General features: G+C 49.7%; 1 protein-coding gene across 2 annotated transcripts; it reads right to left on the bottom strand.

Moving 5' to 3' along the window:
- Window positions 1-38,969: 38,969 nt before the first annotated feature.
- Window positions 38,970-140,106, bottom strand: TLN1 (talin 1). Of its 2 annotated transcripts, XM_073612150.1 has the most exons (58): window positions 139,981-140,106; window positions 110,637-110,807; window positions 108,475-108,572; window positions 108,203-108,332; window positions 101,293-101,445; window positions 96,253-96,395; window positions 95,987-96,114; window positions 88,277-88,337; window positions 87,520-87,624; window positions 87,223-87,378; window positions 87,038-87,139; window positions 86,403-86,479; window positions 84,851-85,031; window positions 84,521-84,634; window positions 82,561-82,669; window positions 81,663-81,871; window positions 81,216-81,314; window positions 80,103-80,156; window positions 75,568-75,735; window positions 75,193-75,487; window positions 72,388-72,554; window positions 72,178-72,306; window positions 71,938-72,051; window positions 71,676-71,789; window positions 71,374-71,508; window positions 66,090-66,218; window positions 64,137-64,239; window positions 63,793-64,001; window positions 63,445-63,564; window positions 62,647-62,844; window positions 62,104-62,243; window positions 61,922-62,015; window positions 60,814-60,903; window positions 59,122-59,244; window positions 58,901-59,044; window positions 57,485-57,646; window positions 57,221-57,361; window positions 56,959-57,140; window positions 56,646-56,778; window positions 53,845-53,946; window positions 53,584-53,754; window positions 53,168-53,317; window positions 52,869-52,970; window positions 52,579-52,698; window positions 51,455-51,601; window positions 51,208-51,374; window positions 50,907-51,090; window positions 50,583-50,708; window positions 49,976-50,092; window positions 49,652-49,837; window positions 48,927-49,034; window positions 48,729-48,834; window positions 48,434-48,558; window positions 48,171-48,296; window positions 45,569-45,631; window positions 45,308-45,490; window positions 40,342-40,467; window positions 38,970-39,704 (listed from the first exon to the last, which is right to left on the bottom strand). In XM_073612150.1, the coding sequence occupies exons 2-58, from the start codon at window positions 110,764-110,766 to the stop codon at window positions 39,573-39,575; spliced, it is 7,680 nt and encodes a 2,559-aa protein (XP_073468251.1). In that variant the 5' UTR covers window positions 110,767-110,807; window positions 139,981-140,106; the 3' UTR covers window positions 38,970-39,572. The 2 variants fall into 2 exon arrangements, with proteins under 2 accessions (XP_073468251.1, XP_073468252.1); XM_073612151.1 differs by lacking the exon at window positions 80,103-80,156.
- Window positions 140,107-144,179: the final 4,073 nt, after the last annotated feature.

The raw sequence follows: 144,179 nt of genomic DNA, 5'->3' as shown, positions 1-144,179 counted from the left end.
TCAGCAATGACATGCAATGCCAAGCTGCTGCTAACAAAGCAAACAGAATATTGGCATTAAAAGGGGATCAACTCCAGAGATAAAACGATAATTCTCCCGCTCTACAAGACTCTGGTCCGGCCGCACCTGGAGTATGCTGTCCAGTTCTGGGCACCAGTCCTCAGGAAGGATGTACTGGAAATGGAGCGAGTACAAAGAAGGGCAACAAAGCTAATAAAGGGTCTGGAGGATCTTAGTTATGAGGAAAGGTTGTGAGCTCTGAACTTATTCTCTCTGGAGAAGAGACGCTTGAGAGGGGATATGATTTCAATTTACAAATACCGGACTGGTGACCCCACAATATATAAATACCGGACTGGTGACCCCACAATATATAAATACCGGACTGGTGACCCCACAATATACAAATACCGGACTGGTGACCCCACAATATATAAATACCGGACTGGTGACCCCACAATATATAAATACCGGACTGGTGACCCCACAATATACAAATACCGGACTGGTGACCCCACAATAGGGATAAAACTTTTTCGCAGAAGAGAGTTTAATAAGACTCGTGGCCACTCATTACAATTAGAAGAAAAGAGGTTTAACCTTAAACTACGTAGAGGGTTCTTTACTGTAAGAGCGGCAAGGATGTGGAATTCCCTTCCACAGGCGGTGGTCTCAGCGGGGAGCATTGATAGCTTCAAGAAACTATTAGATAATCACCTGAATGACCGCAACATACAGGGATATACAATGTAATACTGACACATAATCACACACATAGGTTGGACTTGATGGACTTATGTCTTTTTTCAACCTCACCTACTATGAATGGTGGGGGGTGGAGAGTCACGCTGCTGTTGGGAATGGTGGGGGTGGAGAGTCACGGTGCCGTTGGGAATGGTGGGGGGGAGAGTCACGCTGCTGTTGGGAATGGTGGGGTTGAGTCACGGTGTTGTTGGGAATGGTGGGTGGGAGAGTCACGGTGCTGTTGGGAATGGTGGGGGAGAGTCAGGGTGTTGTTGGGAATGGTAGGAGGGAGAGTCACGGTGCTGTTGGGAATGATGGGGGGGAGAGTCACAGTGCTGTTGGGAATGGTGGTGGGGGGAGTCACGGTGCTGTTGGGAATGGTGGGAGGGAGAGTCACAGTTCTGTTGGGAATGGTGGGGGTGGAGAGTCACGGTGCTTTTGGGAATGGTAGGGGGAGAGTCACGGTGCTGTTGGGAATGGTAGGGGGGAGAGTCACGGTGCTGTTGGGAATGGTGGGGGGAGTCACTGTGCTGTTGGAAATGGTGGGGGGAGTTACGGTGCTGTTGGGAATGGTGGGGGGGGGAGAGTCACAGTGCTGTTGGGAATTTTGGGAGGGAGAGTCACGGTGCTGTTGGGAATGGTGGGGGGTGGAGAGTCACGCTGCTGTTGGGAATGGTGGGGGTGGAGAGTCACGCTGCTGTTGGGAATGGTGGGGGTGGAGAGTCACGCTGCTGTTGGGAATGGTGGGGGTGGAGAGTCACGCTGCTGTTGGGAATGGTGGGAGTGGAGAGTCACGGTATTGTTGGAAATGGTGGGGGGAGGGGAGTCATGCTGCTGTTGGGAATGGTCGGGGGAGAGTCACGGTGTTGTTGAAAATGGTGGGCGGAGAGTCACGGTGCTGTTGGGAATGGTGGGGGGAGAGTCACGGTGCTGTAGGGAATGGTGAGTGGAGAGTCACGGTGCTGTTGGGAATGGTGGAGGGGAGAGTCACGGTGCTGTTGGGAATGGTGGAGGGGAGAGTCACGGTGTTGTTGGGAATGGTGGGGGGGAGAGTCACAGTGCTGTTGGGAATAGTGGGGGGGAGAGTCACAGTGCTGTTGGGAATGGTGGGGGGGAGAGTCGCGGTGCTGTTTTGAATGGTGTGGGGAGAGTCATGGTGCTGTTGGGAATGGTGGGGGGGAGAGTCACAGTGCTGTTGGGAATGGTGGGGGGGGGAGAGTCACAGTGCTGTTGGGAATGGTGGGGGGGGAGTTACAGTGCTGTTTTGAATGGTGGGGGGAGAGTCACAGTGCTTTTGGGAATGGTGGGGGGGAGTCACGGTTCTGTTGGGATTGGTGGGGGGGAGTCACCGTGTTGTTGGGAATGGTGAGGGGGAGTCATGGTGCTGTTGGGAATGGTGGGGGAGAGTCACGGTGCTGTTGGGAATGAAGGGGGGGAGAGTCACAGTGCTGTTGGGAATGGTGGGGGGTGGAGAGTCACGGTGCTGTTGGGAATGGTGGGAGGGGGGGTCAGAGTGCTGTTGGGAATGGTGGGGGAGAGTCACAGTTCTGTTGGGAATGGTGGGGGTGGAGAGTCACGGTGCTGTTGGGAAAGGTGGGGGAGACTCACGGTGCTGTTGGGAATGGTGGGTGGAGAGTCACGGTGTTGTTGGGAATGGTGGGGGGAGAGTCACGGTGCTGTTGGGAATGGTGGGGGGAGAGTGACGGTGCTGTTGGGAATGGTGGGGGGAGAGTCACGGTGTTGTTGGAAATGGTGGGGGGAGAGTCACGGTGTTGTTGGAAATGGTGGGGGGAGAGTCACGGTGCTGTTGGGAATGGTGGGGGAGGGAGTCACGGTGCTGTTGGGAATGGTGGGGGGGAGAGTCACAGTGCTGTTGGGAATGGTGGGGGGGAGTCACGGTGCTGTTTTGAATGGTGTGGGGAGAGTCACGATGTTGTTGGTAATGGTGGGGGGAGTAGTCATGCTGCTGGGGATTAGGGGGGTAGAGTCACAGTGCTGTTGGGAATGGTGGGGGGGAGAGTCAGGGTGCTGTTTTGAATGGTGGGGGGAGTCACAGTGCTGTTGGGAATGGTGGGGGGAGTCATGGTGCTGTTTTGAATGGTGGGGGGTCACGGTGCTGTTGGGAATGGTGGGGTGGAGAGTTATGGTGCTGTTGGGAATGGTGGGGGGGGAGTCACTGTGTTTTTGGGAATGGTGGGGGGGAGAGTTACGGTGCTGTTGGGAATGGTGGGGGGGGGTCACGATGCTGTTGGGAATGGTGAGGGGAGAGTCACAGTGCTGTTGGGAATGGTGGGGAGGAGAGTCACGGTGCTGTTGGGAATAGTGGTGGTGAGGGAAGTTGTGGTGCAGTTGGGAATGGTGGGGAGGAGAGTCACGGTGCTGTTGTGAATGGTGGGGGAGGAGAGTCACGTTGCTGTTTTGAATGGTGGGGGAGAGTCATGGTGCTGTTGGGAATGGTGGGGGAGAGTTATGGTGCTGTTGGGAATGGTGGGGGAGAGAGTCACAGTGCTGTTGGGAATGGTGGTGGTGGGGGAAGTTGTGGTGCAGTTAGGAATGGTAGGGGGAGAGACAGAGTGCAGTTGGGATTGGTGGAGTTGGGGGGAGTTGTGATGCAGTTGGGAATGGTGGGGGGGTCACAGTGCTGATGGGAATGGTGGCAGTGGGGGGAGAATCGGGGTGGGGTTGGGAATGGTGGGGTGATAGTCATGGTGCGGGTGGGAATGGTGGTGGTTTGGAGAGTTGTGGTGCAGTTGGGAATGGTGGGGGGAGAGTCACAGTGTGGGTGGGAATGGTGGTGGTTTGGAGAGTTGTGATGCAGCTGGGAATGGTGGGTGGAGAGTCACGGTGCTGTTGGGAATGGTGATGGTGGGGAGAGTTGTGGTGCGGTTGGGAATGGTGGGGGGGAGTCACGGTGCTGTTGGGAGTGGTGGTGGTTTGGAGAGTTGTGGTGTGGTTGGGAATGGTGGGGGGAGAGTCACAGTGCAGGTGGGAATGGTGGTGGTGGGGAGAGTTGTGGTGTGGTTGGGAATGGTGGGGGGAGAGTCACAGTGCGGGTGGGAATGGTGATGGTGGGGAGAGTTGTGGTTCAATGGGGAATGGTAGGGGGAGAGTCACGGTGCTGTTGGGAATGGTGGTGGTTTGGAGAGTTGTTGTGTGGTTGGGAATGGTGGGGGGAGAGTCACGACGCAGGTGGGAATGGTGGTGGTGAGGGGAGAGTCTTGATGGGATTGGGGGGGGAGAGTCACGGTGCTGTTGGGAATGGTGGTGGTGAGGAGAGTTGTGGTGAGGTTGGGAATGGTGGGGGGAGAGTCATGATGCTGTTAGGAATGGTGGTGGTGGGGGGAGTTGTGGTGTGGTTGGGAATGGTGGGGGGGAGATTCATGGTGCTGTTAGGAATGGTGGTGGTGGGGGGAGTTGTGGTGCGGTTGGGAATGGTGGGTGGAGAGTCACGGTGCTGTTGGGAATGGTGATGGTGGGGAGAGTTGTGGTGCGGTTGGGAATGGTGGGGGGGAGAGTCACAGTGCGGGTGGGAATGGTGGTGGTGGGGAGAGTTGTGGTGCAGTTGGGAATGGTGGGGGGAGTCACGGTGCTGTTGGGAGTGGTGGTGGTTTAGAGAGTTGTGGTGCGGTTGGGAATGGTGGGGGGAGAGTCACAGTGCGGGTGGGAATGGTGGTGGTGGGGAGAGTTGTGGTGCGGTTGGGAATGGTGGGGGGAGTCACGGTGCTGTTGGGAATGGTGGTGGTTTGGAGAGTTGTGTGGTTGGGAATGGTGGGGGGAGAGTCACGACGCAGGTGGGAATGGTGGTGATGGGGGGAGAGTCTTGATGGGATTGGGATTGGTGGGGGGAGAGTCACGGTGCTGTTGGGAATGGTGGTGAGGAGAGTTGTGGTGTGGTTGGGAATGGTGGGGGGAGAGTCATGGTGCAGTTGGGAATGGTGGTAGTGGGGGGAGTTTTGGTGCGGTTGGGAATGGTGGGTGGAGAGTCACGGTGCTGTTGGGAATGGTGGTGGTTTGGAGAGTTGTTGTGTGGTTGGGAACGGTGGGGGGAGAGTCACGGCGCAGGTGGGAATGTTGGTGGTGGGAGAGTCTTGATGGGATTGGGATTGGTGGGGGGAGAGTAACGGTGCTGTTGGGAATGGTGGTGGTGGGGAGAGTTGTGGGGCGGTTAGGAATGGTGGGGGGAGAGTCACGGTGCTGTTGAAAATGGTGGTGGTGGGGAGAGTCGGGTGGGATAGGGAATGGTGGGGGGAGAGTCACGGTGCGGGTGGGAATGGTGATGGTGGGGAGAGTTGTGGTGCAGTTGGGAATGGTGGGGGGGAGTCACGGTGCTGTTGGGAGTTGTGGTGCGGTTGAGAATGGTGGGGGGAGAGTCATGGTGCAGTTGGGAATGGTGGTGGTGGGGGGAGTTTTGGTGCGGTTGGGAATGGTGGGTGGAGAGTCACGGTGCTGTTGGGAATGGTGGTGGTGGGGAGAGTTGTGTGGTTAGGAATGGTGGGGGGAGAGTCACGGTGCTGTTGGAAATGGTGGTGGTGGGGAGAGTCGGGTGGGATTGGGAATGGTGGGGGGAGAGTCACGGTGTGGGTGGGAATGGTGATGGTGGGGAGAGTTGTGATGCGGTTTGGAATGGTGGGGGGGAGTCACTGTGCTTTTGGGAGTGGTGGTTGTTTGGAGAGTTATAGTGTGGTTGGGAATGGTGGGGGGAGAGTCACGGCGCAGGTGGGAATGGTGGTGGTGGTGGGAGAGTCTTGATGGGATTGGGATTGGTGGGGGGAGAGTAACGGTGCTGTTGGGAATGGTGGTGGTGGGGAGAGTCATGGTGCTGTTTTTAATGGTGGGGGGTCACGGTGCTGTTGGGAATGGTGGGGTGCAGAGTTATGGTGCTGTTGGGAATGGTGTGGGGAGAGTCACTATGTTTTTGGGAATGGTGGGGGGGAGAGTTACGGTGCTGTTGGGAATGGTGGGGGGGGGGTCACGGTGCTGTTGGGAATGGTGGGGGGAGAGTCACAGTGCTGTTGCGAATGGTGGGGAGGAGAGTCACGGTGCTGTTGGGAATGGTGGGGGAGGAGAGTCACGTTGCTGTTTTGAATGGTGGGGGGAGAGTCATGGTGCTGTTGGGAATGGTGGGGGAGAGAGTCACGGTGCTGTTAGGAATGGTGGGGGGAGTCACGGTGCTGTTGGAAATGGTGGGGGGGAGAGTCACGGTGCTGTTGGGAATGGTAGGGGGGAGAGTCAAGATTCTGTTGGGAATGGTAGGGGGTGAGAGTCACGGTGTTGTTGGGAATGGTGGGGGGGAAGAGTCACAGTGCTGTTGGGAATGGTGGTGGTGGGGGAAGTTGTGGTGCAGTTAGGAATGGTGGGGTTGGGGGGGCAGAGTGCAGTTGGGATTGGTGGTGTTGGGGGGAGTTGTGGTGCAGTTGGGAATGGTGGGGGGGTCACAGTGCTGATGGGAATGGTGGCAGTGGGGGGAGAGTCGGGGTGGGGTTGGGAATGGTGGGGTGATAGTCATGGTGCGGGTGGGAATGGTGGTGGTTTGGAGAGTTGTGGTGCAGTTGGGAATGGTGGGGGGAGAGTCACAGTGTGGGTGGGAATGGTGGTGGTTTGGAGAGTTGTGATGCAGCTGGGAATGGTGGGTGGAGAGTCACGGTGCTGTTGGGAATAGTGGTGGTGAGGGAAGTTGTGGTGTAGTTGGGAATGGTGGGTGGAGAGTCACGGTGCTGTTATGAATGGTGATGGTGGGGAGAGTTGTGGTGCGGTTGGGAATGGTGGGGGGGAGTCACGGTGCTTTTGGGAGTGGTGGTGGTTTGGATAGTTGTGGTGTGGTTGGGAATGGTGGGGGGAGATTCATGGTGCAGGTGGGAATGGTGGTGGTGGGGAGAGTTGTGGTGCGGTTGGGAATGGTGGGGGGAGAGTCACAGTGCGGGTGGGAATGGTGATGGTGGGGAGAGTTGTGGTTCAATGGGGAATGGTAGGGGGAGAGTCACGGTGCTGTTGGGAATGGTGGTGGTTTGAAGAGTTGTTGTGTGGTTGGGAATGGTGGGGGGAGAGTCATGGTGCAGTTGGGAATAGTGGTGGTGGGGGGAGTTTTGGTGCGGTTGGGAATAGTGGGGGGGAGTCACGGTGCTTTTGGGAGTGGTGGTTGTTTGGAGAGTTAAAGTGTGGTTGGGAATGGTGGGGGGAGAGTCACGGTGCGGGTGGGAATGGTGGTGGTTTGGAGAGTTGTGATGCAGCTGGGAATGGTGGGGGGGTCACAGTGCTGATGGGAATGGTGGCAGTGGGGGGAGAGTCGGGGTGGGGTTGGGAATGGTGGGGTGATAGTCATGGTGCTGTTGGGAATGGTGGTGGTGAGGGAAGTTGTGGTGCAGTTGGGAATGCTGGGGGGAGAGTCACGGTGCTGTTGGGAATGGTGGTGGTGGGGAGAGTTGACATGCAGTTGGGAATGGTGGGTGGGATTGGGAATGGTGGGTGGAGAGTCACGGTGCTGTTGGGAATGGTGATGGTGGGGAGAGTTGTGGTGCGGTTGGGAATGATGGGGGGGAGTCACGGTGCTGTTGGGAGTGGTGGTGGTTTGGAGAGTTGTGGTGTGGTTGGGAATGGTGGGGGGAGAGTCACAGTGCGGGTGGGAATGGTGGTGGTGGGGAGAGTTGTGGTGCGGTTGGGAATGGTGGGGGGAGAGTCACAGTGCGGGTGGGAATGGTGATGGTGGGGAGAGTTGTGGTTCAATTGGGAATGGTAGGGGGAGAGTCATGGTGCTGTTGGGAATGGTGGTGGTGGGGGGAGTTGTGGTGTGGTTGGGAATGGTGGGGGGAGAGTCATGGTGTGGTTAGGAATGGTGGGGGAAGAGTCACGGCATGGGTGGGAATGGTGGTTGTTTGGAGAGTTGTGGTGCGGTTGGGAATGGTGGGTGGAGAGTCACGGTGCTGTTGGGAATGGTGATGGTGGGGAGAGTTGTGGTGCGGTTGGGAATGGTGGGGAGAGTCACGGTGCTGTTGGGAGTTGTGGCGGTTTAGAGAGTTGTGGTGCAGTTGGGAATGGTGGGGGGAGAGTCACGACGCAGGTGTGAATGGTGGTGGTGGGGGGAGAGTCTTGATGGGATTGGGATTGGTGGGGGGAGAGTCACGGTGCTGTTGGGAATGGTGATGGTGGGGAGAGTTGTGATGCAGTTGGGAATGGTGGGGGGGTCACAGTGCTGATGGGAATGGTGGCAGTGGGGGGAGAGTCGGGGTGGGGTTGGGAATGGTGGGGTGATAGTCATGGTGCGGGTGGGAATGGTGGTGGTTTGGAGAGTTGTGGTGCAGTTGGGAATGGTGGGGGGAGAGTCACAGTGTGGGTGGGAATGGTGGTGGTTTGGAGAGTTGTGATGCAGCTGGGAATGGTGGGTGGAGAGTCACGGTGCTGTTGGGAATAGTGGTGGTGAGGGAAGTTGTGGTGCAGTTGGGAATGGTGGGTGGAGAGTCACGGTGCTGTTATGAATGGTGATGGTGGGGAGAGTTGTGGTGCTGGTTTGGATAGTTGTGGTGTGGTTGGGAATTGTGGGGGGAGATTCATGGTGCAGTTGGGAATAGTGGTGGTGGGGGGAGTTTTGGTGCGGTTGGGAATGGTGGGGGGGAGTCACGGTGCTTTTGGGAGTGGTGGTTGTTTGGAGAGTTAAAGTGTGGTTGGGAATGGTGGGGGGAGAGTCAAGGTGCAGGTGGGAATGGTGGTGGTGGGGAGAGTTGTGGTGCGGTTGGGAATGGTGGGGGGAGAGTCACAGTGCGGGTGGGAATGGTGATGGTGGGGAGAGTTGTGGTTCAATGGGGAATGGTAGGGGGAGAGTCACGGTGCTGTTGGGAATGGTGGTGGTTTGAAGAGTTGTTGTGTGGTTGGGAATGGTGGGGGGAGAGTCATGGTGCAGTTGGGAATAGTGGTGGTGGGGGGAGTTTTGGTGCGGTTGGGAATAGTGGGGGGGAGTCACGGTGCTTTTGGGAGTGGTGGTTGTTTGGAGAGTTAAAGTGTGGTTGGGAATGGTGGGGGGAGAGTCACGGTGCGGGTGGGAATGGTGGTGGTTTGGAGAGTTGTGATGCAGCTGGGAATGGTGGGGGGGTCACAGTGCTGATGGGAATGGTGGCAGTGGGGGGAGAGTCGGGGTGGGGTTGGGAATGGTGGGGTGATAGTCATGGTGCTGTTGGGAATGGTGGTGGTGAGGAAAGTTGTGGTGCAGTTGGGAATGCTGGGGGGAGAGTCACGGTGCTGTTGGGAATGGTGGTGGTGGGGAGAGTTGACATGCAGTTGGGAATGGTGGGTGGGATTGGGAATGGTGGGTGGAGAGTCACGGTGCTGTTGGGAATGGTGATGGTGGGGAGAGTTGTGGTGCGGTTGGGAATGATGGGGGGGAGTCACGGTGCTGTTGGGAGTGGTGGTGGTTTGGAGAGTTGTGGTGTGGTTGGGAATGGTGGGGGGAGAGTCACAGTGCGGGTGGGAATGGTGGTGGTGGGGAGAGTTGTGGTGCGGTTGGGAATGGTGGGGGGAGAGTCACAGTGCGGGTGGGAATGGTGATGGTGGGGAGAGTTGTGGTTCAATTGGGAATGGTAGGGGGAGAGTCATGGTGCTGTTGGGAATGGTGGTGGTGGGGGGAGTTGTGGTGTGGTTGGGAATGGTGGGGGGAGAGTCATGGTGTGGTTAGGAATGGTGGGGGAAGAGTCACGGCATGGGTGGGAATGGTGGTTGTTTGGAGAGTTGTGGTGCGGTTGGGAATGGTGGGTGGAGAGTCACGGTGCTGTTGGGAATGGTGATGGTGGGGAGAGTTGTGGTGCGGTTGGGAATGGTGGGGAGAGTCACGGTGCTGTTGGGAGTTGTGACGGTTTAGAGAGTTGTGGTGCAGTTGGGAATGGTGGGGGGAGAGTCACGACGCAGGTGTGAATGGTGGTGGTGGGGGGAGAGTCTTGATGGGATTGGGATTGGTGGGGGGAGAGTCACGGTGCTGTTGGGAATGGTGGTGGTGGGAGGAGTTGTGGTGTGGTTGGGAATGGTGGGGGGAGAGTCATGGTGCAGTTGGGAATGGTGGTGGTGGGGGGAGTTTTGGTGCGGTTGGGAATGGTGGGTGGAGAGTCACGGTGCTGTTGGGAATGGTGGTGGTGGGGAGAGTCGGGTGGGATTGGGAATGGTGGGGGGAGAGTCACGGTGCGGGTGGGAATGGTGGTGGTGGGGAGAGTTGACATGCAGTTGGGAATGGTGGGTGGGATTGGGAATGGTGGGTGGAGAGTCACGGTGCTGTTGGGAATGGTGATGGTGGGGAGAGTTGTGGTGCGGTTGGGAATGGTGGGGGGGAGTCATGGTGCTGTTGGGAGTTGTGGTGCGGTTGGGAATGGTGGGGGGAGAGTCATGGTGCAGTTGGGAATGGTGGTGGTGGGGGGAGTTTTGGTGCGGTTGGGAATGGTGGGGGGGTCACGGTGCTGTTGGGAATGGTGCAGGGTGAGTCACGGTGCAGGTGGGAATGGTGGTGGTGGGGGGGAGTCACGGTGCTGTTGGGAATGGTGGGGGTGGGGAGAGTTGTGGTGAAGTTGGGAATGGTGGGGGGAGACTCATGGTGCAGTTGGGAATGGTGGTGGTGGGGGGAGTTTTGGTGCGGTTGGGAATGGTGGGGGGAGAGTCACGGTGCTGTTGGAAATGGTGGTGGTGGGGAGAGTCGGTGGGATTGGGAATGGTGGGGGGAAAGTCACGGTGCAGGTGGGAATGGTGATGGTGGGGAGAGTTGTGGTGCGGTTGGGAATGGTGGGGGGGAGTCACGGTGCTGTTGGGAGTGGTGATGGTTTGGAGAGTTGTGCGGTTGGGAATGGTGGGAGGAGAGTCACAGTGCGGGTGGGAATGGTGATGGTGGGGAGAGTTGTGGTGCAGTTGGAAATGGTGGGGGGGAGTCACGGTGCTGTTAGGAATGGTGCGAGGAGAGTCACAGTGCGGGTGGGAATGGTGGTGGTGGGGGGAGTCACGGTGCTGTTGGGAATGGTGGGGGGTGAGTCATGATGCTGTTGGGAATGGTGGGGGGGAGTCACGGTGCTTTAGGGAATTGTGGGGGGGAGAGTCACTGTCCAGTAAAGATAGTATCTGCCCCATGGAGGAAGTCCCTTTGGTGAAATCTTGTAGACCCCACAGAAGGCCTCCCATGTCCGGTAATAGACGGTAGTGTTTGTCGTTGAGTTTTTTAGGGGTCAAATCTTAGATATGAATTGTCCCATCTCTTAGAACCTCAGCTTCAGCAGACACATCGGGACAGCCAGGAACTCACATTGGTGGACATCCAATAAAACTCCCCCCCTTGTATCATATCATAAGGATATGTCCCCACCGTGTGAGATAAGTTGTTTTCTTACCTCAGAGGGGTTGGGGGTCTCTGGTGTCCCACAATCTGGGATTAGGGATGGGGGAAGGTAAAATGAAGGTCATTTGGAGGTTTTTAAGTGTGCAACGGGCATTAATGATCTCCTTTCATCAATCCGAGACCAGGCTGGAAGCCAACTAACCCCGACACCCACATTAAAGATCCATCAAACCTTCCGTTTAAGATCAGCAAAATCCATTCCAGGTGCATCAATACAAAAGTTGTGTTATAAATCAATTTCCTTAAAAAGCAGCCACAGCATGGTGGAAAATCCTGTCCCCTGCCAGCATGCAGCTCAGAAGGATCCCCGCAGAAGTCCATCATGCCCCCGACTGAGTCAGAGAAAGAGCTCTCCAATCAGAAGGTGGCATGTTGGACCACTGCAGAGAGACCGCTGCTTCCACTAATAGAGAAAATACAAAATTATTCTGGAGAGTAATAGAGAAAGCTGGAGATTGGATGACCCGCCCCCTTCTGGAGGAAGTTCAGGTTTATGAAAGTAATGAAAACACATCGCCAGTAAATAGTTCTTCAGTGCCCTGAGCTCCCCCCAACATCTCTTCTCTACACCGGTCTCTTCTCTACACCGGTCACGTCTCTATACTGGTCTCTTCTCTACACCGGTCACGTCTCTATACTGGTCTCTTCTCTACACCGGCCACATCTCTATACTGGTCTCTTCTCTACACCGGTCACATCTCTATACTGGTCTCATCTCTACACCAGTCACATCTCTATACTGGTCTCTTCTCTACACCGTTCTCATCTCTACACCGGTCACGTCTCTATACTGGTCTCTTCTCTACACCGGTCACGTCTCTATACTGGTCTCTTCTCTACACCGGTCACGTCTCTATACTGGTCTCTTCTCTACACCGGTCACGTCTCTATACTGGTCTCTTCTCTACACCGGTCACGTCTCTATACTGGTCTCTTCTCTACACCGGTCACGTCTCTATACTGGTCTCTTCTCTACACCGGTCACGTCTCTATACTGGTCTCTTCTCTACACCGGTCACGTCTCTATACTGGTCTCTTCTCTACACCGGTCACGTCTCTATACTGGTCTCTTCTCTACACCGGTCACGTCTCTATACTGGTCTCTTCTCTACACCGGTCACGTCTCTATACTGGTCTCTTCTCTACACCGGTCACATCTCTATACTGGTCTCTTCTCTACACCGGTCACATCTCTATACTGGTCTCTTCTCTACACCGGTCACGTCTCTATACTGGTCTCTTCTCTACACCGGTCACATCTCTATACTGGTCTCATCTCTACACCGGTCACATCTCTATACTGGTCTCTTCTCTACACCGTTCTCTTCTCTACACCGGTCACATCTCTATACTGGTCTCATCTCTACACCAGTCACATCTCTATACTGGTCTCTTCTCTACACCGTTCTCATCTCTACACCGGTCACGTCTCTATACTGGTCTCTTCTCTACACCGGTCACGTCTCTATACTGGTCTCTTCTCTACACCGGTCACATCTCTATACTGGTCTCTTCTCTACACCGGTCACGTCTCTATACTGGTCTCTTCTCTACACCGGTCACGTCTCTATACTGGTCTCTTCTCTACACCGGTCACATCTCTATACTGGTCTCTTCTCTACACCGGTCACGTCTCTATACTGGTCTCTTCTCTACACCGGTCACATCTCTATACTGGTCTCTTCTCTACACCGGTCACATCTCTATACTGGTCTCTTCTCTACACCGTTCTCTTCTCTACACCGTTCACATCTCTATACTGGTCACGTCTCTACACCGGTCACATCTCTATACTGGTCTCATCTCTATACTGGTCTCATCTCTACACCGGTCACATCTCTATACTGGTCTCATCTCTATACTGGTCTCATCTCTACACCGGTCACGTCTCTATACTGGTCTCTTCTCTACACCAGTCACATCTCTATACTGGTCTCTTCTCTACACCAGTCACATCTCTATACTGGTCTCTTCTCTACACCGGTCACATCTCTATACTGGTCTCTTCTCTACACCGGTCACGTCTCTATACTGGTCTCTTCTCTACACCGGTCACATCTCTATACTGGTCTCTTCTCTACACCGGTCACGTCTCTATACTGGTCTCTTCTCTACACCAGTCACGTCTCTATACTGGTCTCTTCTCTACACCAGTCACATCTCTATACTGGTCTCTTCTCTACACCGTTCTCTTCTCTATACTGGTCACGTCTCTACACCGGTCACGTCTCTATACTGGTCTCATCTCTATACCGGTCACGTCTCTATACTGGTCTCATCTCTACACCGGTCACGTCTCTATACTGGTCTCTTCTCTACACCAGTCACATCTCTATACTGGTCTCTTCTCTACACCGTTCTCTTCTCTACACCGTTCACATCTCTATACTGGTCACGTCTCTACACCGGTCACGTCTCTATACTGGTCTCATCTCTACACCGGTCACATCTCTATACTGGTCTCATCTCTATACCGGTCACATCTCTATACTGGTCACATCTCTACACCGGTCACGTCTCTATACTGGTCTCATCTCTACACCGGTCACGTCTCTATACTGGTCTCATCTCTACACCGGTCACGTCTCTATACTGGTCTCATCTCTACACCGGTCACGTCTCTATACTGGTCTCATCTCTACACCGGTCACGTCTCTACACCAGTCATGTCTCTATACAGGTCTCTTCTCTACACCGGTCACGTCTCTATACTGGTCTCTTCTCTACACCGGTCACGTCTCTATACTGGTCTCATCTCTACACCGGTCACGTCTCTATACTGGTCACATCTCTACATCGGTCACGTCTCTATACTGGTCACATCTCTACATCGGTCACGTCTCTATACTGGTCTCATCTCTACACCGGTCACGTCTCTATACTGGTCTCATCTCTACACCGGTCACGTCTCTATACTGGTCTCATCTCTACACCGGTCACGTCTCTATACTGGTCTCATCTCTACACCGGTCACGTCTCTATACTGGTCTCATCTCTACACTGGTCACGTCTCTATACTGGTCTCATCTCTACACCAGTCATGTCTCTATACTGGTCTCATCTCTACACCAGTCATGTCTCTATACTGGTCTCATCTCTACACCGGTCACGTCTCTACACCGGTCACATCTCTACACCGGTCACGTCTCTATACTGGTCTCATCTCTACACCGGTCACGTCTCTACACCGGTCACATCTCTATACTAGTCTCATCTCTACACCGGTCACGTCTCTACACCGGTCACGTCTCTACACCGGTCACATCTCTATACTGGTCTCATCTCTACACCGGTCACGTCTCTACACCGGTCACGTCTCTACACCGGTCACATCTCTATACTAGTCTCATCTCTACACCGGTCACGTCTCTACACCGGTCACATCTCTATACTGGTCTCATCTCTACACCGGTCACGTCTCTACACCGGTCACGTCTCTACACCGGTCACATCTCTATACTAGTCTCATCTCTACACCGGTCACGTCTCTATACTGGTCACGTCTCTACACCGGTCACATCTCTATACTAGTCTCATCTCTACACCGGTCACGTCTCTACACCGGTCACATCTCTATACTGGCCTCTTCTCTACACCGGTCACATCTCTATACTGGTCTCATCTCTACACCAGTCGATTCAATTGAATTTATTCATAGTTACGCATAATAGCTAAAATATGGAATGCATAAACAATTCATAACATTGTCACCATGTTTGGACAAAATATATATGAAGTCCTCTTTCCCTCAGATGAAATGGCTGTGGTAATTACTAAGACAGTGAAACTGATCTAATCACCTGTGCAAAATAATGTGAAGCCTGAAAACATGACCTGTTGGGGCACCTTGAGGACTGGAGTTGAGAAATATTGCTCTATACCAATCACATCTTCACATCAGTCAAGTTTTTATACTGATCTTGTCTCTATACCAGCCACATCTTTATACTGACCATGTCTCTATCCTGGTCTCATGGCACACATTCCTGGGTAGAGTGTAGAGCAGCGGGATGTGTGATGTCATTATCTAGGTGGACATTCTTCATTTCAGCTTCAGGTCCTCCATGAATACCACACAGCAGATGATGGATGTCCCCGCAATGGAGAATATAGGAGCTAGTTTTCATGTCCCTGTGAAGGACATTATCTGAGATGTTTGAGAGTGTAGAGGTCTTCACTGACTCCAGTCATGGTCCGGTAGTATGATTGGGGTCTTTGTGGACAGGATTTTGTTCATCTCAGAACTGCTCCTCTCCCGCATACAATTCCTTTTGAAGAAGGTCCAATGGACACCAACTGCAGGTCTAATGCATCTACCTATGAATTCTGAATGACCTCAGAAGCGTCTCATACCGATGCCAGACTTTATTATGGCTGCCAGTGGTCAGTCACATGCAGACATGGTCTGTGATGGTGAAGACGTTTTGCCACTCATCCAAGAGTCTTCCTCGGCTCTGGTCAATGCCCAGTTGAGAGGTCACTCAGATGATGGTGATCCCCTTTCCATATCACAGAACTCATCCAGCTGATTCCCACAAGCACGATGAACGCTGCCCACTGTGGACATGCCGGCCTGGCGCTAGCCAGTGAATGGTCTGATAAGACGCGGCTGTCTAAACCAATATGTCATCTGAATCATCTCTGTACTTGTCACCATCACAGATCATGTCCTCAATATATGTAATGCCAGAAATGCCACAGTGCTGCTCAGCTAGGTCATGTGACCTAAAGCCTTGGCAACCTGGTTCCATTATGTACAGGAACCAGAATCATTCTAGATGTTCCATGCCACTGCAGAGTTTACAGTCTTCAGTCTGGTACACTCGCAGTAAACAATCACAACACGCACCGTCATCCCTCATCACAACACGCACCGTCACCCCTCATCACAACACGCACCGTCACCCCTGGTCCCCTATCACAACACGCGCCGTCACCCCTGGTCCCCCATCACAACACGCGCCGTCACCCCTGGTCCCCCATCACAACACGCGCCGTCACCCCTGGTCCCCTATCACAACACACCGTCACCCCTGGTCCCCTATCACAACACACACCTTCATGCCTGATCCCTCATCACAACACGCACAGTCACCCCTATCATAACACGCGCCGTCACCCCTGGACCCCTATCATAACACGCGCCGTCACCCCTGGTCCCCCATCATAACACGCGCCGTCACCCCTGGTCCCCCATCACAACACGCACCGTCACCCCTGGTCCCCCATCACAACACGCACCGTCACCCCTGGTCCCCCATCACAACACGCACCGTCACCCCTGGTCCCCCATCACAACACGCACCGTCACCCCTGGTCCCCCATCACAACACGCACCGTCACCCCTGGTCCCCTATCACAACACTCACCGTCACCCCATAATCCCCATATCACAACACACGCCGTCACCCCCAGTCCCCTATCACAACACGCCGTCACCTCTGGTCCCCTATCACAACACGCACCGTCACCCCTGGTCCCCCATCACAACACACACCGTCACCCCTGGTCCCCTATCACAACACACACCGTCACCCCTGGTCCCCTATCACAACACACGCCGTCACCCCTGGTCCCCTATCACAACACGCGCCGTCACCCCTGGTCCCCCATCACAACACGCGCCGTCACCCCTGGTCCCCCATCACAACACGCACAGTCACCCCTGGTCCCCTATCACAACACTCACCGTCACCCCATAATCCCCATATCACAACACACGCCGTCACCCCTGGTCCCCTATCACAACACGCACTGTCACCCCTGGTCCCCTATCACAACACGCACTGTCACCCCTGGTCCCCTATCACAACACACACCGTCACCCCAAAATCCCCATATCACAACACACGCCGTCACCCCTGGTCCCCTATCACAACACGCCGTCACCCCTGGTCCCCTATCACAAAATGCCGTCACCCCTGGTCCCCTATCACAACATTCACCGTCACCCCATAATCCCCATATCACAACACTCACCTTCATGCCTGATCCCTCTTCAGAACATGCACCGTCACCCCTGGTCCCCCATCACAACACGCGCCGTCACCCCTGGTCCCCTATCACAAAACGCACCGTCACCCCTGGTCCCCTATCACAACACGCACCGTCACCCCTGGTCCCCTATCACAACACACGCCGTCACCCCTGGTCCCCTATCACAACACGCCGTCACCCCTGGTCCCCTATCACAACACGCCGTCACCCCTGGTCCCCTATCACAAAACGCCGTCACCCCTGGTCCCCTATCACAACATTCACCGTCACCCCATAATCCCCATATCACAACACTCACCTTCATGCCTGATCCCTCTTCAGAACATGCACCGTCACCCCTGGTCCCCCATCACAACACGCGCCATCACCCCTGGTCCCCTATCACAACACTCACCATCACCCCTGGTCCCCTATCACAACACTCACCATCACACCTGGTCCCCTATCACAACACGCCGTCACCCCTGGTCCCCTATCACAACACGCCGTCACCCCTGGTCCCCTATCACAACACGCCGTCACCCCTGGTCCCCTATCACAACACGCCGTCACCCCTGGTCCCCTATCACAACACGCCGTCACCCCTGGTCCCCTATCACAACACGCCGTCACCCCTGGTCCCCTATCACAACACGCCGTCACCCCTGGTCCCCTATCACAACACGCCATCACCCCTGGTCCCCTATCACAACACTCACCGTCACCCCATAATCCCCATATCACAACACACGCCGTCACCCCTGGTCCCCTATCACAACACTCACCGTCACCCCATAATCCCCATATCACAACACTCACCTTCATGCCTGATCCCTCTTCAGAACACGCGCCGTCACCCCTGGTCCCCTATCACAACACGCCGTCACCCCTGGACCCCTATCACAACACGCACCGTCACCCCTGGTCCCCTATCACAACACTCACCATCACCCCTGGTCCCCTATCACAACACGCCGTCACCCCTGGTCCCCTATCACAACACGCCGTCACCCCTGGTCCCCTATCACAACACGCCGTCACCCCTGGTCCCCTATCACAACACACGCCGTCACCCCTGGTCCCCTATCACAACACGCCGTCACCCCTGGTCCCCTATCACAACACGCCGTCACCCCTGGTCCCCTATCACAACACGCCGTCACCCCTGGTCCCCTATCACAACACGCCGTCACCCCTGGTCCCCTATCACAACACGCCGTCACCCCTGGTCCCCTATCACAACACGCCGTCACCCCTAGTCCCCTATCACAACACTCACCGTCACCCCATAATCCCCATATCACAACACACGCCGTCACCCCTGGTCCCCTATCACAACACTCACCGTCACCCCTGGTCCCCTATCACAACACTCACCGTCACCCCATAATCCCCATATCACAACACTCACCTTCATGCCTGATCCCTCTTCAGAACATGCACCGTCACCCCTGGTCCCCCATCACAACACGCGCCGTCACCCCTGGTCCCCTATCACAACACTCACCGTCACCCCATAATCCCCATATCACAACACACGCCGTCACCCCTGGTCCCCTATCACAACACGCCGTCACCCCTGGTCCCCTATCACAACACGCCGTCACCCCTGGTCCCCTATCACAACACGCTGTCACCCCTGGTACCCTATCACAATACACACCGTCACCCCATAATCCCCATATCACAACACTCACCTTCATGCCTGATCCCTCTTCAGAACACGCGCCGTCACCCCTGGTCCCCTATCACAACACGCCGTCACCCCTGGACCCCTATCACAACACGCCGTCACCCCTGGACCCCTATCACAACACGCCGTCACCCCTGGTCCCCTATCACAACACGCCATCACCCCTGGTCCCCTATCACAACACGCCATCACCCCTGGTCCCCTATCACAACACTCACCGTCACCCCTGGTCCCCTATCACAACACGCCGTCACCCCTGGTCCCCTATCACAACACGCCATCACCCCTGGTCCCCTATCACAACACTCACCGTCACCCCTGGTCCCCCATCACAACACGCACCGTCACCCCTGGTCCCCTATCACAACACTCACTGTCACCCCATAATCCCCATATCACAACACACGCCGTCACCCCTGGTCCCCTATCACAACATTCACCGTCACCCCATAATCCCCATATCACAACACTCACCTTCATGCCTGATCCCTCTTCAGAACATGCACCGTCACCCCTGGTCCCCCATCACAACACGCGCCGTCACCCCTGGTCCCCCATCACAACACGCACCGTCACCCCTGGTCCCCTATCACAACACGCACCGTCACCCCTGGTCCCCTATCACAACACTCACCGTCACCCCTGGTCCCCTATCACAACACGCCGTCACCCCTGGTCCCCTATCACAACACGCCGTCACCCCTGGTCCCCTATCACAACACGCCATCACCCCTGGTCCCCTATCACAACACTCACCGTCACCCCTGGTCCCCCATCACAACACGCACCGTCACCCCTGGTCCCCTATCACAACACTCACCGTCACCCCTGGTCCCCTATCACAACACTCACCTTCATGCCTGATCCCTCCTCAGAACATGCACCGTCACCCCTGGTCCCCCATCACAACACGCGCCGTCACCCCTGATCCCCCATCACAACACGCACCGTCACCCCTGGTCCCCTATCACAACACGCACCGTCACCCCTGGTCCCCTATCACAACACTCACCGTCACCCCTGGTCCCCTATCACAATACACACCGTCACCCCATAATCCCCATATCACAACACTCACCTTCATGCCTGATCCCTCTTCAGAACACGCGCCATCACCCCTGGTCCCCTATCACAACACGCCGTCACCCCTGGTCCCCCATCACAACACGCACCGTCACCCCTGGTCCCCTATCACAACACTCACCGTCACCCCTGGTCCCCATATCACAACACTCACCTTCATGCCTGATCCCTCTTCAGAACATGCACCGTCACCCCTGGTCCCCCATCACAACACGCGCCGTCACCCCTGGTCCCCCATCACAACACGCACCGTCACCCCTGGTCCCCTATCACAACACGCACCGTCACCCCTGGTCCCCTATCACAACACTCACCGTCACCCCTGGTCCCCTATCACAACACTCACCGTCACCCCTGGTCCCCTATCACAATACACACCGTCACCCCATAATCCCCATATCACAACACTCACCTTCATGCCTGATCCCTCTTCAGAACACGCGCCATCACCCCTGGTCCCCTATCACAACACGCCGTCACCCCTGGACCCCTATCACAACACGCCGTCACCCCTGGTCCCCTATCACAACACGCCGTCACCCCTGGTCCCCTATCACAACACGCCGTCACCCCTGGTCCCCTATCACAACACGCCGTCACCCCTGGTCCCCTATCACAACACGCCGTCACCCCTGGTCCCCTATCACAACACTCACCGTCACCCCTGGTCCCCTATCAGAACACGCCGTCACCCCTGGTCCCCTATCACAACACGCCATCACCCCTGGTCCCCCATCACAACACTCACCGTCACCCCATAATCCCCATATCACAACACACGCCGTCACCCCTGGTCCCCTATCACAACACGCCGTCACCCCTGGTCCCCTATCACAACACGCCGTCACCCCTGGTCCCCTATCACAACACGCAGTCACCCCTGGTACCCTATCACAATACACACCGTCACCCCATAATCCCCATATCATAACACTCACCTTCATGCCTGATCCCTCTTCAGAACACGCGCCGTCACCCCTGGTCCCCTATCACAACACGCTGTCACCCCTGGACCCCTATCACAACACGCCGTCACCCCTGGTCCCCTATCACAACACTCACCGTCACCCCATAATCCCCATATCACAACACACGCCGTCACCCCTGGTCCCCTATCACAACACGCCGTCACCCCTGGTCCCCCATCACAACACGCCGTCACCCCTGGTCCCCTATCACAACACACGCCGTCACCCCTGGTCCCCTATCACAACACACGCCGTCACCCCATAATCCCCATATCACAACACACGCCGTCACCCCTGGTCCCCTATCACAACACTCACCATCACCCCATAATCCCCATATCACAACACACGCCGTCACCCCTGGTCCCCTATCACAACACGCCGTCACCCCTGGTCCCCTATCACAACACGCCGTCACCCCTGGTCCCCCATCACAACACGCCGTCACCCCTGGTCCCCTATCACAACACACGCCGTCACCCCTGGTCCCCTATCACAACACACGCCGTCACCCCTGGTCCCCTATCACAACACTCACCGTCACCCCATAATCCCCATATCACAACACACGCCGTCACCCCTGGTCCCCTATCACAACACTCACCATCACCCCATAATCCCCATATCACAACACACGCCGTCACCCCTGGTCCCCTATCACAACACGCCGTCACCCCTGGTCCCCCATCACAACACGCACCGTCACCCCTGGTCCCTCTTCAGAACACGCGCCGTCACCCCTGGTCCCCCATCACAACACGCGCCATCACCCCTGGTCCCCTATCACAACACTCACCGTCACCCCATAATCCCCATATCACAACACTCACCTTCATGCCTGATCCCTCTTCAGAACATGCACCGTCACCCCTGGTCCCCTATCACAACACGCCGTCACCCCTGGTCCCCCATCACAACACGCCGTCACCCCTGGTCCCCTATCACAACACACGCCGTCACCCCTGGTCCCCTATCACAACACACGCCGTCACCCCTGGTCCCCTATCACAACACACGCCGTCACCCCTGGTCCCCCATCACAACACGCGCCATCACCCCATAATCCCCATATCACAACACGCGCCGTCACCCCTGGTCCCCTATCACAACACGTGCCGTCACCCCTGGTCCCCTATCACAACACTCACCGTCACACCATAATCCCCATATCACAACACTCACCTTCATGCCTGATCCCTCTTCAGAACACGCACCGTCCCCCCTGGTCCCCTATCACAACACGCCATCACCCCTGGTCCCCTATCACAACACTCACCGTCACCCCATAATCCCCATATCACAACACTCACCGTCACACCATAATCCCCATATCACAACACTCACCTTCATGCCTGATCCCTCTTCAGAACATGCACCGTCCCCCCTGGTCCCCTATCACAACACGCCGTCACCCCTGGTCCCCTATCACAACACTCACCGTCACCCCATAATCCCCATATCACAACACGCCGTCACCCCTGGTCCCCTATCACAACACGCCGTCACCCCTGGTCCCCCATCACAACACGCCGTCACCCCTATCACAACACTCACCGTCACCCCATAATCCCCATATCACAACACGTGCCGTCACCCCTGGTCCCCTATCACAACACGCCGTCACCCCTGGTCCCTCTTCAGAACACGCGCCGTCACCCCTGGTCCCCTATCACAACACGTGCCGTCACCCCTGGTCCCCCATCACAACACGCGCCATCACCCCATAATCCCCATATCACAACACGCGCCGTCACCCCTGGTCCCCTATCACAACACGCCGTCACCCCTGGTCCCCTATCACAACACTCACCGTCACCCCATAATCCCCATATCACAACACGCCGTCACCCCTGGTCCCCTATCACAACACACGCCGTCACCCCTGGTCCCCTATCACAACACACGCCGTCACCCCTGGTCCCCTATCACAACACACGCCGTCACCCCTGGTCCCCTATCACAACACACGCCGTCACCCCTGGTCCCCCATCACAACACGCGCCATCACCCCATAATCCCCATATCACAACACGCGCCGTCACCCCTGGTCCCCTATCAAAACACGTGCCGTTACCCCTGGTCCCCTATCACAACACGCACCGTCACCCCTGGTCCCCCATCACAACACGCGCCATCACCCCATAATCCCCATATCACAACACGCGCCGTCACCCCTGGTCCCCTATCACAACACGTGCCGTCACCCCTGGTCCCCTATCACAACACTCACCGTCACACCATAATCCCCATATCACAACACTCACCTTCATGCCTGATCCCTCTTCAGAACACGCACCGTCACCCCTGGTCCCCTATCACAACACGCCGTCACCCCTGGTCCCCTATCACAACACTCACCGTCACCCCATAATCCCCATATCACAACACACGCCGTCACCCCTGGTCCCCTATCACAACACTCACCGTCACCCCATAATCCCCATATCACAACACGCCGTCACCCCTGGTCCCCTATCACAACACGCCGTCACCCCTGGTCCCCCATCACAACACGCCGTCACCCCTGGTCCCCTATCACAACACTCACCGTCACCCCATAATCCCCATATCACAACACGTGCCGTCACCCCTGGTCCCCTATCACAACACGCCGTCACCCCTGGTCCCCTATCACAACACTCACCGTCACCCCATAATCCCCATATCACAACACGTGCCGTCACCCCTGGTCCCCTATCACAACACGCCGTCACCCCTGGTCCCCTATCACAACACGCCGTCACCCCTGGTCCCTCTTCAGAACACGCGCCGTCACCCCTGGTCCCCCATCACAACACGCCGTCACCCCTGGTCCCCCATCACAACACGCCGTCACTCCTGGTCACCCATCACAACACACATCCTCTGGATCCGTTGTTTGTTTCTGGCTCATGTGATTTGTCATGTTTTCTGGCCTTCCTGTCCTCCACTGGCACCATCTCTGAGGGGGGACTCTGTACAATGTCACATGTACAGTGCCTTGAAAAAGTATTCATACCCCTTGAAATGTTCCACATTTTGTTACAACCAAAACCATAAATGTATTTTATTGGGATTTTATGTGATAGACCAACACAAAGTGTCACATAATTGTGAAGTGGAAGGAAAATGATAAATGATACAAATAAATATGTGAAAAGTGGGGGGGGGGGGGATTTGTATGGCGCCCCCTTTACTCTGATACCCCTAACTAAAATCTAGAGGAACCAATTGTCTTCAGAAGTCACCTAATTAGTAAATAGAGTCCACCTGAGTGTCATGTCATCTCAGTATAAAATGGGATTTTTTTTCATCATACTTACCTGTAAAATCCTTTTCTTTATCATACATCACAGGACACAGAGCCAGGCTCATAGTCATGACCTGCTGGGTTATACGCCATCTTCAGGTGAACGGACACTGGTAGACAGGAAGTGATCCTCTATATAACTCCTCCCATACAGGAAGTACTTCAGTTTTGTATTGAATCCTCAAATAGAGGGGCGGGACCTCTGTGTACTCAAAGAAAAGGATTTTACAGGTAAGTATTTTCTTTTTATCATACATTACGGGACACAGAGTGAGGCTCATACTCATCACCTACTGAGATGTCCCCGAGCAATAACCATGAGGGGAGGGAGACACCCTGCCACACAAAAATACACATCAGACTTTAAATGGCAGCTTGTAGTAAAACTACGGCCAAAAGGCGAATCTTCAGATGATCAAAACATCCACTTCATAAAATTTTGAAAACGTAACCACTGAAGACCAGGTAGCAACCTTACAAATCTACAATGGGGAGGGAAAGTATTCAGACCCCCCTACATTTCTCACTCTTTGTTATATTGCAGCCATTTGATAAAATCATTTAAGTTCATTTTTTTTCCTCATTAATGTACACACAGCACCCCATATTGTACACACAGCACCCCATATTATACACACAGCACTCCATATTGTACACACAGCACCTCATATTGTACACACAGCACCCCATATTGTACACACATCACCCCATATTGTACACACAGCACCCCATATTGTACACACAGCCCCCCATATTGTACACACAGCCCCCCATATTGTACACACATCACCCCATATTGTACACACAGCCCCCCATATTATACACACAGCACTCCATATTGTACACACATCACCCCATATTGTACACACAGCACCCCATATTGTACACACAGCACCCCATATTGTACACACAGCCCCCCATATTGTACACACAGCCCCCCCATATTGTACACACAGCCCCTCATATTGTACACACAGCACCCCATATTGTACACACAGCCCCCCATATTGTACACACAGCCCCCCCATATTGTACACACAGCCCCTCATATTGTACACACAGCCCCCCATATTGTACACACAGCCCCCCCATATTGTACACACAGCCCCTCATATTGTACACACAGCACCCCATATTGTACACACAGCACCCCATATTGTACACACAGCCCCCCATATTGTACACACAGCACCCCATATTGTACACACAGCACTCCATATTATACACACAGCACCTCATATTGTACACACAGCACCTCATATTGTACACACAGCCCCCCATATTGTACACACAGCCCCCCATATTGTACACACAGCCCCCCATATTGTACACACAGCCCCTCATATTGTACACACATCACCCCATATTGTACACACGGCACCCCATATTGTACACACGGCACCCCATATTGTACACACGGCACCCCATATTGTACACACGGCCCCCCATATTGTACACACGGCCCCCCATATTGTACACACGGCCCCCCATATTGTACACACGGCCCCCCATATTGTACACACGGCCCCCCATATTGTACACACGGCACCCCATATTGTACACACGGCCCCCCATATTGTACACACAGCCCCCCATATTGTACACACAGCACCTCATATTGTACACACAGCACCCCATATTGTACACACAGCACCCCATATTGTACACACAGCACCCCATATTGTACACACATCACCTCATATTGTACACACAGCTCCCCATATTGTACACACAGCCCCCCATATTGTACACACAGCACTCCATATTGTACACACAGCCCCCCATATTGTACACACAGCACCCCATATTGTACACACAGCCCCCCATATTGTACACACAGCACCTCATATTGTACACACAGCACCCCATATTGTACACACAGCCCTCCATATTGTACACACAGCACCCCATATTGTACACACAGCACCCCATATTATACACACAGCACTCCATATTGTACACACAGCACCCCATATTGTACACACAGCACCCCATATTGTACACACAGCCCCCCATATTGTACACACAGCCCCCCCATATTGTACACACAGCCCCTCATATTGTACACACAGCACCCCATATTGTACACACAGCCCCCCATATTGTACACACAGCCCCCCCATATTGTACACACAGCCCCTCATATTGTACACACAGCCCCCCATATTGTACACACAGCCCCCCCATATTGTACACACAGCCCCTCATATTGTACACACAGCACCCCATATTGTACACACAGCACCCCATATTGTACACACAGCCCCCCATATTGTACACACAGCACCCCATATTGTACACACAGCACTCCATATTATACACACAGCACCTCATATTGTACACACAGCACCTCATATTGTACACACAGCCCCCCATATTGTACACACAGCCCCCCATATTGTACACACAGCCCCTCATATTGTACACACATCACCCCATATTGTACACACGGCACCCCATATTGTACACACGGCACCCCATATTGTACACACGGCACCCCATATTGTACACACGGCCCCCCATATTGTACACACGGCCCCCCATATTGTACACACGGCCCCCCATATTGTACACACGGCCCCCCATATTGTACACACGGCCCCCCATATTGTACACACGGCCCCCCATATTGTACACACGGCACCCCATATTGTACACACGGCCCCCCATATTGTACACACAGCCCCCCATATTGTACACACAGCACCTCATATTGTACACACAGCACCCCATATTGTACACACAGCACCCCATATTGTACACACAGCACCCCATATTGTACACACATCACCTCATATTGTACACACAGCTCCCCATATTGTACACACAGCCCCCCATATTGTACACACAGCACTCCATATTGTACACACAGCCCCCCATATTGTACACACAGCACCCCATATTGTACACACAGCCCCCCATATTGTACACACAGCACCTCATATTGTACACACAGCACCCCATATTGTACACACAGCCCTCCATATTGTACACACAGCACCCCATATTGTACACACAGCACCCCATATTGTACACACAGCACTCCATATTGTACACACAACACCCCATATTGTACACACAGCACCCCATATTGTACACACAGCCCCCCATATTGTACACACAGCACCCCATATTGTACACACAGCCCCCCATATTGTACACACAGCCCCCCATATTGTACACACAGCCCCCCATATTGTACACACCCCCCCATATTGTACACACAGCCCCCCATATTGTACACACAGCCCCCCATATTGTACACACAGCCCCCCATATTGTACACACAGCTCCCCATATTGTACACACAGCACCTCATATTGTACACACAGCCCCCCATATTGTACACACAGCCCCCCATATTGTACACACAGCACCTCATATTGTACACACAGCACCTCATATTGTACACACAGCACCCCATATTGTACACACAGCACCCCATATTGTACACACAGCCCCCCGTATTGTACACACAGCCCCCCGTATTGTACACACATCACCCCGTATTGTACACACAGCCCCCCGTATTGTACACACAGCCCCCCATATTGTACACACAGCCCCCCATATTGTACACACAGCCCCCCATATTGTACACACAGCCCCCCATATTGTACACACAGCACCCCATATTATACACACAGCTCCCCATATTGTACACACAGCACCCCATATTGTACACACAGCACCCCATATTGTACACACAGCACCCCATATTGTACACACAGCCCCCCATATTGTACACACATCACCCCATATTATACACAACCCCCCATATTGTACACACAGCACCTCATATTGTACACACAGCACCCCATATTGTACACACATCACCCCATATTGTACACACAGCCCCCCATATTGTACACACAGCACCCCATATTGTACACACAGCACCTCATATTGTACACACAGCACCTCATATTGTACACACAGCACCCCATATTGTACACACAGCACCCCATATTGTACACAGCACCCCATATTGTACACACATCACCTCATATTGTACACACAGCACCCCATATTGTACACACAGCCCCCCATATTGTACACACAGCCCCCCATATTGTACACACAGCCCCCCATATTGTACACACATCACCCCATATTGTACACACAACCCCCCATATTGTACACACAGCACCTCATATTGTACACACAGCACCCCATATTGTACACACATCACCCCATATTGTACACACAACCCCCCATATTGTACACACAGCACCTCATATTGTACACACAGCACCTCATATTGTACACACATCACCCCATATTGTACACACAGCCCCCCATATTGTACACACAGCACCCCATATTGTACACACAGCACCTCATATTGTACACACAGCACCCCATATTGTACACACAGCACCCCATATTGTACACAGCACCCCATATTGTACACACATCACCTCATATTGTACACACAGCACCCCATATTGTACACACAGCCCCCCATATTGTACACACAGCCCCCCATATTGTACACACAGCACCTCATATTGTACACACAGCACCCCATATTGTACACACAGCACCCCATATTGTACACAGCACCCCATATTGTACACACATCACCTCATATTGTACACACAGCACCCCATATTGTACACACAGCCCCCCATATTGTACACACAGCCCCCCATATTGTACACACAGCCCCCCATATTGTACACACATCACCCCATATTGTACACACAACCCCCCATATTGTACACACAGCACCCCATATTGTACACACATCACCTCATATTGTACACACAGCACCCCATATTGTACACACATCACCCCATATTGTACACACAGCCCCCCATATTGTACACACAGCACCCCATATTGTACACACAGCACCTCATATTGTACACACAGCACCCCATATTGTACACACAGCACCCCATATTGTACACAGCACCCCATATTGTACACACATCACCTCATATTGTACACACAGCACCCCATATTGTACACACAGCCCCCCATATTGTACACACAGCCCCCCATATTATACACACAGCCCCCCATATTGTACACACAGCACTCCATATTGTACACACAGCCCCCCATATTGTACACACAGCACCCCATATTGTACACACAGCCCCCCATATTGTACACACAGCACCTCATATTGTACACACAGCCCCCCATATTGTACACACAGCCCCCCATATTGTACACACAGCACCCCATATTGTACACACAGCCCCCCATATTGTACACACAGCACCTCATATTGTACACACAGCCCCCCATATTGTACACACAGCCCCCCATATTGTACACACAGCACCTCATATTGTACACACAGCCCCCCATATTGTACACACAGCCCCCCATATTGTACACACAGCCCCCCATATTGTACACACAGCACCTCATATTGTACACACAGCCCCCCATATTGTACACACAGCCCCCCATATTGTACACACAACACCTCATATTGTACACACAGCACCTCATATTGTACACACAGCACCCCATATTGTACACACAGCACCCCATATTGTACACACATCACCTCATATTGTACACAGCACCCCATATTGTACACACAGCCCCCCATATTGTACACACAGCCCCCCATATTGTACACACAGCTCCCCATATTGTACACACAACACCCCATATTGTACACACAGCCCCCCATATTGTACACACAGCCCCCCATATTGTACACACAGCACCCCGTATTGTACACACAGCCCCCCATATTGTACACACAGCACCCCATATTGTACACACAGCACCTCATATTGTACACACAGCACCCCATATTGTACACACAGCACCTCATATTGTACACACAGCCCCCCATATTGTACACACAGCACCCCATATTGTACACACAGCACCTCATATTGTACACACAACACCCCATATTGTACACACAGCACCCCATATTGTACACACAGCCCCCCATATTGTACACACAGCCCCCCATATTGTACACACAGCCCCCCATATTGTACACACAGCCCCCCATATTGTACACACAGCTCCCCATATTGTACACACAGCCCCCCATATTATACACACATCACCCCATATTGTACACACAGCCCCCCATATTGTACACACAGCCCCCCATATTATACACACAGCACCTCATATTGTACACACAGCACCTCATATTGTACACACAGCACCCCATATTGTACACACAGCCCCCCATATTGTACACACAGCACCCCATATTGTACACACAGCACCCCATATTGTACACACAGCACCTCATATTGTACACACAACACCCCATATTGTACACACAGCCCCCCATATTGTACACACAGCACCCCATATTGTACACACAGCTCCCCATATTGTACACACAGCACCCCATATTGTACACACAGCACCCCATATTGACAGAAAAACACAGAATTGTTGACATTTTTGCAGATTTATTACATATAGAAAAACTGAAATATCACATGCTCCTAAGTATTCAGACCCTTTGCTGTGACACTCATATATATAACTCAGGTGCTGTCCATTTCTTCTGATCATCCTTGAGATGGTTCTACACCTTCATTTGAGTCCAGCTGTGTTTGATTATACTGATTGGACTTGATTAGGAAAGCCACACACCTGTCTATATAAGACCTTACAGCTCACAGTGCATGTCAGAGCAAATGAGAATCATGAGGTCAAAGGAACTGCCTGAAGAGCTCAGAGACAGAATTGTGGCAAGGCACAGAGCTCAGAGACAGAATTGTGACAAGGCACAGAGCTCAGAGACAGAAGTGTGACAAGGCACAGAGCTCAGAGACAGAATTGTGACAAGGCACAGATCTGGCCAAGGTTACAAAAACATTTCTGCTGCACTTAAGGTTCCTAAGAGCTCAGTGGCCTCCATAATCCTTAAATGGAAGACGTTTGGGACGACCAGAACCCTTCCTAGAGCTGGCTGTCCGGCCAAACTGAGCTATCGGGGGAGAAGAGCCTTGGTGAGAGAGGTAAAGAAGAACCCAAAGATCACTGTGGCTGAGCTCCAGAGATGCAGTCGGGGGATGGGAGAAAGTTGTAGAAAGTCAACCATCACTGCAGCCCTCCACCAGTCGGGGCTTTATGGCAGAGTGGTCCGACGGAAGCCTCTCCTCAGTGCAAGACACATGAAAGCCGCATGGAGTTTGCTAAAAAACACCTGAAGGACTCCAAGATGGTGAGAAATAAGATTCTCTGGTCTGATGAGACCAAGATAGAACTTTTTGGCCTTAATTCTAAGCGGTATGTGTGGAGAAAACCAGGCACTGCTCATCACCTGTCCAATACAGTCCCAACAGTGAAGCATGGTGGTGGCAGCATCATGCTGTGGGGGTGTTTTTCAGCTGCAGGGACAGGACGACTGGTTGCAATCGAGGGAAAGATGAATGCGGCCAAGTACAGGGATATCCTGGATGAAAACCTTCTCCAGAGTGCTCAGGACCTCAGACTGGGCCGAAGGTTTACCTTCCAACAAGACAATGACCCTAAGCACACAGCTAAAATAACGAAGGAGTGGCTTCACAACAACTCCGTGACTGTTCTTGAATGGCCCAGCCAGAGCCCTGACTTAAACCCAATTGAGCATCTCTGGAGAGACCTAAAAATGGCCGTCCACCAACGTTTACCATCCCCCCTGACAGAACTGGAGAGGATCTGCAAGGAGGAATGGCAGAGGATCCCCAAATCCAGGTGTGAAAAACTTGTTGTATCTTTCCCAAAAAGACTCATCAAAAGGGGCTTCTACTAAATACTGAGCAAAGGGTCTGAATACTTAGGAGCATGTGATATTTCAGGTTTTCTATTTTAATAAATCTGCAAAAATGTCAACAATTCTGTGTCAATATGGGGGGCTGTGTGTACAATATGGGGGGCTGTGTGTACAATATGGGGTGCTGTGTGTACAATATGAGGTGCTGTGTGTACAATATGGGGGGCCGTGTGTACAATATGGGGGGCCGTGTGTACAATATGGGGGGCGTGTGTACAATATGAGGTGCCGTGTGTACAATATGGGGGGCCGTGTGTACAATATGGGGGGCCGTGTGTACAATATGGGGGGCCGTGTGTACAATATGGGGGGCCGTGTGTACAATATGGGGGGCCGTGTGTACAATATGAGGTGCCGTGTGTACAATATGGGGGGCCGTGTGTACAATATGGGGGGCCGTGTGTACAATATGAGGTGCCGTGTGTACAATATGGGGGGCCGTGTGTACAATATGAGGTGCCGTGTGTACAATATGGGGCGCCGTGTGTACAATATGGGGCGCCGTGGGTACAATATGGGGCGCCGTGTGTACAATATGAGGTGCCGTGTGTACAATATGGGGGGCCGTGTGTACAATATGGGGTGCCGTGTGTACAATATGGGGTGCCGTGTGTACAATATGGGGTGCTGTGTGTACAATATGGGGGCTGTGTGTACAATATGAGGTGCTGTGTGTACAATATGGGGTGCTGTGTGTACAATATGGGGGGCTGTGGGTACAATATGGGGTGCTGTGTGTACAATATGAGGTGCTGTGTGTACAATATGGGGTGCTGTGTGTACAATATGAGGTGCTGTGTGTACAATATGGGGTGCTGTGTGTACAATATGGGGTGCTGTGTGTACAATATGAGGGGCTGTGTGTACAATATGGGGGGCTGTGTGTACAATATGGGGTGCTGTGTGTACAATATGGGGTGCTGTGTGTACAATATGGGGGGCTGTGTGTACAATATGGGGTGCTGTGTGTACAATATGGGGAGCTGTGTGTACAATATGGGGGGCTGTGTGTACAATATGGGGTGCTGTGGGTACAATATGGGGTGCTGTGTGTACAATATGAGGTGCTGTGTGTACAATATGGGGTGTTGTGTGTACAATATGAGGTGCTGTGTGTACAATATGGGGTGCTGTGTACAATATGGGGTGCTGTGTACAATATGGGGGGCTGTGTGTACAATATGAGGTGCTGTGTGTACAATATGGGGTGCTGTGTACAATATGGGGTGCTGTGTGTACAATATGAGGTGCTGTGTGTACAATATGAGGTGCTGTGTGTACAATATGGGGAGCTGTGTGTACAATATGAGGTGCTGTGTGTACAATATGGGGTGCTGTGTGTACAATATGAGGTGCTGTGTGTACAATATGGGGTGATGTGTGTACAATATGGGGGGCTGTGTGTACAATATGGGGAGCTGTGTGTACAATATGGGGGCTGTGTGTACAATATGGGGTGCTGTGTGTACAATATGGGGAGCTGTGTGTACAATATGGGGTGCTGTGTGTACAATATGGGGAGCTGTGTGTACAATATGGGGTGCTGTGTGTACAATATGGGGTGCTGTGTGTACAATATGGGGGGCTGTGTGTACAATATGGGGGGCTGTGTGTACAATATGAGGTGTTGTGTGTACAATATGGGGTGCTGTGTGTACAATATGGGGTGCTGTGTGTATAATATGGGGGGCTGTGTGTACAATATGGGGGGCTGTGTGTACAATATGGGGGGCTGTGTGTACAATATGAGGTGTTGTGTGTACAATATGGGGTGCTGTGTGTACAATATGGGGGACTGTGTGTACAATATGAGGTGCTGTGTGTACAATATGGGGGACTGTGTGTACAATATGGGGTGCTGTGTGTACAATATGGGGTGCTGTGTGTACAATATGGGGTGCTGTGTGTACAATATGGGGGACTGTGTGTACAATATGGGGTGCTGTGTGTACAATATGGGGTGCTGTGTGTACAATATGGGGTGCTGTGTGTACAATATGGGGTGCTGTGTGTACAATATGGGGTGCTGTGTGTACAATATGGGGTGCTGTGTGTACATTAATGAGGAAAAAAAATGAACTTAAATGATTTTATATATATTTATATATATGTCAGCCACCACCCCACACACCTGTATATATGTCAGCCCCACATACACAAATCTGTACACACACGCCTCTGGCCCCTCCCTTACCTTCACAGCCTCTACTTGTCCCGGCTCGATTTTACAAAGCTGACATGTTGCTGAGAAGCAGAGTACAGGCAGATCACTGTCACACGAGGGGTGCACATGCACATAGTAGCCAGAGGTGGCAGTAAAGTGCTCGATGTCTGAGCTCAATGACACGAGAACTGCAGAAACGGAGATAATTTCTGTACTGCAAAGCACGGATCCCCTTCACCTATCCTGCCTTCTTCTGGCCCGGGCGGGCCCCCTTACAGTTGTAACGGCTGTACCCCCGATGGCGGGCGCGGCCCTGCATGTAAAGAATATTATATGGGTTCTTATCTATCTTGTTTTCTTTTTATTATGAGTGGTCGGTCCATATTTATCCATGAACTAATCATTAGAGCATGTGCACGTGCCGCTGTGGGATCTGGTCATTTACTGTCCTTCTGGGTGTTTAATATCAATTATTGTTGGACCGTTATTCCATGTTTTTGAATTGATATCAGTACAGGCACTTTAAGGCATGTTTGGACGTCATGTTCTCGCTCCCCTTTGGGTGTGTACGTCATTGTGCCTTCCCATTGAGGGTTATTCGGTGCACATCTCCTTGTGAGAGATGCGCGATGCGCGTCCTCATTTGTTCTAGGGGGAGTGACGTGCTTCGGCTGTATACGCGCCTGGCCAATTATTGATGGGCTGGACACACATCTAGCCTATCCATTCACTTTCCGTGGAGCGAGGCGAGGAGTGCACGTGCGCTCTTTAGTTTCTATGTGATTCCAATGCGAGGCGAGGAGCGCTCTTTAGTTTCTATGTGATTCCAATGCGAGGTGAGGAACGCACGTGCGCTCTTTAGTTTCTATGTGATTGCGAGGCGAGGAGCGCACGTGTGCTCTTTAGTTTCTATGTGATTGCGAGGCGAGGAGCGCACGTGCGCTCTTTAGTTTCTATGTGATTTCAATGCGAGGTGAGGAGCGCACGTGCACTCTTTAGTTTCTATGTGATTCTAATGCGAGGTGAGGAGCGCACGTGCGCTCTTTAGTTTCTATGTGATTCTAATGCGAGGCGAGGAGCGCACGTGCGCTCTTTAGTTTTTATGTGATTCCAATGCGAGGAGCGCACATGCGCTCTTTAGTTTCTATGTGATTCCAATGCGAGGAGCGCACGTGCGCTCTTTAGTTTCTATGTGATTCCAATGCGAGGAGCGCACATGCGCTCTTTAGTTTCTATGTGATTCTAATGCGAGGCAAGGAGCGCACGTGCGCTCTTTAGTTTCTATGTGATTCCAATGCGAGGAGCGCACGTGCACTCTTTAGTTTCTATGTGATTCCAATGCGAGGTGAGGAGCGCACGTGCACGCTTTAGTTTCTATGTAATTCTAATGCGAGGCGAGGAGCGCACGTGCGCTCTTTAGTTTCTATGTGATTCCAATGCGAGGAGCGCACGTGCTCTCTTTAATTTCTATGTGATTCCAATGCGAGGCAAGGAGCGCACGTGCGCTCTTTAGTTTCTATGTGATTCTAATGTGAGGTGAGGAGCGCACGTGCACTCTTTAGTTTCTATGTGATTCCAATGCGAGGCGAGGAGCGCACGTGCACTCTTTAGTTTCTATGTGATTCCAATGCGAGGAGCGCACGTGCGCTCTTTAGTTTCTATGTGATTCCAATGCGAGGAGCGCACGTGCACTCTTTAGTTTCTATGTGATTCTAATGCGAGGCGGGGAGCACACGTGCACTCTTTAGATTCTATGTGATTCCAATGCGAGGCGAGGACCGCACGTGCGCTTTTTAGTTTCTATGTGATTCCAATGCGAGGCGAGGAGCGCACGTGCGCTCTTTAGTTTCTATGTGATTCTAATGTGAGGTGAGGAGCGCACGTGCGCTCTTTAGTTTCTATGTGATTCCAATGCGAGGAGCGCACGTGCGCTCTTTAGTTTCTATGTGATTCCAATGCGAGGAGCGCACGTGCACTCTTTAGTTTCTATGTGATTCTAATGCGAGGCGAGGAGCACACGTGCACTCTTTAGATTCTATGTGATTCCAATGCGAGGCGAGGACCGCACGTGCGCTTTTTAGTTTCTATGTGATTCCAATGCGAGGCGAGGAGCGCACGTGTGCTCTTTAGTTTCTATGTGATTCTAATGTGAGGTGAGGAGCACACGTGCGCTCTTTAGTTTCTATGTGATTGCGAGGAGCGCATGTGCGCTCTTTAGTTTTTATGTGATTTCAATGCGAGGAGCGCACGTGCGCTCTTTAGTTTCTATGTGATTCCAATGCGAGGAGCGCACATGCGCTCTTTAGTTTCTATGTGATTCTAATGCGAGGCAAGGAGCGCACGTGCGCTCTTTAGTTTCTATGTGATTCCAATGCGAGGAGCGCACGTGCACTCTTTAGTTTCTATGTGATTCCAATGCGAGGTGAGGAGCACACGTGCACTCTTTAGTTTCTATGTGATTCTAATGCGAGGCGAGGAGCGCACGTGCGCTCTTTAGTTTCTATGTGATTGCGAGGCGAGGAGCGCATGTGCGCTCTTTAGTTTCTATGTGATTCCAATGCGAGGTGAGGAGCGCACGTGCGCTCTTTAGTTTCTATGTGATTCTAATGCGAGGCGCGCACGTGCGCTCTTTAATTTCTATGTGATTCCAATGCGAAGAGCGCACGTGCGCTCTTTAGTTTCTATGTGATTCCAATGCGAGGTGAGGAGCGCACGTGCACTCTTTAGTTTCTATGTGATTCCAATGCGAGGAGCGCACGTGCGCTCTTTAGTTTCTATGTGATTCTAATGTGAGGTGAGGAGCGCACGTGCGCTCTTTAGTTTCTATGTGATTCCAATGCGATGCGAGGAGCGCACGTGCACTCTTAAGTTTCTATGTGATTCCAATGCGAGGAGCGCACGTGCACTCTTTAGTTTCTATGTGATTCCAATGCGAGGTGAGGAGCGCACGTGCGCTATTTAGTTTCTATGTGATTCTAATGCGAGGCGAGGAGTGCACGTGCGCTCTTTCGTTTCTATGTGATTCCAATGCGAGGCGAGGAGCGCACGTGCGCTCTTTAGTTTCTATGTGATTCCAATGCGAGGCGAGGAGCGCACGTGCGCTCTTTAGTTTTTATGTGATTCCAATGCGAGGAGCGCACGTGCGCTCTTTAGTTTCTATGTGATTCCAATGCGAGGAGCGCACATGCGCTCTTTAGTTTCTATGTGATTCTAATGCGAGGTGAGGAGCACACGTGCACTCTTTAGTTTCTATGCGATTCTAATGCGAGGAGCGCACGTGCGCTCTTTAGTTTCTATGTGATTCCAATGCGAGGTGAGGAGCGCACGTGCACTCTTCAGTTTCTATGTGATTCTAATGCGAGGCGAGGAGCGCACGTGCGCTCTTTAGTTTCTATGTGATTCCAATGCGAGGAGCGCACGTGCGCTCTTTAGTTTCTATGTGATTCCAATGCGAGGAGCGCACGTGCGCTCTTTAATTTCTATGTGATTCCAATGCGAGGAGCGCACATGCGCTCTTTAGTTTCTATGTGATTCTAATGCGAGGCGAGGAGCGCACGTGAACTCTTTAGTTTCTATGTTATTCTAATGCGAGGCTTGGTGCGCATGCCGATTTGCCATCTTTGTTCAGTCAGGCAGAACTTTACGTCCCAGCCTTGTCTGTGGTTCTGCATCCAGAGGTCTTCTCCAGATCTGTCAATGTTGGAGCTCTACAGATGTGGACAGGGGCGTGGTTGCAATTGCGACCTTGCCCCATGCTCCAGGGGTTCCCCCCCCATACACCTGGATAGGCCGGGTGGCAGCAGTCTATAGAGGAACCCATCCCCTCCATCTTCCTGCTGCAGTCGCTGAATTCCTGATTCTGCTCCTCTCCCTCCTGCAGGAATTCAGCGGCTGCAGGAAGATGGGGGGCTGGGTCCCCTCTATATGCCGTCCCCACCACCCCTCCTATCCAGCTTCCCTCTGCTGCCCCCGAGCCCCATGTGCCTTCCTCTGGCTCCCCTGTTTTCTCTACCGGGGTCGGAGGGGAATTTTTGCATTCAGAATGGAGAGTGGGGAAGGTGTCGTTAAATGTGTAATGTATTGGTCTCTTCCTTGTCTGAATGGAGAGCCAGTGATCTGTACCGATCACCGACTCTGTCCATGCATAACTGAAGCACAGTAAACTGTATCCATTCATAACAATGTTTCCTATGCTTCAGTTTGTGAACGAACAGGAAGCCTCTGTACAGAGCTCTTGTTGTTCATTCATTCTGTGCAGCTGAGGCTACAGAGAGGTGGTGGATCCTACCAGGGTCACAAAGGTTGCATCTGAGACCAGGCCCTGGCGTTCTGCCACTGGACTCGGAGGGTAGGGCCCCAGCCAGGGGCCATTCATGGTTTCTTGCACCGGGGCCCTAAAGGTTCTCGTTACGCCTCTGGAAGTGGACCTTGTAGCCATATTGAGGGTCACAGGTACTCCTTTGATGTATGCCCCATCCCACCCTACCCCGCCCCCCATGTATTTCCCACCCTTCCTCCCCGATGTATGCCCCATCCCACTCTACCCCCCCGAAGCTCAGACTGCCTGGAGTTCCAGGATGTTGATGGGAAGGCTGATCTCCTCTGGGGACCACTGCCCCAGAACCAACAATTGCCCCATCACACCTCCATCTGTCTTGAAGTTCTGCTGTGTCCTCCAATGAACAGAAGAGAAGATTTGTTTTTAAGTTTGGCAGCCCTCCGGAGGACCGCCCTCTTAGGCCTTCTTTTAGTTGAAGCTGCACCAAGCGTCCTGCTCCTGAAGGTGGCGACATTGAACCCACCCGTGAAGCGGTGTCCTTCAATGAACAGACTTACATTGATCAGAGGAATTCCAGAAACAAAACCTTACTAATCAAATAACCAAGATGGCCGCCGGAGCACCAAGGAAGAATCATGAGAGGACGCAGAGAGGGGCGGAGGTCCAGGTGAGAATATTTATTGCTTATAACACTTTTTTTGGTGGAGCCATAGAAGGGGACCGGCGGCCGGTCCGACATACAGCATAGAAATCTCAACAAATGTAAAATAAAAATAGATATTTCCATAGAAATGACGCGGGACGCGCGGCGGCGGTAACACTATGATTGTGCATTGCACGTTTAGGCACTTTTGGCATGAAATAGACTTAAGGTGAAAAGGGGGAGGGGGCAGACAGAGCCACACACAGATTCCACCAATCACACGTCACTCATTCAGCACACTGGGAAGAGCATAGGGGGAGTCAGCAAGGCACGGATTAATATATTAAAGCACGACGGGGGGGAGCGGCCAGCGTCAGGGCGATAAGGCACTGCCTGTACAATATGAACCGTTACAACGTTATCTGTGAGTGGGCAAGCTCCGCCCACCGGGACAGCACAGGATTATGGGAAATGGAGGAGTGGCCCCGACACCCAGCATGCCGCTGGATAATAAAGTCTCTGCTACTGAGGCACGTGTGCAAGAACCATTAGTGAGCGGGAGAAGCCGGTTATGCCTGCAGTGGTCAGAGGGTGGGGGGGAGGGGAGGGGGTGGAGCTCAGTTCTGCGAATCCTCTCGGAGCTCCGAGGGAAGGAACTTGTACTGCTGTTGTCTGATCATCGCCAGCTTCTTCCGAGCTTCCTCCAACTCCCGCTCCTTCCGTAACATTTCCTCCTGAGCCGCGATAATCTGCAGAGACAAAAACTCTGATTGGTTAATGGCCCATCATGTGATCAGCTGACCCAACAAAGTCCAGACACTTCACAAGGGGCCACAGACTTAGAACATCCCTATTGTCCCCAACTCATTCACCCAATGAATAAACCCGTATAAAATTGGTGAAATGCAACCCCATCTACGCCCCTCCTGCAGTTCTGGTAGTGGGTGGAGCCTGCTGGGTCCCACCCACAGCTCTGCTCAGCGATGATGTCACTTCTACTTTCACAGGGTAATATCTGAGTTGGCAAAGACATGTGGTGCCCTTTGTGGCTATTGAGGAATGTATGGAAATAAAAATTGTTTGGGTTCAGATTTTATGAATAACTCCTGGATGCCTATTGGATTTCGGTCCCCTATGTCGGGGTCGGGGGGGGGGGGGTGGGTGAGCACTGGGGAAAGGCCTGAGGGGTGTGGCTCAGTGGGTAACAGTTTCCGCTTTTAAATAGACGACTGAAAGAGAGGCTCCATGTGATGTATCTATACATTCTATATATCTATACGTTCCTTCCCATCGGTGTGATATTAGCCCCAGAGCCCAAACACGTGCCAAAGGGATGGCGGCTATACACGTGCTGCGTACATCGGTGGGGGAGGGGGGGTGCCATACCTGTGCGATGCCGCCCACCATCTTCTCCTTCACCACCACCGTCTCATCGTGTTCCTGGAATGCTGCTGCTTTCTGTGCCGCCTTCACCAAATTGTCTGACGCTCTCTTCACAGCGTTCCCGGCAACCTGGAGACACCAAACACCGGAGGTTCAGTTCTGCCACCATTTTGTATGATACTGTGGTGTCACCGACCTAAACCCTCCCCCATCCTGAGACCCCACTGTTCTGCGCACTCCCCGTCCTGCTCTCCCACCGTCCTGAGCCCTCCCACCGTCCTGCTCCCTCCCCGTCCTGAGCCCTCCCCATCCTGCTCTCCCACCGTCCTGCTCCCCCACCGTCCTGAGCCCTCCCTGTCCTGCTCTCCCACCGTCCTGAGCCCTCCCACCGTCCTGCTCTCCCACCGTCCTGAGCCCTCCCACCGTCCTGCTCTCTCACCGTCCTGCGCCCTCCCCATCCTGCTCTCCCACCGTCCTGAGCCCTCCCCATCCTGCTCTCCCACCGTCCTGCGCCCTCCCCATCCTGCTCTCCCACCGTCCTGAGCCCTCCCTATCCTGCTCTCCCACCGTCCTGAGCCCTCCCCGTCCTGCTCTCCCACCGTCCTGAGCCCTCCCCGTCCTGCTCTCCCACTGTCCTGAGCCCTCCCCGTCCTGCTCTCCCACCGTCCTGCTCCCTCCCCGTCCTGCTCCCCCACCGTCCTGAGCCCTCCCTGTCCTGCTCTCCCACCGTCCTGAGCCCTCCCCGTCCTGCTCTCCCACCGTCCTGCTCCCTCCCCGTCCTTAGCCCTCCCCGTCCTGCTCTCCCACCGTCCTGAGCCCTCCCCGTCCTGCTCTCCCACCGTCCTGCTCCCTCCCCGTCCTGCTCTCCCACCGTCCTGCTCCCTCCCCGTCCTGCTCTCCCACTGTCCTGCTCCCCCACCGTCCTGAGCCCTCCCCGTCCTGCTCTCCCACCGTCCTGAGCCCTCCCCGTCCTGCTCTCCCACCGTCCTGAGCCCTCCCCGTCCTGCTCTCCCACCGTCCTGAGCCCTCCCACCGTCCTAAGCCCCCCTGTCCTGAGCCCTCCCCGTCCTGCTCTCCCCGTCCTGCTCTCCCACCGTCCTGAGCCCTCCCCGTCCTGCTCTCCCACCATCCTGCTCTCCCACCGTCCTGCTCTCCCGCCGTCCTGAGCCCTCCCCGTCCTGCTCTCCCGCCGTCCTGAGCCCTCCCCGTCCTGCTCTCCCGCCGTCCTGAGCCCTCCCCGTCCTGCTCTCCCGCCGTCCTGAGCCCTCCCCGTCCTGCTCTCCCGCCGTCCTGAGCCCTCCCCGTCCTGCTCTCCCGCCGTCCTGAGCCCTCCCCGTCCTGCTCTCCCCCCGTCCTGAGCCCTCCCCGTCCTGCTCTCCCACCGTCCTGCTCTCCAACCGTCCTGAGCCCTCCCCGTCCTGCTCTCCCACCGTCCTAAGCCCTCCCCGTCCTGCTCTCCCACCGTCCTAAGCCCTCCCACCGCCCTGAGCCCTCCCCGTCCTGCTCTCCCACTGTCCTGAGCCCTCCCCGTCCTGCTCTCCCACCGTCCTGAGCCCTCCCACCGTCCTGCTCCCTCCCCGTCCTGCTCTCCCACCGTCCTGCTCCCTCCCCGTCCTGCTCTCCCACTGTCCTGCTCCCCCACCGTCCTGAGCCCTCCCCGTCCTGCTCTCCCACCGTCCTGAGCCCTCCCCGTCCTGCTCTCCCACCGTCCTAAGCCCTCCCCGTCCTGCTCTCCCACCGTCCTAAGCCCTCCCACCGTCCTGAGCCCTCCCCGTCCTGCTCTCCCACTGTCCTGAGCCCTCCCCGTCCTGCTCTCCCACCGTCCTGAGCCCTCCCACCGTCCTGCTCCCTCCCCGTCCTGCTCTCCCACCGTCCTGCTCCCTCCCCGTCCTGCTCTCCCACTGTCCTGCTCCCCCACCGTCCTGAGCCCTCCCCGTCCTGCTCTCCCACCGTCCTGAGCCCTCCCCGTCCTGCTCTCCCACCGTCCTGAACCCTCCCCGTCCTGCTCTCCCACCGTCCTGAGCCCTCCCCGTCCTGCTCTCCCACCGTCCTAAGCCCCCCTGTCCTGAGCCCTCCCCGTCCTGCTCTCCCCGTCCTGCTCTCCCACCGTCCTGAGCCCTCCCCGTCCTGCTCTCCCACCATCCTGCTCTCCCACCGTCCTGCTCTCCCGCCGTCCTGAGCCCTCCCCGTCCTGCTCTCCCGCCGTCCTGAGCCCTCCCCGTCCTGCTCTCCCGCCGTCCTGAGCCCTCCCCGTCCTGCTCTCCCGCCGTCCTGAGCCCTCCCCGTCCTGCTCTCCCGCCGTCCTGAGCCCTCCCCGTCCTGCTCTCCCCCCGTCCTGAGCCCTCCCCGTCCTGCTCTCCCACCGTCCTGCTCTCCAACCGTCCTGAGCCCTCCCCGTCCTGCTCTCCCACCGTCCTAAGCCCTCCCCGTCCTGCTCTCCCACCGTCCTAAGCCCTCCCACCGTCCTGAGCCCTCCCCGTCCTGCTCTCCCACTGTCCTAAGCCCTCCCCGTCCTGCTCTCCCACTGTCCTAAGCCCTCCCACCGTCCTGAGCCCTCCCGTCCTGCTCTCCCACCGTCCTGCTCCCTCCCCGTCCTGCTCTCCCACCGTCCTGCGCCCTCCCCATCCTGCTCTCCCACCGTCCTGAGCCCTCCCCGTCCTGCTCTCCCACCGTCCTGAGCCCTCCCCGTCCTGTGCTTTCCCTGTTCTGCTCTCCCACCGTCCTGAGCCCTCCCCGTCCTGCTCTCCCACCGTCCTGAGCCCTCCCCGTCCTGTGCTTTCCCTGTTCTGCTCTCCCACCGTCCTGCGCCCTCCCCGTCCTGCTCTCCCACCGTCCTGAGCCCTCCCCATCCTGCGCTTTCCCTGTTCTGCTCTCCCACCGTCCTGAGCCCTCCCTGTCCTGCTTTCCCACCGTCCTGCTCTCTCCCCGTCCTGATCCCTCACCGTCCTGATCCCTCACCGTCCTGCTCTCCCACCGTCCTGAGCCCTCCCCGTCCTGCTCTCCCACCGTCCTGAGCCCTCCCACCGTCCTGCTCTCCCAATCCTGCTCTCCCACCGTCCTGAGCCCTCCCCGTCCTGCTCTCCCACCGTCCTGAGCCCTCCCCGTCCTGGGCCCTCTCCATCCTGCTCTCCCACCGTCCTGCGCCCTCCCCGTCCTGCTCTCTCCCCGTCCTAAGCCCTCCCCATCCTGCTCTCCCACCGTCCTGCGCCCTCCCCGTCCTGCTGTTCCACCTGCTCTCCCACCGCCCTGAGCCCTCCCCATCCTGCTCTCCCACCGTCCTAAGCCCTCCCCGTCCTGCTCTCCCACCGTCCTGCGCCCTCCCCGTCCTAATCTCCCTCCGTCCTGCGCCCTCCCCGTCCTGCTCTCCCACCGTCCTGAGCCCTCCCCGTCCTGCTCTGCCACCGTCCTGAGCCCTCCCCGTCCTGCTCTGCCACCGTCCTGAGCCCTCCCCGTACTGTGCTTTCCCTGTTCTGCTCTCCCACCGTCCTGTGCCCTCCCTGTCCTGCTTTCTAACCGTCCTGAGCCCTCCCACCGTCCTGAGCCCTCCCACCGTCCTGAGCACTCCCACCGTCCTGAGCACTCCCACCGTCCTGAGCACTCCCACCGTCCTGAGCCCTCCCTGTCCTGCTCTCCCAGTCCTGCTCTCCCACCGTCCTGAGCCCTCCCCGTCCTGCTCTCCCACCGTCCTGAGCCCTCCCCGTCCTGCTTTCCCACCATCCTGCTCTGCCACCGTCCTGAGCCCTCCCCGTCCTGTGCTTTCCCTGTTCTGCTCTCCCACTGTCCTGTGCCCTCCCTGTCCTGCTTTCCCACCGTCCTGAGCCCTCCCACCGTCCTGAGCCCTCCCCGTCCTGCTCTCCCACTGTCTTGAGCCCTCCCCGTCCTGCTCTCCCACCGTCCTGAGCCCTCCCCGTCCTGCTCTCCCATCGTCCTGAGCCCTCCCCGTCCTGCTCTGCCACCGTCCTGAGCCCTCCCCGTCCTGTTCTTTCCCTGTTCTGCTCTCCCACCGTCCTGTGCCCTCCCTGTCCTGCTTTCCCACCGTCCTGAGCCCTCCCACCGTCCTGAGCCCTCCCCGTCCTGCTCTCCCACTGTCTTGAGCCCTCCCCGTCCTGCTCTCCCACCGTCCTGAGCCCTCCCCGTCCTGCTCTCCCACCGTCCTGAGTCCTCCCCGTCCTGAGTCCTCCCCGTCCTGCTCTCCCACCGTCCTGAGCCCTCCCCGTCTTGCTCTCCCACCGTCCTGAGCCCTCCCCGTCCTGCACTCTCCCCGTCCTGCTCTCCCACCGTCCTGAGCCCTCCCTGTCCTGCTCTCCCACTGCCCTGAGCCCTCCCCGTCCTGCTCTCCCACCGTCCTGAGCCCTCCCCGCCCTGCTCTCCCACCGTCCTGAGCCCTCCCCGTCCTGAGCCCTCCCCGTCCTGCTCTCCCACCGTCCTGAGTCCTCCCCGTCCTGCTCTCCCACCGTCCTGAGCCCTCCCCGTCTTGCTCTCCCACCGTCCTGAGCCCTCCCCATCCTGCACTCTCCCCGTCCTGCTCTCCCACCGTCCTGAGCCCTCCCCGTCTTGCTCTCCCACCGTCCTGAGCCCTCCCCATCCTGCACTCTCCCCGTCCTGCTCTCCCACCGTCCTGAGCCCTCCCCGTCCTGCTCTCCCACCGCCCTGAGCCCTCCCCGTCCTGCTCTCCCACCGTCCTGAGCCCTCCCCGCCCTGCTCTCCCACCGTCCTGAGCCCTCCCCGCCCTGCTCTCCCACCGTCCTGAGCCCTCCCCGCCCTGCTCTCCCACCGTCCTGAGCCCTCCCCTCCCTGCGCCCTCCCCGCCCTGCTCTCCCACCGTCCTGAGCCCTCCCCGTCCTGCTCTCCCAGCGTCCTGAGCCCTCCCCGCCCTGCTCTCCCACCGTCCTGCACCCTCCCTATTCTGCACCCTCATCATCTTGTGCCCTCCCCATCCTTTCCCCTTCACCATTCTGCGCCCTCTCACCTGCAGCCTCTTCATGGCCTCTGAATCGTGGTCAGCCTTCACTTTACAGGCCACCAGAAGCTGAGCTGTAGATGCGGCCACCTGTTTGGCAGATGAAATCAGCTTCTCCTCGCTGGCGTGGCCCTGCACAGCGGAATTTGCTGCTTCACACAGGTTACTGGTGGCAGCAGCAACCATTCGAGCCTAAGAACAGAGCAATGAATGAGATCCGAGAGCCCATCTCCTCATACAAGACCAGACTGACAGCCTGGACATACTTACAGCAGATATAAGTCCCTGAGACCACTGCCCATCATCTACAGCGTTCGCTGGAATCGCTCCAACCTGCAGGAGGAATAAAGAGAATGGCAGAGGATGAGGAGGACCAGCAGAGGGTGATGGAAGCGGAACATCAGGGGGGTGAGGGGGAAGGAAGGGAGGAACATGGGGGGGGTGAGGGGGAAGGAAGGGAGGAACATGGGGGGGGGGTGAGGGGGAAGGAAGGGAGGAACATGGGGGGGGGTGAGGGGGAAGGAAGGGAGGAACATGGGGGGGGGTGAGGGGGAAGGAAGGGAGGAACATGGGGGGGTGAGGGGGAAGGAAGGGAGGAACATCAGGGGGTGAGGGGGAGTGAAGGAAGGAACGTCCGGAGGTGAGAAAGGGAGGAACATCAGTGGGTTGGGGGGGGGGGAGGGAGGAACATCAGAGGGTGGGGGGGGAGGGGAAAGGCAGGGGGTGGGGGGGGTTGGGGGGAGGAGGAATGGCAAACAGTGAAGAGAATGATGAATGGCAGACAATAAGGAGGACAGACTCGGGGGTGATGAGGAGGAGGACAGACTCGGGGGTGATGAGGAGGAGGACAGACTCGGGGGTGATGAGGAGGAGGACAGACTCGGGGGTGATGAGGAGGAGGACAGACTCGGGGGTGATGAGGAGGAGGACAGACTCGGGGGTGATGAGGAGGAGGACAGACTCGGGGGTGATGAGGAGGAGGACAGACTCGGGGGTGATGAGGAGGAGGACAGACTCGGGGGTGATGAGGAGGAGGACAGACTCGGGGGTGATGAGGAGGAGGACAGACTCGGGGGTGATGAGGAGGAGGACAGACTCGGGGGTGATGAGGAGGAGGACAGACTCGGGGGTGATGAGGAGGAGGACAGACTCGGGGGTGATGAGGAGGAGGACAGACTCGGGGGTGATGAGGAGGAGGACAGACTCGGGGGTGATGAGGAGGAGGACAGACTCGGGGGTGATGAGGAGGAGGACAGACTCGGGGGTGATGAGGAGGAGGACAGACTCGGGGGTGATGAGGAGGAGGACAGACTCGGGGGTGATGAGGAGGAGGACAGACTCGGGGGTGATGAGGAGGAGGACAGACTCGGGGGTGATGAGGAGGAGGACAGACTCGGGGGTGATGACGAGGAGGACAGACTCGGGGGTGATGAGGAGGAGGACAGACTCGGGGGTGATGACGAGGAGGACAGACTCGGGGGTGATGACGAGGAGGACAGACTCGGGGGTGATGACGAGGAGGACAGACTCGGGGGTGATGACGAGGAGGACAGACTCGGGGGTGATGACGAGGAGGACAGACTCGGGGGTGATGACGAGGAGGACAGACTCGGGGGTGATGACGAGGAGGACAGACTCGGGGGTGATGACGAGGAGGACAGACTCGGGGGTGATGACGAGGAGGACAGACTCGGGGGTGATGACGAGGAGGACAGACTCGGGGGTGATGACGAGGAGGACAGACTCGGGGGTGATGACGAGGAGGACAGACTCGGGGGTGATGACGAGGAGGACAGACTCGGGGGTGATGACGAGGAGGACAGACTCGGGGGTGATGACGAGGGGGTGATGACGAGGAGGACAGACTCGGGGGTGATGACGAGGAGGACAGACTCGGGGGTGATGACGAGGAGGACAGACTCGGGGGGTGATGACGAGGAGGACAGACTCGGGGGTGATGACGAGGAGGACAGACTCGGGGGTGATGACGAGGAGGACAGACTCGGGGGTGATGACGAGGAGGACAGACTCGGGGGTGATGACGAGGAGGACAGACTCGGGGGTGATGACGAGGAGGACAGACTCGGGGGTGATGACGAGGAGGACAGACTCGGGGGTGATGACGAGGAGGACAGACTCGGGGGTGATGACGAGGAGGACAGACTCGGGGGTGATGACGAGGAGGACAGACTCGGGGGTGATGACGAGGAGGACAGACTCGGGGGTGATGACGAGGAGGACAGACTCGGGGGTGATGACGAGGAGGACAGACTCGGGGGTGATGACGAGGAGGACAGACTCGGGGGTGATGACGAGGAGGACAGACTCGGGGGTGATGACGAGGAGGACAGACTCGGGGGTGATGACGAGGAGGACAGACTCGGGGGTGATGACGAGGAGGACAGACTCGGGGGTGATGACGAGGAGGACAGACTCGGGGGTGATGACGAGGAGGACAGACTCGGGGGTGATGACGAGGAGGACAGACTCGGGGGTGATGACGAGGAGGACAGACTCGGGGGTGATGACGAGGAGGACAGACTCGGGGGTGATGACGAGGAGGACAGACTCGGGGGTGATGACGAGGAGGACAGACTCGGGGGTGATGACGAGGAGGACAGACTCGGGGGTGATGACGAGGAGGACAGACTCGGGGGTGATGACGAGGAGGACAGACTCGGGGGTGATGACGAGGAGGACAGACTCGGGGGTGATGACGAGGAGGACAGACTCGGGGGTGATGACGAGGAGGACAGACTCGGGGGTGATGACGAGGAGGACAGACTCGGGGGTGATGACGAGGAGGACAGACTCGGGGGTGATGACGAGGAGGACAGACTCGGGGGTGATGAGGAGGACAGCAGACACTTACCTTGCCCTGGGCCACCAGTTCTCGTTGGGCGGCGGACGCAGCTTTGACGAGTGCGCTGGTGGCGGCTGCGATGGACTTGGCTGCCTCCAGGATTTGCTCCTCGAAGTTCAGACTCTCATCTGCTTGCTGTAAGAGAGAATCTCCATCATGAGACAGAAATGTCCCGTATGGCCCCGCCCCCACCGCTGCTGAAGAGCTACCTCAGGATACATAATGTTGTGATTGGGTTATAAATCCAGAGGTTAGAGTGGGCGGAGTCTTACCTTGGGTTTAGCACGAGGTTTCAGCTGCTCCAATTTTTTGGCTGCTGCTTCTATCGCTGCCGCTGCGCCCAACAGCTCGTTCTCTGCAATGACGGTGGGGTCTTCGGGATCCACCCATTCTGTGCCTGGGGGAGGGGTTATAGAGATCAGATATTACTAATTCTCAGCTGGCGGCAGTGATGAGCGTTAGTCTCCACTGGGCAGACATTCAGACACTCCCATAAAAGGCGAGTAACCAATAGGAGAAGATCACGACTCCGCAGTTTGGGAGGGAACGGAGGGCGGAGCACTCTACCTTTCATCGCCTCAGCGGCCTGGATCAGCTCCGTCACGGAACCGGCGACCTGCTTGGAGAACCCGGACAGCTGCTGCTTCATGTCTGCACTCGGCTTCTGGAGGATCTGCCAGACAAAGAGTGACGGATGATAAGAGACAGATGATGAGATGGGCCTCCCATGTATCCTTCACACACACAGACAGGTGGCGCTCTCACCTGTAACACGTGTTCCAGGAGCTGTAGGTAGCCCATGGCGCACTCCTTGCCAAACCGCGTGGCCCGGATACGCACATCATGGTTGACCTCGGGGTGATAGACGGCTTCCTGCAAGACATGAGAGAGATTACACTATATGAAGGGCCATATGTCCTTCAATCCTCCTCAAACCCCCCTAAAGGTCACATGACCATATAGAAAAAGTCCCCACCCTCCAGTCACATGATCACATAGAAGAAGTCTCCACCCTTCCTGCCAATCGTCACCCATATGGAAGAGGTCTCCCCCCCCACCAGGTCACATGACCATATGGGAAGAGGTCCCCTCCCTGCCAATCATCACCCATCCCCCCCACCAGGTCACATGACCATATGGAAAAGGTCCCCACCCTCCCTGCCAATCATCACCCATCCCCCCCAGGTCACATGACCATATGGAAGAAGTCTCCACCCTTCCTGCCAATCATCACCTATCCCCCGGGTCACATGACCATATAGAAAAGGTCCCCACCCTCCCTGCCAATCATCACCCATCCCCCCAAGGTCACATGACCATATGGAAGAAGTCTCCACCCTCCCCGCCAATCATCACCCTACCCACCCAGGTCACATGACCATATGGAAGAAGTCTCCACCCTCCCCGCCAATCATCACCCATCCCCCAGGTCACATGACCATATATATCTAGATGTCTCCACCCTTCCCCTCCAGGTCACATGATCACACCTTGCAGGAACGCAACATGTCGGCGATAGCACGGCGACTCAGGTTGGCTGTAGCGATAACATCTTCCTGACGACAGGAGTTTCCGGCAGCGACGGCCTTGGCCGTTGCCATGGTGATGCCTTTGGTCATACGGATAAAGTCTTCTGGTGTGGAGGTCTTGGGAGGAGGCTCGGGGGAGATGAAGGTCTGCAAGTGATAATATGGAACATCATACAGAGTAACAGTCAAGGGGGAGGGGTAAAGATGGGCCAATGGTGTGACAAATGCCATCCGAAATACATTCCCCCCGACCTACAGCCACATGGCCGTCCCAGCTAAACTCACCGCCAGCTCCTGCCGTATGTGCTCTATGGTGGCCTCCAGCGCCCGTGTTCCCTTGGTGGCTTCATCTTCCACGGCTTTGACAGTTTTCAGGAGAGACGTCACATTGGTCACCATAACCTGGAAGCACAGGATTTGTGATGAGGGTATTGGTGGCAGGCAAAAACTTCCTCTCATCCCTCATAATCCTCAATATCCCTTCCCCCACCCCCATAACCCTCAATATCCCTTCTCTCATCCCTCCTAAAACTCAATATCCCTTCTCCCATCCCCATAACCCTCAATATCCCATCTCTCATAACCCTCATTATCCCTTCCCCCACCCCCATATCCCTTCTCTCATCCCTCATAACCCTCAATATCCCTTCTCTCATCCCTCAATATCCCTTCTTTCATTCCTCATAACCTTCAATATTCCTTCCCCCACCCCCATAACCCTCAATATCCCTTCCCCCACATCCCTTCTTTCATCCCTCAAAATCCCTTTCCCCACCTCCATAACCCTCAATATCCCTTCTCTCATCCCTCATAACCCTCAATATCCCTTCTCCCATCCCCCATAACCCTCAATGCCCCTTGTCCCACCCCCCATCCCCACTCGATATCCCACCTTGGCCGAGTTCTTCAGCTGGTACACTGACGGGTCATCACTGGACTTTCCGGCGGCTGCTTTGGTGGCACTGATGAGGTCACCCAATGCCTTGGCCACATCTTTAACAGCATTAATGAGGACCACCTGAGTAGAGAGACCAACAAGAGGGTAAAATCAGAGAGGGTGTGTCCAATATCAACTGTCACCAATCCGGCCGGGATTCTTGGACAGGTGAAGGGCCGGTCACACCACATGTGGAGGTGTCCTTATTACATCCAATCACACGGATTTCTCTTAAACCCAATAGGTACCTGGAAGGTCAGAGAGAGTTCTGAGTCATACCTGAGTCTCGGGGTCTTCTGAGCCCAGACTGGCCGCCCCCAGCTTAACGTTCTCTGCTAGCCGTGTGATGGTGGAGACTGAAGACTGGGCGGCCTGAGCCAACTTCTCCTGACTGGAGGTGGCGTTCTGCACCAAAACCTTTGTGTCCTCCACCAGAGCCTTTGCTGTTTTCAGGATTCCTTCCCTGGAGGAATAACCAGAAGGTGAGACATCTACTGCCTGTAAACTTGCCTGCTTTCTGTAATATATTACATATAGGTGACACTATTTAATACGGTATATATCCTCATGCTGGCCTCACCGATGATCTGCGAAGGTTTCTGCGTTTTCTCGGTTCAGTGTGCCGGCCGTAGCAAACATGATGGTTGTGTCCAGGTCGGCGATGATCCCGGAGACGGCGCTGGCAGCAGTGATACAAGCCTGAGTGCCGCGGTTTCCAGCTTGGAGAGCAGCCAGGACGTGCGAAACCTAAGAGCAGAAAGGTAAAGAGACAAACCATGCAAGACGACCACCACCCTGTGCAGATCCGAGGAAGAGGCCCTCCTCACCTTCTCAGACACACGCCGTGCACAATCAATCAGCTCCTTCTTGGTGTAATTGTCTGTTGGGCAGCACTGCAGAGCTCCAGCTTTGGTGACCAGCAGAGAGCAGCCATGGCCCAGTTCCTGCACCCGCTGCTTGATGTGAGATCCAATCTGAGAGGAGACATAAAGAGCGATCAGGTGATCTGCTGAGAAGAAAAGACTAAGCCATATCAATTAGTTTATCAAAAAGAGTTTATCAGTATGGGAAGCTCTTGACCTGTGGACAGGAAGGAGGACCTCCTGAGCCGTGGACAGGGAGGAGGACCTCCTGAGCCGTGGACAGGGAGGAGGACCTCCTGAGCCGTGGACAGGGAGGAGGACCTCCTGAGCCGTGGACAGGGAGGAGGACCTCCTGAGCCGTGGACAGGGAGGAGGACCTCCTGAGCCGTGGACAGGGAGGAGGACCTCCTGAGCCGTGGACAGGGAGGAGGACCTCCTGAGCCGTGGACAGGGAGGAGGACCTCCTGAGCCGTGGACAGGGAGGAGGACCTCCTGAGCCGTGGACAGGGAGGAGGACCTCCTGAGCCGTGGACGGGGGGGGGAAGGACCTCCTGAGCTGTGGACAGGGAGGAGGACCTCCTGAGCTGTGGACAGGGGGGGGAGGACCTCCTGAGCTGTGGACAGGGGGGGGAGGACCTCCTGAGCTGTGGACAGGGAGGAGGACCTCCTGAGCTGTGGACAGGGGGGGGGGGAGGACCTCCTGAGCTGTGGACAGGGAGGAGGACCTCCTGAGCTGTGGACAGGGAGGAGGACCTCCTGAGCTGTGGACAGGGAGGAGGACCTCCTGAGCTGTGGACAGGGAGGAGGACCTCCTGAGCTGTGGACAGGGAGGAGGACCTCCTGAGCTGTGGACAGGGAGGAGGACCTCCTGAGCTGTGGACAGGGAGGAGGACCTCCTGAGCTGTGGACAGGGAGGAGGACCTCCTGAGCTGTGGACAGGGAGGAGGACCTCCTGAGCTGTGGACAGGGAAATATCGCTGTCATTGCTAAACAGAGAGCCAAATAACCTGGAATGGCCTTGGTGAGAGGTGCAGATTTGGGAAGACACAGACATAAGAGGCCCAACTGGCTTAAGACAATGTCCTTACCTCTTCATTCTCGGCAGTCATAGCAGCTGGTTTGGCTTCATGTGCCAGCTGACTGTAGTCATTGGTAAGTTGGTTGGCCAATGTGCCCAGTTCGTCAGGGTTGGTGGTGGATTTAGTGACCTGAAAAGAAAAGACGTGTCTCCCGTCATTGCTATGAAGTGAGGTACGTTGGCTTGGTGTCTATACATTAACATAACATTTTATAGGACACGCCTGACTCCTGCTAACTGATTATCCAGATCGCTCAGCAGCTGACACGGTGTCACCACCTACCAAGTTCCTACACTCACCATCTCCTGCACCGTCACTGCTATAGCCTTGGCCGTCTTCACCATGGTTGTCTGATAGTCCACAAATGATCCCTCAGGCTCACCAATATGCTGTTCATCCAGCTGCCAGGACAAAGGAGATGGAGGTCAGGCGGGGGGGTAGGAGGAGATGAGGGTCGGGGGGGGGGGAGGGGGGGTAGGAGATGAGGGTCAGGCAGGGGGGAGAAGGAGAAGATTGGGGAGGGGGGGTAGGAGGAGATGGAGGTAGGGGGGGTATATTGGAGAGAGTGAGAATCATGAAATAGGAGTTGGGTTGTCACCTTGTTGATGGCTTGAGTGATGGAGTCCACCATTCCTCCTACAGCTCCAGCCGCACTGGCAGCTTCATTCAGTGTCCCCGTCAGATCATCCACAGCTTCATGCATCATCTGAGCGGCTTCATCCAACGCTTCCTGGGTGTGTCCAGCCACCTATGACAGACATGAGGGGTGTCAAGTGAATGGAGATTTTACCTATTCATAGAGCCATGTGATCCACCCATCAGTATTCTGATTCTCACACCAAATCCCATTAGATTTCCCCCATCCATTGATCCACTCTGCATCTGTCCGGTACCATCAGCTATAATCTGTCCTTCGTTTGGAGACCACTTCTTTGCACTGTCTCCACCATTGGTGTACTGTGGAGTGGTTTTCCTATCCTGCCCCACCAATACACATATCTTCTCAGGGCTCACCTTGGCGTTTCCTCCAGCCTCCTTGGCGGTATAAAGCATCTGCAGAGCTGACTCTGCCAGTGTCTTGGTCTGGTCCAGAAGGTTCATCTGCTGCTGGTGGTTGATGGCCTTGGAGGCGGCTCCGATGGTGGCGTTGGTCAAAGGCTCGAAATATTGGGCCATCTGGGAGACCTGTGAGGAGAAGGCATTGGACAGATGAATGGTAACCCACCTTTTAGAAGGTCGTTCTGGTGGTGTTGGGTATCCCGGTGCCGGTCTTACCTTGTGTCCGAGCTGCGATGAGTCCGCCCGGGCCGCCGCCACCAGCGGTTCTATTAGGTTGCTGATCTCCTGCACAGACGTCTGCATCTGATTGTGTAACGCCTGAAGAAACGAGAGAAGAACCCTCCATTATACAGCACACAGCGATGACCAGTCTTCCCATTGTCATTTACCAGTATGATGAGACCCAGTCCAAGATTCCAGTCTATGTCCCCCCCTCGCCTTTATAAATGCCCCAGGGGCTCCATACTGCACACAGCACTGCTTTCTTAGATACCTCCCAGGCCCTGTGGTGTAAAGCCTTCAGGCAGTGTAACTGTGGCCCTATGGGCCTGCTTCAAGACACTGCAGATTTAAAGCCCCAGCCCCAGATGTAAAGCCCCAGCATGTCTCCAAAATAGTGGCCCTTAGGGCTCATTTACACTCACGCTTCAACTTCAACGCATTAAAGCGTCCAGCTCATTAGTATCCTCGTTCAGTAGATCCCCCAGCTCAACAGATTCCCAGCAGATCCCCAGCTCAACAGATCCCCAGCAGATCCCCAGCTCATTAGTATCCATGTTTAGAAGATCCTCAGCTCATTATTATCCTCATTCAGCAGATCCCCAGCCCAACAGTATCTCTATTCAGCAGATATCCATTTCATCAGATCCCCAGCTCAATAATACCCTTGTCCAACAGATCCCAACCCCATCAGTATCCCTGTGTATATAATAGGTAGATAACCGCGCTTAGGTAAGGCTAGGCAGCTGCCTCCCCTAGGGGCTCCAAGTGAAGCACCAAACAGAAAAAAATGTGTATGTATATACACACACACACACACACACACACACACACACACATACACACACAGGGGTGAGTGGTGCTGCCTATAACCTGGAGAGTGACCTCCAGTAATGACTAACCACAATAGAGCACACTTTATTGTGGTTAGTCATTACTGGAGGTCACTCTCCAGGTTATAGGCAGCGCCACTCACATATATATATATACATACACACACACACACACACATATATATATATATACACACACACACACATTTTCATCAGTATCCCGGTTCAGCAGACCACCAGCCCATCAGTATCCTCGTTTAGCAGATTCCCTGCTCTGTATTACTCCCAGCTCTGCTGATCCCCAACTCAGTAGTAACCTCCAGCTCTGCTGATCCCCCACTCAGTAGTAACCTCCAGCTCAGCTGATCCTCCACTCAGTAGTAACCTCCAGCTCTACTGATCACCCACTCAGTAATAACCTCCAGCTCTACTGATCCTCCACTCAGTAGTAACCTCCAGCTCTACTGATCACCCACTCAGTAATAACCTCCAGCTCTACTGATCACCCACTCAGTAATAACCTCCAGCTCTACTGATCACCCACTCAGTAATAACCTCCAGCTCTACTGATCACCCACTCAGTAATAACCTCCAGCTCTACTGATCACCCACTCAGTAATAACCTCCAGCTCTGCTGATCCTCCACTCAGTAATAACCCCCAGCTCTGCTGATCCCCCGCTCAGTAGTAACCTCCAGCTCTGCTGATCCTCCGCTCAGTAGTAACCTCCAGCTCTGCTGATCCCCCACTCAGTAATAACCTCCAGCTCTGCTGATCCTCCACTCAGTAATAACCTCCAGCTCTGCTGATCCCCCACTCAGTAATAACCTCCAGCTCTGCTGATCCCCCACTCAGTAATAACCTCCAGCTCTGCTGATCCCCCACTCAGTAATAACCTCCAGCTCTGCTGATCCCCCACTAAGTAATAGCCTCCAGCTCTGCTGATCCTCCACTCAGTAATAACCTCCAGCTCTGCTGATCCCCGACTCAGTAGTAACCTCCAGCTCTGCTGATCCTCCACTCAGTAATAACCTCCAGCTCTGCTGATCCCCGACTCAGTAGTAACCTCCAGCTCTGCTGATCCCCCACTCAGTAGTAACCCCCAGCTCTGCTGATCCCCCACTCAGTAGTAACCCCCAGCTCTGCTGATCCCCCACTCAGTAGTAACCCCCAGCTCTGCTGATCCCCCACTCAGTAGTAACACCCAGCTCTGCTGATCCCCCACTCAGTAGTAACCCCCAGCTCTGCTAATCCTCTGGTTTTCTGAGGCTACTCTTTCTCTGGTCCCTGCCCACCTCCCGCTATATAACATTTTGCATACCACGTGTGACATTGCTAGTTTCTCCTGCTCCAGTCCCCCAATCTTTGCTGATCCTCTGCCCCACTCAGTCCTCTCTCTCTGGTCCCCTCTCACTTTCCTTTATAGCGTTCTCATGTTGCACACCACGTGTGCCGTCTGCTAGTTGCTCCAGTCATGACCTCGCCCATCTTCCTGCTGCTCCACACCAAATGTAATGTCTGCACCAGACACCCCAGAATATATACACATGGACCAGAAGTGACTGCTGAGGACATCTCATTGGTTCACTTGTTGGTTTCCCAGTGCACCCTGGGATATCTCATACTTGCAATACCTCTAAAGCAAAGCGAAGCTAAACCTGAATAAAAGCCTCTCAGAAGCTGCAGGTGCTGTAAGTGAGCGTTGTCCACTTCTATGGAGGGTTTGGAGACACTTTGAAGTACCAAGAAAGCGACAATGGGGATTGTTTTTGAAGCGAAGCAAACACGTGTGTCCAGGACTGTAAGGTGACCATTTTATTTAATGGGAGGAGCTTTGAGTGGCATTCAGAGTGTCCAATGCCACATATTGAAGCAATTGTGAACGAGCCTTTCCCGCCATTCATTATCAATACTTTATTATTCTATTCCGTCCTCTGCAGAGCTCTCCTTTAATTCTGTCTCTTACCTCCTGTGAGATTCCCTCTCGTGGCGCCAATTGCTGGCTGATGGCTGCTAGCGAGGCCTGGTCCAGTTCTCTCACCGTCTGGTTCAGCAGATCAATGGCCTGATCGCATTCCCTCTGTCCTGGGGCCTTATCCCTGAGTAGAGAGCTCATGTCATTGGGGAATAACAGATCTATTTCCTATAAAAAAAGCTCTGTCTGGGGAAAGGACCAGGTTTGTAGTCTTCCTGGCAGTGAGACATCATCATACATCACAAACACTTGTGCAGCAGGACTCTGAACACAATATATACGTCCTCTATGCTCCAGCCCTTACCTCATATTGGTGATGAGTTTCTTGATGGAGTCAGAGACTGTCCGGGAGTGTCCGGCCAACACTGACCATTGTGGCGGGTCTTTGGGATTGGCAGCCAGGGAACGAGCGGTCTGGATGAGGCCAGAGGAGCTCTCCAGCATGGTCTGAGCTGAGCTGATGATTGGTTCCATGGCTTGGAGACCCTGAAAGAGTCAACTAATTAGAAGAGAAGGAAGAGAAGAGAGACAATGGACTGTTCCAACCCTCCCGTTGTCATCCTCACCTCTTGGGAGATGTGGGCCGGCACACTGGCGAATTCCGGATTGGAGGCAAAAGCGGTAAGGTTCTCTACAGCTTGGATAAGCGGCACGGTGGCTTCACGACACTTGGCCCGATTGTCGTCATTGAATGCCCCATCCAAAGCCTGGAACAAGAAGATGGGATTCCATGTGACTCAATGTTTCTGTCTCACCACAATGCCATTTCACTTGGCACATGATCATCCCACAAACGTGTGATTGGACTTCTGTTGGAGGAAGGTCTTTACCTTGATGGTCTTCACCAGGTTCGCCGTGCTGTTTGCCACCTCCTTGGCAGACTGGACAAACTGCCTCTTGGCCACGGGATTGGAGGTGTGAGTGGATGCCAGGCGACATGCATTGCACAGAGCGGAGGTGTGTTTAGCCACAATGGTGGCAGCTGACAACACCTATGAAGAAATATATGGAGAAGGTTTACACCGTGTTAGATTCATTACTCAATAAGAAGACACAATGACAGTAAATAGACCTTTATCTCTGTCATGGGGTCTGTCCTGGGGTACTCCTCCCCAGGAAGTTCTTTCCTGACATCATCCACCATATCATCTAATCCTCTACCATTGCATCCCAGGGATATCACCACCGCCCTCCATATCATCTACCCCTCTACCAATGTGTGCCAAGGATGTCACCATCACCCATCAGATTTTCTACCCTTCCATCATTGTGTCCCAGGGACATCATCACCCTCCATACCATTGTGTCCCAAGGACAAGCACCATCACCTACCAGATCTATACTCCCCCCAACATTATGTCCCAGAAATGTCACCATCATCTACCAAATCTTCTACTCCTCCACCATTGTGTCCCAGAAATGTTAGCCATCATCTGCCACTTCTACCCATCTCTACAATTATGTCCCACATCTTCGCGATTACCCAACAGATCCTCTACCCCTCCACCATTATTACCCATATCTCCACTATTGCCCAACATATATTCTACCCCTCCACCATTATTATCCATATCTTCACTATTGCCCAACCTATATTCTACCCCCCAACCATTATTATCCATATCTCCACATCTCCACTATTGCCCAACATATATTCTACACCTCCACCATTATTACCCATATCTCCACTATTGCCCAACATATATTCTACCCCTCCACCATTATTATCCATATCTTCACTATTGCCCAACATATATTCTACCCCTGCACCATTATTATCCATATCTTCACTATTGCCCAACATATATTCTACCCCTCCACCATTATTATCCATATCTTCGCTAATGCCCAACATATATTCTACCCCCTCACCATTATTGCCCATATCTCCACTATTGCCCAACATATATTCTACCCGTCCACCGTTATCCATATCCTCACTATTGCCCAACATATATTCTACCCGTCCACCGTTATCCATATCCTCACTATTGCCCAACATATATTCTACCCGTCCACCATTATTACCCATATCTCCACTATTGCCCAACATATATGCTACCCCTCCACCGTTATTATCCATATCTTCACTATTGCCCAACATATATTCTACCCCCTCCACCGTTATGTCCCGCATCTTCACCATCACTCAACATATCTTCTACCACTCCACTACTGTGTCCAACTTCGTCACCATCACCCTTCATATCATCTACCCCTCTACGATTGTGTCTCAGAGACATTACCTGTGACTGGGTGCAGGCCGGATCTACTAGGTTTTGACAGGCCATCTGAATAGCTTGGTTGGCTCTGGCAAACTGGGTGGGATCCACCAGACCTTGCTGGGCGGCACGGCTACTGGGATCTGATACGCCAACAAGGTAAGCGGCCTGCAGGGGAAGAGGAGCAGAGATTAAATAGGAGGTCAGGCTGGCCAGAGCTCAGCCCAGCCCGTGTGATAACATACCTGTGCCGCAGCCTCAGTCAGGCCACACAAAGCCTTGGATGCCGTACTGACCGCCTCACCAAACTCTGGCAAATTGCTGGTCTTCGCATGCTGAGAAATTCCAGCCATAGACTCACCTAGAACCTGGAGGACAAAATGGCACATCATCATACAACAGAGAACATATAGAATGTGGTGTGACGGTATAGAAAATATGTGTTTTGTATCTTGTAATTCTATTTCAGGGAAATAAAAGTTGGAGGAGGGGAGAGGCCAGGCTATACTAAGCTATTTCCCCATTCTAGGGCCCGGTGAGATGTATAATAAGGTGGAGGAGGGGAGAGGCCAGGCTATACTAAGCTATTTCCCCATTCTAGGGCCCGGTGAGATGTATAATAAGGTGGAGGAGGGGAGAGGCCAGGCTATACTAAGCTATTTCCCCATTCTAGGGCCCGGTGAGACGTATAATAAGGTGGAGGAGGGAAGAGGCCAGGCTATACTAAGCTATTTCCCCATTCTAGGGCCCGGTGAGATGTATAATAAGGTGGAGGAGGGGAGAGGCCAGGCTATACTAAGCTATTTCCCCATTCTAGGGCCCGGTGAGATGTATAATAAGGTGGAGGAGGGGAGAGGCCAGGCTATACTAAGCTATTTCCCCATTCTAGGGCCCGGTGAGACGTATAATAAGGTGGAGGAGGGGAGAGGCCAGGCTATACTAAGCTATTTCCCCATTCTAGGGCCCGGTGAGATGTATAATAAGATGGAGGAGGGGAGAGGCCAGGCTATACTAAGCTATTTCCCCATTCTAGGGCCCGGTGAGATGTATAATAAGGTGGAGGAGGGGAGAGGCCAGGCTATACTAAGCTATTTCCCCATTCTAGGGCCCGGTGAGACGTATAATAAGGTGGAGGAGGGGAGAGGCCAGGCTATACTAAGCTATTTCCCCATTCTAGGGCCCGGTGAGATGTATAATAAGATGGAGGAGGGGAGAGGCCAGGCTATACTAAGCTATTTCCCCATTCTAGGGCCCGGTGAGATGTATAATAAGGTGGAGGAGGGGAGAGGCCAGGCTATACTAAGCTATTTCCCCATTCTAGGGCCGGTTAGATGTATAATAAGATGGAGGAGGGGAGAGGCCAGGCTATACTAAGCTATTTCCCCATTCTAGGGCCCAGTGAGACGTATAATAAGGTGGAGGAGGGGAGAGGCCAGGCTATACTAAGCTATTTCCCCATTCTAGGGCCGGTTAGATGTATAATAAGATGGAGGAGGGGAGAGGCCAGGCTATACTAAGCTATTTCCCCATTCTAGGGCCCGGTGAGATGTATAATAAGGTGGAGGAGGGGAGAGGCCAGGCTATACTAAGCTATGCGCCCATTCTAGGGCCCGGTGAGACGTATAATAAGATGGAGGAGGGGAGAGGCCAGGCTATACTAAGCTATGCGCCCATTCCAGGGCCCAGTGAGACACATAAGATGGAGGAGGGGAGAGGCCAGGCTATACTAAGCTATGCGCCCATTCTAGGGCCCGGTGAGATGTATAATAAGATGGAGGTGGGGAGAGGCCAGGCTATACTAAGCTATGTGCCCATTCTAGGGCCCAGTGAGACACATAAGATGGAGGAGGGGAAAGATGGGGCTATACTAAGCTATTTCCCCATTCTAGGGCCCAGTGAGACACACAGACTGCACAGTTCAGGGCCCCGAGCAGTACCTTGGAGTTCTCCATGACGTTGTCCAGGCATTGGAAGTAGGACTGGTCGTTGACTGGCTCTGTCGGGTTCTGGAGGAGTTCTCGGACCGTCTGTAATGACAGAAGATAAATCTAATCAAAGCCTTGTGTGCGACACGGTACAGAAATAAGATAAAGACGGGACCATGTATGTATGTATGTATGTATGTATATGTATATATATATATATATATATATACACACACATACACACACGGGCTCAGAGACTGTACACAACCATACATGATCAGGCTGTTCACTATAACATCTCCTACATATGAGGAGATGACCTGTGATATATATGGAGGATCATACTGTACACAACCATACATTATACAGATATTTCACACCATCACTACAATCATGAGATGACCTCTCTCTTGTAATCCTCGGACTTTACTATCCCAATGGTGTCAGAATGCCCCTAGAGAAGAGGGTTCCGGCAGAGCCACGGAGAATCTGGTCCTGTCTGGTTGTCATGCTCTCTGAAGCAAAGACCACACGAGGCAATGGAGGGGGGAAGATTTCCAGGGATTGTGGTGGAAAGGGAAAGCCACGGTGACAATGCAGGTCTACTTCATCCCTCCTAATGGAAGTATCTGCATGATACTCCTAATACACTATACACTGATCTGATGAAGAGGAAATTACTCTCAAATGATAACAAGGGCAGATCCCTCTACTCAGGGCAGATCCCGCTTACACAGGGGAGATCAGATCCTTCTACTCAGGGGACATCCCTCTACACATGGGGGAGATTCTTCTTCACAGAGGAGATCCTGCAACCCAGGGGAGATGAGATCCTTCTACTCAGGGCAGATCCTGCTTACACAGAGGAGATCCTGCTACCCAGGGGAGATCAGATCCTTCTACTCAGGTGAGATCCCTCTACACATGAGGGAGATTCTTCTTCACAGAGGAGATCCTGCAACCCAGGGGAGATGAGATCCTTCTACTCAGGGCAGATCCCGCTTACACAGGGCAGATCCTGCTACCCAGGGGAGATGAGATCCTTCTACACATGGGTGAGATTCTTCTACACAGAGGAGATTCCTCCAAACACATGTCCCACCAATCAGCAGGAACTTACCTCCAGCTCACGTAGAGCGTTGTCACACTCCTTCTGTCCTGGAGCTTGCTGGGTACATACAGTGATCAGCTGATTGATACTGTCAGTCACAGCCCTGGGGAAACACAGACAGATCTGTAAATATCTAATGCACATCCATTTTGAAATGAAGATATTGGAAGGAGACACTTCCCACCACATACCTGGCTGCAGCTGCCAGTTGGCTCTTCAAGTTGGGAGCAGCGGGATCCGCGGAAAGTGCTTTAGCTGCCAGCAACAACTTGCTGGATGACAGAGAAATGCTCTTGAGGTTGGAGACCACTTGGGCCTGGTCCTCCTTGTTCTGTGGATGGAGAGGACACATGAAGGCGATAATGGAGGCAATGAGGCATACTCCAATCACCTCATCATCTGGGCACATATACCTCATATACATCTAATGAACTTATTACTATAGACCCAACATTATCTATGATGGAATTTTGAAACACAGAATTCCAGAAGTTTAATGTTACATTAGAGGGACGCTCAGAGTGCTATGTGTTCATGTGGCACAGACCCATGCATTCGAGTCCGAGTGCAGAGCACCTACAGACTCCTCCAGAAACACAATACGACCCGAAGCCCAACCTCTGAAGACATGCAAGGACCCCTGAGATCACTTTCATCCAAATAATTACATAAACACACAGGATAATATAAATGCTGGTGAGTCTGTACCACCCGACTTATGGAATCCCATCTACCTGTGACTGTCCCGCCATCTCCACTCCAGCCTGTAGGAACTCATTGAAGTCATGGCCATACTTCCCAGAAGCCTTGGCGAGATCCTGAGGCGTTCCTCGGGATGCCTGCACTAGTTCATTGGCTGACTGGTTAAGGCCGACAGCAGCCTGGTTCAGCTGGCCTTGAGCTTCCTGGAAAGACTTGGTGCTGGGGGGGAACTGAGAAGATAAAAGAGGCAATAAAGAGTGAGCGAAGGAAGCCAGGCGTGATCAGCTGAAAAACAGATTCAAAAGATAAGGATCCTGAGGATGGACATTAGATGACCATAGAGATGTCACTTAGGAGCAGGTGGAGAAGGATGGGCATTAGAGGACCAAAGAGAGGTCACTTAGTGGATAATAGAGGACTATAGAGATATCACATTGTAGAAGGTGGAGGACAACAGACATTAGAGGACCATTGAGAGGTCACTTAGGTGGAGGAGGATGGACATTAGAGGACCATAGAGAGGTCACTTAGTAGAAGATGGAGGAGGATGGACATTAGAGGACCATAGAGAGGTCACTTAGAAGGTGGAGGAGGATAGACATTAGAGGACCATAGAAATGTCACTTAGGTGGAGGAGGATGGACATCAGAGGACCATAGAGAGAGGTCACTTAGTAGGAGGAGGATGGACATTAGAGGACCATAGAGAGGTCACTTAGTAGAAGGTGGAGGAGGATAGACATTAAAGGACCATAGAGATGTCACTTAGTTGCAGGTGGAGGAGGACATCAGAGACAAGGAACAGGAGAGGCAGACATGAGAAGTACTTACAGATGTGGCCAGGAGTTTCTTGCTGGCTTCTCCAATGCTCTTTATAGCGGCATCAACATCTCTCTGTCCTGGAAGACAAGTGACGCAGCGGCTCAGAGCCTGAGACACGGCCTTGGCCACCTGTGTGGAGAAAGAAGGCAATCCAATCAATAATTACCAAAAACACATCAGGTATGGATGGGTCAGTGTCTGGAATAGACAACATGCTGGGAAGATCTGAGAATACAAACCACCCTTCATCCCAGCACTTGGGGCACCAGACTGCTAGCATGCAGAGGGTGAAGTGAAAATAACTTGTGTGGTAGAAATGAAGAAAATAACAGAAAACGTAATAAAATGGTCAGAGACCTGAGCCAATCTCTGCTGACTCTCCGCATCCGCTGGCTTTCCCACGGCTCTCTTAGCTTCTTCAATGAGATTTCCAGCCTTATCCATGACATCTCCAGCGCACTCCAACATGGCGTTCTGCACTGCCGGATCTCCAGACATGGCAGCCACTCCACGGCTGGCTTGAGCCAGGGAACGGAGGGCCTGGGCAACATCACGGGCAGCACGTCCTGCCGAAGGGGGAGATGATGGGTTATACAGAGGACATATAGGTGGATCAGGAAGAGAAATAAACCAGACATGAAATAAAAAAAGGTGAGTTCAGGATAATACAGAGAGAAGAAGGAGACATCACCTCCACCTACCTGTGTAATTCTCATTTCCATGAACAATCTCACCCAGAAGCTGTGCGATGGAAGAACTCACTGCCTTGGTGCTGCTTCCCAGATCTTGTGAGCATTTCTCCATCTGTAGAAGTACAATGATCACCATGTGGCCACACAACCATCTTCACACAATGTCCCCACCATCCTGACACACAATGGTCACTATCCCGACCCACAACCATCTTCACACAATGTCCTCACCATCCTGACCACACAACCATCTTCACACAATGTCCCCACCATCCTGACACACAATGGTCACTATCCCGACCCACAACCATCTTCACACAATGTCCCCACCATCCTGACACACATTGGTCACTATCCCGACACAACCGTCTTCACACAATGTCCTCACCATCCTGACCACACAACTATCTTCACACAATGTCCTCACCATCCTGACCACACAACGGTTACTATCCCGACACACAACCGTCTTCACACAATGTCCCCACCATCCTGACACACAACGGTCACTATCCCGACACACAACCGTCTTCACACAATGTCCCCACCATCCTAACCACACAACCATCTTCACACAATGTCCTCACCATCCTGACCACACAACCATCTTCACACAATGTCCCCACCATCCTGACACACAACGGTCACTATCCCGACACACAACCATCTTCACACAATGTCCCCACCATCCTGACACACAACGGTCACTATCCTGACACACAACCGTCTTCACACAATGTCCCCACCATCCTGACCACACAACCATCTTCACACAATGTCCCCACCATCCTGACACACAATGGTCACTATCCTGACACACAACCATCTTCACACAATGTCCCCACCATCCTGACACACAACGGTCACTATCCCGACACACAACCATCTTCACACAATGTCCCCACCATCCTGACACACAACGGTCACTATCCTGACACACAACCGTCTTAACACAATGTCCCCACCATCCTGACCACACAACCATCTTCACACAATGTCCCCACCATCCTGACACACAATGGTCACTATCCTGACACACAACCATCTTCACACAATGTCCCCACCATCCTGACACACAACGGTCACTATCCCGACACACAACCATCTTTACACAATGTCCCCACCATCCTGACACACAACGGTCACTATCCCGACACACAACAATCTTCACACAATGTCCCCACCATCCTGACACACAACGGTCACTATCCCAACACACAAACATCTTCACACAATGTCCTCACCATCCTGACACACAATGGTCACTATTCCGACACACAAACATCTTCACACAATGTCCCCACCATCCTGATACACAACGGTCACTATCCCGACACACAACCGTCTTCACACAATGTCCCCACCATCCTGACACACAACGGTCACTATCCTGACACACAACCGTCTTCACACAATGTCCTCACCATCCTGACCACACAACCATCTTCACACAATGTCCCCACCATCCTGACACACAACGGTCACTATCCCGACACACAACAATCTTCACACAATGGTCACTATCCCGACACACAACCATCTTCACACAATGTCCCCACCATCCTGACACACAATGGTCACTATTCCGACACACAACCGTCTTCACACAATGTCCTCACCATCCTGACCACACAACCATCTTCACACAATGTCCCCACCATCCTGACACACAATGGTCACTATTCCGACACACAAACGTCTTCACACAATGTCCTCACCATCCTGACACACAACGGTCACTATCCCGACACACAAACATCTTCACAATTTCCCCACCATCCTGACACACAACGGACACTATCCCGACACACAAACGTCTTCACACAATGTCCTCACCATCCTGACACACAACGGTCACTATCCCGACACACAAACATCTTCACACAATGTCCTCACCATCCTGACCACACAACCATTTTCACACAATCTCCCCATCAACAAACCACAAAGATAAAGGCTCACCGTTTCCCCGGGCAGCGGCTGCAGTTTGCCCTCTCTGGCAGCTGCTTTGGCCTCCCGTAGGTCTTGTTCCAAGGAACGGATGAGGTTCAGTGCAGAGTCAATCTCCAGAGGTCCACATGCATCCTGTGCCTGAGGGGGATAGAAAGGTCATAAAATCAACAACCAACACCACACTGCTCTGTAATCAGACTGAGACAGGGCCAGATACCTGAGCAGAACCCTACAGCTTCATAACAAGACCTCATCTAACCTCTACTCCAAACCATACAGTTCTATATCTAGACCAAGACCACTACTAACCATACAGCCCCTAATACAAGACCTCTACCAACCATATAGCACTATATCCAGACCAAGACCTCACCCAACCTCCACTCCAAAGCATACAGCCCCCATTACCAGACCAAGACTTCACCTAACCTCTACTCCAAAAGCATACAGCCCCCATTACCAGACCAAGACCTCTACCAACCAAACATCCCCATTACCAGACCAAGACCTCTACCAACCCTACAACCCCCATTACCAGACCAAGACCTCTACCAACCATACAGCTCTATAGCCAGACCAAGACCTCTACCAACCCATACAGCCCCATACCAGACCGAGACCTCTACCAACCATACAGCCCCATTACCAGACCAAGACCTCTACTAACCATACTGCCCCATTACCAGACGGAGACCTCTACCAACCACACAGCTCTATATCCAGACCAAGACCTCTACTAACTATACTGCCCCATTACCAGACGGAGATCGCTACTAATCATACTGCCCCATTACCAGACGGAGACCTCTACCAACCACACAGCTGTATATCCAGACCAAGACCTCTACTAATCATACAGCCCCATACCAGACCAAGACCTCTACCAACCATACAGCCCCATTACCAGACCAAGACCTCTACTAACCATACTGCCCCATTACCAGACAGAGACCTCTACCAACCACACAGCTCTATATCCAGACCAAGACCTCTACTAACTATACTGCCCCATTACCAGACGGAGACCTCTACCAACCACACAGCCCCATTACCAGACAGAGACCTCTACCAACCATACAGCTCTATAGCCAGACCAAGACCTCTATAACCAGATAACCTGCCCCAAATCCCCAGCTCTATAACTGCACCAAAGCACATGCAATCCTAGCCGAGAATCACCTAACTCCACAACTAAAATAAGATCTTACCCAATCCCTGTTCCAAATCACAAAGCTCCATAACCAGACCAAACCTCATCCAATCCAGGCTCCAAATTATGAACATTCATACTGTAAATAGACTGAGACCTCACTCAAACCCATCTCCACGCCACACAGTTCCATAGCACCCAACTTCCACTCTGGTATCACTCAACCTGATTCTAAACTACACAGCTCCATAACCAGACCAAGACCTCAGCCAAACCTGTGCCATCTGCTGGAGTTGGTCAGATTGTCATGTGATTGTAGTACAATATCCATCTGTGGCAGAGACCTGTATGGACCTTCACCTGACCCAGCCCTAATCTCACTGAAGTTAGCGGTGGTAATGGCAACCAGTGCTTCATATTGCCAGAAACATCAATAAAGCTTTAGCAAGTTCAAAGTCAGCGCAGCCCTCTAGCAGGTAAGTCTGGATCACTTCATACTTCTTTCTGCTGACCAGCTTCATGGAGATGCAGATTTAATTTCCCAGCAGGACTTGGCACACATGATCATGGGATCACTGTGCTCGATTGGCCAGCAAACTCGCCTGACCTAAACCCCATAGAGAATCTGTGGAAGATGAGAGACACCAGACCCAACAATGCAGATGTGCTGAAGGACCTGCCTGGGCTTCCATAACACCTCAGCAGTGCCTCAGGCTGATCGCCTCCATGCCACGCCGCATTGATGCCGCAATTCATACAAAGAGAGCCCCAATCAAGTATTGAGTGCATACTATACTGTACATGGACAGACTTCTCACTAAGCCAATATTTCTCTATTAAAAATCCTTTTTTTTTTTTATTGGTATTGTCACGGAACGTCCCACACTCTGCTTGAGTGCTTCTGTCAGTATACCGCTTCCTAAGTTCTGGAACACGAGTCCAATGGATCTGGCTATAGGAACCCCCAAGAACTAGACAACACCAGTCTTGGAGTAAATCAGGACTAACTCTTTATTTGAGATCTCACACACATTTATACAGCAGGCTGACTCAAAGCTAACCTAATTAACATGAGCTAATTTACTAAAACATTTACCCAGACCAGATGACAGACTTGTGGGCACCGAGCTTCACACAGTAGTATAAACACAATAGCTGGAGCTGATTACAATTAACAATACAAACATAACCTAATTAACATGAGCTCCAATAGGAGTCGTCCCGTCTCCTACATTGTATAGAGGACAATGTGATCAGCTCACTCAATTAACAGGTTGAGTTCAGGATCAACCAAACCAATAATAGTCCCTACATACATCCTGGGAGATATTGTGGACAAATATTGCTGTCCCATTTTAAGTAGTCCAAGATATATTTTCTCACTCACCCTGTGCCAGGATGGCACAGGGTGACTTAGACATAAGATGTATTCTGAGTTCCACGGGCCCTCCCGTCACATCTCTCCCCTTTCGGCAGAAGACTAACACAGGATGAGACCACAGACGGGTTGACTCCGAAGTTAGTAAGTAGTTCCAATCCTCTAATGCCTGTACCCACACAGTACCCCAAATAAATTGTTCCAAACAAAGCATTACTCACCCAGCCAACCTCTGCCTCTCACAGAGAACATATCTGCTGCTGGGGAGAGGCCTGGACTGGCCCTTCTCCCCGGAGTCCTTTCTGCCGCTGGAGAGAAGACAGGGTGACTGGGCTCACTCTGTCATGCTGTTGGGGATCTGGGCCAACTGCCCAGCATCCCTGGGGTATACAGGTGGAGACTGAAGTCCCATCCACCTTCACGGGAAATCCATCCTCTGTTAGTTGAGGGCAGAGTCCAGCAGTCCTCGGCCCTGTTGCCAGCCCTTCTGCTGGAAACCCCACACCATCTGTTCCGGCTAACTGTTGGGGAGGAAGGCCGGCTGCCCCGCCTCCCTGGAACTCTGTAGTTGTTGCCGGTGCTGGGCAGAGGTTGGTAACACTCTGCCCTGTTGCCAGCACTTCTGCTGGGGACTCCGCATCCTCCGCTCCGGCTAACCGTTGGGGCAGGAGGCTGGCTTCCTCCACTCCCAAACTGTGTAGCTGCCATTGGGGAGGTGAGCCGGCTGCTTCCTTTTCCATTCCCTCATCTGGTTGCTTGGACAACATGTCTATGGTACTGTCTCCCAGGTGCACTGATCTTTGCTGGGGAGGGAAGGCCGCTTCCTCCACCCTGGCCAACTGTTGGGGAGGGACAACACACACCTCCTCTCCCTTCTCCCCCTGTATCTACTGCTGGGAAGTGATTGCCACCTTCTCACCCTGGGCCTCCGAAACTGCCACAGGTGTGGGGCAGAGGTCTTGGACCCTCTGTCTGGTTGCCAGATCTTCAGCTGGAGAAGTTTGTTGTAACTCCACAGATACTGCTGTTGGTGCTGGGCAGAGCACAGTGAAGTTTGGCCCTAATACCAGCTCTTCTGCTGGAGGCTCATCAGGTTGTTCTTCCTCAGCAGAAAAGTCTATTAAATCCCCTATCTCTATAACTGATGTCTGGGGATAGAGGTTCACCATCTCCTGTCCATGGAACCCAGAAGATGTTATCAGTGCTGGACAGAGGTTAGCAGAGCTCTGCCCTGTTGTCAGCACTTCAGGTTTGGGGACGGCAATCTTCAGATTTTCCACTGCCGATTCTCTGGCATGGTGCTGAACGTGTTCTAGCAGTTTCCTGTATGCCCTTTCCAGATGCTGTTCCTTCCTTAGCAAACGGTCCAGATCAGGTTTGAGCTCTGAGACCCCTGCAAGACCGAGCATAGCCTCTCTATATTCTCGCAGGTCCTCAAGGTCAGGCTCCCCTTCATCGCCAAACATAAAACAATCTGTAAGGCTCTCCCACAGCAATCCAGGGCCTCCAAAGTAATATCCCTCCGGAGAGCATTCTGTTGTCTCCCCTAAATATCCCTCCTCTGCGTGCCATTGCAGAGCCCGATAATGATTGTCCAGCTCTATCTCCTGCTGGACCAGCCTGTCCAACTCAGTCACCCATTGCTCCTGGGGCCGCTATCCCAGGAATGCCATCCGCAATGCCCGTTGGTCACTGGCCCGTTGCTCTTGGGTTGGAAAGCACTTGCCCTGTTTTATACCAGCGAGCTGGAGGGCTCCAGTCCAGAGCTCCACCCAAATTTGCTGCCTAAGCTCCAGGTATTCATCCTCAGACACAGTCCTGGTGTATGTTGAAAGGATGATCCGCAGCAGCCCCGGGAACTCTGATGCCAGGTCCATATCTCCGCTGGGGTGACTGAAGTCTGCTATGCTGATCTTGGATCCAGTTGGAGGTTTGGATGTCCCAGACTTCAGGAAGCTTTCCCGCTGCTTGCCACCAATGTCACGGAACGTCCCACACTCCGCTTGACTGCTTCCGTCAGTATACCGCTTCCTAAGTTCTGGAACACGAGTCCAATGGATCTGGCTATAGGAACCCCCACGAACTAGACAACACCAGTCTTGGAGTACATCAGGACTAACTCTTTATTTGAGATCTCACACACATTTATACAGCAGGCTGACTCAAAGCTAACCTAATTAACATGAGCTAATTTACTAAAACATTTACCCAGACCAGATGACAGACTTGTGGGCACCGAGCTTCACACAGTAGTATAAACACAATAGCTGGAGCTAATTATAATTAACAATACAAACATAACCTAATTAACATGAGCTCCAATAGGAGTCGTCCTGTCTCCTACATTGTATAGAGGACAATGTGATCAGCTCACTCAATTAACAGGTTGAGTTCAGAATCAACCAAACCAATAATAGTCTCTACATACATCCTGGGACATATTGTGGATAAATATTACTGTCCCATTTTAAGTAATCCAAGATATATTTTCTCACTCACCCTGTGCCAGGATGGCACAGGGTGACTTAGACATAAGACGTATTCTGAGTTCCACGGGCCCTCCCGTCACAGGTATTTTTTTTAATATTCTCATTTTCTGAGATACTGAATTTTGGGGTGTCGCTCACTGTAACCATAGTCATCAAAATGAAATAATATATCACACTGTGTGTAACAAATCTATATAAAATATATAAGTTTCACTTTTTGAATTTAATTACTGAAATACATTCACTTTATATCCACTATAAGAATGATAAATGTACCTTCTGTGCGGCGGTGCGGAGCTCAGCCAGAGCGGCGGCCAAGTTCTTTATGCATTGACCAAGCTGCATGGCGGACGCTGGATCTGAGACGGTTGGGACGGCCGACTTCCCGGCAGCCACTAGTTTACCGCCAGGCTGTAATGAGAGGAAGCACACGGTGAGTGTCAGGGAGAAGGGATAGAGAAGACAGTCTGGGTTCTTCTCCCATCGTCTGGTATGTCACCATGACACGGGGGTGCTGCTTCCTCAGACTGAGGAGGTCACACCATACAAGGTGATATCAGACGGTAGAAATACGCCACCTGCAGGAAGTTCTGGCTGGCACTGATGAGGGACAGTTGGGCGCTCGGACTCTCCGGTTGTGACTGGCTGCCTCGAACTCCCTGAACCAACATCGGGATCTGCTCTGCCACAACCTGCGGGACAAAGATAACGGAACGTTCATGAATGAGAGGACACATCACATAAAAAGGTTCTCTGTAATGTCCCACCAGGTGTGTGGGGAGGAGGACAAACCGGTGATACGGCACAGTGCCCAGGAATGGCGCCGTGCAGATCACGCACCTTGCAGCTTTGCACCAGCTGTTGCTGGGCGGCGGGGTTCTTGTTGCTGGACGCGGCGTTCTGGGCGGCAGCAATGGTTTGCGTGGCTGAAGCGGCCGCCTGTTTGGCTGCTTGCTGAAATAAAAAACAAGAAACCAGAAGGGTGAATGATTTGTTATTGACATAAAGCTCCACCCTGATCAATCAGACTCCACCCAGTTGGGGACAATCCGGGATACGGTCATCCCCTAGAACACGCACCTCCAGCTTGTGCACCAGCTTCTTCTTGATGGCGTTCTGTGCAGCGGCGTTGGTGGCCATACGCAGACCCTCCGCAGCTTCACGCAGCCTCTGTTGTTGCTCCTCACTGTCCGGATTGGCAGCTGCACCCTGGAGAGAAGAGAGAGAGAAGATAAACCACGCCCCCTTCCTCTCCTGAAAATCATGGCACGGCACAGCATGAAAACGCACCTTGGCCGCCTCCACCATCCGAGCCGTGGCATCAGCCAGAAGTTTGGCAGCGCTGAGAAGTTTTCGGGAATTCTCCAGATCGCTTTCCTGTTCAGCATCTGCCTTGATAGCGCCCACCAGATCTGACGTGGCCTGAGCGAGGATTCGCGCCTGTCGCACCATCTCTCCTATAGAACGATCGAAATATGAGTGCAAATCATACATACAAGAGCGATTGTGACTATAGCTCACCTCCAGACAAACTTATTGTGTTATTAACAGTTTAACTATCGGGACATTGTAATGAAAGTGATCCTTCATTAACCCCATAATGTGACCCCCACCCCCATCATGCTTCCGGGGCTCCGCTCTTCTACCTGAGAGCCCGGGACCCACATGGCAGGGTGGAGGGGATGGAGAGCAGCGAACGTCTGTTCTCTGATCTCCCATTGCTAGAGTGAAGCTGATATGTCACTTTTGGTTTGTGGCGTCACTGTCCCTTGCAGGGAAGAAGCTAATGAAGCGCGGTCTGCACTCCATTAGCTTCATCAGAAGGCAGGCGAGACATCATAAAATTAACTGAAACATACAATAGTTTGTATTGAAATTTGGCACTTGATACATTGTTGCGCATATACTTATGTGACCTAAAAAAAAATTAGAAGCAGCACTATTTTATTCTCCAGCACCTCTGCTTTCAGAAAATATATAATGTTTGGGGGTTTTAGCGATCTGCCTAAAATGATTTTTTAATTGTGCAAAAATTTTTTTTAAAAAACCCCACAAAAACAGCTCTGGCAGTGAAATGGTTAAAGTGGATGTAAATCCTCCATATACCCAGTGAAGTGAACAGCCTCAGATGATACAGAGAGGAAACAAATCTCCCTACAGAAGTCTTACATTTATATCTTCTGTCTTTATCTATATACAGTATGTGACAAAAGTAAGTACACCCCGCAGTGACATTTGTGTAAATCTTTTCTTCTATCTTTTCATGTGACAACACTGAAGAAATGACACTTGTCTACAATGTAAAGTAGTGAGTGTACAGCTTGTATAACAGTGTAAATTTACTGTCCCCTCAAAATAACTCAACACACAGCCATTAATGTCTAAACCGCTGGCAACAAAAGTCAGTACACCCCTAAGTGAAAATCTCCAAATTGGGCCCAATTAGCCATTTTCCCTCCCCAGTGTCATGTGACTCGTTAGTATTACAAGGTCTCAGGCATGAATGGGGAGCAGGTGTGTTAAATTTGGTGTTATCGCTCTCACTCTTTCATACTGGTCACTGGAAGTACAACATGGCACCTCATGGCAAAGAACTCTCTGGGGATCTGAAAAAAAAGAATTGTTGCTCTACATAAAGATGGCCTAGGCTATAAGAAGATTGCCAAGACCCTGAAACTGAGCTGCAGCACGGTGGCCAAGGCCATACAGCGGTATAACAGGACAGGTTCCACTCAGAACAGGCCTCGCCATGGTCCACCAAAGAAGTTGAGGTCACGTGCTCAGCGTCATATCCAGAGGTTGTCTTTGGGAAATAGACGTATGAGTGCTGCCAGCATTGCTGCAGAGGTTGTAGGGGTGGGGGGTCAGCCTGTCAGTACTCAGACCATACGCCGCACACTGCATCAAATTGGTCTGCATGGCTGTCGTCCCAGAAGGAAGCCTCTTCTAAAGATGATGTACAAGAAAGTCCACAAACAGTTTGCTGAAGACAAGCAGACTAAGGACATGGATTACTGGAACCATGTCCTGTGGTCTGATGAGACCAAGATAAACTTATTTGGTTCAGATGGTGAAAAGCGTGTGTGGGGGCAACCAGGTGAGGAGGACAAAGACAAGTGTGTCTTGTCTACAGTCAAGCATGGTGGTGGGAGTGTCATGGTCTGGGACTGCATGAGTGCTGCCGGCACTGGGGAGCTACAGATCATTGAGGGAACCATGAATGCCAACATGTACTGTGATATACTGAAGCAGAGCATGATCCCTTCCCTTCAGAGACTGGACCGCAGGGCAGTATTCCAACATAATAACCACCCCAAACACACCTCCAAGACCACCACTGCCTTGCTAAAGAAGCTGAGGGTAAAGGTGATGGACTGGCCAAGCATGTCTCCAGACCTAAACCCTATTGAGCATCTGTGGGGCATCCTCAAATGGAAGGTGGAGGAGCGCAAGGTCTCTAACATCCACCAGCTCCGTGATGTCGTCATGGAGGAGTGGAAGAGGATTATTGGCATACAGCCAAGACAGCTAATTGGCACACACCCCCTCTCCTCATTGGCAAAAGAAGGAAGGAACGTGCAGAGCTCTGTTCATAGACTCCAAGCTGACTGCTAATCTATTTAAAAGCAACCTCCCCCGACACACACTTCAGGCTCCATCTTGGAGAATGTGTCAGAAGCTAACAGGCTGATCACAGAGCTGTGGAGCAGGAGAAAGCTACGGGATATAGTGCTTTGTATAGAGGTAAGAAAACACTACAAATAAATGTGCCCAGCTCAAATTTCATGAAATCTGGTTTACATCCACTTTAAGCTTCTGCCAGGTTTTCTATTGGGGTCTGTGTCCATTAGGGGGTGACTTTGCTCAACTTCCTCCCCTAGGGGGTGACACTGCCCAACTTCCTGCCCTAGGGGGTGACACTGCCCAACTTCCTCCCCTAGGGGGTGACACTGCCCAACTTCCTCCCCTACGGGGTGACACTGCCCAACTTCCTCCCCTATGGGGAGACTTTGCCCGACATCCTTTCAGGACAGTAAGTGAAGGTAATCTCTGCATTGAACCTCTATAAGAGATTTCCTCGGAATAAAGACTGACCGGCATCTCCCATAGAGCTGAAGATGTTCTCGGTCACGTTGAGGATAGTATCGGTGGCCTGGTCATATCTGCCGGTTGGAGGTCCTCCGGTGGCATTCTTCTTGATGTGTTGTAGTAGGTCATTGAGCGCCTGGGTGACAGCGGATGCCGCCACACCGACAGCCTTCAGGAGTTCCGGGTCTCCGGTAGCTTCTTTAGAAGACTCGACACAGCCTTCCACTGACTTGGCCACCTGCTTTCCGGCCTCCAAAAGCTGCTCCTGACAAACCGGGGAACTGATGGTTGGAGCCACAACCTGGGAGGGAGACAAGGGTGGTTAGTGTGCTGAGCATTCAGTGAAGGGAGGAGGGTGAGGGGCACCTTGAGATCTCTTACCTTAGTGCATGCCACCAGCTGAGAAGTGGAAAGTGCGCACTGCGTGGCGGCAGCGATGACTTGGCCCTGCTGCATGGGGTCATCCGTCCGCTCGGCTACATTCTTCGCCTTCAGTACCAGAGCTGCCGCTGCACTCGCCACGGCCTTTGCCAGCTGCATGAGCATGTCCTGGAGAGAGTACGGAGTATAATTAAAACAAGTCCAGACACCAGAGACACAGAAAGACCCACCAAACCCATATTATACGAGGAAGAATTAGGGGAATGTCACCAGCGAGTGGAATGTCCCACCACCAAGCAATTGGTCCTACAAAATGGTCCCATATGAAACTTCATTTAGAAACAAAACTAGACGTTAATGACACCACAATTATCCAATCAGAGCAGAGGAGCTAAAAGTTACTGAGATTACAAATCAGATTTATAGGCAACCCCAACATGGAGGCCTCCCGAAATTTACACTCTCCATAATGGACACCTCAGACTAAACATGACCTGCCCACTCCTCCATGGATGGACATCTCAGAACAGACATGACCTGCCTACTTCCATTCCATTGATGGAAACCTCAGACTAGACATGAACTGCCTACTCCATGATGGACACCTCAGAACAGACATGACCTGCCTACTCCTTCATGGTGGACACCTCAAACTAGACATGACCCGACTACTCCTCCATGACAGACACCTCAGGACATGGCCTGCCTACTCCTATTCCATCAATGGACACCTCAGACTAGACATGACTTCTTCTATTCCATCGATGGACAATGGCTACAAACTGGGAACATGGCTACAAGCTGGGAACTTGTCCATTGAGGAAGGACCTCCAAATGGACCCACTCACAGATAACCAAAACTAGATGTCCACAGATAACCAAAACTAGATGTCTACAATCACCAAATTTCTGGCAGGATCACCGGGTAGTTTTTTACCTCTTACAGAACAGAATGCTCTCAATAGGATATTTATCAGACCAAAGGGAAGTAAATAAGAGAAGTTCATTGTCGGGGTGTACAGACACGCCATGCATTTAGGAAGCCCATCGCTGAGAGCATGCAAATATCGCCAATACCAACCAACAATCCCATGGAGAACAACTCATCAGCCATAAAGAAGTCCATCACCAAGACCATTAAGAACCCCCATTACTAACCAAGGGTCCCATGGAGAACTCAGACATTAAGATGTCCACCACTTAAACACTGTTCAGAACTCACCAATACCAACTACCAGTCCCATGGAGAATTCAGCATCAGCCTTTAAGCAGCGCATCACCTAGATCATCCGCCAATACCCACCAATACCAACCTATGGTCCCATGAAGCACTCATAATCAGCAAAGCTCATCACCTAGACCAGTGTTCTCTAAACTGCGACCCTGGGGATAGATGCAGCTCTTTGCTTGTCCTTATCTGGTGATTGGGACACTTTTTCCTCCAGTTGACACCAGCGATGGGGCACCATTACTAGAGGTCGACCGATATATCGGCCGATATTTGGTGTTTTTTTCTTAATTGGCATCGGCCGATTGTGCTGATAAAAAAGGCCGATATAACTCAGCAACTTGCAAATGACTTCTAAGTCAATACAAGTTGTCTGTATTCTTCTGTGAAGCACTTCTCTCCCCTCTCTGGGCAGCCAAATCAGATAAAAAAGAACCTGAAGAGATACAATGTTTACACTTCTGAATGGACTGAACTCCATGTGTAGAAGTTCTCAGTTTAACCATTTAAAGACTAAATCTTTTCTGACATTTGTTGCTTACAAGTAAAAATCCTGTATTTTCTGCTAGAAAATCACTTAGAACCCCCAAACATTATATATATATATATATATATATATATATATATATATATATATATATATATATATATATATTTTTTTTTTTTTTTTTTTTAGCAGAGACCCTAGGGAATAAAATAGCGGTTGTTGCAATATTTTATGTCACACAGTATTTGCGCAGCGGTCTTTCAAACGCAATTTAAAAAAAAAAAAAAAAAATTCACTAATAAATTAAAAAAAAAAACTAAGCAGTAAAGTTAGCCCATTTTTTTTCGTCCAAAAGTTTTGATTACCTGTTTTTGTGTATTTAATATTTAAGAGAGGTTTTTTTTTATATATTTTTTTTTTTAATCTAAATTATACATACAAGTGAACTGATTGGAGGTTTGTTTTGTTTAATAAATGTTTAAATGTAAAAAATTTTCCGTATCACTGAAGGTTGCTTTCACACTGGAGCGGGCAGGCGTTGACGGTAAAGCGCTGCTAGTTTTAGCGGCGCTTTACCGTCATTTTAGCGGCGCTATTCGGCTGCTAGCGAGGAGCTTATAACCCAGCTAGCAGCCGAGGAAGGGGTTAAATGCGCCCCTGAAGCGCCGCTGCCGAAACGCTTTGCAGGCACTTTGGCAGCGGTGCACATTCATTTCAATGGGCAGGAGTGGTGGAGGAGGGGTATACACCGCTCCAAAGGTGCCGTATGCAGGACTTTTTTTTTAACATCCTGCCAGCGCATCGCCCCAGTGTGAAAGCACTCGGGCTTTCACACAGACTGCAGGGGAGCCGTTTTACAGGCACTTCACAGGCGCTATTTTTAGCCCAAAAGCGCCTGAAAAACGCCCCAGTGTGAAAGGGGTCTAACTGTTAAATTTTATGAGATGAAGGAAAAAAAAAAAAAAAAAAAAAAAAATCGGCCTAATATATCGGCATCATATATCGGCCATCGGCCACCTCGATTTCTAAATATCGGCATCGGCCAGAGAAAAACCCATATGGGTCGACCTCTAATCATTACTCCCACTGACATCATCAATTCCTCCCACTCATACCAATAATGAGACACTGTTGCTCCTACTAAAACCAATGATGGGGCATTTCTCCTCCCAACTGGCCACAATCTGGCCTCCCTAAAGCCTGAAGGACAGTAAACTGGCCCTTTGTTTGGAAAGTTTGGTGACCCCTAACCTAGAACATCCACCAATACCGACCAAAGGTGCCATTAAGAACTTGACCACCATAAAAAAGCCTGTCACCTAGATCATCCAGAACATACCAACACTAGCCAACTGTCCCATGAAGAACTCATCAGCCCTTAAGAACTGTTGAGAACCCAACAATACTAACCAATTCAATTGTCCCATGGAGAACTCTTCTTCAGCCACCAAGAAGCCCACCTCCTAGACCAGGGGTCTCCAACTTATGGCCCTCCAATTGTTCAGGAACTATAGTTCCCATCATGCCTAGTCATGTCTGTGAATGTCAGAGTTTTACAATGCCTCATGGGACGTGTAGTTCTGCGACAGCTGGAGGGCCATAGTTTGGAGACCCCTGCCTCAGACCTTCCATCAATACCAACCAACAGTCCCACAGAGAACTCTTTCAGCCACTAAGAAGCCCATTCCCTCTTAGACCATCCAGGACCCACCAATACCAACCAACAGTCCCATGGACAACTCTTATTTAGCCACTAAGAAGCACATCACTGAGACCACCCACCAACCAATTACAGGAAAGCCAGTTCAAGTTCAACTCCAGCTAAAACGATTTCTAGATTATATTTTTAGTTTAAGATAGTGAGAAGAGGTTAGATACTCCTTTGGGTTCTAGGCTTTCTTTGGGAGCATTTACCATCACTAACCCTATCCTGGTTAAGGGGGGCTGACAGACAGGAAGTGATGAAATTTCCTCAATGGAACGCAAGCCAATCAACATAAGTGGGGCAGGCTTAGAATCTATGTGGGGTTTTTCTGGGTTTTCCTATCTCATTGACCAGTTTTCCTCATTTCTGGTGTCATAGGTATTCTTTATTAGCTAGCTGGGTCGAATGCTGAGGAATATTCATATTTTTCTGTGTATTGTCCCACCCGGGTGCCTTCCCTGACTAGCTATAAATTTTTTTGTGGGGCTGCCATGTTTTGGTTTGTTGGACTCACACTGGGGGTCTTTGTGTGTTGCCGGACCTTTACAGAGGCTGTTGCCATCTATATGGAGGCTAGGCTGAGAACTTAGTTAGGGCTAGTGAGGGCTCTCTGCAGAGGTGCTGTGATAGAGCAGGTTGGCTTTATATGCAATAGCAAAAACAGAATGTTGACCAACAGTATCAGTTTTCTATGCTGACCAGCTAGACCAAGCTTTGGAGAATATCTTAGAAGGACAATAAGTGGTGGTGAACCTCCCCGTTGGGACACACAGAGCTTCTAAACCTTCCTCACACAATCTAAAACCAAAGTCTGCTCCGGAGTCGGCTATAAGGAACTACCCCAAACTCCGATTTCATCAGTGATAATGGCGGAGAGGGATTGAAGTGAGCATGCACAATCACCGGAGAAGTCTTCTACTGTGTGATTAATAGAAATGATTTGTAGAACTTCCCGCAATCAACTTCCAACATTTTAATCAGGAAAGAAATCAAAGTGCCGCTTCCCACAGGAAACGTGAGGAAAGCTGGAGAAGAGACCACATGAAGCCAAAACCCAACACCATCCAGAGAAGGAGGGAGGAAGGCTGGCCCCAGCCAGGCCCCCCCTCAGTTACCGTTTTCTGCTCAGGCAGCGCGCTCGCTGTGCGGGTGACCCTGGCTGCAGAGATCTGTAGGAATCCACAAAAACACAGATATTGCCGGAGGAAGCTGAAGGTGGGGAGATGAAAACATTGCAGGACAAGGTGGAGCAGAGGGACACAGACTGAAGAAGACAATATGGAGAGACACAGTAACATTGTAGGTGGAGGGCCACCTTATACTGAGCGGGACTAGGAAAAGCCTGAGATAAAATGTAGGAATGAGTCATGTATGGCCTCTGTGAGGTTCACAGCTGGGATGATAAATGGATGATAAAGACGGACAGGTTCAACCTGAATATGAATGGTAATGTCAATCAACCTGGTACTGGGCATAAGGCGGCCATATTCCAGACATTATACTGGACTACAGACATAATGGGGGTGACTGGGATCTGGGGGGTCATTCATCCTAATACTGGGCATAAGGGGGCCATATTCCAGACATTATACTGGACTACAGACATAATGGGGGTGACTGGGATCTGGGGGGTCATTCATCCTAATACTGGGCATAAGGGGGCCATATTCCAGACATTATACTGGACTACAGACATAATGGGGGTGACTGGGATCTGGGGGGTCATTCATCCTAATACTGGGCATAAGGGGGCCATATTCCAGACATTATACTGGACTACAGACATAATGGGGGTGACTGGGATCTGGGGGGTCATTCATCCTAATACTGGGCATAAGGGGGCCATATTCCAGACATTATACTGGACTACAGACATAATGGGGGTGACTGGGATCTGGGGGGGTCATTCATCCTAATACTGGGGATAAGGCGGCCATATTCCAGACATTATACTGGACTACAGACATAATGGGGGTGACTGGGATCTGGGGGGGTCATTCATCCTAATACTGGGGATAAGGCGGCCATATTCCAGACATTATACTGGACTACAGACATAATGGGGGTGACTGGGATCTGGGGGGGGGGGGGGGGGGGGGTGTCAAACATACTACTGGTAGAAGGCACAAAGCATCACAGAGAAGAAAAAAGGACCGATATTTGGTGGGGAATATACAGCAATCCTTTACTGGACTCCGGATAACAGAGGAACAAACATGGCAGCTCACCTGAAAGCGTGGGTCCGTGTCACACTCGCCGATCTGCTGAAGTAATTCTCCGCTCGTCTGACCAACATTACCGGCTGCCTGGAGGAGGACCTGTCGGGGCTGAAGACAGAGCTGGGTATAAACATTGGTAGTATAATACATCTATGTATATATTACAGGGATATATACAGTGATGGCACCTACCTCTGGGATGACAGTATAATAGACATACGTACAGGTTATAGGGATATATACAGTGATGGCACCTACCTCTGGGATGACAGTTAAATAGACATACGTACAGGTTATAAGGATATATACAGTGATGGCACCTACCTCTGGGATGGCAGTATAATAGACATACGTACATGTTATAAGGATATATACAGTGATGGCACCTACCTCTGGGATGACAGTATAATAGACATACGTACAGGTTATAGGGATATATACAGTGATGGCACTTACCTCCGTGCTGGCGGGTTGGGCTGTCTTCAGCAGGTCAGATACGGCTCCTGCCAGGTTCTTGGCCGCATGGAGAAGTTGTCTTCCGTTGCCTCCCTCATCCTCCATCAAAGCCGCCAGAAGCTTCACCCCGCGGGACATCTCCGTCAGGTTAGAACTAATGGTTGTGACTGCGCAACCCACCGCCGTGTAATCCGTGTCTGCGGGATCACCTACAGAATGAGGCATCAATTAGATACAGCAATGTACTCACCTCCTGCAATTTACAGGACTGACACCCCAGAGACTTCTGCTTTTATTCCACAATAATCACCACATTATACAGACACTGCCTGCCAACTTCACAAACATGGAGGTAGGCACACCGACATGGAGGTCAGTTCCTCTAAGGAGACCTCTATACTTCCATAACAATGGGATCCTCCAAAGCTTGGAGTTAAAACCAAGCAGTGTAAACAATAGGGGGGGGGTGCACCCTAGAAGTTTGGAAACCTGGGAAGCAGCAACCTTGTTGGCCATCAAACTAGGTAACAACCAAGAGTTGGGTGAGGTGGAAGGAGAGGACACACGATCTAATTTCCTCATATTATGAGATCTTCATATCGGAGATTCTGATATTTAGGGGTTTAAGAGGCTAAACGATAATATGTGGGGAAGGCCTGGAGGTTTCCACAATTCCTCCATGCTGGAGGTTTAGGCAGGGTCAGGTTTCTGTCAGACACTATGACATCACTCAGTGCCCGCCCATCTCTTTCCATGAGACAGTAATAATCCTCCAGTAAATGTGCCTGCTCCCAAGGAAGGATCGTTAGGCTCCTTATCATCCACCCACAATCTCCAGTATAACATGTCCAACCAGAAGCCTTCATGGCAGACATTGGACAGATGTGGACAATCTCACCTGCGGTCAGGTTGACAACGGAGGCAGTTCCTGCAGTGATGGCGTCCACCTGAGAGTGGATCTCATGTTTGGATTCATCCATCTTGTTTTTCCTCCAAGCCTTGGCAGCCTGCAGTGAGAAAGGTCATCACATGAAGCGCCCAGCTATAGAAATCTCTCACCTGAGTGATCGTTATTCTAATGGTTAGAGCCAGAAACTCTCTGGGAGACAATAAAAATCCCACCACTATGAAGGTCTATGGTGATGCTATGACTGTCCCGCCTCCACAGACTTCCATACTAACAATATATACCCACCTGACCTCTACAGAGATCTATACTAAGCATTGCTGGTGTCTACACTGACACTATACTAACCATCCAACCACTGCTGGGGTCTGTACAGAGGTCTATACTAACCATCCAACCACTGCTGGGGTCTATGCAGAAGTCTATACTAACCACCCAACCCCTGCTGCAGGCTATACTAACCATCCAACCACTGCTGAGGTCTATACAGAGGTCTATACTAACCATCCAACCACTGCTGGGGTCTATACAGAGGTCTATACTAACCATCCAACCACTGCTGAGATCTATACTAGCCATCCAACCACTGCTGAGGTCTATACAGACACTATACTAACCATCCAACCACTGCTGGGGTCTATACTAACCTTCCAACCACTGCTGAGGTCTATACAGACACTATACTAACCATCCAACCACTGCTGGGGTCTACACTAACTATCCAACCACTGCTGGGGTCTATACTAAGCATCCAACCACTGCTGGGGTCTATACAGAGGTCTATACTAACCTTCCAACCACTGCTGAGGTCTATACAGACACTATACTAACCATTCAACCACTGCTGGGGTCTATACAGAGGTCTATACTACCCATCTAACCACTGCTGGGGTCTATACAGAGGTCTATACTAACCTTCCAACCACTGCTGAGGTCTATACAGACACTATACTACCCATCTAACCACTGCTGGGGTCTATACAGAGGTCTATACTAACCTTCCAACCACTGCTGAGGTCTATACAGACACTATACTAACCATCCAACCACTGCTGGGGTCTATACAGACACTATACTAACCATCCAACCACTGCTAAGGTCTATACTAACCATCCAACCACTGCTGGGGTCTGTACAGAGGTCTATACTAACCATCCAACCACTGCTGGGGTCTGTACAGAGGTCTATACTAACCATCCAACCAATGCTGAGGTCTATACAGACACTATACTAACCATCCAACCACTGCTGGGGTCTGTACAGAGGTCTATACTAACCATCCAACCAATGCTGAGGTCTATACAGACACTATACTAACCATCCAACCACTGCTGGGGTCTGACACTATACTAACCATCCACTGCTGGGGTCTGACACTATACTAACCATCCAACCACTGCTGGGGTCTGACACTACTAACCATCCAACCACTGCTGGGGTCTGACACTATACTAACCATCCACTGCTGGGGTCTGACACTATACTAACCATCCAACCACTGCTGGGGTCTATACAAACCCCATATGAACATCCAACCTCCATTCAGGTCTACACTATGCGACCATCCAACCTCCACAGAGGACTACATTGACACTATGTGACCCTCTAACCACTTCTGATGTCTATACTTACACTATTGGACCATACAGTCTCCATGGGGATCTTATACTCTCACTATATGTCCATCCCAATTACTGCTGAGGCCTAGATGAATACATGTCCATTCAGCCACCAGAGAGGTCTATACTGACACTATATGACCCTCCAGACACGACAGAGGACTACATTGACACTATATGACCCTCCAACTACTGCTGAGGTCTGTACTGTAAGTACATGACCATTCACCCGGAGGCCAATACTGACACTATATGAGCACCCAGCCAGTGATATATACTGGTCACCCACTACAGAAGACTGTACAGACACATGTATGGCATCCAGTACTCACGGCATCTTGTCCCAGGGGTGGCAGAGTATCGAAGTCATCCAGGGAGGCCTGGGCAGCGTTCACAGCATTCATACTTGAGTTTATCGTACCGGTGAGGGCCTGCTGGGCAGAGGTCTGCAGAGAAGGAACAATGAGTAGAGTTTTAGCTGAGGGCAATATTATCTGAAGAACATAAGCTGGTAAGAAGGACTCCACAGAAGAGCAGTGTAGTGGCCAAGTGCTCAACGATATGGTACAAGCAGGTCATAGGTGATAGAAGAGCAGAGAGAAGACAACAGACGACGATGAATGAAGAGCGAGGGAAGGCATGAAACATGATCACAGTCTTACCAGTGGTGGCATGTGTCCCCAGTGCATCTGTCCACTTGTGATCTGCTGCTGAGCCTGTGGCATGGAGCCCACCTGGAAGTTTTCAGGTCCTCCAGCCCCAGAACGCATGATGGCTGGAAGAGCTACAGAGCCATGCTCCACCTTCCCCACCGAATTAAACTGCTGCTGAAGAAGCGTGGACCTGAAAAGGAGCAGAGAAGGTAGGTTACCTTCCATCATATAACAGTTCAGGGGTCCCCAAACCTAGACTATGACCTTCCATCATATGACAGCTCAGTGGCCCCCAAACCTGGATAACAACCTTCAATCCAAATCATATAATAGCTCAGAGGACCCCAAACCTGGATTATGACCTTCAATCATAGGACAGCTCAGTGGCTCCCAAACCTAGACTATGACCTTCCATCATATGACAGGTCAGAGATGTCCAAAATCTGAACTATGGGCCTGGATTATGACCTTCCATTAAACCTATATCATGGAGTTCCCCCAAAACCTGGACTATGACCTTCTATCATATGGCAGCTCAGAGTTCCCAAAACCTGGATTATGACCTTCAATCATAGGACAGCTCAGTGGCTCCCAAACCTAGACTATGACCTTCCATCATATGACAGGTCAGAGATGTCCAAAATCTGAACTATGGGCCTGGATTATGACCTTCCATTAAACCTATATCATGGAGTTCCCCCAAAACCTGGACTATGACCTTCTATCATATGGCAGCTCAGAGTTCCCCAAACCTGAAATATAACCTTCAATCATATTATATAATTGCCCTAAAACCTGAACTGTGACCTTCCATTATATCACATGATGGCTCCCCAAAACCTGGACTATGAATTTCAATCATATCATATGATGGCTCCCCAAAACCTGGAATATGACCCTTCCATCACGTGATGGCTCGCCAAAACCTGGAGTATGACCCTTCCATCACGTGATGGTTCGCCAAAACCTGCAGTATGACCCTTCCATCACGTGATGGTTCGCCAAAACCTGGAGTATGACCTTCCATCACATCAAATGATGGCTCGCCAAAACCTGGAGTATGACCTTCCATCATATCACATGAAAGCTCCTCAAAACCTGGACTACGACCTTCCATCATATCATATGACAGCTCAGAGGTGCCCAAACCTGGACTATGACCTTCCATCAGATCATGCAATGGCTCATATTACAGGACAGCTCAGAGGTCCCCCAAAACCTGGACTATGACCTTCCATCTAATGGTATAACAGCAGAGGTGCCGGATATTGATGGCCTGAATATTGGGGTCACTTCTCTCCAGGAAGAGACAGGTCCAGAAGCAAACACCCAATATACACATAATATTGTGCAGACGTCAGTCTACAGATGAGTTCTGCTAATTGTTATTTTTTTCAATTCTAAAATTTTGAAGATAACTTCCCTTCCCCTTATCTGGCTTCCATCGACCCCCCCAGGATGGAGACATTTTTATTGTCTGGCAAAGCTCCCCAGGAGAACACAGAGCCACATTCAATGACAACACAAAATAACAAGTCCAGTCTTCGGAGAGAAATCTTACTTCTTGGGTGACACGGAGTCCTCCAACATGGTCGATTCTTCATCTCCCTCCAAACCAAAGTGGTCTTTACTCTTTTTCTAGAAAGAGAAAGGAAGACACAGGCTGTTAGTTGCAGTATAACAGAAGTGCATTGTGTGGAGTGCATCAAAAAGGGGACACCCACAGGAAGTGCATTGTCTAAAGCAGGAGGTCTGGGGCTCTTCCAGGTAGATGCCCTTAGCATATGGAATGTACAGAAAATGCCCCATTGTTGGTGCCCTGACTGACCACCAGACACACACAGGAAGTGCAGGAGCAAGAAGCCCGAGGCTCTCCAGGTGGATGCCCCCAGTCTATGGAATTGTGCAGAAAATTTTCTACTGTTGGTGTTTGTTTGATGTACGTTCACCAAAGGAAGATCAATGCTTTAGTGACAAAATCCACAGACCAGTGTAAAAAGGAATTGATGGGCGGTTGGTCTATGGCCATGTTCTGGTACAGCAGCCTCTGCACAGTCCTATAGACTATTGTCTGGTGACCAGTGGTACCCCTGTGTTTGGCCTCTTGGAGGATCCCTGAGGACGAAACGGGCCTCTTGGAGGATCCCCGAGGCTAAGGAAGGCTACTGGACAAATGAAAGAGATGGTCACACACACCTTTTTCAGAATGATATCGATGTATCCAGCAATGAGCTGGGCAATCTGTTCTCCTTCTGTGGTCTGCACTGAGTAATATCCATCCTGATAGTCTCCAAAGTCCTAAGACAGGAAAAGATTCCTTATAAACAAAGTCAAGAAAACGCAGGACGACACACATCGGTGTCAGCAGACTCACAACTCACCAGGGTGAAGCTCTTGGGAGAGGCGGCCCAACGTTTGATGTTGGTGAGGTTCCACTCCTGGATCACCTCCTTGGTCTTCTCATCCACCCTCATCACACATTCCTTCGTAATCCCCAACAGACGTGGAACCAGCTTGTTCTTCCCTTTCATCTTTTCCTGGAGGAAGACAACGGCCAAGATTTACATGTATTGGGACACCTCCAAACCAGGTAAAACATGGAAATTAAATCAGAACACCAAACCAGACCAAATAAAACATGAAAACAGGTATTCCAGAGCAGCACCTCCCCCGCTCACCTTCACCAGAAAGAAGGACACACCATATGTCTTCAAGGACCGGGCCAGCTTCACGTATCGTGCCTTGGCTTCAATTTCACTCATGTTTCCACAATTCTTGTGGGCCTACAAGAGAGGACAGCCATGGAACTGTCAGGATACAGGAAAGAGCATACACAGGGGGGGTGATGTGGAGGTCGGGTACAAGATACAGGAGCAGTAAACTTGGGGGGGGGATTTGGGGTCAGGTACGAGATACTGGAAGGAGCACACATTTGGTGGGTGGGATGTGTACGAGATACAGGAAGGAGCGCACACTTTGGGGGGGGGGGAATTTGGGGGTCAGGTATGAGATACAGGAAGGAGCACACACGGAGGGAGGGGGGGTGGAGGATGCAGGTGTCGGTTACGAGAATACTGGAAGCACCACACACTTTGGGGGGGGGGGAATTTGGGGGGTCAGGTATGAGATACAGGAAGGAGCATAAACGGGGGGGTGATGTGGAGGTGGGGTACAAGATACAGGAGCAGCACACTTGGGGGGGGATTTGGGGGTCAGGTATGAGATACAGGAAGGAGCATAAACGGGGGGGGGGTCAAGTATGAGATACAGGAAGGAGCATAGAGCTCCTGTATACCCTTCTATGACCTATACACACCAATCTAATTATTCTATTACACCCGGGTGGCATAGATATACCGGTGTAGCTATATACTGTGAGCTCCACCCACACAAGGAGTCCATACTGCATGGTGCACACAGGCTCCGCCCACTCACCAGGAAGATCCTGCGCTCTCCTTTCTGTTTGATATATTCTTTCGGCAGAAAATCTTTCAGGCTGTAGGAAGGAAGAAGCGTCAGATGTCACCTTAAAGAGGAACTCTAAATTTCATAACATACATGTGAAAGAGTCTGCTTTATACTGATCATATCAATATGTATTAATAGACCTTGTGCATTCCTCACCCGATGTAAGTCTAGCAGACAGGACCGGTCTGACTGATGGAGGAAAAGTCTATAAAGACTATTCAGTTGAATATAGTGAAAGGGAATTGTGGAAGATAATGATCCAATCATCGGGGAGGGAACCAGAAGGATGTCCGTCTTTCAGAGATGAGGGAACCAGTGTGGCGCCTGTCTTCCAGGGAGAAGGGAACCAGTGTGGGACCAGTCTTCCAGGGAGAAGGGAACCAGTGTGGGACCAGTCTTCCAGGGAGAAGGGAACCAGTGTGGGACCAGTCTTCCAGGGAGAAGGGAACCAGTGTGGGACCCATCTTCCAGGGAGAAGGGAACCAGAGTGTGACCCATCTTCCAGGGAGAAGGGAACCAGTGTGGGACCCATCTTCCAGGGAGAAGGGAACCAGTGTGGGGCCTGTCTTCCAGGGAGAAGGGAACCAGTGAGGGACACGTCTTCCAGGGAGAGGGGAACCAGTGAGGGACACGTCTTCCAGGGAGAGGGGAACCAGTGTGGGACACGTCTTCCAGGGAGAAGGGAACCAGAGTGGGGCCCGTCTTCCAGGGTGAAGGGAACCAGTGTGGGACACGTCTTCCAGGGAGAGGGGAACCAGTGTGGGACCCGTCTTCCAGGGAGAAGGGAACCAGTGTGGGACCCGTCTTCCAGGGAGAAGGGAACCAGAGTGGGGCCCGTCTTCCAGGGAAAAGGGAACCAGAGTGGGGCCCGTCTTCCAGGGAGAAGGGAACCAGAGTGGGGCCCGTCTTCCAGGGAGAAGGGAACCAGAGTGGGGCCCGTCTTCCAGGGAGAAGGGAACCAGAGTGGGGCCCGTCTTCCAGGGAGAAGAGAACCAGAGTGGGGCCCGTCTTCCAGGGAGAAGGGAACCAGAGTGGGGCCCGTCTTCCAGGGAGAAGGGAACCAGAGTGGGGCCCGTCTTCCAGGGAGAAGGGAACCAGAGTGGGGCCCGTCTTCCAGGGAGAAGGGAACCAGAGTGGGACCAGTCTTCCAGGGAGAAGGGAACCAGTGTGGGGCCTGTCTTCCAGGGAGAAGGGAACCAGTGTGGGACCCGTCTTCCAGGGAGAGGGGAACCAGTGTGGGACCCGTCTTCCAGGGAGAAGGGAACCAGAGTGGGGCCCGTCTTCCAGGGAGAAGGGAACCAGAGTGGGGCCCGTCTTCCAGGGAGAAGGGAAGCAGAGAGGGGCCTGTCTTCCAGGGAGAAGGGAAGCAGAGTGGGATCCGTCTTCCAGAGAGAAGGGAACCAGAGTGGGGCCCGTCTTCCAGGGAGAAGGGAACCAGAGTGGGGCCCGTCTTCCAGAGAGAAGGGAACCAGTGTGGGACCCTTCTTCCAGAGAGAAGGGAACCAGTGTGGGACCCATCTTCCAGGGAGAAGGGAACCAGTGCGGGACCCGTCTTCCAGGGAGAAGGGAACCAGTGTGGGACCCATCTTCCAGAGAGAAGGGAACCAGTGTGGGACCCATCTTCCAGAGAGAAAGGAACCAGTGTGGGACCCGTCTTCCAGAGAGAAAGGAACCAGTGAGGGGTCTGTCTTCCAGGAAGGGGAACCACAGTAGTGCCTGTCTTTCGAGGAGGGGAGAACTACATTGTGCCCAGTGTTCCAGGGGAGGGGAGGACCAGAGTGGGGCCTGTCTATCAGAGACCCAAGGGAGCCTATCTTCTGAGGAGGACCCACTGCAGATGAGTGCTACAGACAGGCAGAGAGAGCAAAGAGGTAGGTACACATTAGAAGCCGGTACCGGTGTGTAGAGCAGAATGGGGTCCTCATAATCTTAACTCTGTCTCGTGTTATATCTATTCCTTCTCTCATTCTATGAGCACAAACCTACCATCCATTCCCCAACAAACTCACAGGTATTATCAAAAGGAGGCCACAGGAGACAAACAGGACTAGAGCTGGGCCTGTCCATCAAGGGAGGACCACCAGAGCGGGGGCTGTCTTCACTGAAGGTGGCCAGAGCCATTCCTGTCTTCCTGGGGGACCAATGGGAGCCCTTATCTTTCTGAAAATAAATGTGGAGTCGGCCTCCCTGGAGGGGATCTGAGTGAGGCTTGTCCCCTGGGAAGGAGACAAAATGGGGCCAGTCCTTCTGGAAGAACCTGAGTGGTGTGTCTTGGGGGGGGGGGGGCATCTTCTACAGGGAAGGGAGGAACCAGATTGGGCCATCTTCTGGGAAAGGGGGAGACCAGAGTGAGGCTCATCCCCCGAGAGGGAAAGGGGGGAGCCAAAGTATGGTCAGCCTCCCTGGAGGTACCTGAGCACCTTCTGGGGGGAGGGAGACCAGAGTGGGGTGTCTTCTGGGGGGGGGTTACACATAAGAGGTCCTTACCATTATGTGGAGGAGAATGAGCACATACCCACGCTGGTCTCAAGTTAATTGCAAACTCCTTTCATTAAAGGAAAAAGACTTTTGAAGAAGAGAAGGCTATTAGACACATTAGAAGCATGCAAACAAATGACCCTGAGTTACCTCTGGGCCACCATACACAAATAGTGCATGGGGGTAGATTCCCTAGGATAAAATTTCTCATCCTGGATCGAGTCCATCCCAACCCCAGAGGTGGGGATTGGAATAAAACACTTCTCTAGCTGGAACTGAGGTGGATTTATACCCTTAAAGCCACCCAACCCCCCAGCCTCAATGAAGCTGTATGCTTCAAGCCATTCTTGGAAGGATTTTCCTCTGGTTGCATGGAAAGATAGATCTACTAATCATTACTATACTCTCTATGAAGGGGGGAATTCTTCTCCCCGCCTCCTTTTCCAATTTCCCCTCTATTTTCCCCCTTGTCTTGAAAACATTCATATTTCAGGGACATTCATGCTCATTATTTCCATTATAAAGTATTGAGTATGCTTTTCATTTTTAGGACCAACAATGAATTTACTATATACTCATTAGCCTCTTAAATTTTGTAAGACCATATTGTTTTTCTTTTCTGTAATATTTTGTTGGTCTTATGTAATGTTCCTACATTAAATTATATATACTTGATTTGGATCTGTATGTTGCTGATTGAATCAATGCTTGGAGCGAGGGATTTGTATCCGATGAAATTGCCCGTCTATTTATTCTATTTTTGCTTTAAATGTATATGTCTACATAGATACATTCTATTTTTTGACCACTAGGTGATGCTGCCGTTGCAACACTCACTACCTTTTCTCAATATGGGAATTAACCTTCTTATTTTGAGGATCAAGGTGCCCTGTTGGTGAGCCTACCCGGGTCTCGCACCCAATCTGTCCGGCTCAAAAAGCCACCCGGATATGGCAATCTGTGGCGGCTTTTGATGACTGGGCGTTCAGACGATTCGCCACCTGTCCAGCCGCCATTTTGCTTCTCCGGCGCGCATGCGCTGTACGCCGGTGAAGCCAATGTGCTGGTGGGCTGTGGGTGCAAGGCATCATTCTGCCACGCGTCACTTGCGCATGTGCGGTCGGGATGGGGGGCGTTGCATGCCCGGCTCAGGGAGCCGATGAGTGATGTGATGGCCCTGCACCTCCCACCCAGATCTCGGTCGCAGCTGATATCAATCGGCTGCGTCTGTGATTGGTGGGGAGGCACTATAAACAAGAGGCTCTGGTCAGCACAAACCGACACTCACTATTGGGTTGAGTGCTGGAGTGTGCTCCCACATGATTGCCTGTCTGGTTCAAGGTATGTTTTCATCCATTTATCTGCTTCTCCTCGGACTGCGCTGCCTGTCCTTGGATGGCTCTCGATCCTCTCCAGCCCTGACATCAGGAATCAACTTCAGTTTGATTATATATCTTTTTTCTCAAAGTATATATAGTTATCAATCTATGCAAACTTATTCAATTCTATTAATCCTGGTCCTGGTATTGGCAATCAACTATTCATGATTATTTTTCTTAAAGTGCATATATTTAATAGTCTGCTTAAATGCATTTATTAATCTCCCCCCCTGATTGCTAATTACATATACGCCACCTTGTGGACATGAATTATATCGCAAACTTATATATATATATATATATATATATATATATATACACATATACACACACTACTTCACTCTACGCTCACTGGATGTCTTTCCATGTGGTTAATTTATTGAAATGATCAAGCCCCGAGTGTCACAACTGTTTGGAGGACTGATTGTACACATCCATTGGCTTTTTCTGGACATTCAGGCAGTCTTAGTTAATCATATGGCCATTACACTTATTATATTTTTCAGTGGCCATTTATTTCTGAGTCTATTATACCTACCTGTGAATGAATAAACATTAATTCAGCCATCATGAGGTACGATGGTGGAAGGCAAGATCTTATGTATGGAAATACTTTCAGATAAATGATAACAATTCTACATACATCTTTATTGCCTTTACCTGCAGGGCTCTGCCTCCCCTTGACTTCAGCAGTATAGGGTGTTGATGTTTTCCTGGGTCTGTTAGGCCACCTTTCAGCAAATAACTTCATGCCTAAAGGCTAGATACTATAGACGGGCATATCCGGGACATACACTACCGTTCAAAAGTTTGGGGTCACATTGAAATGTCCTTATTTTTGAAGGAAAAGCACTGTACTTTTAAATGAAGCTAACTTTAAACTAGTCCTAACTTTAAACAAATATACTCTATACATTGCTAATGTGGTAAATGACTATTCTAACTGCAAATGTCTAGTTTTTGGTGCAATATCTACATAGGTGTATAGAGGCCCATTTCCAGCAACTATCACTCCAGTGTTCTAATGGTACAATGTGTTTGCTCATTGGCTCAGAAGGCTAATTGATGATTAGCAAACCCTTGTGCAATCATGTTCACACATGTAAAAACAGTCTAGCTCCTTCCAGAAGCTACAAAACTGACCTTCCTGTGAGCAGATTGAGTTTCTGGAGCATCACATTTGTGGGGTCAATTAAACGCTCAAAATGGCCAGAAAAAGAGAACTTTCATCTGAAACTCGACAGTCTATTCTTGTTCTTAGAAATGAAGGCTATTCCATGCGAGAAATTGCAAAGAAATTGAAGATTTCCTACAACGGTGTGTACTACTCCCTTCAGAGGACAGCACAAACAGGCTCTAACCAGAGTAGAAAAAGAAGTGGGAGGCCGCGTTGCACAACTAAGCAAGAAGATAAGCACATTAGAGTCTCTAGTTTGAGAAACAGACGCCTCACAGGTCCCCAACTGGCATCTTCATTAAATAGTACCCGCAAAACACCAGTGTCAACATCTACAGTGAAGAGGCGGCTGCGGGATTTTGGGCTTCAGGGCAGAGTGGCAAAGAAAAAGCCATATCTGAGACTGGCCAATAAAAGAAAAAGATTAAGATGGGCAAAAGAACACAGACATTGGACAGAGGAAGACTGGAAAAAAGTGTTGTGGACGGATGCCAAAGGTGTGCAATGCTGTAATTGCTGCAAAAGGAGGATTCTTTGATGAAAGCAAAGTTTGATGTAAAAACAATGTTATTTCAAATACAAATCATTATTTCTAACCTTGTCAATGTCTTGACTCTATTTTCTATTCATTTCACAACGTATGGTGGTGAATAAGTGTGACTTTTCATGGAAAACACAAAATTGTTTGGGTGACCCCAAACTTTTGAACGGTAGTGTACCTCTGCTCCATTTTCTTGTTTTTAATATTCTTAGTGGAATGTGTTACATATGACAGTCTCAGCAATCTTGTAAGTATATGTGTCATACACATATCTATATGATTAATGTATGTTACTATTCTTGCATATATATCTAAACTACTTGTTAATACATTCTAGACACATTGATTTTCTTACATACCCCGAAGGAGGAGATGAAAACTCTGAAACGCGTTGGGTGAATTGTAAGATAATATCAACAATTATTGTGCTGACTGTTTCAATTCACATCTGTCCAACATTCCACTATTTTTATTCTGTATTTTTTGCTATATGCGTTTATCAATAAAATATTTACAATTTTCTACTTACACGTATTTGAGTTCCTTAAGTCCAGTTAGGGGGTCAATCCTTTTTTCTGTCTAGCTATTTTGGATGTGGCACATTTCAGAGACATCTTCTGACAACAATACATTGAAAAAAATAATCTCCATGTAAGGTGATGTTCCTGGTTTATAAGGATGAGCTCCGGCGTGTTCGCATAGCCTTCGTACAGAGCCCGCCAGGAAGTCGGCACTGCGCTGATCACATCCCAATCTCTGCAGCCGCACATCGGGACAATGTCTCACTGCCTTTGATTAGCGCCGACTTCCTGGCGGGCTCTGCACGTGGGCTGTGCGAACATGCCGCAGCTCATCCTTAATGGCTCGTTAGTCTAGGGGTATGATTCTCACTCTAGGTGCGAGAAATCCCGGACAAGCCCATTGTTTAGCATACGACTCGGCATTCTAACTTAAGACTTTGTTTAGATCATGGCTGAATCCATGCATGCAACCACGCTTGCAGCATGCAAAAGTGCTTAATGGCTCTTGCATCTTCAAAGTGCAGGAAAAGCTACTTATGTGACACCTTTGGGTAGAGGAGGTCCAAGCTACAAGACCATTAGTTACTTTCCAGACCCTACTGGTGGAAAGGAGGCGATTTCGCCCTGACAACATTTCCCCTTGGCTATTGATTTTTTCAAAATAGGCAAAAATGGCAAACTAATTTCATCCATGGAAGAAGTATTTTGGGGAAGAGAAGGCTATTTCTTGGGGAAAAAAAATATTCTCCAACGAAAGTGACATTCTCGGCTTGTTGGTCTAGGGGTATGATTCTCGCTTCAGGTGTGAGAGGTCCCGGGTTCAAAATCCGGACGAGCCCAAGCTTTAGGCAGCAGGCCCAATTTCGCATTGTCTTCTTGTCACAGTCAAGGTGTCTTTAGATACTATGCTTGAACTTTTGCAGTACCCTTGTCTACTGCTCACTCAGCCCGGAAACCAGCCAAAGTAGGCAAGCAGCTTTCGGCTCGTTGGTCTAGGGGTACGATTCACCTTTTAGGTGCGAGAGGTCCCAGGTTCAAATCCCGGACGAGCCTATTGTTTAGCATAAGACTCGGCATTCTAACTTGAGGCTTTGTTTACATGGTGGATAAATCCATGCAGGCAACTATGCTTGCAACACGCAAAAGTCACACCAAAGAGCAGGAACATCCTCTTCTGACTCTGCCTCCTTCAGTCTAGGGGTATTAATCCACCTTTGGGTATGAGAGTTCCAAGCTAGAAGGCCATGAGTTACTTTCCAGACACTACTGGTGGAAAAGAGGTGATTTTGCCCTGACAAAATTTCCCCTTGGTAATCAAAGGAAGACTTTTGCAGAGGAGAATTATTTTTTGGAAAAAAAATCTCCAGGTAAAACGACATTCCTGGCTCGTTGGTCTAGAGGTAGGATTCTCTCTCTTCTGGTGTGAAAGGTCCTGGGTTCAAACCCCGGACAAGCCCAAGCTGTAGGCAAATGGCCTGACTTCCCATTGTCTTCGGGGTCCCAATCAAGGCATCTTTATGCCTCCCCCATTTCTAGTAAATGGATCCAACACTCCCAACCCCTACCCTGCTCCATACTCACTCCAAGAAACCCGGCTTGTGCTTCATCTCATTATGTGGTCCAAACTGTACCAGGCACTGGTAGCCGGCAAAGTCACAGGCCTTATCGAAGGAGACCGGATGAGAGCCGTTCAGAATGTCATCCCGTGCCTGGAAAACAGGGAATGTGGAGGTCGCTAAGAATACATAGGGCAAGGTAGATATGTAGAAAAGTACTAGAGACTGCTAGGTACAGCCAACATCAGAGGGATCACAGAAGTAGTTACAGTACACATAGGAGTTAGGTACCTGTACATAAAGGAGATTGAGCTGAACAGGGTCCCTGGAATCCACATTCTGGTCAGAATAAAAGAATTTCCGTCTCAGAAGAAGAGTCTCATTTTCATCTACACCTTGTTCTCTTAACGTTCGCCCCGGGTCCAGCCAGTTCACTGTATGAAGGAAAACCATGACCACAATCATTACCGATGCAACGACTGATAACAGTGACCACACTCTGTATCAATACAATCAGCACCAATCATCAATACGACTGATAACAGTGACCACACTCTATATCAATACAATCAGCACCAATCATCAATACAACGACTGATAACAGTGACCACAATCAGCCTCAATATGACTGATAACAGTGACCACACTCACCACCAATCATCAATACAAAGACTGATAACAGTGACCACACTCACCACCAATCATCAATACAACTGATAACAGTGACCACACTCTATATCAATACAATCAGCACCAATCATCAATACAACGACTGATAACAGTGACCACAATCAGCCTCAATATGACTGATAACAGTGACCACACTCACCACCAATCATCAATACAAAGACTGATAACAGTGATCACACTGATTACCAATCATCAATACAAAGACTGATAACAGTGATCACACTCACCACCAATCATCAATACAAAGACTGATAACAGTGATCACACTGATTACCAATCATCAATACAAAGACTGATAACAGTGATCACACTCACCACCAATCATCAATACAAAGACTGATAACAGTGATCACACTGATCACCAACCATCAATACAAAGACTGATAACAGTGATCACACTCACCACCAATCATCAATACAAAGACTGAGAACAGTGATCACACTGATCACCAATCATCAATACAAAGACTGATAACAGTGATCACACTCACCACCAATCATCAATATAAAGACTGATAACAGTGATCACACTCACCACCAATCATCAATACAAAGACTGATAACAGTGATCACACTCACCACCAATTATCAATACAAAGACTGATAACAGTGATCACACTCACCACCAATCATCAATACAAAGACTGATAACAGTGATCACACTGATCACCAATCATCAATACAAAGACTGATAACAGTGATCACACTGATCACCAATCATCAATACAAAGACTGATAACAGCGATCACACTGATTACCAATCATCAATACAAAGACTGATAACAGTGATCACACTGATCACCAATCATCAATACAAAGACTGATAACAGTGATCACACTGATCACCAATCATCAATACAAAGACTGATAACAGCGATCACACTGATTACCAATCATCAATACAAAGACTGATAACAGTGATCACACTGATCACCAATCATCAATACAAAGACTGATAACAGTGATCACACTGATCACCAATCATCAATACAAAGACTGATAACAGTGATCACACTCACCACCAATCATCAATACAAAGACTGATAACAGTGACCATACTGATCACCAATCATCAATACAAAGACTGATAACAGTGATCACACTGATCACCAATCATCAATACAAAGACTGATAACAGTGACCACACCAATCATCAATACAAAGACTGATAACAGTGATCACACTGATTACCAATCATCAATACAAAGACTGATAACAGTGATCACACTGATCACCAATCATCAATACAAAGACTGATAACAGCGATCACACTGATTACCAATCATCAATACAAAGACTGATAACAGTGATCACACTCACCACCAATCATCAATACAAAGACTGATAACAGTGATCACACTGATCACCAATCATCAATACAAAGACTGATAACAGTGATCACACTGATCACCAATCATCAATACAAAGACTGATAACAGTGATCACACTCACCACCAATCATCAATATAAAGACTGATAACAGTGATCACACTGATCACCAATCATCAATACAAAGACTGATAACAGTGATTACACTCACCACCAATCATCAATACAAAGACTGATAACAGCGATCACACTCATCACCAATCATCAATACAAAGACTGATAACAGCGATCACACTGATTACCAATCATCAATACAAAGACTGATAACAGTGATCACACTGATCACCAATCATCAATACAAAGACTGATAACAGTGATTACACTCACCACCAATCATCAATACAAAGACTGATAACAGTGATCACACTCACCACCAATCATCAATACAAAGACTGATAACAGTGATCACACTCACCACCAATCATCAATACAAAGACTGATAACAGTGATCACACTGATCACCAATCATCAATACAAAGACTGATAACAGTGACCACACTGATCACCAATCATCAATACAAAGACTGATAACAGTGACCACACCAATCATCAATACAAAGACTGATAACAGTGACCACACCAATCATCAATACAAAGACTGATAACAGTGACCACACCAATCATCAATACAAAGACTGATAACAGTGATCACACTGATCACCAATCATCAATACAAAGACTGATAACAGCGATCACACTGATTACCAATCATCAATACAAAGACTGATAACAGCGATCACACTGATTACCAATCATCAATACAAAGACTGATAACAGTGATCACACTGATTACCAATCATCAATACAAAGACTGATAACAGTGATCACACTCACCACCAATCATCAATACAAAGACTGATAACAGTGATCACACTGATTACCAATCATCAATACAAAGACTGATAACAGTGATCACACTGATCACCAATCATCAATACAAAGACTGATAACAGTGATCACACTGATCACCAATCATCAATACAAAGACTGATAACAGCGATCACACTGATTACCAATCATCAATACAAAGACTGATAACAGTGATCACACTCACCACCAATCATCAATACAAAGACTGATAACAGTGATCACACTGATCACCAATCATCAATACAAAGACTGATAACAGTGATCACACTGATCACCAATACAAAGACTGATAACAGCGATCACACTGATTACCAATCATCAATACAAAGACTGATAACAGTGATCACACTCACCACCAATCATCAATACAAAGACTGATAACAGTGACCACACTGATCACCAATCATCAATACAAAGACTGATAACAGTGACCACACCAATCATCAATACAAAGACTGATAACAGTGATCACACCAATCATCAATACAAAGACTGATAACAGTGATCACACTGATCACCAATCATCAATACAAAGACTGATAACAGCGATCACACTGATTACCAATCATCAATACAAAGACTGATAACAGTGACCACACCAATCATCAATACAAAGACTGATAACAGTGATCACACTGATTACCAATCATCAATACAAAGACTGATAACAGTGATCACACTGATCACCAATCATCAATACAAAGACTGATAACAGCAATCACACTGATTACCAATCATCAATACAAAGACTGATAACAGTGACCACACCAATCATCAATACAAAGACTGATAACAGTGATCACACTGATCACCAATCATCAATACAAAGACTGATAACAGCGATCACACTGATCACCAATCATCAATACAAAGACTAATAACAGCGATCACACTGATTACCAATCATCAATACAAAGACTGATAACAGTGATCACACTCACCACCAATCATCAATACAAAGACTGATAACAGTGATCACACTGATCACCAATCATCAATACAAAGACTGATAACAGTGATCACACTGATCACCAATACAAAGACTGATAACAGCGATCACACTGATTACCAATCATCAATACAAAGACTGATAACAGTGATCACACCAATCATCAATACAAAGACTGATAACAGTGATCACACTGATCACCAATCATCAATACAAAGACTGATAACAGTGACCACACTGATCACCAATCATCAATACAAAGACTGATAACAGTGACCACACTGATCACCAATCATCAATACAAAGACTGATAACAGTGACCACACTGATCACCAATCATCAATACAAAGACTGATAACAGTGATCACACTGATCACCAATCATCAATACAAAGACTGATAACAGTGATCACACTCACCACCAATCATCAATACAAAGACTGATAACAGTGATCACACTGATCACCAATCATCAATACAAAGACTGATAACAGTGATCACACTGATCACCAATCATCAATACAAAGACTGATAACAGTGATCACACTGATCACCAATCATCAATACAAAGACTGATAACAGTGATCACACTGATCACCAATCATCAATACAAAGACTGATAACAGTGATCACACTGATCACCAATCATCAATACAAAGACTGATAACAGTGATCACACTGATCACCAATCATCAATACAAAGACTGATAACAGTGATCACACTGATCACCAATCATCAATACAAAGACTGATAACAGTGACCACACTGATCACCAATCATCAATACAAAGACTGATAACAGTGATCACACTGATCACCAATCATCAATACAAAGACTGATAACAGTGATCACACTGATCACCAATCATCAATACAAAGACTGATAACAGTGATCACACTGATCACCAATCATCAATACAAAGACTGATAACAGTGATCACACTGATCACCAATCATCAATACAAAGACTGATAACAGTGATCACAGTGATCACCAATCATCAATACAAAGACTGATAACAGTGATCACACTGATCACCAATCATCAATACAAAGACTGATAACAGTGACCACACTGATCACCAATCATCAATACAAAGACTGATAACAGTGATCACACTGATCACCAATCATCAATACAAAGACTGATAACAGTGATCACACTGATCACCAATCATCAATACAAAGACTGATAACAGTGATCACACTGATCACCAATCATCAATACAAAGACTGATAACAGTGATCACACTGATCACCAATCATCAATACAAAGACTGATACACACATAATCACACAAACACATCAGTTTTTGGGGGTTACAGGTGGGCTAGAGCACCTAGCGGCTTCTTCTATCTCTTGGGACTTCAACATTGAGGTTTTTAGATTGGAGTTCCCAGCTCCTCCCACCTTCACCTCTTCTCATGGATCTTACACTCATCGTCCGTGTGAAGCTTCTGTTTCAGTTTCTCCATTTTCTTGTCATCCCGGAGAAGGGTTTTGTCTCGTTTCAGGGTTCCAGTCACCTCCTCCTTCTTCTCCTCAAACACTTCTCGCACCAGAGAATATTCATCATAGTTGGTGATACCTACAGAGAGAAGAAGGTATGAGGAGAGATCACAAACAGGCCGCCTCCCCCAGGAGTCGCCATGCCATATTTAACAGATGATACAACGGAAACACCAAAACTACAGGATGACCATCCATGGCAAAGATCTGCAACAGTCTATTGTCACTGTAAACGTGGAGTATGGATCTCATAACCATTATAGGAGGGACTTGCCTGGTACAGTGCAGGACACAAAGTACCCTTAGACCCTGGATTATAGGCTGGTTCCTTCAGGCAATTGGACACTAGCAAAGCTTTCGAGGACATGTCCCCTGGGCGTCTCCCCTATAACCATCCCCCACTCCATGAGTCCTCAGTTTTGGAGAAAGCAATGCAAAGTAACCCAAAGAATGGAAAATGGAGTACAGGAGGGGCCACCCTAAGATATGGACTTTACAGGCAAGTTAAAACTCCTCCTATCTTCATTGTACAGTACAGGAGACCGGCAAACCATTGGCCCCGGGACATCACCAAGCAATGCATGAGAAGGGTGAGCAACAACCAGGCAAACAGAATTGTGCCAACATGCCCAACAATACCAAGGATCAACAGACCCAACTTCAGAGTACCACTGAAAGAACCTTGCAGATGAAAACTGCATCTGCAGAAGGTTGGATGTCCACCTGGTAGAACCCTGAAAAAGTGTGAGTGAAGGACCAGGTGGTCTTTCGGGGGGGAAGTGTGGGGTCTATCGGGGGGGGGGGGGGGAGTGTGGGGTCTATCGGGGGGGGGGGGGGGAGTGTGGGGTCTATCGGGGGGGGGGTGGGGTCTATCGGGGGGGGGGGAGTGTGGGGTCTATCGGGGGGGGGGGGGGAGTGTAAGGTCTATCGGGGGGGAGTGTAAGGTCTATCGGGGGGGAGTGTAGGGTCTATCGGGGGGGGGAGTGTAGGGTCTATCGGGGGGGAGTGTAAGGTCTATCGGGGGGGAGTGCAAGGTCTATCGGGGGGGGAGTGTAAGGTCTATCGGGGGGGGGGGGGATGTAGGGTCTATCGGGGGGGAGTGTAAGGTCTATCGGGGGGGGGAGTGTAGGGTCTATCGGGGGGGAGTGCAAGGTCTATCGGGGGGGGAGTGTAAGGTCTATCGGGGGGGGGGGGGATGTAGGGTCTATCGGGGGGGAGTGTAAGGTCTATCGGGGGGGGGAGTGTAGGGTCTATCGGGGGGGAGTGCAAGGTCTATCGGGGGGGAGTGTAGGGTCTATCGGGGGGGGGAGTGTAGGGTCTATCGGGGGGGAGTGCAAGGTCTATCGGGGGGGGAGTGTAAGGTCTATCGGGGGGGGGGGGGATGTAGGGTCTATCGGGGGGGGGTGTAAGGTCTATCGGAGATAGCAGTGATAAGGAAGGAAAGACTTCTCTATGGTTCAGGCTGGGATGGAGAGTCCCCAGGTCAGGTAATTCCTATGTTTTAGCTGGACAGGTACATGATGGGTAGGTGAAGAGGAGGATCACGTTTGTTTCATGTCCACAAGATGTTGTGTTAGAAGGTCTCACATGAAATTCTTGAATGGTACGGCCTTCCACAGAAGCCACCACCAGGATTAGAACTCTCAGTGTGGGACGTCCCTTTCATCCCAAAGTCAGAATTTTCTGTTCTTGAAGAAAACATTTGCTTACAATGTGCCAAGAATCTGACTGAAGAGAAGACCACAGACACGGTATATACAGAGTGTATACAGACACGGTATATATACAGAGTGTATACAGACACGGTATATACACAGAGTGTATACAGACACGGTATATACACAGAGTGTATACAGACACGGTATATACACAGAGTGTATACAGACACGGTATATACACAGAGTGTATACAGACACGGTATATACACAGAGTGTATACAGACACGGTATATACACAGAGTGTATACAGACACGGTATATATACAGAGTGTATACAGACACGGTATATATACAGAGTGTATACAGACACGGTATATATACAGAGTGTATACAGACACGGTATATACACAGAGTGTATACAGACACGGTATATACACAGAGTGTATACAGACATGGTATATATACAGACACGGTATATATACAGAGTGTATACAGACACGGTATATATACAGAGTGTATACAGACACGGTATATATACAGAGTGTATACAGACACGGTATATATACAGACACGGTATATATACAGAGTGTATACAGACACGGTATATATACAGAGTGTATACAGACACGGTATATATACAGACACGGTATATATACAGAGTGTATACAGACACGGTATATACACAGAGTGTATACAGACACGGTATATACACAGAGTGTATACAGACACGGTATATACACAGAGTGTATACAGACACGGTATATACACAGAGTGTATACAGACACGGTATATATACAGAGTGTATACAGACACGGTATATATACAGAGTGTATACAGACACGGTATATATACAGAGTGTATACAGACACGGTATATACACAGAGTGTATACAGACACGGTATATACACAGAGTGTATACAGACACGGTATATATACAGAGTGTATACAGACACGGTATATACACAGAGTGTATACAGACACGGTATATACACAGAGTGTATACAGACACGGTATATACACAGAGTGTATACAGACACGGTATATACACAGAGTGTATACAGACACGGTATATATACAGAGTGTATACAGACACGGTATATATACAGAGTGTATACAGACACAGTATATATACAGAGTGTATACAGACACAGTATATACAGACAGTATACTGACATAGTATATACAGAGTGTATACAGACAAAGTATATACAGAGTGTATACTGACACAGTATATATACTCTGTACACACACACTAATATATATATATATATATATATATATATATATATATATACATATACAAAGACAGTATATAAAGAGTGTATACAGACAGTATATAAAGAGTATATACAGACACAGTATATAGAGTGTATACAGACACAGTATATAGAGTGTATACAGACAGTATATAAAGAGTGTATACAGACACAGTATATACAGAGTGTATACAGACACAGTACATACAGAGTGTATACAGACACAGTATATACAGACAGTATACTGACATAGTATATACAGAGTGTATACACAGTATATACAGAGTGTATACAGACAAAGTATACACAGAGTGTATACTGACACAGTATATATACTCTGTACACACACACTAATATATATATATATATATATATATATATATATATATATATATATATACACATACATACATACATACATATACAAAGACACAGTATATATAGTGTATACAGACAGTATATATAGAGTGTATACAGACACAGTATATAGAGTGTATACAGACACAGTATATATAGAGTGTATACAGACAGTATATAAAGAGTGTATACAGACACAGTATATACAGAGTATATACACACAGTATATATAGAGTGTATACAGACACAGTATATACAGAGTGTATAGAGACACGGTATATATACAGAGTGTATACAGACACGGTATATATACAGAGTGTATACAGACACGGTATATATACAGAGTGTATACAGACACGGTATATATACAGAGTGTATACAGACACGGTATATATACAGACACGGTATATATACAGAGTGTATACAGACACTGTATATATACAGAGTGTATACAGACACGGTATATATACAGAGTGTATACAGACACTGTATATACACAGAGTGTATACAGACACGGTATATATACAGAGTGTATACAGACACGGTATATACACAGAGTGTATACAGACACGGTATATACAGACACGGTATATACACAGAGTGTATACAGACACGGTATATATACAGAGTGTATACAGACACGGTATATATACAGAGTGTATACAGACACGGTATATATACAGAGTGTATACAGACACGGTATATATACAGAGTGTATACAGACACGGTATATACACAGAGTGTATACAGACACAGTATATACAGACAGTATACTGACATAGTATATACAGAGTGTATACAGACAAAGTATATACAGAGTGTATACTGACACAGTATATATACTCTGTACACACACACTAATATATATATATACATACATATACATACATATACAAAGACAGTATATAAAGAGTGTATACAGACACAGTATATAGAGTGTATACAGACACAGTATATAGAGTGTATACAGACACAGTATATAGAGTGTATACAGACACAGTATATAGAGTGTATACAGACACAGTATATAGAGTGTATACAGACACAGTATATAGAGTGTATACAGACACAGTATATAGAGTGTATACAGACACAGTATATAGAGTGTATACAGACACAGTATATACAGACACAGTATATATAGAGTGTATGCAGACAGTATATAAAGAGTGTATACAGACACAGTATATACAGAGTGTATACAGACACAGTACATACAGAGTGTATACAGACACAGTATATACAGACAGTATACTGACATAGTATATACAGAGTGTATACACAGTATATACAGAGTGTATACAGACAAAGTATATACAGAGTGTATACTGACACAGTATATACAGAGTGTATACTGACACAGTATATATACTCTGTACACACACACTAATATATATATATATATATATATATATATATATATATACACATATACATATACAAAGACACAGTATATATAGTGTATACAGACAGTATATATAGAGTGTATACAGACACAGTATATAGAGTGTATACAGACACAGTATATATAGAGTGTATACAGACAGTATATAAAGAGTGTATACAGACACAGTATATACAGAGTATATACACACAGTATATATAGAGTATATACACACAGTATATATAGAGTGTATACAGACAGTATATTAAGAGTGTATACAGACACAGTATATACAGAGTATATACACACAGTATATACAGAGTGTATACAGACACAGTATATACAGAGTATATACACACAGTATATACAGAGTGTATACAGACACAGTATATACAGAGTATATACACACAGTATATACAGAGTGTATACAGACACGGTATATAGAGTGTATACAGCCCGTGTAGCAGCGTATTTGTGTGTGGTTTATACCCAAGTTAAACATGTAAGACCCACACGGGTGGCACGTAAAGATAAAAATACCCGGGACGGTGACACACAATGCTCGGCAGACATGAGCTCATCCGGGGACATTCGTATCCTGGTGACCAGTACACCCCTCCCCCCAGATCCCGCTCTAAGCTGGTCACACACTTATGGGAATTGGGTCGGTTCAGTGGGGATGGTTCAGGTTTTCAATGAGTGTGAAGACACTCTGCATGTATTAATGAGAAGTCAGATTACACGGGATCTATCAAAGGAGACATGTCAGATTACACGGAATCTATCAGAGGAGACGTGTCAGATTACACTGGATCTATCAGAGGAGACGTGTCAGATTACACGGAATCTATCAGAGGAGACGTGTCAGATTACACGGGATCTATCAGAAGAGACATGTCAGATTACACGGGATCTATCAGAAGAGACATGTCAGATTACACGGGATCTATCAGAGGAGACGTGTCAGATTACACGGGATCTATCAAAGGAGTGATGTCATATTACACGGAATCCATCAGAGGAGACATGTCAGATTACACGGGATCCATCAGAGGTGATGTGTCAGATTACACGGGATCTATCAAAGGAGACATGTCAGATTACACGGGATCCATCAGAGGTGATGTGTCAGATTACACGGGATCTATCAAAGTAGACATGTCAGATTACTTGGGATCTATCAGAGGAGACGTGTCAGATTACACAGGATCTATCAGAAGAGACATGTCAGATTACACGGGATCTATCAGAAGAGACATGTCAGATTACACGGGATCATCAGAGGAGACGTGTCAGATTACACGGGATCTATCAAAGGAGACGTGTCAGATTACACGGAATCTATCAAAGGAGTGATGTCAGATTACACGGAATCCATGAGAGGAGACATGTCAGATTACACGGAATCCATCAGAAGAGACATGTCAAATTACATGGGCTCTATCAGAGGAAACATGTCAGATTACACGGGATCAAAGGTGATGTGTCAGATTACATGGGATCCATCAGAGGAGTGATGTCAGATTACACGGGATCTATCAGAGGAGACATGTCAGATTACACGGGATCTATGAAAGGAGACGTGTCAGATTACACGGGATCTATTAGAGGAGACATGTCAGATTACACGGGATCAGAGGTGATGTGTCAGATTACATGGGATCCATCAGAGGAGTGATGTCAGATTACATGTGATCTATCAGAGGAGACATGTCAGATTACACGGGATCCATCAGAGGAGTGATGTCAGATTACACGGGATCCATCAGAGGACACATGTCAGATTACACGGGATGTATGAAAGGAGACATGTCAGATTACACGGGATCCATCAGAGGAGACATGTCAGATTACACGGATCTATGAAAGGAGACATGTCAGATTACACGGGATCTATCAAAGGAGTGATGTCAGATTACACGGAATCCATCAGAGGAGACATGTCAGATTACACTGGATCTATCAGAAGAGACATGTCAGATTACACGGGATCTATCAGAAGAGACGTGTCAGATTACACGGGATCTATCAGAAGAGACATGTCAGATTACACGGGATCTATCAGAAGAGACGTGTCAGATTACACGGGATCCATCAGAGTGATGTCAGATTACACGGAATCTATGAAAGGAGACATGTCAGATTACACGGGATCTATCAGAGGTATGTGTCAGATCTTACCAATCCGGGCACAGATGGTCATCAGAAGATCACTCATTGTCTTGGAATCGTCCACCATGACGGTTTTCACTGTCCCATCCAACATGCGGATCTTCAGAGGTCGCTGCTTCTTCCTGTACTCCAAGGTGTCCTAAGAGAGTGCAAAACATGATTGTATCACATGATCCAGATGAAAGACACAAGCAGATCACATGACACCACACCACTGTCAGCACACAAACGTCAGCAAAGTATACAAAAACAGACACAAATCTTCCCCTGGATGCATTTACCCCATTCCGTAACATGTAATAATCGAGCGCCTTCCCCGCCTCCAGCCAGATTCCTTTCTTGGGATCCTCGTCCGATAAGAAAAGACCAAAATCATTTGCTACAGAAAAGGAGGAAGATAGAAGCGTGAGAGCAGCACAGCAGCATGTTCCCAGTGAGTCCCCTCCATCATAGACCCTCCCCCCACCCTCATCTATGTTCCCTCAATATAACCCCTTCCCCTCCCAGCAGTGACATCTTCTATACAACCCCTCCCCCTCCCAGCAGTGACATCTCCTATATAACTTCTCTCCCTCCGGTGACATCTCCTATACAACCCCTCCCAGCAGTGACAACTCCTATATAACTTCTCTCCCTCCAGTGACATCTCCTATACAACCCCTCCCCCTCCCAGTAGTGACATATACATATATACATATATATATATATATATATATATATATATATATATATATATATATAGCTCCTCCCCTCCCAGCATACCTTGGTCCTATATAAAACTCCTCCTCTCCCAGCATGCCTTGGTCCTATATAACTCCTCCCAGCATGCCTTGGTCCTATATAACTCATCCTCTCCCAGCATGCCTTGGTCCTATATAACTCCTCCTCTCCCAGCATGCCTTGGTCCTATATAAAACTCCTCCTCTCCCAGCATGCTTTGGTCCTATATAACTCCTCCCAGCATGCCTTAGTCCTATATAACTCTTCTTCTCCCAGCATGCCTTGGTCCTATATAACTCATCCTCTCCCAGCATGCCCTGGTCCTATATAACTCCTCCCCTCCCAGCATGCCTTGGTCCTATATAAAACTCCTCCTCTCCCAGCATGCTTTGGTCCTATATAACTCCTCCCAGCATGCCTTAGTCCTATATAACTCCTCCCAGCATGCCTTAGTCCTATATAACTCCTCCTCTCCCAGCATGCCTTGGTCCTATATAACTCCTCTTCTCCCAGCATGCCTTAGTCCTATATAACTCTTCCTCTTCCAACATGCTTTGGTCCTATATAACTCCTCCCCTCCCAGCATGCCTTGGTCCTATATAAAACTCCTCCTCTCCCAGCATGCTTTGGTCCTATATAACTCCTAGCAGCATGCCTTGGTCCTATATAACTCCTCCTCTCCCAGCATGCCTTAGTCCTATATAACTCCTCCTCTACCAGCATGCCTTGGTCCTATATAACTCCTACCAGCATGCCTTGGTCCTATATAACTCATCCTCTCCCAGCATGCCTTGGTCCTATATAACTCATCCTCTCCCAGCATGCCTTGGTCCTATATAACTCCTCCTCTACCAGCATGCCTTGGTCCTATATAACTCCTACCAGCATGCCTTGGTCCTATATAAAACTCCTCCTCTCCCAGCATGCTTTGGTCCTATATAACTCCTAGCAGCATGCCTTGGTCCTATATAACTCCTCCTCTACCAGCATGCCTTGGTCCTATATAACTCCTCCCAGCATGCCTTGGTCCTATATAACTCCTCCTCTACCAGCATGCCTTGGTCCTATATAACTCCTACCAGCATGCCTTGGTCCTATATAACTCCTCCTCTCCCAGCATGCCTTGGTCCTATATAACTCCTCCTCTCCCAGCATGCCTTGGTCCTATATAACTCCTCCTCTCCCAGCATGCCTTGGTCCTATATAACTCCTCCTCTCCCAGCATGCCTTGGTCCTATATAACTCCTCCTCTCCCAGCATGCCTTGGTCCTATATAACTCCTCCTCTCCCAGCATTCTTTGGTCCTATATAACTCTTCCTCTCCCAGCATGCCTTGGTCCTATATAACGCCTCCCCTCCCAGCATGCCTTAGTCCTATATAACTCCTCCTCTCCTCCCAGCATGCCTTGGTCCTATATAACTCCTCCTCTCCCAGCATGCTTTGGTCCTATATAACTCCACCCAGCATGCCTTAGTCCTATATAACTCTTCCTCTTCCAGCATGCCTTGGTCCTATATAACTCCTTCCCTCCCAGCATGCCTTGGTCCTATATAACTCCTCTCCTCCCAGCATGCCTTGGTTGGTTCATAGAACTGCTGGAAGAACCTGACACGTGAAGTTGGTCCCGGCTGAGGATGGAACGTACACCCGGCAGGGAGGCAGTATAACCCTGTGTACCCGAACCCTTGTCCCTTCATGTATGATTCACAAATAACAACTCACGCTGTCCAATCTGCGCCTCCGGCACCCGCTCCCGTATCATGCGACAGGCGTCATAAATCATGGTGGACGGCTCAAACTGCATCGTCTTCACTACATTGCCGATACTGATCTTCAACGACAGCGCCACCATGGCTGCACAGGGGTGGGGGAACTATTCTAATGGGACAAAACCTGGGGGGAAAGAGATCCGCGTTACACACAATGCAAAAACCAGCATAGTCCAATCATCACATACATATGTGGTGGGCTAGATATACATACGGGGGGACGTACCCCCATCCAGATATGCATACGGAGGAGCATACCCCCATCCAGATATACATACGGGGGGGGCATACCCCCATCCAGATATACATACGGGGGGGGCGTACCCCCATCCAGATATACATACGGGGGGGCGTACCCCCATCCAGATATACATACGGGGGGGGGGGCGTACCCCGATCCAGATATACATACAGGGGGGCGTACCCCCCATCCAGATATACATACAGGGGGGCATACCCCCATCCAGATATACATACAGGGGGGTGTACACATCTATGAAGGAAGGCCCCGGACATTTGCATATATACAGTATCTGACAAAAGTAAGTACACCCCTCAGTGACATTAGTGTAAATCTTTTCTTCTATCTTTTCATGTGACAACACTGAAGAAATGACACTTGTCTACAATGTAAAGTAGTGAGTGTACAGCTTGTATAACAGTGTAAATTTTCTGTGCCCTCAAAATAACTCAACACACAGCCATTAATGTCTAAACCGCTGGCAACAAAAGTCAGTACACCCCTAAGTGAAAATCTCCAAATTGGGCCCAATTAGCCATTTTCCCTCCCCGGTGTCATGTGACTCGTTAGTATTACAAGGTCTCAGGTGTGAATTGGGAGCAGGTGTGTTAAATTTGGTGTTATCGCTCTCACTCTCTTATACTGGTCACTGGAAGCACAACATGGCACCTCATGGCAAAGAACTCTCTGAGGATCTGAAATAAAGAATTGTTGCTCTACATAAAGATGGCCTAGGCTATAAGAAGATTGCCAAGACCCTGAAACTGAGCTGCAGCACGGTGGCCAAGACCATACAGCGGTATAACAGGACAGGTTCCACTCAGAACAGGCCTCGCCATGGTCCACCAAAGAAGTTGAGGTCACGTGCTCAGTGTCATATCCAGAGGTTGTCTTTGGGAAATAGACGTATGAGTGCTGCCAGCATTGCTGCAGAGGTTGTAGGGGTGGGGGGGTCAGCCTGTCAGTGCTCAGACCATACGCCGCACACTGCATCAAATTGGTCTGCATGGCTGTCATCCCAGAAGGAAGCCTCTTCTAAAGATGATGTACAAGAAAGACCACAAACAGTTTGCTGAAGACAAGCAGACTAAGGACATGGATTACTGGAACCATGTCCGTGGTCTGATGAGACCAAGATAAACTTATTTGGTTCAGATGGTGACAAGCGTGTGTGGGGGCAACCAGGTGAGGAGGACAAAGACAAGTGTGTCTTGTCTACAGTCAAGCATGGTGGTGCTAGTGTCATGGTCTGGGGCTGCATGAGTGCTGCGGGCACTGGGGGGCTACAGATCATTGAAGGGACCATGAATGCCAACATGTACTGTGACATACTGAAGCAGAGCATGATCCCCTCCCTTCAGAGACTAGGCCGCAGGGCAGTATTCCAACATGATAACCACCCCAAACACACCTCCAAGACCACCACTGCCTTGCTAAAGAAGCTGAGGGTAAAGGTGATGGACTGGCCAAGCATATCTCCAGACCTAAACCCTATTGAGCATCTGTGGGACATCCTGAAACGGAAGGTGGAGGAGCCCAAGGTCTCTAACATCCACCAGCTCTGTGATGTCATCATGGAGGAGGGGAAGAGGACTCCAGTGACAACCTGTGAAGCTCTGGTGACCTCCATGCCCAAGAGGGTTAAGGCAGTGCTGGAAAATAATGGTGGCCACACAAAATATTGACACTTTGGGCCCAATTCGGAGATTTTCACTTAGGGGTGTACTGACTTTTGTTGCCAGAGGTTTAGACATTAATGGCTGTGTGTTGAGTTATTTTGAGGGGACAGCAAATTTACACTGTTATACAAGCTGTACACTCACTACTTTACATTGTAGACAAGTGTCATTTCTTCAGTGTTGTCACATGAAAAGATAGAAGAAAAGATTTACACAAATGTAAGGGGTGTACTTACTTTTGTCAGATACTATACTAAAATATATACACACACACACACACACACACACACACACACACACAGATATATAAAGGGAGGGTCCCGGACATCTCCATATACACAGAATATCGGAGGACATTCCCGGCAGGACGGGGTAGATGGTTGCACACACATCCCAGGATTCCTGACATCTCCATATATAGAGAGAAGAGTCAGTCTGGAGGAGGGGGAGGCGGTGAACATTATAATCATTGCTATTACAACACTTTCCAGACCTCATTCCAGACGTGGTGTAGTAGTCACTAGGAGGAGGAGAAGGAGGGAGCATACATTACATCCTAGGAGCCCACATCTAACTCACTGCACCCCATGTGACCCAGAACATATATCCATCCGTAAAATCCATGTCTTGGAGTCCATTGAGGGACACGGTTGGGTTATACTGCCGTCTACAGGAGAATGTTGCTCTGGCAAACCAGAAAAATCAGACAGCCCCATGTATAACCCCTTCTCTACCCAGCATGCCTCAGTTTGGTGGTACAGGTCATGAATCCAAGTCCAGAGAGGTGTCCCTCAATGATCTCCAAAAAAAGGATTTTGCAGTAAGAAAAAAAAAATCTCTTGACGTTTATGGGGACCCGGACAACACAACCAAAAGGGAGAACACTGTGGATAAATCTGATGCTCCTGACCAGGATGAAGAAAGTCAACCCCCCACACCCACCCCGAGGTGGTGCTCAACCCGAGTGAGAAGCTATAGCAACTAGAACTCGCCAAAAACAGGGGTAGGGACAACAAATTCCTGCACAGTAAGGAAAGGAACCACAACAGGGTGTAGTCAACAAATCCCTGGGAACAACCCACAGGAGGAACACTTTCCAAAGGGTACCCAGCACAAAAGAAAACAGTTCCAGGTCTACATAAAGGCCTGAGGCCCAAACCCTTATGGCCAAGGAGTTAAAACTATGACTAAAAAGGAGGTTGCCAAGCCAGACAACCAACCTCAATGAGGTACACCAGAGAGTGTACAATATAATAGTCCATGAGGGTGTGTAAATAACTCTGAACCTACTAGGAAATACAAGGGTTAAATCCCACATGACAGAGCGAAGAGGGTGCATAGAAGACATTGCTACAAGGGTAGATCGGAATAAAAATTAGGCATCAGTCCCAGATATGAGACAGAGACCACCAACAGACACCGAGAAGAAAAATTAAAACATCCTTTCCGACACCTCTAGGTGACACTAGAGGCTGCAGAAGAATGCTGTGGAGTCTGACAAACCTCAACCATAACCATAGTTAAAAGGATCCCTCCAGGACCAGAGAAGCATCAGTAGGCGTGCCACGAGGGACAGGTATCTTACCTAAGAGGCTAAGGCACAGCCCATAGATGGATCAATTTTGTTTCCTGGAACCAAGGCTCACAGTCAGTGTTGATGGGGGAATCCCGCATGTAGCGTTATGGTGTTCTCCCATGGGGAGGGGGGGGGGGGCATCCCTGCCGGGAGAGCACAGGGATTATTGCTAGCAATACATCGCATGCCAAAAGTCCATCCATCTATGAGCTATGAAGAGGTCCCACAAAGTCTTCTACACATACTCTACCCCCTGTAGAGTACCCACAGCAGGAAGGCAAGGTGTTCTGCCAGCTGACATTCCAGGGAGGTACAGGGTCCTCCAGCAAAATTTCGCACAGGACCCGGGGCGCACAAGCTACTGGTTGAGAGAAGCCAGTTTCCAAGGCAACATTGTTTGAAAGGACTAATACTAATAAAAAGGGAATAATACTTTTCACATAGTCCAGCGAAGGGGTCAGGCAACTTTCCCTATGCAGATGGTGTGCAATGGAGTCAACGCAGGAAACTTTGTTGTGGTGAGATCCCCTAATGTGGCGATGACAATTTGTTGTGAAGGACCAGACAGTAGACTCGGGGATGAAACAAGTGGAATGCCCCAGGAATGGGAGGACTAAACTTCCTCAATCATATGAATAAGCTGAAGGAATAAGGCAAGGCCAATCTGATGAGGACAGACAGGACCACAGACCTATTCAGAAGCCGGGAGATTGAGGCTTTTCTAAAAGTCTCTTTAGAAACAGGCTGTTGAGAGTTTGAATCTCGAGTCAGAGATGGTCACAGTGACCGGTGGCCCAGCCTCTTCTAGGGCTGCAGGGAGGTCAAAGATGGATTCTGCAGAGGAAGGACTCAATGAAGAAGACCATATAACTATAGAATAAGGGAACAAGGGAAGTAAATTATATATTGTACAGGGAGGGAAATGGTATATTACATTATACAAGAAAAGGGAAGTATATTACAGTTGTGCTCATAAGTTTACATACCCTGGCAGAATTTATGATTTCTTGGCCATTTTTCAGAGAATATGAATAACACAAAAACTTTTTTCACTCATGCTTAGTGTTTGGCTGAAGCCATTTATTATCAATCAACTGCGTTTATTCTTTTTATATCATCACAACAGAAACTACTCAAAATGACCCTGATCAAAAGCTTGCATACCCCAGTTAATACCGTGTATTGCCCCCTTTAACATCAATGACAGCTTGAAGTCTTTTGTGGTATTTGCGGATGAGGCTCTTTATCATCTTCTTAGATGGTTCCTCTTGGTAAAAAGCCTCCAGTTCCTGTAAAATTCTTGGGCTGTCTTGTATGGACGGCACGTCTGAGATCTCCCCAGAGTGTCTCAATGATATTGAGGTCAGGAGACTGAGGTGGCTGCTCCAGAACCTTCACTTAATTCTGCTGTAGCCAATGACAGGTGGACTTGGCCTTGTGTTTTGGATCATTGTCATGTTGGAATGTCCAAGTATGTCCCATGCGCAGCTTCCTGGCTGATGAATGAAATGTTCCTCCAGTATTTTTTGATAACATTCTGCATTCATCTTGCCATCAATTTTGACCTAAATTTCCTGTGCCTTTGTAGCTCACACATACCCAAATCATCACCGATCCACCTCCGTGTTTCACAGTAGGGATGGTGTACCTTTCATCATAGGCCTTGTTGACTCCTCTCCAAATGTAGTGTTTATGGTTGTGGCCAAAAAGCTAAATTTTGGTCTCATCACTCCAAATGACTTTGTGGCAGAAGGTTTGAGGCTTGTCTCTGTGCTGTTTGGCGTATTGTAAGCGGATACTTTGTGGCATTTGTGTAGTAATGGCTTTCTTCTGGAGACTCGACCATGCAGCCCATCTTTCTTCTGGAGACTCGACCATGCAGCCCATCTTTCTTCAAGTGCCTCCTTATTGTGCATCTCGAAACAGACACACCACATGTTTTCAGAGAGTCCTGTATTTCACCTGAAGTTATTTGTGGGGTTTTGTTTGCATCCCGAACAATTTCCCTGGCAGTTGTGGCTGAAATTTTAGTTTGTCTACCTGACCGTGGTTTGGTTTCACCAGAACCCCTCATTTTCCACTTCTTGATTAGAGTTTGAACACTGCTGATTGGAATTCTCAATTCCTTGGATATCTTTTTATAACCCTTTCCTGTTTTATATAGTTCAACTCCCTTTTCCCACAGATCCTTTGACAATTCTTTTGCTTTCCCCATGACTCAGAATCCAGAAACATCAGTGCAGCACTGGATGAAAGATGGAAGGGTCTGTCAGGAGCCCAGAAACTCATTGACCTTTTATACACTAAATTACAAGCAAACAGATCACAGGTGAGGACAGTTACCTTTAATCGCCATTCAAACCCCTTTGTGTCAACTTGTGTGCATCTTATCCGGCCCAAATCACTAGGGTATGTAAACTTTTGATCAGGGTCATTTGGGTAGTTTCTGTTGTGATTATGATATAAAAAGAGTAAACACAGTTGATGGATAATAAATGTCTTCAGCCAAACACTAACCATGAGTGAAAGAAAAGTTTGTGTTATTCATATTCTCTGAAAAATGGCCCAAAAAAAATCATCAATTCTGCCGGGGTACGTAAACTTATGAGAACAACTATATATTGTACAGGGATGGAATGGTGTGTATACTGGGGGGGGGATGCTGGGTAGAAGGGGGCACAATGGTATGTGCACTGAGGGGGGGGGGTGAGATGGTATGTGCACTGAGGGGGGGGTGAGATGGTATGTGCACTGAGGGGGGGGTGAGATGGTATGTGCACTGAGGGGGGTGAAATGGTATGTACACTGAGGGGGTTGAGATGGTATGTACACTGAGGGGGGTGAGATGGTATGTGCACTGAGGGGGGTGAGATGGTATGTGCACTGAGGGGGTGAGATGGTATGTACACTGAGGGGGGTGAGATGGTATGTACACTGAGGGGGGTGAGATGGTATGTACACTGAGGGGGGTGAGATGGTATGTACACTGAGGGGGGTGAGATGGTATGTACACTGAGGGGGGTGAGATGGTATGTACACTGAGGGGGGTGAGATGGTATGTACACTGAGGGGGGTGAGATGGTATGTACACTGAGGGGGGTGAGATGGTATGTACACTGAGGGGGGTGAGATGGTATGTACACTGAGGGGGGTGAGATGGTATGTACACTGAGGGGGGTGAGATGGTATGTACACTGAGGGGGGTGAGATGGTATGTACACTGAGGGGGGTGAGATGGTATGTACACTGAGGGGGGTGAGATGGTATGTACACTGAGGGGGGTGAGATGGTATGTACACTGAGGGGGGTGAGATGGTATGTACACTGAGGGGGGTGAGATGGTATGTACACTGAGGGGGGTGAGATGGTATGTACACTGAGGGGGGTGAGATGGTATGTACACTGAGGGGGGTGAGATGGTATGTACACTGAGGGGGGTGAGATGGTATGTACACTGAGGGGGGTGAGATGGTATGTACACTGAGGGGGGTGAGATGGTATGTACACTGAGGGGGGTGAGATGGTATGTACACTGAGGGGGGTGAGATGGTATGTACACTGAGGGGGGTGAGATGGTATGTACACTGAGGGGGGTGAGATGGTATGTACACTGAGGGGGGTGAGATGGTATGTACACTGAGGGGGGTGAGATGGTATGTACACTGAGGGGGGTGAGATGGTATGTACACTGAGGGGGGTGAGATGGTATGTACACTGAGGGGGGTGAGATGGTATGTACACTGAGGGGGGTGAGATGGTATGTGCACTGAGGGGGGTGAGATGGTATGTGCACTGAGGGGGGTGAGATGGTATGTGCACTGAGGGGGGTGAGATGGTATGTGCACTGAGGGGGGTGAGATGGTATGTGCACTGAGGGGGGTGAGATGGTATGTGCACTGAGGGGGGTGAGATGGTATGTGCACTGAGGGGGGGTGAGATGGTATGTACACTGAGGGGGGGTGAGATGGTATGTACACTGAGGGGGGTAAGATGGTATGTACACTGAGGGGGGTAAGATGGTATGTACACTGAGGGGGTGAGATGGTATGTACACTGAGGGGGTGAGATGGTATGTACACTGAGGGGTATAGCAGGGCCCTCTGATTGCTCCTGTATTTAATTGTATTGTACTTGTACTGTCTGCTCTAATGTTGTAAAGCGCTGCATAAACTGTCGGCGCTATATTAATCCTGTAGAATAATAATAATAATAATAATAGCATGTATACTGGCGGGTGGGATGGTCTGTACACGGGGTGGGATGGTATGTGCAATGGGGATGGTGTATCAATCAGGATTACACAGTGACGGGTCAGCTGACCATTGCTATGGTGGAATGTCAGATATCCCAGCCATGTACAATGAGCCTTTCTAGGACCCCTCACCTCACACAGCTGACCCCAGTGACTGGGTGGAACTAAAGCCCCATTTCACTCTTTAGTCCTTCGTACCCCATGCAGGTTCTCACTCTTCTCTCACACAGACGGTTATCCTAACTATAGTGTTTATCTTGGCTGCTTCTTGTGTGAATCAGAATGGCCAACGAGGGAGAACACTCCAAAAAAAGAAATATCCGTGAGGAATGAAAGAGAAAAGTATTAAGATGAAAAGTCGACTCCTTATTACAGGACATAGCGGAATTTGTGGACTGTGTCAGTCATGGATGGATGTAGAAGGTGTGGACTGTGTCAGTCATGGATGGGTGTAGAAGGTGTGGACTGTGTCAGTCATGGATGGGTGTAGAAGGTGTGGAGTGTGTCAGTCATGGATGGGTGTAGAAGGTGTGGACTGTGTCGGTCATGGATGGATGGATGTAGAAGGTGTGGACTGTGTCAGTCATGGATGGGTGTAGAAGGTGTGGAGTGTGTCAGTCATGGATGGGTGTAGAAGGTGTGGACTGTGTCGGTCATGGATGGGTGGTGTAGAAGGTGTGGACTGTGTCGGTCATGGATGGATGTAGAAGGTGTGGACTGTGTCAGTCATGGATGGATGTAGAAGGTGTGGACTGTGTCGGTCATGGATGGTTGTAGAAGGTGTGGACTGTGTCGGTCATGGATGGATGTAGAAGGTGTGGAGTGTGTCGGTCATGGATGGGTGTAGAAGGTGTGGAGTGTGTCAGTCATGGATGGGTGTAGAAGGTGTGGAGTGTGTCGGTCATGGATGGGTGTAGAAGGTGTGGACTGTGTCGGTCATGGATGGGTGTAGAAGGTGTGGACTGTGTCGGTCATGGATGGGTGTAGAAGGTGTGGACTGTGTCGGTCATGGATGGGTGTAGAAGGTGTGGACTGTGTCGCTCATGGATGGGTGTAGAAGGTGTGGACTGTGTCGGTCATGGATGGGTGTAGAAGGTGTGGACTGTGTCGGTCATGGATGGATGTAGAAGGTGTGGACTGTGTCGCTCATGGATGGGTGTAGAAGCTGTGGACTGTGTCAGTCATGGATGGATGTAGAAGGTGTGGACTGTGTCAGTCATGTATGGGTGTAGAAGGTGTGGACTGTGTCAGTCATGGATGGATGTAGAAGGTGTGGACTGTGTCAGTCATGGATGGGTGTAGAAGGTGTGGACTGTGTCGGTCATGGATGGATGTAGAAGGTGTGGACTGTGTCGGTCATGGATGGATGTAGAAGGTGTGGACTGTGTCGCTCATGGATGGGTGTAGAAGCTGTGGACTGTGTCAGTCATGGATGGATGTAGAAGGTGTGGACTGTGTCAGTTATGTATGGGTGTAGAAGGTGTGGACTGTGTCAGTCATGGATGGATGTAGAAGGTGTGGACTGTGTCAGTCATGGATGGGTGTAGAAGGTGTAGACTGTGTCAGTCATGGATGGGTGTAGAAGGTGTGGAGTGTGTCAGTCATGGATGGGTGTAGAAGGTGTGGACTGTGTCAGTCATGGATGGGTGTAGAAGGTGTGGAGTGTGTCAGTCATGGATGGGTGTAGAAGGTGTGGACCAGGGGTCCTCAAACTTTTTAAACAGGGGGCCAGTCCACTGTCCCTCAGATTGTTGGGGGGCCGAATCAATGCAGCCTGACCTGCGCCCAGCAAGGCAGCCTGACCTGCGCCCAGCAAGGCAGCCTGATCAGTTCCCAGCAATGTAGCCTGTCCTGTGCCCAGTAATACAGCCAGCCTCTCCATTGTCCAGTAATGCAGCCTGACCTGCGCCCAGTAATGCAGCCAGCCTCTCCATTGCCCAGTTATGCAGCCAACCTCTCCATTGCCCAGTTATGCAGCCTGACCTGTGCCCAGTTATGCAGCCTGACCTGTGCCCAGTTATGCAGCCTGACCTGTGCCCAGTTATGCAGCCTGACCTGTGCCCAGTTATGCAGCCTGACCTGTGCCCAGTTATGCAGCCTGACCTGTGCCCAGTTATGCAATGTGATCTGTGCCCAGTTACGCAGCCTGACCTGTGCCCAGTTATGCAGCGTGATCTGTGCCCAGTTACGCAGCCTGACCTGTGCCCAGTTACGCAGCCTGACCTGTGCCCAGTTACGCAGCCTGACCTGTGCCCAGTTATGCAGCGTGATCTGTGCCAAGTAATGCAGCCAGCCTGTCCAGTGCACAGGGATTAGTGAGAGGAGCACCGCGGGACTTACCGCTATGAACAGGCAGCCGCGAGGAGAATCCTTGTGAAGCTTTCCCGCGCTGGAGCAGGCTGTCTGTGTCTCCGCCCCCACTCTGGACAGTGCCCGAAATTGGTACTGTTTCCCCCTATGAAGCCGGGTCTGCAGGGAAAGCATCTATCCGGGCGGACCGTTGTGGGGGCTCCAGTGCCCGAAAGGCCGGGTAAAAGACTTTGGCGGGCCGTATTCGGCCCGCGGGCCGTAGTTTGAGGACCCCTGGTGTGGACTGTGTCAGTCATGGATGGGTGTAGAAGGTGTGGACTGTGTCAGTCATGGATGGATGAAGAAGGTGTGGACTGTGTCAGTCATGGATGGGTGTAGAAGGTGTGGACTGTGTCAGTCATGGATGGATGTAGAAGTTAAATACACATGTCGTCTGCTCCGTCAGTGTGGTCTGTGATGCCGTATCGGAGTTTGGATGGAGCAGACATCCTGTAAATTATTTTTACTCTTTGCTGGGAGGAAGAGGAAGGACGCAGCACACAGATAATAAAACCACAAAGCCGGTGACGCCGGAGGGGCCACCACATGGGTGAATCAGCAGAATGAAGCCCCCTGCACTGGGCAGAGATACTGACAGGACAGCGATGTATGGAAATCCTATGATAGATGGACATATCACCGCCATACACTATTCCCATCCCCCGTATAGAGATAGTACAGGGGGTGATCCTATTATAGACAGACAGATCACCCCCATACACAATCATGGCTTGGAATTTAATGGGTCAGACCCACCAAAGGTGTTTTTTTTTATTTATAGGTGGAGCGGTAAGTCTTGAATACTAATGCCGTGTACACACTACCGGACTTTTCGTCGGACTCAACTCCGAAGGACTTTGACGGAGTTCCAACAAAACGGACTTGCCTACACACAATCACACCAAAGTCCGACGGATTCGAACGTGATGATGTACGACCGGACTAGAATAAGGAACTTCATAGCCAGTAGCCAATAGCTGCCCTAGCGTCGTTTTTGGTCCGTCGGACTAGCATACAGACAAACTGATTTTTCGATAAGACTTGAGTCTATCGGAAAGATTTGAAACATGTTCTATTTCTAAAGTCCATCAGATTTTTTGACAGCAAAGGTCCGATGAAGCCCACACACGATCGAATTGTCTGATGTATTCTTTCCGTCGGACCAGTTCGGTCGAAAAGTCCGGTCGTGTGTACACGGCATAACAGTGAGATGTGTCAGTCATAATCACAGATGTCCTGTCTACCTGGGAGTCATCATCTGAGATCCGGTCAGCTCGGCTGTGGGGAAGACCACTCTCTGCATCCCTCCAAATCATCAGCTAAGATCTGGTCAGGTCAGAAGAGGGAAGGCCGTTTTCTGCATCTTTACTAGTCATTGGCTGAGATCAGGTCAGATCAGCAGAAGTGAAGCCATTCTCTGCTCCTCTCCAAGTCAGCTGAGATCTGGCCAGATTGTCAGAGGGAGGCCATTCACTGCTCCATTCTGAGCCATAAGCCAAGATCTGGTCAGGTCAACAAAGAGAAGGCCGTTCTCTGCATCTTTACTAGTCATTGGCTGAGATCAGCAGACAGAAATCTGTTCTCTACTCCTCATCCAGTCATCAGCTGAGATCTGGTATTTCCAGCCTCTCCCACACCTGACACAAAGCATCACCCCGGGGCACACATTCTGCTCCAGTCACACCCGCACTCAATAGTCAGCTTCAGGTATTCACAAAGTGTACAAGGAAAGTGACTGGAGCAGAATGAGCACAAAACAGGTGTATCCTGAGGCATGTAAATATATATATATATATATATATATCACCCCTGACACCCCTAACACCACCAAGTACAGTGCCTTACAAAAGTATTCACCCCCTTTGGCATTTTTGGTGTTTTGTTGCCTCACAACCTGGAATAACATGGATTGTTTGAGGATTTGCATCATTTAATTTACAGAACACGCCCACAACTTTGAAGATTTTTTTCTTCTATTGTGAAGCAAACAACAAATAGGACAAAATAACAGGAAAAGTCAATGTGCATAACTATTCACCCCCCTAAATCAATACTTTGTAGAGCCACCTTTTATCACAGCTTCAAGTCTCTTTGGATAAGTCTCTATGAGTTGCCACATCTCACCACTGGGATCTTTGCCCATTCCTCCTTGCAAAACTGCTCCAGCTCCTTCCAGTTGGATGGTTTGCGCTTGTGAACAGCAATCTTTAAGTCTGACCACAGATTTTCTATTGGATTGAGGTCTGGGCTTTGACTAGGTCATTCCAACACATTTGCATGTTTCCCCTTAAACCACTCAAGTGTTGCTTTAGCAGAGTGATTGGGGTCATTGTCCTGCTGGAAGGTGAACCTCCGTCCTAGCCTCAAATCGCACACAGAGTGCTACAGGTTTTGCTCAAGAATATCCCTGGATTTATCACCATCCACCTTTCCCTCAACTCTGACCAGTTTCCCAGTCCTGACTGCTGAAAAACATCCCCACAGCATGATGCTGCCACCACGTTTCACAGTGGGGATGGTGTTCTTTGGGTGATGTGATGGGTTTGCACCAGACATAGTGTTTTCTTTGGCCACAAAGTTCAACTTTAGTCTCATCAGACCAGAGCACCTTCCTCCATACATTTTGGGAGTCTCCCACATGCCTTTTCCCAAACTCAGAATCTGCCATTTTGTTTTTTGCTGAAAGTAATGTCTTTCTTCTGGCCACACAACTCTATAGAGCGTACGGCTTATTGTCATCCTATGTACAGATACTCCAGTCTCTGCTGTGGAACTCTGCAGCTCCTCCAGGGTTACCTTAGGTCTCTGTGCTCCTCTCTGATTAATGCCCTCCTTGCCCGGTCCGTGAGTTTTGGTGTGCGGCCGTCTCTTGGCAGGTTTGCTGTTGTGCCATGTTCTTTCCATTTGGTTATGATAGATTTGATGGGGCTCCTAGGGATCATCAAAGATTTGGATATTTTTTATAACCTATCCCTGACTTGTACTTCTCAACAACATTGTCCCTTCCTTGTTTGGAGAGTTCCTTGGTCTTCATGGCAGTGTTTGGTTAGTGGTTCCTCTCTCTTAGGTGTTGCAGCCTCTGGGGCCTTTCACAAAGGTGTGTCTATGTAATGACAGATCATGTGACACTTAGATTGCACACAGGTGGACATCATTTCACTAATTATGTGACTTCTGAAGGTAATTGGTAGCACCAGAGCTTTTTATGGGCTTCATAACAAAGGGGGTGAATACATACGCACATGACAATTATCAGTTTTTATTTCTGAAAAATAGTTTTATGTATATATTTTTTTAATTTTACTTCCCCAAATTAGACTATTGTGTTCTATCATCACATATAATTCAGATTAAAGAAACATTGAACTAAAGGCTATAATGTAACAAAATAGGTAAAAAGCCAAGGGGGGTGAATACTTTTGCAAGGCACTGTACTACAACTGCACAGGAGAGGAGAGCAGCATGGGGGGGGGGGGGGTTATGGATAGGTTTAAAGGAGGGTTTGGGACTGAAATGGACGGCAGCTCTTGGGGGGGGGGGGGGGGGGGGGACACAAAGATGGGGGAATAATAATGAACCAGGAAAACAGAGTATTTTGGTGGGGGGGGGGGGGGGGGGATAGGTTGGGACACTTAGGACTGTAGAAGGGAGAAGGATAGTCCAATAGAGAAGAACAGATGAGAGGACAGAGATGGTAGAGAAGGGAAGACTGGTCAGGAAGGACGGGAAGGAGTAATAGAGGAGGACATTGCAGAGACGGGTGAGGCCGGGGTGGGACGGTGACACAGACATATGTGCTGAGTCTATATACACACACTGTATACACAGCGGGGGGGTGGGGAGGAAACAGTTAACAACAAGAGGATGTGTGCGAGGATGAAGCAACAGGAAGTGAGTGTGTGTGAGCGGAGTGTAAGGACAGAGACATATGGATATAACATATACTGTACTACAGAAGTATGGATATACCGTATACTGTACTATAGAAATAGGTCTCTCTATATACAAATATACTGCACTATAGATACAGATATACCGTCAGCAGAGTGTTGATGGAAGTTCCTGTGTGAGTGCAGACATTGATTGGTTAAAATTTAAACAAGCTTTATTGGCAGAAACACATTTCTACATTGCCAAATTGTTTGAGAAGTTGTTATGGGTTGGATAGATACACCGTATACTGCACTATAGATACAAGGTATAGATTTCCTATATAGGGCCATATAGATACAACGCATAGATTTCCTGTATACTGCACTATAGATACAACGCATAGATTTCCTGTATACTGCACTATAGATACAACGCATAGATTTCCTGTATATTGCACTATAGATACAACGTATAGATTTCCTGTATAGGGCCCTATAGATACAACGTATAGATTTCCTGTATACTGCACTATAGATACAACGCATAGATTTCCTGTATACTGCACTATAGATACAACGTATAGATTTCCTGCATAGGGAACTATAGATACAAGGTATAGATTCCCTGTATACTGCACTATAGATACAACGTATAGATTTCCAGTATAGAGGAACGTACAGGAAGGACCTGCACAATCCCGGACTAGAGCCTAGTACTGCAGGAACAGTGCCCATTATAGAGGAACGTACAGGAAGGACCTGGACCATCCCGGACTAGAGCCTAGTACTGCAGGAACAGTGCCCATTATAGAGGAACGTACAGGAAGGACCTGGACCATCCCGGACTAGAGCCTAGTACTGCAGGAACAGTGCCCATTATAGAGGAACGTACAGGAAGGACCTGGACCATCCCGGAATAGATCCTAGTACTGCAGGAACAGTGCCCATTATAGAGGAACGTACAGGAAGGACCTGGACCATCCCGGACTAGAGCCTAGTACTGCAGGAACAGTCCCCATTATAGGACCTGGACCATCCCGGACTAGAGCCTAGTACTGCAGGAACAGTGCCCATTATAGAGGAACGTACAGGAAGGAGCTGGACCATCCCAGACTAGAGCCTAGTACTGCAGGAACAGTCCCCATTATAGAGAAACATACAGGAAGGACCTGGACCATCCCGGACTAGAGCTTAGTACTGCAGGAACAGTGCCCATTATAGAGGAACGTACAGGAAGGACCTGGACCATCCCGGAATAGAGCCTAGTACTGCAGGAACAGTTCCCATTATAGAGGAACGTACAGGAAGGACCTGGACCATCCCAGACTAGAGCCTAGTACTGCAGGAACAGTTCCCATTATAGAGGAACGTACAGGAAGGACCTGGACCATCCCGGAATAGAGACTAGTACTGCAGGAACAGTCCCCATTATAGAGGAACGTACAGGAAGGACCTGGACCATCCCAGACTAGAGCCTAGTACTGCAGGAACAGTCCCCATTATAGAGGAACGTACAGGAAGGACCTGGAAAGTTTTCATTTAAAAGCTTTCCAACAATTCTCTACACTATATTCCCAAAAGTATTGGGACGCATGCCTTTACACACAAATGAACTTTAATGACATCCCAGTCTTAGTCCGGAGGGTTCAATATTGAGTTGGCTCCGCCCTTTGCAGCTATAACAGCTTCAACTCCTCTGGGAAGGCTGTCCACAAGGTTTAGGAGGGTGTCTATGGGAATGTTTGACCATTCTTCCAGAAGAGCATTTGTGAGGTCGGGCACTGATGTTGGATGAGAAGGCCTGGCTCGCAGTTTCCGCTCTAATTCATCCCAAAGGTGTTCTATCGAGTTGAGGTCAGGACTCTGTGCAGGCCAGTCAAGTTCCTCCACCCCAAACTCGCTCATCCATGTCTTTATGGACCTTGCTTTGTGCACTGGTGGGAAGTCATGTTGGAACAGGAAGGGACCGTCCCCAAACTGTTCCCACAAAGTTGGGAGCATGAAATTGTCCAAAATGTCTTGGTATGCTGACGCCTTAAGAGTTCCCTTCACTGGAACTAAGGGGCCAAGCCCAACCCCTGAAAAACAACCCCACACCATAATCTTCCCCCCCCCCCCCACACCATAATCCCACCTCCACCAAATGATTTGGTCCAGTGCACAAAGCAAGGTCCATAAAGACATGGATGAGCGAGTTTGTGGTGGAGGAACTTGACTTACCTGCACAGAGTCCTGACCTAAACCCAAAAGAACACCTTTGGGATGAATTAGAATAGAGACTGCGTACCAGGCCTTCTTGTCCAACATCAGTGCCTGACCTCACAAATGCTCTTCTGGAAGAATGGTCAAACATTCCCATAGACACCCTCCTAAACCTTGTGGATGGCCTTCCCAGTAGAGGTGAAGCTGTTATAGCTGTAAAGGGCGGAGCCAACTCAATATTGAACCCTCCGGACTAAGACTGGGATGTCATTAAAGGTCATGTGTGTGTAAAGGCAGGCGTCCCAATACTTTTGGAAATATTCAACGACCCTCTCCAGGGCCTTCCTAGGAAAAGACTTCATTTCCTCCGCCATCACTCGCCACTGCCGAAGCATTTTCAGGCATGGAGCAACGTACGCCAGTAGCTCACCATGTTGGGCCCTCAGGCTTTTGACTGGCCCACCATTCTCCCAGCTTCTCAGAAAAACCCTAAACCAGAACTGAAAAATACCAAGCCACCCAGGCGGTTCCTGTGCCAACATATTACCAAAAACATTAGAGAAAAGAACCATACCTAGGCCACCCAGGCGGGAAGGTAGGTCAGTCTGATCCCCCATAACATCTGTAGATCTTGGTATAGAGAGACACGGGCAAATCACAGACAAAGCAGACATACAGAAATACCGGGATCAGGTAAGTTGTAATCAGGTCAATCCTTTCCCTGTTATGCCCCGTACACACGGTCGGATTTTCCGACGGAAAATATGTGATAGGACCTTGTTGTCGGAAAATCATGACCGTGTGTGGGCTCCATCACACATTTCCCATAAGAATTTCCGACACAAAGTTTGAGAGCAGGCTATAAAATTTTACGACAACAAAATTCGATTGGTTAAATTCCGATCGTGTGTACACAAATCCGACGGACAAAGTGCCACGCATGCTCAGAATAAATAAAGAGATGAAAGCTATTGGCCACTGCCCCGTTTATAGCCCCGACGTACGTGTTTTACGTCACCGCGTTCAGAACGATCGGATTTTCCGACAACTTTGTGTGGCCGTGTGTATGCAAGACAAGTTTGAGCCAACATCCGTCGGAAAAAATCCATGGATTTAGTTGTCGAAATGTCCGATCAATGTCCGACCGTGTGTACGGGGCATAAGAGTTTCCAATCCTTCCAGCTGTCAACCTTGGCATCTTGTAGCCTGCTGACCCAATTTGTGTAATCGCTGGGACCAAATTTGATGCCTAAAACTTGAATTTCCTGCCGGGGATCTGGGAAGGTGTTCGGTAGTTCAAAGCCTTCGCCTTCCTCTCCCATCCAGAAAACCTTAGCATACTGATTCTTCATCACTGAGACCATCTCATGTGTCCCACAGAGCAGGTCCATCATCAGCGTAGGCCATGACCCTCAAAGGAGGCTTACCAGTGATGTCCAAAAGGTACTCCAAACAACAGCCTGCCCTCTAAACTTCTGATGAAGGGATCCACTGAAAACACGTATAGCAGAGGATTCAAAGGACACCCCTGACAAAACACCTCAGCCAACCAAAATGTAAAGCGATTGTAAACCTCTGACATGAAATCTGAACACAGCACATCCCTCTAAAGAGTGTACTTACCTCAATCTAAAGCATTGAGTGCAATATATGTCTGCTCTCTCCTTCCTCCGCTATCTACATGAGACACTGTGGAGAGTCACCAGATAATCCCAGGAGAAGGCCCCACCCCCCTCTAGTACACAACACATGATTGACAGCCTCAGCTATGCATGTTCCCCTGACACTGTGTACAGGGGGTGTGTCCGTTCCCTCCAATCAGGAGTATGTGTGTGACATCACATCCCCACCCACTACCTTCTAGAGCTCAGACGTGCTGTGTAAAATGCGTGCTTTGAAATGCTGCAAAGACTAGAGGGCTGCAGATAAAACAGGTACAACTTATGTAGGAGGAGGATTTGATTAATCTCTGTGTATCACACACACGAGGATACAGACATGTATACAGACATGGAAGAGGATATAGATGTGTTTGTATGAGGAGATATGGGTCAGTAATGGTCGGTATGAGGAGATATGGGTCAGTAATGGTCGGTATGAGGAGATATGGGACAGTAATGGTCGGTATGAGGAGATATGGGACAGTAATGGTCGGTATGAGGAGATATGGGACAGTAACGGTCGGTATGAGAAGATATGGGTCAGTAGTGGTCGGTATGAGAAGATATGGGTCAGTAGTGGTCGGTATGAGGAGATATGGGTCAGTAATGGTCGGTATGAGGGGATATGGGTCAGTAATGGTCGGTATGAGGGGATATGGGTCAGTAATGGTCGGTATGAGGGGATATGGGTCAGTAATGGTCGGTATGAGGAGATATGGGTCAGTAATGGTCGGTATGAGGAGATATGGGTCAGTAATGGTCGGTATGAGGGGATATGGGTCAGTAATGGTCGGTATGAGGAGATATGGGTCAGTAATGGTCAGTATGAGGGGATATCGGTCAGTAATGGTCAGTATGAGGGGATATCGGTCAGTAATGGTCAGTATGAGGGGATATAGGTCAGTAATGGTCAGTACGAGGTAATATCGGTCAGTAATGGTCAGTACTGGTCAGTATGAGGAGATATGGGTCAGTAATGGTCAGTATGAGGAGATATGGGTCAGAAATGGTCGATATGGGTCAGTAATGGTCGGTATGAGGTAAATATTGGTCAGTATGAGGTGATATCAGTCAGTAATGGTCGGTATGAGGAGATATGGGTCAGTAATGGTCAGTATGAAGTGACATATTGATCGGTGAGTAATGGTCGGTATGAGGTGATATCGGTCAGTAATGGTCGGTATGAGGAGATATGGGTCAGTAATGGTCAGTATGAAGTGACATATTGATCGGTGAGTAATGGTCGGTATGAGGTGATATCAGTCAGTAATGGTCGGTATGAGGAGATATGGGTCAGTAATGGTCAGTATGAAGTGACATATTGATCGGTGAGTAATGGTCGGTATGAGGTGATATCGGTCAGTAATGGTCGGTATGAGGTGATATCGATCAGTAATGGTCGCTATGAGGAGATATGGGTCAGTATGAAGTGACATATTGATCGGTGAGTAATGGTCGGTATGAGGTGATATCGGTCAGTAATGGTCGGTATGAGGAGATATGGGTCAGTAATGGTCGATATGGGTCAGTAATGGTCGGTATGAGGTAATATTGGTCAGTATGAGGTGATATCAGTCAGTAATGGTCGGTATGAGGAGATATGGGTCAGTAATGGTCAGTATGAAGTGACATATTGATCGGTGAGTAATGGTCGGTATGAGGTGATATCGGTCAGTAATGGTCGGTATGAGGAGATATGGGTCAGAAATGGTCGATATGGGTCAGTAATGGTCAGTATGAAGTGACATATTGATCGGTGAGTAATGGTCGGTATGAGGTGATATCGGTCAGTAATGGTCGGTATGAGGTGATATCGATCAGTAATGGTCGGTATGAGGAGATATGGGTCAGTAATGGTCAGTATGAAGTGACATATTGATCGGTGAGTAATGGTCGGTATGAGGAGATATCGGTGAGTAATGGTCGGTATGAGGAGATATCGGTGAGTAATGGTCGGTATGAGGAGATATCGGTGAGTAATGGTCGGTATGAGGAGATATCGGTGAGTAATGGTCGGTATGAGGAGATATCGGTGAGTAATGGTCGGTATGAGGAGATATCGGTGAGTAATGGTCGGTATGAGGAGATATCGGTGAGTAATGGTCGGTATGAGGAGATATGGGTCAATAATGGTCGGTATGAGGAGATATGGGTCAGTAACGGTCGGTATGAGGTGACATATCGGTCATTATGAGGTAATATCGGTCAGTAATGGTCAGTATGAGGTGATATCGGTCATTAATGGTCAGTATGAGGTGACATATCGGTCAGTATGAGGTGATATCGGTCAGTATGAGGTGATATCGGTCAGTATGAGGTGATATCGGTCAGTATGAGGTGATATCGGTCAGTATGAGGTGATATCGGTCAGTATGAGGTGATATCGGTCAGTATGAGGTGATATCGGTCAGTATGAGGTGATATCGGTCAGTATGAGGTGATATCGGTCAGTATGAGGTGATATCGGTCAGTATGAGGTGATATCGGTCAGTATGAGGTGATATCGGTCAGTATGAGGTGATATCGGTCAGTATGAGGTGATATCGGTCAGTAATGGTTGGTATGAGGAGACATGGGTCAGAAATGGTCGGTAAGAGGTAATATCGATCAGTAATGGTCGGTATGAGGGGTTAAATGTCGGTATGAGGTGATATTGGTGAGTAGATGGTCGGTATGGGGGGTTATATGTCGGTATGAGGTGACATATCGGTCAGTAATGGTCGGTATGAGGTAATAGCAGTCGGTATAAGGAGATATCAGTGAGTAATGATCGGTATGAGGTGATATCGGTCGGTATGAGGAGATATCGGTGAGTAGATGGTCGGTATGAGGTGATATTGGTCGGCATGAGGGTTTATATGTCGGTATGAGGAGATATCAGTGTGTAATGATTGGTATGAGGGGATATATGTCGGTATCGGTCAGTAATGGTCGGTATAAGGTAATACAGGTCGGTATGAGGAGATATCAGTGAGTAATGGTCAGTATGAGGTGATATCAGGTGGTATGAGGGGTTATATGGGTCGGTATGAGGTGACATAGATCGGTCGGTATGAGGTGACATAGATCGGTCGGTATGAGGTGACATAGATCGGTCGGTATGAGGTGACATAGATCGGTCGGTATGAGGTGACATAGATCGGTATGAGGTGATATCAGTCGGTATGAAGTAATATCGGTCGGTATGAGGTAATATCGGTCGGTATGAGGGGTTATAAGTCAGTATGAGGTGCCATATCGGTCAATATTGGCCGGTATGAGGGGTTATGAGGTGACATATCGGTCGGTATGAGGGGTTATATGTCAGTATGAGATGATATCGGTCGGTAAGAGGGGCTATATGTCGGTAATGGTCGGTATGAGGTAATATCGGTCAGTATGAGGAGATATCAGTGAGTAATGGTCAGTATGAGGTGACATATCGGTCGGTATGAGGGGTTATATGTCGGTATGAGGTGATATCAGTCGGTATGAGGTAATATCGGTCGGTATGATGGGTTATAAGTCAGTATGAGGGGTTATATGTCGGTATGAGGTGATATTGGTCGGTATGAGGTGATATCAGTCGGTATGAGGGGTTACAAGTCGTTATGAGGTGACATATCGGTCAGTATGAGGTGATATCAGTCGGTAGGAGGAGATATCAGTGAGTAATGGTCGGTATGAGGGGTTATAAGTCGGTATGAGGGGTTATAAGTCAGTATGAGGGGTTATAAGTCGGTATGAGGGGTTATAAGTCGGTATGAGGGGTTATAAGTCGGTATGAGGGGTTATAAGTCGGTATGAGGGGTTGCAAGTCGTTATGAGGTGACATATCGGTCAGTATGAGGTGATATCAGTCGGTAGGAGGAGATATCAGTGAGTAATGGTCGGTATGAGGTAATATCAGTCGGTATGAGGGGTTATATGTCGGTATGAGGGGTTATATGTCGGTATGAGGGGTTATATGTCGGTATGAGGGGTTATATGTCGGTATGAGGGGTTATATGTCGGTATGAGGGGTTATATGTCGGTATGAGGGGTTATATGTCGGTATGAGGGGTTATATGTCGGTATGAGGGGTTATATGTCGGTATGAGGGGTTATATGTCGGTATGAGGGGTTATATGTCGGTATGAGGGGTTATATGTCGGTATGAGGGGTTATATGTCGGTATGAGGGGTTATATGTCGGTATGAGGGGTTATATGTCGGTATGAGGGGTTATATGTCGGTATGAGGGGTTATATGTCGGTATGAGGGGTTATATGTCGGTATGAGGGGTTATATGTCGGTATGAGGGGTTATATGTCGGTATGAGGGGATATATGTCGGTATGAGGGGTTATATGTCGGTATGAGGGGTTATATGTCGGTATGAGGGGTTATATGTCGGTATGAGGGGTCATATGTCGGTATGAGGGGTCATATGTCGGTATGAGGGGTTATATGTCGGTATGAGGGGTCATAAGTCGTTATGAGGGGATATATGTCGGTATGAGAAGTTATAAGCCAGTATGAGGTGACATATCGGTCGGTGTGAGGGGTTATAAGTCGTTATGAGGAGACATATCGGTTGGTATGAGAAGATATCAGTGAGTAATGGTCGGTATGAGGTGATATCGGTCGGTATGAGGTGATATCGGTCGGTATGAGGTGATATCGGTCGGTATGAGGTGATATCGGTCGGTATGAGGTGATATCGGTCGGTATGAGGTGATATCGGTCGGTATGAGGTGATATCGGTCGGTATGAGGTGATATCGGTCGGTATGAGGTGATATCGGTCGGTATGAGGTGATATCGGTCGGTATGAGGTGATATCGGTCGGTATGCGGGGATATATGTCGGTATGAGAAGTTATAAGTCAGTATGAGGTGACATATTGGTCGGTATGAGGGAATATCGGTCGGTATGAGGGAATATCGGTCGGTATGAGGGAATATCGGTCGGTATGAGGGAATATCGGTCGGTATGAGGGAATATCGGTCGGTATGAGGGAATATCGGTCGGTATGAGGGAATATCGGTCGGTATGAGGGAATATCGGTCGGTATGAGGGAATATCGGTCGGTATGAGGGAATATCGGTCGGTATGAGGGAATATATGTCGGTATGAGGGAATATATGTCGGTATGAGGGAATATATGTCGGTATGAGGGAATATATGTCGGTATGAGGGAATATATGTCGGTATGAGGGAATATATGTCGGTATGAGGGAATATATGTCGGTATGAGGGAATATATGTCGGTATGAGGGAATATATGTCGGTATGAGGGAATATATGTCGGTATGAGGGAATATATGTCGGTATGAGGGAATATATGTCGGTATGAGGGAATATATGTCGGTATGAGGGGATATATGTCGGTATGAGGGGATATATGTCGGTATGAGAAGTTATAAGTCGGTATGAGGGAATATCAGTGAGTAATGATCGATATGAGGTAATATTGGTCGGTATGAGGGGTTACAAGTCGTTATGAGGTGATATCGGTCGGTATGAGGGGTTACAAGTCGGTATGAGGTGACATATCGGTCGGTATGAGGTGACATATCGGTCGGTATGAGGTGACATATCGGTCGGTATGAGGTGACATATCGGTCGGTATGAGGTGACATATCGGTCGGTATGAGGTGACATATCGGTCGGTATGAGGTGACATATCGGTCGGTATGAGGTGACATATCGGTCGGTATGAGGTGACATATCGGTCGGTATGAGGTGACATATCGGTCGGTATGAGGTGACATATCGGTCGGTATGAGGTGACATATCGGTCGGTATGAGGTGACATATCGGTCGGTATGAGGTGACATATCGGTCGGTATGAGGTGACATATCGGTCGGTATGAGGTGACATATCGGTCGGTATGAGGTGACATATCGGTCGGTATGAGGTGACATATCGGTCGGTATGAGGTAACATATCGGTCGGTATGAGGTAACATATCGGTCGGTATGAGGTAACATATCGGTCGGTATGAGGGGGTTACAAGTCGTTATGAGGGGATATCAGTCGGTATGAGGGGTCATAAGTCGTTATGAGGGGTCATAAGTCGTTATGAGGGGATATATGTCGGTATGAGAAGTTATAAGTCAGTATGAGGTGACATATCGGTCGGTGTGAGGGGTTATAAGTCGTTATGAGGAGACATATCGGTCGGTATGAGGGGATATCAGTCAGTATGAGGGGTTACAAGTCGTTATGGAGGTGATATCGGTCGGTATGAGAAGTTATAAGTCAGTATGAGGTGACATATCGGTCGGTATGAGGTAATATTGGTCGGTATGAGGGGTTATATGTCGGTATGAGGTGATATCAGTGAGTAATGGTCGGTATGAGGGAATATATGTCGGTATGAGGGGATATATGTCGGTATGAGGGGATATATGTCGGTATGAGGGGATATATGTCGGTATGAGGGGATATATGTCGGTATGAGGGGATATATGTCGGTATGAGGGGATATATGTCGGTATGAGAAGTTATAAGTCAGTATGAGGTGACATATCGGTCGGTATGAGGGAATATCAGTGAGTAATGGTCGGTATGAGGTAATATTGGTCGGTATGAGGGGTTACAAGTCGTTATGAGGTGATATCGGTCGGTATGAGGGGTTACAAGTCGGTATGAGGTGACATATCGGTCGGTATGAGGTGACATATCGGTCGGTATGAGGTGACATATCGGTCGGTATGAGGTGACATATCGGTCGGTATGAGGTGACATATCGGTCGGTATGAGGTGACATATCGGTCGGTATGAGGTGACATATCGGTCGGTATGAGGTGACATATCGGTCGGTATGAGGTGACATATCGGTCGGTATGAGGTGACATATCGGTCGGTATGAGGGGGTTACAAGTCGTTATGAGGGGATATATGTCGGTATGAGGGAATATTGGTCGGTATGAGGGGTCATAAGTCGTTATGAGGGGATATATGTCGGTATGAGAAGTTATAAGTCAGTATGAGGAGACATATCGGTCGGTATGAGGGGATATCAGTCAGTATGAGGGGTTACAAGTCATTATGAGGTGACATATCGGTCGGTATGAGGGGATATCAGTGAGTAATGGTCGGTATGAGGTAATATTGGTCGGTATGAGGGGTTATATGTCGGTATGAGGGGATATCAGTCGGTATGAGGGGATATCAGTCGGTATGAGGGGATATCAGTCGGTATGAGGGAATATCAGTCGGTATGAGGGAATATCAGTCGGTATGAGGGAATATCAGTCGGTATGAGGGAATATCAGTCGGTATGAGGGAATATCAGTCGGTATGAGGGAATATCAGTCGGTATGAGGGAATATCAGTCGGTATGAGGGAATATCAGTCGGTATGAGGGAATATCAGTCGGTATGAGGGAATATCAGTCGGTATGAGGGAATATCAGTCGGTATGAGGGAATATCAGTCGGTATGAGGGAATATCAGTCGGTATGAGGGAATATCAGTCGGTATGAGGGAATATCAGTCGGTATGAGGGAATATCAGTCGGTATGAGGGAATATCAGTCGGTATGAGGGAATATCAGTCGGTATGAGGGAATATCAGTCGGTATGAGGGAATATCAGTCGGTATGAGGGAATATCAGTCGGTATGAGGGAATATCAGTCGGTATGAGGGAATATCAGTCGGTATGAGGGGATATCAGTCGGTATGAGGGGTTACAAGTCGTTATGAGGTGATATCGGTCGGTATGCGGGGATATATGTCGGTATGAGAAGTTATAAGTCAGTATGAGGTGACATATCGGTCGGTATGAGGTAATATTGGTCGGTATTAGGGGTTATATGTCGGTATGAGGTGATATCAGTGAGTAATGGTCGGTATGAGGTGATATATGTCGGTATGAGGGGATATATCGGTCGGTATGAGGGGATATATCGGTCGGTATGAGGGGATATATCGGTCGGTATGAGGGGATATATCGGTCGGTATGAGGGGATATATCGGTCGGTATGAGGGGATATATCGGTCGGTATGAGGGGATATATCGGTCGGTATGAGGGGATATATCGGTCGGTATGAGGGGATATATCGGTCGGTATGAGGGGATATATCGGTCGGTATGAGGGGATATATCGGTCGGTATGAGGGGATATATCGGTCGGTATGAGGGGATATATCGGTCGGTATGAGGGAATATATGTCGGTACGAGGGGATATATGTCGGTACGAGGGGATATATGTCGGTACGAGGGGATATATGTCGGTACGAGGGGATATATGTCGGTACGAGGGGATATATGTCGGTATGAGGGGATATATGTCGGTATGAGGGGATATATGTCGGTATGAGGGGATATATGTCGGTATGAGGTGTTATGAGGTGATATCGGTCGGTACGAGGGGATATATGTCGGTATGAGAAGTTATAAGTCAGTATGAGGTGACATATCGGTCGGTATGAGGGGATATTGGTCGGTATGAGGTAATATTGGTCGGTATGAGGGAATATATGTCGTTATGAGGGGTTACAAGTCATTATGAGGTGACATATCGGTCGGTATGAGGTGATATCGGTCGTTATGAGGTGATATCAGTGAGTAATGGTCGGTATGAGAGAATATTGGTCGGTATGAGGGAATATTGGTCGGTATGAGGGAATATTGGTCGGTATGAGGGAATATTGGTCGGTATGAGGGAATATTGGTCGGTATGAGGGAATATTGGTCGGTATGAGGGAATATTGGTCGGTATGAGGGAATATTGGTCGGTATGAGAAGTTATAAGTCAGTATGAGGTGACATATCAGTCGGTATGAGGTGATATCAGTGAGTAATGGTCGGTATGAGGGAATATTGGTCGGTATGAGGTAATATTGGTCGGTATGAGAAGTTATAAGTCAGTATGAGGTGACATATCGGTCGGTATGAGGTGATATCGGTCGGTATGAGAAGTTATAAGTCGTTATGAGGTGATATCGGTCGGTATGAGGGGATATCGGTCGGTATGAGGGAATATTGGTCGGTATGAAGTAATATTGGTCGGTATGAGGGAATATTGGTCGGTATGAGGGAATATTGGTCGGTATGAGGGAATATTGGTCGGTATGAGGGAATATTGGTCGGTATGAGGGAATATTGGTCGGTATGAGGGAATATTGGTCGGTATGAGGGAATATTGGTCGGTATGAGGGAATATTGGTCGGTATGAGGGAATATCGGTCGGTATGAGGGAATATCAGTGAGTAATGGTCGGTATGAGGGAATATTGGTCGGTATGAGGGAATATTGGTCGGTATGAGGGAATATTGGTCGGTATGAGGGAATATTGGTCGGTATGAGGGAATATTGGTCGGTATGAGAAGTTATAAGTCGTTATGAGGTGACATATCGGTCGGTATGAGGGGATTTCAGTCGGTATGAGGTGTTATGAGGTGATATCGGTCGGTATGAGGGGATATCAGTGAGTAATGGTCGGTATGAGGGAATATTGGTCGGTATGAGGGAATATTGGTCGGTATGAGGGAATATTGGTCGGTATGAGAAGTTATAAGTCGTTATGAGGTGACATATCGGTCGGTATGAGGGGATATCGGTCGGTATGAGGGGATATCGGTCGGTATGAGGGGATATCGGTCGGTATGAGGGGATATCGGTCGGTATGAGGGGATATCGGTCGGTATGAGGGGATATCGGTCGGTATGAGGGGATATCGGTCGGTATGAGGGGATATCGGTCGGTATGAGGGGATATCGGTCGGTATGAGGGGATATCGGTCGGTATGAGGGGATATCGGTCGGTATGAGGGGATATCGGTCGGTATGAGGGGATATCGGTCGGTATGAGGGGATATCGGTCGGTATGAGGGGATATCAGTGAGTAATGGTCGGTATGAGGGGATATCGGTCGGTATGAGGGGATATTGGTCGGTATGAGGGAATATTGGTCGGTATGAGGGAATATTGGTCGGTATGAGAAGTTATAAGTCGTTATGAGGTGACATATCGGTCGGTATGAGGGGATTTCAGTCGGTATGAGGTGTTATCGGTCGGTATGAGGGGATATCAGTGAGTAATGGTCGGTATGAGGGAATATTGGTCGGTATGAGGGAATATTGGTCGGTATGAGAAGTTATAAGTCGTTATGAGGTGACATCGGTCGGTATGAGGGGATATCGGTCGGTATGAGGGGATATCGGTCGGTATGAGGGGATATCGGTCGGTATGAGGGGATATCAGTGAGTAATGGTCGGTATGAGGGAATATTGGTCGGTATGAGGGAATATTGGTCGGTATGAGGGAATATTGGTCGGTATGAGGGAATATTGGTCGGTATGAAGTAATATTGGTCGGTATGAGGGAATATTGGTCGGTATGAGGGAATATTGGTCGGTATGAGGGAATATTGGTCGGTATGAGAAGTTATAAGTCGTTATGAGGTGACATATCGGTCGGTATGAGGGGATTTCAGTCGGTATGAGGTGTTATGAGGTGATATCGGTCGGTATGAGGGGATATCAGTGAGTAATGGTCGGTATGAGGGAATATTGGTCGGTATGAGGGAATATTGGTCGGTATGAAGTAATATTGGTCGGTATGAGGGAATATTGGTCGGTATGAGGGAATATTGGTCGGTATGAGGGAATATTGGTCGGTATGAGGGAATATTGGTCGGTATGAGGGAATATTGGTCGGTATGAGAAGTTATAAGTCGTTATGAGGTGACATATCGGTCGGTATGAGGGGATTTCAGTCGGTATGAGGTGTTATGAGGTGATATCGGTCGGTATGAGGGGATATCAGTGAGTAATGGTCGGTATGAGGGAATATTGGTCGGTATGAGGGGATATCGGTCGGTATGAGGGGATATCAGTGAGTAATGGTCGGTATGAGGGAATATTGGTCGGTATGAGGGGATATCGGTCGGTATGAGGGGATATCAGTGAGTAATGATCGGTATGAAGTAATATTGGTCGGTATGAGGGAATATTGGTCGGTATGAGGGAATATTGGTCGGTATGAGAAGTTATAAGTCGTTATGAGGTGACATATCGGTCGGTATGAGGGGATTTCAGTCGGTATGAGGTGTTATGAGGTGATATCGGTCGGTATGAGGGGATATCAGTGAGTAATGGTCGGTATGAGGGAATATTGGTCGGTATGAGGGAATATTGGTCGGTATGAGAAGTTATAAGTCAGTATGAGGTGACATATCAGTCGGTATGAGGTGATATCAGTGAGTAATGGTCGGTATGAGGGAATATTGGTCGGTATGAGGGAATATTGGTCGGTATGAGGGAATATTGGTCGGTATAAGAAGTTATAAGTCGTTATGAGGTGACATATCGGTCGGTATCCGGTCGGGTGAAGTTGGGTGTCTGTGAGGTAAAAGTTATGCCGGGACCTGTCTCTCTCACACACACACACCGTGGGGAGGGGGAGGAGTCTCTCACACACACCGTACACCGGGGGAAGAGGGGGAGGAGCCTCTCTCATACACACACCGGTCTCTCCCGGGACCCGCACTCACCTCTCCGCCGTCCTCTCCGGACTTCTCTCACTGCCGACCCCGCCCGGGATCCGCTCTATAGCGCGTACCTACCGCCAGGGGCGCTCTTCCCGGACTATGCCCGCCCGCCGCCAGGGGTCGCTGTGTGGGGACAGGACCTTCCAGGAATAAATATGGCGGCGGCAGTGTAGATGTGAGCTCAGTGTAGGGAGCTGCCAGGAGTAGACATGGCGGAATAGCTGTGTGATGATCCTCCTCTATAGTAATCACGTGATCCTCCATCCCCCGAGTCCTTCTTATTCATATCAGTATTGTGTTCTCTGACACATACAGTGTGCTGATAGATCAGGAGAGCCTAGGCACAGGAAGTGCTTTGTCAGGAGTGCCTAGGCACAGGAAGTGCTTTATCTGGAGTGCCTAGGTACAGGAAGTGCTTTATCTATAGTGCCTAGGTACAGGAAGTGCTTTATCTATAGTGCCTAGGTACAGGAAGTGCTTTATCTGGAGTGCCTAGGTACAGGAAGTGCTTTATCTGGAGTGCCTAGGCACAGGAAGTGCTTTATCTGGAGTGCCTAGGTACAGGAAGTGCTTTATCTATAGTGCCTAGGTACAGGAAGTGCTTTATCTATAGTGCCTAGGTACAGGAAGTGCTTTATCTGGAGTGCCTAGGTACAGGAAGTGCTTTATCTGGAGTGCCTAGGCACAGGAAGTGCTTTATCTGGAGTGCCTAGGTACAGGAAGTGCTTTATCAGGATTGCCTAGGCACAGGAAGTGCTTTATCTGGAGTGCCTAGGTACAGGAAGTCCTTTATCTGGAGTCCCTATGCACATGAAGTGCTTTATCAGGAGTGCTTAGGTACAGGAAGTCCTTTATCTGGAGTCCCTATGCACAGGAAGTGCTTTATCTGGAGTGCCTAGGCACAGGAAGTGCTTTATCAGGAATGCCTAGGCACAGGAAGTGTTTTATTTTGAGTGCCTAGGCACAGGAAGTGCTTTATCAGGAATGCCTAGGCACAGCAAGTGCTTTATCTGGAGTGCCTAGGTACAGGAAGTGCTTTATCTGGAGTGCCTAGGCACAGGAAGTGCTTTATCAGGAATGCCTAGGCACAGGAAGTGTTTTATTTTGAGTGCCTAGGCACAGGAAGTGCTTTATCATTAATGCCTAGGCACAGCAAGTGCTTTATCTGGAGTGCCTAGGCAGAGGAAGTGCTTTATCAGGAATGCCTAGGCACAGGAAGTGTTTTATTTTGAGTGCCTAGGTACAGGAAGTGCTTTATCAGGAGTGCCTAGGTACAGGAAGTGCTTTACCTGGAGTGCCTAGGCACAGGAAGTGCTTTATCTATACTGCCTAGATACAGGAAGTGCTTTATCTGGAGTGCCTAGGCACAGGAAGTGCTTTATCTGGAGTGCCTAGGTACAGGAAGTGCTTTATCTGGAGTGCCTAGGTACAGGAAGTGCTTTATCTATAGTGCCTAGGTACATGAAGTGCTTTATCTGGAGTGCCTAGGCACAGGAAGTGCTTTATCTGCAGTGCCTAGGTACAGGAAGTGCTTTATCTGGAGTGCCTAGGCACAGGAAGTGCTTTATCATTAATGCCTAGGCACAGGAAGTGCTTTATCAGGAGTGCCTAGGTACAGGAAGTGCTGTACCTGGAGTGCCTAGGCACAGGAAGTGCTTTATCTATACTGCCTAGATACAGGAAGTGCTTTATCTGGAGTGCCTAGGCACAGGAAGTGCTTTATCTGGAGTGCCTAGGTACAGGAAGTGCTTTATCTATAGTGCCTAGGTACAGGAAGTGCTTTATCTATAGTGCCTAGGTACAGGAAGTGCTTTATCTATAGTGCCTAGGTACATGAAGTGCTTTATCAGGATTGCCTAGAAACAGGAAGTGCTTTATCTGAAGTGCCTAGCTACAGGAAGTGCTTTTTCTGGAATGCCTAGGAACAGGAAGTGCTTTATCAGGAGTGCCTAGGCACAGGAAGTGCTTTATCAGGATTGCCTAGACACAGGAAGTGCTTTATCTGGAGTGCCTAGGCACAGCAAGTGCTTTATCTGGAGTGCCTAGGCACAGGGAGTGCTTTATCAGGAATGCCTAGGTACAGGAAGTGCTTTATCTGTAGTGCCTAGGTACAGGAAGTGCTTTATCTGGAGTGCCTAGGTACAGGAAGTGCTTTATCAGGATTGCCCAGGCACAGGAAGTGCTTTATCTGGAGTGCCTAGGCACAGGAAGTGCTTTATCTGGAGTGCCTAGGTACAGAAAGTCCTTTATCTGGAGTGCCTAGGTACAGGAAGTGCTTTATCTGAAGTGCCTAGGTACAGGAAGTGCTTTATCTGGAGTGCCTAGGCACAGGAAGTGCTTTATCAGGAGTGCCTAGGCACAGCAAGTGCTTTATCTGGAGTGCCTAGGCACAGGAAGTGCTTTATCAGGAATGCCTAGGCACAGGAAGTGCTTTATCTGGAGTGCCTAGCTACAGGAAGTGCTTTATCTGGACTGCCTAGGAACAGGAAGTGTTTTATTTTGAGTGCCTAGGTACAGGAAGTGCTTTATCAGGAGTGCCTAGGTACAGGAAGTGCTTTACCTGGAGTGCCTAGGCACAGGAAGTGCTTTATCTATACTGCCTAGATACAGGAAGTGCTTTATATGGAGTGCCTAGGCACAGGAAGTGCTTTATATGGAGTGCCTAGGTACAGGAAGTGCTTTATCTGGAGTGCCTAGCTACAGGAAGTGCTTTATCTGGAATGCCTAGGAACAGGAAGTGTTTTATTTTGAGTGCCTAGGTACAGGAAGTGCTTTATCAGGAGTGCCTAGGTACAGGAAGTGCTTTACCTGGAGTGCCTAGGCACAGGAAGTGCTTTATCAGGAGTGCCTAGGTACAGGAAGTGGTTTACCTGGAGTGCCTAGGCACAGGAAGTGCTTTATCTATACTGCCTAGATACAGGAAGTGCTTTATCTGAAGTGCCTAGGCACAGGAAGTGCTTTATCTGGAGTGCCTAGGTACAGGAAGTGCTTTATCTGGAGTGCCTAGGTACAGGAAGTGCTTTATCTATAGTGCCTAGGTACAGGAAGTGCTTTATCTATAGTGCCTAGGTACATGAAGTGCTTTATCTGGAATGCCTAGGTACAGGAAGTGCTTTATCAGGATTGCCTAGACACAGGAAGTGCTTTATCTGGAGTGCCTAGGCACAGGCAGTGCTTTATCAGTAGTGCCTAGGCTCAGGAAGTGCTTTATCTATAGTGCCTAGGTACAGGAAGTGCTTTATCTATAGTGCCTAGGTACAGGAAGTGCTTTATCTGGAGTGTCTAGGTACAGGAAGTGCTTTATCTGGAGTGCCTAGGTACAGGAAGTGCTTTATCTGGAGTGCCTAGGCACATGAAGTGCTTTATCAGGAGTGCCTAGGCACAGCAAGTGCTTTATCTGGAGTGCCTAGGCACTGGAAGTGCTTTATCAGGAATGCCTAGGCACTGGAAGTGCTTTATCAGGAATGCCTAGGCACAGGAAGTGCATTATCTGGAGTGCCTAGCTACAGGAAGTGCTTTATCTGGAATGCCTAGGAACAGGAAGTGTTTTATTTTGAGTGCCTAGGTACAGGAAGTGCTTTATCAGGAGTGCCTAGGTACAGGAAGTGCTTTACCTGGAGTGCCTAGGCACAGGAAGTGCTTTATCTATACTGCCTAGATACAGGAAGTGCTTTATCTGGAATGCCTAGGAACAGGAAGTGTTTTATTTTGAGTGCCTAGGTACAGGAAGTGCTTTATCAGGAGTGCCTAGGTACAGGAAGTGCTTTACCTGGAGTGCCTAGGCACAGGAAGTGCTTTATCTATACTGCCTAGATACAGGAAGTGCTTTACCTACATAGTTACATAGTAGGTGAGGTTGAAAAAAGACACAAGTCCATCAAGTCCAACCTATGTGTGTGATTATATGTCAGTATTACATTATATATCTCTGTATGTTGCGGTCATTCAGGTGATTATCTAATAGTTTCTTGAAGCTATCAATGCTCCCCGCTGAGACCACCGCCTGTGGAAGGGAATTCCACATCCTTGCCGCTCTTACAGTAAAGAACCCTCTACATAGTTTAAGGTTAAACCTCTTTTCTTCTAATTGTAATGAGTGGCCACGAGTCTTATTAAACTCTCTTCTGCGAAAAAGTTTTATCCCTATTGTGGGGTCACCAGTCCGGTATTTGTATATTGTGGGGTCACCAGTCCGGTATTTA

This window comes from Aquarana catesbeiana, linkage group LG01 (assembly GCF_042186555.1).
Source record: "Aquarana catesbeiana isolate 2022-GZ linkage group LG01, ASM4218655v1, whole genome shotgun sequence".
Lineage (NCBI taxonomy): Eukaryota > Metazoa > Chordata > Amphibia > Anura > Ranidae > Aquarana > Aquarana catesbeiana.
The sequence above is the reverse complement of the archived record's forward strand: the minus strand, read 5'-3'. Positions and strand labels throughout refer to the sequence as shown.

Excerpts from the sequence above, each read along its gene's own strand:
- TLN1 (XM_073612150.1), bottom strand. The coding sequence starts at position 110,766 with ATGGTGGCGCTGTCGTTGAAGATCAGTATCGGCAATGTAGTGAAGACG. Across the intron at positions 101,446-108,202 it reads GACCATCTGTGCCCGGATTG|GTATCACCAACTATGATGAA; the intron begins GTAAGATCTGAC and ends TTCTCTCTGTAG. Across the intron at positions 87,379-87,519 it reads TGTCCTTCTTTCTGGTGAAG|GAAAAGATGAAAGGGAAGAA; the intron begins GTGAGCGGGGGA and ends GTCTTCCTCCAG.